This window comes from Coregonus lavaretus (genome assembly GCF_964263955.1).
Source record: "Coregonus lavaretus genome assembly, contig: SUPER_35_unloc_5, whole genome shotgun sequence".
In the NCBI taxonomy this organism is placed as follows: domain Eukaryota; kingdom Metazoa; phylum Chordata; class Actinopteri; order Salmoniformes; family Salmonidae; genus Coregonus; species Coregonus lavaretus.
The window spans coordinates 812,936-957,114 of record NW_028167177.1 but is presented as its reverse complement, the minus strand read 5'-3'; the positions used below and the strand labels follow the sequence as shown (position 1 = coordinate 957,114).

Below are 144,179 nucleotides of genomic sequence, written 5' to 3'. Positions count from 1 at the left end.
GTTTAGCTTTCTCTGCTGCTTTTTGTTGATTTCAGCGACCCCAAGGTCCACATCGTCGTGGAGAGAGCTGTGAGGAGCATTCTGGACAAGCTGTCCAATAAGCCCTGTAGCAACCTGCTCAGCCCATCCCAGGTGGTGGTGGAGCTGGTGCCCAGGATCCTCCTGGCCCTGTGGCTTCAGCCAGAGGAAGGCCATTCAGATCACCCCATCCTCCTAAGCGGGATGGCTGTGAGTATGGTGGTGGCCGTAGGGGAAAAGCTCTCCAACACGTTGAAGGCCTCTTCTCCTCACACCCCTTTCTCCCGGGCTGCTGCTTTTGACTCTGTGAGGTCGATCCTCGGGAGAATCAGCCAGTCCTTCTCCCTGGATGACCTCAAGACCCCTTTTATTATGAGCTCTGTCTGTGCCTTTGTGGCGGACGAGGTGAAAAGCTACTTCCAGCCTACTGCAGACACCCTGCGAGTTCCCCCTGTCCTAGTGGTGGCCTTCTCCGCCACACTACCAGCTGATATCCAAACAGGTGAGTAGCACTCATAGAAAGCACTCTGACAGATGCCTTTTGTCATGACATCCTGGTGCCTTGTAGTAGTAGAGCCAATCAGGATTTTAATTGTCACCCCTAACACAGATGCAGACCAGGCTTCTTCCCACCTGGAGGTTGTGGAAATCCCCCATAACACAGAGGCAGACCCAGCTTCTTCCCACCCGGAGGTTGTGGACATCACCCCTAACACAGAGAAAGACCTGGCTTCTGCCCACCTGGAGGTTGAGGGATTCACCCCTAACACAGAGTTTGACCCAGCTTCTCCCCACCTAGATGTTGTTGACATCACCCGTAGCAGAGAGGAAGACCCGGCTTCTTCCCACATAGTGGTTTTGGACATCACCCCTAACACAGAGGCACACCTGGCTTCTTCCCACCTGGAGGTTGCTGACAAAACCCGTAGCACAGAGGCAGACCCGGTATCTTCCCACCTGGAAGTTGAGGACATCACCCCTAACACAGAGGCACACCTGGCTTCTTCCCATCAGGAGCTTGTGGACATCACCCCAAACACAGAGGCAGACCCGGCTTCTTCCCACCTAGAGATTGCGGACATCAACCCTAAAAAAGAGGCACACCTGGCTTCTTCCCACCTGGAGGTTGTGAACGTCACCCCTAACACAGAGGCTGAGACGGCTTCTACCCACCTGAAGTTTGTGGACATCACCCCTAACACAGAGTCAGACCCTGCTTCTTCCCACCGTATGGTTGTTGACATCACCCATAACTCAGAGGCACACCTTGCTTCTTCTCACCTGGAGGTTGTGGACATCACCCCTAACAAAGAGGCACACCTTGCTTCTTCCCACCTGGAGGTTGTGGACATCACCCCTAACAAAGAGGCACACCTGGCTTCTTCCCACAAGGAGCTTGTGGACATCCCCCCTAACACAGAGGCTGAGACGGCTTCTACCCACCTGAAGTTTGTGGTCATCACCCCTAACACAGAGTTAGACCCGGCTTCTTCCTATCAGGAGGTTGTGGAAATCACCCCTAACACAGAGACAGACCCGGCTTCTTCCCACCTGGAGCTTGTGGACATCACCCCAAACACAGAGGCAGACCCGGCTTCTTCCCACCTAGAGATTGCGGACATCAATTCTAACAAAGAGGCACACCTGGCTTCTTCCCACCTGGAGGTTGTGAACATCACCCCTAACAAAAAGGCAGACCCGGCTTCTTCCCACCTGAAGGTTGTGGACATCAACCCTAACACAGAGGCAGAGCCAGCTTCTTCCCACCTAGAGGTTGTGGACATCACCCCAAACACAGAGGCAGATCCTGCTTCTTCCCACCTGGAGCTTGTGGACCTCACCCCTAACACAGATGCATACCCTGCTTCTTCACTCTTGGAGGTTGTGGACGTCACACCTGAAGAAAAGCCTCTCATGGTGGCCGTCTACGCCACTCTGCCATCTGACATCCAAGCAGGTGAGTAAGACTTATAGAAAGCACTCTGACAGGTGCCGTTCATCATGATAACATGTAAAGTGTTGGTCCCATGTTTCATGAGCTGAAATAAAAGATCCCATTCAACTGGCCAGTGTTTAGAACCTACGGTTTGCATTTATTTACATTCTGTCCCGCTTTTGTCCCTTTCCAGAGGATGTTGCTGTGGTCACCCTGGACGTCACCCCACACGTCACCAAGGACGTGACCCTGGATGTTCCATGCAGGGCGAGGAAAGGGGCAGTCCAGCGTTTTTTTTGCAGGCTTTGGAGGGCAGTGTGCTGCTGCGCTTGCCACAAGGAAGAGGAGGAACAATATTAATTATTCATTAGACCAGAAACAGGATTGAACCATAGACCATTAAATTCTTTGCATTATAGTTGCCTTCAATTCTGATTTTCTTCTGTTTAATTCTTAATTAATTTCAGAACATTTCTCTAAACTTTGTGGAGTAGGTTGTATAAATAAGTGGGAAACATCCCAATCCCAATTTTAATGCTTTTAATAATTAACTTATTACATTTTTTTTAGATGTATTATTTGACAAAAAAGTGGAGGGCGCGACAAAAAAACTTTAATCATCATAGAAAACTCTTGCTCACTATTAAAAATGCATTGTTTTATTTAAGCAAGGTTAAAAGATTAACGTTTCGGCCTAGTCTATGACGATATGCAAGTTGTGTTTGCCCAGTTAAAGGGGGACCCAGACTCACCCTGGTTCTTGAGGGTTGCAGACACTGAATAATTATCATTTGAAATAAATGGCACTTTTCAAGTCTTGACTAAAAATCTTTAATGAATATGAATTTAAATACAATTGACTTGAGGATCAGAGCAGGCAGGCTGACTGGCTTGCCCTGAAGGCCCTCTGCCTCTACCTCTGTGTGGTTAATCTCAGCCAAGAGGTTGTATGGGTTGTCTGTCTCTCTCTGGGTGTGAATCACTATCACTATGACCTCTCGCTCCGCCTGCCCGTTGGCCTGATTAGAAGGCTTCCCCTCTCATTCCTTGTTCACAGGAGCAGGGGTGATGGCATCCGGGGTAACCTCCTCCTCTCCTGTATCTAACCCATCTTTCTGGCTGTGAGTTCGACTGAGGTCACTCGTTCTCTCTCCCAGGGTGTTGGATAGTTTCTCCTCCTCTGTGTCTTGTGTATTTTCTACATTGTAGAATAATAGTGAAGACATCAAAACTATTAAATAACACATATGGCATCATGTAGTAACCAAAAACGTGTTACACATATCAAAATATATTTCAGATTTGAGATTCTTCAAAGTAGCCACCCTTTGCCTTGATCACAGCTTTGTACATACAGAATAATACGAAATGTTCTGAGACCAGGTTGCGCTTTCACCTCCCCCGGTAAGAGGGGAATAAGGCAACCTCAGAGTTACATTCAAGGATACTTTATTGACACACACGGATGAAATGGACATGGAAAGGTAGTGGAATGATAGTGGTCCTGTAATGGACAGATAACAGGGCTAATGAATATGCACAATAACTGATAGCACAAGTAGAGCAACAATGCTATTAACAAAGGAAGGGCTGTATTAATGGCATAATGGTACCTGCGGAGTATTACACAACACAGTAAAACACAGAGAAGCAACTTACAATAGGCAATGGTAGTAAATATAAAGAACAACAAGTAAGAATGATATACATGTTACAAACTCACTTTGTGCACGTACACTATCCCACGGTATCTCTGTGCATTCAAATTGTCATCGATAAAATGCAATTGTGTTCATTGTCCGTAGCTTATGCCTGCCCATACCATAACCCCACTGCCACCATGGAGCATTCACAACATTGACATCAGCCAACAGCTCGCCCATACGCTGCTTTACAAGTGGTCTGAAGTCGTGAGGCCAGTTAGAAGTACTGCCAAATTCTCTAAAGCCGCCTTGGCTTATGGTTGAGAAATTAACATAAACGTATCTGTTAACAGCTCTGGTGGACATTCCTGCAGTCCGTAAGCCAATTGCACGCTGCCTCAAAACTTGAAACATCTGTGCATTGTGTTGTGTGACAAAACTGCACATTTTAGAGTGGCATTTTATTGTCCTCAGCACAAGGTGCACCTGTGTAATTATCATGCTGTTTAATCAGCTTCTTGATATGCCATATTTGTCAGGTGGATGGATTATCTTGGCAAAGGAGAAATGCTCGCTTACAGGGATGTAAACAAATTTGTGTACACAATTTGAGAGAAATAAGCTTTTTGTGCGAATGGAACATTTCTGGGATTTTTATTTCAGCTCATGAAACATGGGACCAACACTTTACATGTTGCGTTTATATTTTTGTTCAGTGTAGTTATTAGGTTGGGAGATTGGGATCCTATCTGGGCTAGCTAAAGCCATCTTCATGGTTAGTAGTATGACAGAGAAAATATAACAAGACAAATTTAAACATCACAAATCTGAGGGGGCAAGTGACCCTGTGCCCCCTTTGGGCATGACGTCTCTGCTATCAACCACATCATTCTGTCTCCGTGAATATTCAAAACAGACACATTCATTCAGGTCTGGTACTGGTCCTACCATATAGATCAGGGATGGACAATTCCAGTCCTTGGGGGTCGGAGGGGTGTCACACTTTTTCCCCATCCCTAGCAAACACAGATGATTAAACTTATTGCATTCTAAACTGAAACCCATGAGTACTTGATTATTAGAGTCAAACGTGTTAGCTGGGGCTGGAGAAAAAGTGTAACACCAATCAGGTCCCGAGGACTGGAGTTGCCCATCCCTAATATAGATGCTCTGTTTGCACGCATCGAGGGATGTGGTGAGTGACAGTGGAGACAAGGGAGCACACAGAAACAGCTTTGTCCTTTTAGAAAGTCGTCATAATCCTTAAATAAATATGATATGTATGCAAGAAATGCAGAGCCACTTCCAAAAACATATTGACAGAGTCTAGTATCTAGTAATCTAATCAATTAGTTTTCAACCCCTTTGTTATGGCAAGCCTAAATAAGCTCAGGAGTAAAAATGTGCTTAACAAGTCACATAATCAGTTAGATGGACTCACTATGTGTGCAATAATAGTGATTTTTGAACGACTACATAATCTCTGTACCCCACACATGCAATTATCTATCAGGTCCCTCAGTCGAGCAGTGAATTTCAAACATAGATTCAACCATGAAGACCAGGGAGGTTTTCCAATGCCTCGCAAAGAAGGGCACCTTTTGGTAGATGGGTACAAAAAAAGCAGACATTGAATATTCCTTTGAGCATGGTGAAGGTATTAATTACGCTTTGGATGGTGCATCAATACACCCAGTCACCACAAAAATACAGGTGTCCATCCTAACTCAGCTGCCAGAGAGGAAGGAAAACGCTCAGGGATTTCACCATGAGGCCAATGGTGACTTTAAAACAGCTGCTTTGATAGGAGAAAACTGAGGATGAATCATCAACATTGTAGTTACTCCACAATACTAACCTAATTGACAGAGTATGCACTCACTAACTGTAAGTCGCTCTGGATAAGAGCGTCTGCTAAATGACTAAAATGTAAATGTAAAAGAAGGAAACCTGTACATGCATTGTGTTTGCAATCAGGCACTAAAGTAAAACTGCAAATAATGTGGCAAAGAAATGAACTTTATGCCCTGAATACAAAGCGTAATGTTTGGGGCAAATCCAACACAACACATCACTGAGTACCACTCTTCATATTTCCAAGCATGGTGGTGGCTGCATCATTGTCACGCCCTGGCTCGGGGGACTCTCGTATGTTGAGCCAGGGTGTTAGTTTCTATGTTTTTGTTGTGGGTCTAGGTTACTTATTTCTATGTTGGTCTGAGTGACTCCCAATCAGAGGCAACGAGTGTCAGCTGGTTGTCTCTGATTGGGAGCCATATTTAAACAGTCGGGTTTTCATTCGTGTTTGTGGGTTTTTGTTTCGAGTCTGTTTATGGTAACCGTGAACTGTCACGTATCGTTCGTTGTTTTGTTCGTGTTGCCTTCAGTGAGAATAAATATGTTTGCATTCAACGCTGCGCATTGGTCCACTCTGTTAGACGATCTTGACAGAAAAACCCACCACAACTGGACCAAGCAGCGAGTCGAGGAGCCATCGCCAGGGAAATCGCTGGCAGATCTCCGTGGCAGCTTTGACTGGGTCAAGCCCATTGAGGAGCTGAGTGACGAGGGTTGGAGACAGAGGAGCGAGAGGTGGGCGAGAACGATGGAGGCCTGGCCCACGGGGAGGAGAGACCCCCAGAAAATTTTTAGGGGGGGGCTCACGACGTCGGGGCAGCAGGAGGCCGCTATGGAGCGGTCCAGCGGGGTTGCAGAGGAGGCCGCCAGGTTACGGGGGCCACTGGTAGAAGAGGGGATGGAAGGTGTAGAGGCACGGCGAGAGGTACTGGGGTGTGTTACCAGTCCGGTCCGGCCCGTTCCAGATCCCGGTGTAGGGCCAGTGGTGTGTGTCCCTAGTACGGTCCGGTCTGTTCCTGCTCCCCGCACCAGGTCTGTGGTGCGCGTCGCCAGCCCAGTCCGGCCCATTCCTGCTCCCCGCATCAAGTCTGTGGTGCGTCTCGTCAGCCCGGCTCTGCCCGTTCCTGCTCCCCGCACCAGGTCTGTGGTGCGCGTCGCCAGCCCAGTCCGGCCCATTCCTGCTCCCCGCATCAAGTCTGTGGTGCGTCTCGTCAGCCCGGCTCTGCCCGTTCCTGCTCCCCGCACCAGGTCTGTGGTGCGCGTCGCCAGCCCAGTCCGGCCCATTCCTGCTCCCCGCATCAAGTCTGTGGTGCGTCTCGTCAGCCCGGCTCTGCCCGTTCCTGCTCCCCGCACCAGGTCTGGGGTGCGTGTCGCCAGCCCAGTCCGGCCCATTCCTGCTCCCCGCACCAAGCCTGTGGTGCGTCTCGTCAGCCCGGCTCTGCCCGTTCCTGCTCTCCGCACCAGGTCTGTGGTGCGTTTCGTCAGCCCTGTCCGGCCCGCTCCTGCTCCCCACACCAAGCCAGTGGTGTGCGTCGTCAGTTCAGCACGGCCCGTGCCTGTTCCCCACACCAAGCCAGTGGTGTGCATCGTCGGTCCGGCACGGCACGTGCCTGTTCCACTGGTGCCTGGTCCGGCGCCGGTCAGATGCGTTAGGCCGGAGCTAGAGCAATCCGCTCCACCAGTGTGCAGTCCAGCTCCGGTCAGCAGGACCAGACCGGACCAGGGGTACTTTGGGGGGTTAGAGAGCGAGTGGGGATCATGCCCGGAGCCGGATCCGCCACCTAGGCGGAGTGCCCACCCGGTCCCTCCCCTGTTGTGTTTCGTTGGCGCGGTCGGAGTCCGCGCCTTTAGGGGGGGGCACTGTCACGCCCTGGCTCGGGGGACTCTCGTATGTTGAGCCAGGGTGTTAGTTTCTATGTTTTTGTTGTGGGTCTAGGTTACTTATTTCTATGTTGGTCTGAGTGACTCCCAATCAGAGGCAACGAGTGTCAGCTGGTTGTCTCTGATTGGGAGCCATATTTAAACAGTCGGGTTTTCATTCGTGTTTGTGGGTTTTTGTTTCGAGTCTGTTTATGGTAACCGTGAACTGTCACGTATCGTTCGTTGTTTTGTTCGTGTTGCCTTCAGTGAGAATAAATATGTTTGCATTCAACGCTGCGCATTGGTCCACTCTGTTAGACGATCTTGACAATCATGTTATGGGTATGCATGTCATTGGCAAGGACTAGATACTTTTTTAGGATAAAAATAAACGGCATAGAGCTAAGTACAGGCAGATTCCTAGAGGAAAACCTGGTTCAGTCTGCTTTCCAACAGACACTGGGAGACAAATTCCCTCTTCAGCAGGACAATAACCTAAAACACAAGGCCAAATATTCACTGGAGTTGCTTACCAAGACGACATTGAATGTTTCTGAGTGGCTTAGTTACAGTTTGGACTTAATTCGGCATGAAAACCTATGGCAAAAAAGAAATGGCTGTCTATATAATGTATATTGCATATATTTTACAATCCAGTTGTGCAAAGCTCTTGGAGATTTACCCAGAAAGACACAGCTTTAATCGACTCAGGGGTGGGAATACTTATGTAAATGAGATATTTCTGTATGTAATTTCCAATACATTTGCAAAAATTTCAAAAGCGTGTTTTCACTTTGTCATTATGGGGTATTGTGTGTAGCTGCGTGAGAGAAAATATTATAATTGAATCCATTTTGAATTCAGGCTGTAAGAAAACAACATGTGGAATAAGTTAAGGGGTATGAATACTTTCTGAATGCACTGTATATCTGCAAGAAAGTGATAAATAAGTGACTGTTTGAAAGGGGGTCATATAAACATTGCCTTATTTATATTTTTACATATAACATAAAGTTAATTCTGTCTGAAATAGTCATGCTATAATGGGCGTCGTTTCTCAGACCAAATTTCCATTCTGGCTCAAACAAAGCAATCTGATCATGCTCCAGTCAAAAACAGCTATAGGGAATGCCTATACATTGTCCAATCTCCTTCCACACATTGATTTCATCTTTATTCAGAAAAAAACAAACTTGAAATTAAGTGTTGTTTCAGTGTCTTGCTGCAGGTTGTGCAATGTTCAAAAGTGTGTGAGAGAAAAAGCATTAACTTGTGTGTGTGGTGTCAAGTGTGGATGGTCCTATGTATGCAAATAGCCGAGATTGGATATTTCAGCACCATGGACAGCAGCGACATTGGGATAGCGAGATCTGTAATTCAGCAACACATGACACTGGATAGTGGCTGTCTCAGGTGAAGTTGGCATTGGGAAAATCCCATCTAATGGGAAACGAGGCATAGGAGGCAAAAAGACTGAAGGAGAAGACTCCCAAAAAGAACTCTTGGCTTAACTGTTCTGCCACATTCATTTCAAATGTTACATTTTTCGATTTGTAAATAAAAGGGAACACATCTGCAAATAATGTAAACTGACTTTTCTAACTACACTGTACAGCTTTAGTGTGTCTGTGCGTCATAGGTACAACTGCAAGCAATTCGCTTCTCAAATCCTTCTCAAATGTCTGTTTAATGTGAGAAATAAAATGAAAAACAACTGTTAGACTATTACAATGCGTACTGTCATGAATTATTACTATTCCCAACAAGACAACGAAGTGATGGTCTTTACCCGCCATGGAGACTTATAAAGGCTACTTCCCCCCCACCAAAAGCTCCCAAGCTGAGCGATATTGTTTCTACATCATTATGCATATAATTCAAGTCATACCTTTATTGTCATTCATGCTCTTATTTTTAACCGAGTAGCTTTGCAAAAGTGTAACCTGCGTCAATTCAGAGCTAGGAAATATTGAAATAACGTGCTTAAGAGGACCACACCCGTCGCTATGGGCGGGCCATAGGGGGCCGGGCCCGCCCCCAAAAATGCTTGGCACCCCCCACTTGAGGCACAGATCTCTTAAAAAGTGAGGTGGAACTTTCTGAGGTGGAAGTTGGGAGAGTTATATTTCAGTGAAACGTAAGTGAAGGAGGCCCCGCTCTCTCGCTTTCCCAGATGTTTAGTTCATTTCATTCCGATCTCCTTTGCATTATTGTAGCCATTTTCTGTAGCCTGTCAACTATGCGTCTGTCTATCCCTGTTCTCTCCTCTCTGCACAGGCTATACAAACGCCTCACACCGCGTGGCTGCTGCCACTCTAACCTGGTGGTCCCTGCGCGCACGACCCACGTGGAGTTCCAGGTCTCCGGCAGCATCTGGAACTGCCGTTCTGCGGCCAACAAGGCAGAGTTCATCTCAGCCTATGCTACCCTCCAGTCCCTCGACTTCTTGGCGCTGACGGAAACATGGATTACCACTGAAAACACTGCTACTCCTACTGCTAACTCCTCGTCTGACCATGTGTTCTTGCATACCCCGAGAGCATCTGGTCAGCGGGGTGGTGGCACAGGAATCCTCATCTCTGCCAAGTGGACATTCTCTCTTTTTCCCCTGACCCATCTGTCCATCTCCTCATTTGAATTCCATGCTGTCACAGTCACTAGCCCATTCAAGCTTAACATCCTTATCATTTATCGCCTTCCAGGTTCCCTTGGAGAGTTCATCAATGAGCTTGATGCCTTGATAAGTTCCTTTCCTGAGGATGGCTCACCCCTCACAGTTCTGGGTGACTTTAACCTCCCTACGTCAACCTTTGACGCATTTCTCTCTGCCTCCTTCTTTCCACTCCTCTCCTCTTTTGACCTCACCCTCTCACCGTCCCCCCCTACTCACAAGGCAGGCAATACGCTTGACCTCATCTTTACTAGATGCTGTTCTTCTACTAATCTCACTGCAACTCCCCTCCATGTCTCCGACCACTACTTTGTATCCTTTTCTCTCTCGCTCTCCTCCAACACTACTCACTCTGCCCCTACTCAGATGGTAATGCGCCGTCGCAACCTTCGCTCTCTCTCTCCCGCTACTCTCTCCTCCTCCATCCTATCATCTCTTCCCTCTGCTCAATCCTTCTCCCTCCAATCTCCTGATTCTGCCTCCTCAACCCTCCTCTCCTCCCTTTCTGCATCCTTTGACTCTCTATGTCCCCTATCCTCCCGGCCGGCTCGGTCCTCCCCTCCTGCTCCGTGGCATGACGACTTATTGCGAGCTCACAGAACAGGGCTACGGGCAGCCGAGCGGAAATCGAGTAAAACTAGACACCCTGCGGGTTTGGCATCTTTTCACTCCCTCCTCTCTACATTTTCTTCCTCTGTTTCTGCTGCTAAAGCCACTTTCTACCACTCTAAATTCCAAGCATCTGCCTCTAACCCTAGGAAGCTCTTTACCACCTTCACCTCCCTGCTGAATCCTCCCCCCACCCCCCCCCTCTATGTGGATGACTTCGTCAACCATTTTGAAAAGAAGGTTGACGAAATCCGATCCTCGTTTGTTAAGTCAAATGACACTGATGGTCCTGCTCACACTGCCCTACCCTATGCTTTGACTTCTTTCTCCCCTCTCTCTCCAGATTAAATCTTGCGACTTGTGAAGTCCGGCCGCCCAACAACCTGCCCGCTTGACCCTATCCCCTCCTCTCTTCTCCAGACCATTTCCGGAGACCTTCTCCCTTACCTTACCACCCCGCTCCTCCGCACACTCCACTGGCTTCCAGTTGAAGCTCGCAATCTGCTACAAGACCATGGTGCTTGCCTACGGAGCTGTGAGGGGAACGGCAACTCTGTACCTTCAGGCTCTGATCAGTCCCTACACCCAAACGAGGGCATTGCGTTCATCCACCTCTGGCCTGCTGGCTCCCCTACCTCTGCGGAAGCATAGTTCCCGCTCAGCCCAGTCAAAACTGTCCGCTGCTCTGGCACCCCAATGGTGGAACAAGCTCCCTCACGACGCCAGGACGGCGGAGTCACTCACCACCTTCCGGAGACACTTGAAACCCCACCTCTTTAAGGAATACCTGGGATAGGATAAAGTAATCCTTCTACCCCCCCTTACCTCACCCCACAAAAAAATATTAAATAAAAAATGTGTTGTAAAGTGGTTATCCCACTGGCTGTAAGGTGAATGCACCAATTTTGTAAGTCGCTCTGGATAATTGCGTCTGCTAAATGACGTAAATGTAAATGTAAAAAAAAAAATATATATATATATATTATAATAGTTGCTAATTTTGTGTTGCATTAATGTTGCATTCTTTATCATTAAAACATTAAAAATATAAAGAAACAATGGTGTGATTTTGTTTGATTGATGGGAATCTACACTGCAACAGCCTATCACGGCCTTAATAAAAAGAAAGTTAGGCTACGTACGTGACGTATCCTACGTCAGTGTAGCCGCTCAACAGTTACCGCGCATTTTTGAAAGCTGGATGAGTTTTCGCCGGCTTACTCGCTTCAGTTCGTCATATATATCCGTAAGTGGTTGAAAAGCCCACCAACAGTCTCCTCTGCCAAATTGGATACGACACCGACGCCTCCTGATGTTGTAGTTGGAGAAGGAGACCCTGGACGACAGTCTGAGCCTGATGCTAGTAGCTCCGTGGAGTCCGGGGCAGCATTTGGGCCACAACTGCCTGTTGAATCAGTGGGTATGAGTGACCTCGGCATGGACAAACCCAAACAGATTGTGTTGAGGAAATATTCAGTCAAAATGTTTGGTTAAAAAAAAACGATCATTTTCCTCTAGCTGGTATTTGAACAGGGACTGGCTTGAGTACTCGGTGGAAAAGGACTCCGCATTTTGTTATGCGTGCAGGAAATTCAAATCTGTATCATCGGACGCGAACTTCTCCATTAAGGGATTTAATGATTGGAAGCATGCAATTGGAACAGGCAAGGGCTTAAATAAGCATGCAGCTTCAAAAGAACATTTAGCCTGTGAAGCAATGTGGAGAGATTCAAAAAAACGTAGAGAGACAGGAAAAGAGATTTCAGGCAAGGGCTTAAATAAGCATGCAGCTTCAAAAGAACATTTAGCCTGTGAAGCAATTTGGAGAGATTCAGAAAAACGTAGAGCAGGGGTGTCAAACGTCCGGCCCGCGGGCCGGATCAGGCCCGCAAACGGGTTTAATCCGGCCCGCGAGATGATTTTGTAAAGTATAAAAATTAGCTGCAATTTTTCAAGAAAATAAACTGCTGTTCCAATTGTGTCCACTGGATGGCGCAATAGCAATTGTGTTAAGCAAGCAAACTGTTTATACCGGGGCAGAGCAAATACAGTGGGGAAAAAAAGTATTTAGTCAGCCACCAAATGTGCAAGTTCTCCCACTTCAAAAGATGAGAGAGGCCTGTAATTTTCATCATAGGTACACGTCAACTATGACAGACAAAATGAGGAAAAAAATTCCAGAAAGTCACATTGTAGGATTTTTTATGAATTTATTAGCAAATTATGGTGGAAAATAAGTATTTGGTCAATGACAAAAGTTTCTCAATACTTTGTTATATAACCTTTGTTGGCAATGACCCAGGTCAAACGTTTTCTGTAAGTCTTCACAAGGTTTTCACACACTGTTGCTGGTATTTTGGCCCATTCCTCCATGCAGATCTCCTCTAGAGCAGTGATGTTTTGGGGCTATCGCTGGGCAACACAGACTTTCAACTCCCTCCAAAGATTTTCTATGGGGTTGAGATCTGGAGACTGGCTAGGCCACTCCAGGACCTTGAAATGCTTCTTAAGCCACTCCTTCATTGCCCGGGCGGTGTGTTTGGGATCATTGTCATGCTGAAAGACCCAGCCACGTTTCATCTTCAATGCCCTTACTGATGGAAGGAGGTTTTCACTCAAAATCTCACGATACATGGCCCCATTCATTCTTTCCTTTACACGGATCAGTCATCCTGGTCCCTTTGCAGAAAAACAGCCCCAAAGCATGATGTTTCCACCCCCATGCTTCACAGTAGGTATGGTGTTCTTTGGATGCAAGTCAGCATTCTTTGTCCTCCAAACACGACGAGTTGAGTTTTTACCAAAAAGGTATATTTTGGTTTCATCTGACCATATGACATTCTCCCAATCCTCTTCTGGATCATCCAAATGCACTCTAGTAAACTTCAGACGGGCCTGGACATGTACTGGCTTAAGCAGGGGGACACGTCTGGCACTGCAGGATTTGAGTCCCTGGCGGCGTAGTGTGTTACTGATGGTAGGTTTCGTTACTTTGGTCCCAGCTCTCTGTAGGTCATTCACTAGGTCCCCCCGTGTGGTTCTGGGATTTTTGCTCACCATTCTTGTGATCATTTTGACCCCACGGGGTGAGATCTTGCGTGGAGCCCCAGATCGAGGGAGATTATCAGTGGTCTTGTATGTCTTCCATTTCCTAATAATTGCTCCCACAGTTGATTTCTTCAAACCAAGCTGCTTACCTATTGCAGATTCAGTCTTCCCAGCCTGGTGCAGGTCTACAATTTTGTTTCTGGTGTCCTTTGACAGCTCTTTGGTCTTGGCCATAGTGGAGTTTGGAGTGTGACTGTTTGAGGTTGTGGACAGGGGTCTTTTATACTGATAACAAGTTCAAACAGGTGCCATTAATACAGGGAACGAGTGGAGGACAGAGGAGCCTCTTAAAGAAGAAGTTACAGGTCTGTGAGAGCCAGAAATCTTGCTTGTTTGTAGGTGACCAAATACTTATTTTCCACCATAATTTGCAAATAAATTCATTAAAAATCCTACAATGTGATTTTCTGTATTCTTTTTTCTCATTTTGTCTGTCATAGTTGACATGTACCTATGATGAAAATTACAGGCCTCTCTCATCTTTTTAAGTGGGAGAACTTGCACAATTGGTGGCTGACTAAATACTTTTTTTCCCCACTGTAGGTCAAGCAAGTGCAGCCAGTCCGGATGAGCTACTTTGTTTTGCCCGCGATATTTATTACGGCTTCTACTTTTAACATTATGTGCTTTGGCACCCTCATTGCCCCAATATGTCTCTGTCAAAAAAGAGAAAAGTGGACGCAGAGTGCAGAGTGTTCCAAGAAAAATTGTCATCCTTCTATTTATTCACGGAATTGAATGGGAAAGCTGTATGTTTGGTGTGTTCACAGCATGTTGCAGTGCTGAAAGAATATAACCTTCGTCGCCACTATGTGAGTCTTCATGCCGACAAATATGACAACTTTCAAGGACAGCGGAGAAGAGAGAAGGTGAATGAACTGTTGGTGGGTCTGAAGAAACAGCAGTCTGTGTTTACTCACAGCCGAGACATCAGTGACGCTGCAGTGAAAGCTAGCTACCTCATTGCTAATGAAATCGCAGTGGCTTCAAAACCATTTAGTGAGGGTGAATTTGTAAAAACATGCATGATGAAGGCAGCAGAGATTGTGTGCCCTGAAAAGCACCAGGCTTTTGCAAATATCAGCCTGACAAGAAACACAGTTGCAGACAGGATTTCCGATCTTTCAGTGGATTTGGACAGCCAGTTGAAGCAAAAAGTAAAGTCATTTATTGCGTTTTCGGTTGCAATTGATGAAAGCACGGACATTACAGATGTTGCACAACTGGCCATTTTCATCCACGGAGTTGATGACACATTGACCGTCACCGAGGAGTTCGTGGAGTTGGTGCCGATGACAGATACAACGACAGCAGCTGATATTTTCACTGCACTCGTCGGCGCGCTGGACAGGGTCGGAGTGGACTGGTCCCGCGCTGTCAGCCTGGCTACAGATGGTGCGCCCTCAATTATCGGGAAAAAAGCAGGCGTTGTGACAAAGTTCAGAGAGAAAGTGCAATCTGCAAATGGAGGACGTGATTTTTGGACTTTTCACTGTATTTTGCACCAGGAGGCTTTGTGTTGCAAGTCATTAAAGATGGATAACGTCATGAAGGTGGTCATCCAAACTGTTAATTTCATCCGATCCAGAAGCCTGAATCACCGTCAGTTTGACAGCCTTCTCAGAGAGAAAGACCACATCTATGGCCTGCCATACCACACTGAGGTAAGATAGTTAAGCCGAGGTGCTGTGCTGAGGCGTTTCTTTGATTTACGAGAAGGAATTGAACAGTTCATGGAAGAAAAGGGCAAACCAGTGTTAGAATTTAATTCCGCAGAATGGATGCAGGACCTTGCATTTATGGTGGATGTTACAGAGCACCTGAATAACTTGAACAAACAGCTGCAAGGGCGCAACAAAGTTGCCACGCAGTATTATGACAGCATACGTTCTTTCAAGTTGAAGCTGTCATTGTGGGAGACGCAACTCGCCGGTGGTGATGCAGCTCACTTCCCCTGTCTGAAAAATGTGTGCACGACCCAACATGTGGCAGACATGAAGCGGTTCAAAGATAAAATAACGGGACTGTTAAGGGAGTTTGAGCAACGCTTTCAGATTTTTGGTGAACTGGAGAAAGACTTCAACGTTTTTGTTCGCCATTCACCATGAATCCCTCTGATCTGCCCGTCAGCATCCAACTTGAAATAATAGACTTGCAGTGTGACTCGGATTTGAAGGGCAAATTTGACGCAGTTTGCTTGGACACATTTTATCAGAATCTCTTGCCAGGTTACCCCAACTTGACAGCCCTCGCTGCAAAACTGTTGTGCATGTTTGGAACCACATATCTTTGTGAGCAAGTTCTCTGTAATGAGCATAAATAAAACAAAGCTGCGCTCAAGGCTCACGCACAAGCACTTGAATCACATCCTGAAGTTGGCTGCCACTCAGGATGTGACGCCTGATATTGATGCGCTGGTGAAAGCTAAAAGATGCCAGGTATCAGGAGTCAAATAAACTATGCAACCCCACTTAAAGTGCTGCATGAGACACCCTGATATAGTTCTGTGATATGTGATACAGTGGGGAAAAAAAGTATTTAGTCAGCCACCAATTGTGCAAGTTCTCCCACTTAAAAAGATGAGAGAGGCCTGTCATTTTCATCATAGGTACACGTCAACTATGACAGACAAAATGAGATAAAAAAAATCCAGAAAATCACATTGTAGGATTTTTTATGAATTTATTTGCAAATTATGGTGGAAAATAAGTATTTGGTCAATAACAAAAGTTTCTCAATACTTTGTTATATACCCTTTGTTGGCAATGACACAGGTCAAACGTTTTCTGTAAGTCTTCACAAGGTTGTCACACACTGTTGCTGGTATTTTGGCCCATTCCTCCATGCAGATCTCCTCTAGAGCAGTGATGTTTTGGGGCTGTCGCTGGGCAACACGGACTTTCAACTCCCTCCAAATATTTTCTATGGGGTTGAGATCTGGAGACTGGCTAGGCCACTCCAGGACCTTGAAATGCTTCTTACGAAGCCACTCCTTCGTTGCCCGGGCGGTGTGTTTGGGATCATTGTCATGCTGAAAGACCCAGCCACGTTTCATCTTCAATGCCCTTGCTGATGGAAGGAGGTTTTCACTCAAAATCTCACGATACATGGCCCCATTCATTCTTTCCTTTACACGGATCAGTCGTCCTGGTCCCTTTGCAGAAAAACAGCCCCAAAGCATGATGTTTCTACCCCCATGCTTCACAGTAGGTATGGTGTTCTTTGGATGCAACTCAGCATTCTTTGTCCTCCAAACACGACGAGTTGAGTTTTTACCAAAAAGTTATATTTTGGTTTCATCTGACCATATGACATTCTCCCAATCCTCTTCTGGATCATCCAAATGCACTCTAGCAAACTTCAGACGGGCCTGGACATGTACTGGCTTAAGCAGGGGGACACGTCTGGCACTGCAGGATTTGAGTCCCTGGCGGCGTAGTGTGTTACTGATGGTAGGCTTTGTTACTTTGGTCCCAGCTCTCTGCAGGTCATTCACTAGGTCCCCCCGTGTGGTTCTGGGATTTTTGCTCACCGTTCTTGTGATCATTTTGACCCCACAGGGTGAGATCTTGCGTGGAGCCCCAGATCGAGGGAGATTATCAGTGGTCTTGTATGTCTTCCATTTCCTAATAATTGCTCCCACAGTTGATTTCTTCAAACCAAGCTGCTTACCTATTGCAGATTCAGTCTTCCCAGCCTGGTGCAGGTCTACAATTTTGTTTCTGGTGTCCTTTGACAGCTCTTTGGTCTTGGCCATAGTGGAGTTTGGAGTGTGACTGTTTGAGGTTGTGGACAGGTGTCTTTTATACTGATAACAAGTTCAAACAGGTGCCATTAATACAGGTAACGAGTGGAGGACAGAGGAGCCTCTTAAAGAAGAAGTTACAGGTCTGTGAGAGCCAGAAATCTTGCTTGTTTGTAGGTGACCAAATACTTATTTTCCACCATAATTTGCAAATAAATTCATAAAAAATCCTACAATGTGATTTTCAGGATTTTTTTTCCTCAATTTGTCTGTCATAGTTGACGTGTACCTATGATGAAAATTACAGGCCTCTCTCATCTTTTTAAGTGGGAGAACTTGCACAATTGGTGGCTGAGTAAATACTTTTTTCCCCCACTGTATACTTCTGTGAATCACTGAGGCATTGTGTGTTTGTGTGTTGTTTGTCCTCAGTATTTCAAATAACTTGAGGTGTTTTATGATTAATAGTGATGTTGTGCTTTTGGACACACTGTCCTCAGGCTCCAGCTTTATGTTTATATGTTTTTATGTTGATGTGCTATTGTTTTTAATTGATTTTATTTTATTTGTATATTTAACCTATTCTTGACTCTGTGGTTCTTGCACTTGTTTGGGGAACAGGATTTCATTATTTGTATCTACATTTCTGCCTGAGAAATGACACCCTGATATAGTTCTGTGATCTGTGAAACAGTTATGTGAATCACTGAGGCATTGTGTGTTTGTGTGTTCTTTTTCTTTAGAATTTTCAAATAAACTTCAGGTGTTTTATGATTAATAGTGATGTTGTGCTTGTACTATTTTGGACACACTGTCCTTAGGCTCCAGCTTTATGTTTTATGTTGATAGTATTAAAACAAAAAAAAACAATCTGAAGTTGTTGTTTTTAAGTTATATATACCATGATTTTACCGGTCCGGCCCACTTGGGAATAGATTTTCCTCCATGTGGCCCCTGAGCTAAAATGAGTTTGACACCCCTGGTCTAGGAGTTGGCGGATGCTTTAGTCCAGGTCTGGGAGGAGATCCCTCAGGAGACCATCCGCCCCTCATCAGGAGCATGCCCAGGCGTTGTAGAGAGGTAATACAGGCACGTGGAGGCCACACACTACTGAGCCTCATTTTGACTTGTTTTAAGGACATTACATCAAAGTTGGATCAGCCTGTAGTGTGGTTTTCCACTTTAATTTTGAGGGTGACTCCAAATCCAGACCTCCATGGGTTGATACATTTGATTTCCATTGATAATTTTTGTGATTTTGTTGTCAGCACATTCAACTATGTAAAGAAAAAAGTATTTAATAAGATTATTTCATTCATTCAGATCTAGGATGTGTTATTTTAGTGTTCCCTTTATTTTTTTGAGCAGTGTATATAGCAAGTAGCGGCAAGAGAACCGTTGAAGATGCACATGGGTAATGAGGGACATCACCGCGTGTGTTTGGGAATAGTACTAAGTGTTGTGTGATTGTGAGATATGACATATTAAGCTGGTTGAAATTTGGATAATAAGATATTTGAAATTGTGCTATTTGAAATGTAGCTATAAATTACTGAGTGAATGAGAGCTGTCAGGGGACTAGGTCTGGTGTGAAAGAGGATTACTGAGTGCATTAAAGAATGGATACCCCAGCCAGTTCTGTGTGAGCTGAGTTTTTAGATCTATAACATTATCTAGGGGTTCTGTCCACCACCACCCAATCTATGGGTAGTAAGCACTGACAGGAGAAGCCATTGAAAAGTTTATGGCTAATAAATTTAGTAGGGGGGTACTGAACCAAACAGAAGATTGAACCAAATGGACAGATGGAGATTTCCCAGGTGAAGGGATACTGAGCACTGATAATCTGGAGTCTGTGAGAAGCCAACCTGAGAGAAAATAGAGACAGAACAATAAAGTGAAAGTGAAGTGTGATGATTTCAGAAAATGGTGGTGGTGGCATGTTGGAAAGGGAGAGACTGTGGGATGTTGACGAAATTAAAGCGATAGTGGGTGATGTCACTGACCAGCAAAATAGGAATTTCCACAACAAGTCCATGTTGAAGTCCGAATTGAAGCTGTTCTGAGGGCAAAAGGGGGTGCAACTCAGTATTAGGAAGGTGTTCCTAATGTTTTGTACACTCACTGTGTAACACATGTATAAGCCTAAAAAGTATTTCACATGTTGTCTGTACTGTGTAGGCTATATGATGTTCACAAATGCATCTTTCATTACTTCCATTGAACTACCTAATTTTTTTCCCAATACGCTTTTAATGTGAATGAATGCAGTTCATCAGGTTCGTGCAGATCTGTAGTTGAGACGTGTGTGTGTGTGGTTTTCATATGGTGTATTTAAAACTTGTTTGTTTAATAAACACAAAATGGGACTTCTCATTCTAAGACTTTCATTGACATTCTCTTTTGTATACATCACATCTGATTTCACCCTATTCTGCATACACCTGACATTGCTTTATAACTTATTAAATATACCTACCTACACATAGCCACACACTAACAAACACCTACTGTACACGTCAAAATAGTTTAGTCATGTTTGTCTGACTTTTGACTTATCATAGCTGACTTATTTTTTTACCCACATCATCATCATATTTATGTCCACCATGATGGGTTTAACAACAATGAAGTCATTCTGTAACTACAGTATAGGACTCAAACGTAGTGGGGATAGGTAAACACGCATACTTGCGAACATAAGCAACCATTTAAGTTTCTCTGGCTCAAAATGTGTATCAGCCAATTACAACAGTTGATTTACTTGCGCGTGACAGAACGATAAATTGTAGCTGAGGTGCGTTCAGTTCGCTTGAACGTTGCGGAACGGTTTGTACTGAACAACACGTTTCCAAAAACGTTCTTGTACGTTATTTAACAGAATGAGGTACGTTTGGTGGGTGTGGCGAGGTGTGGCTTGAAGCAATGAGTTACTTATTTAAAGGGTAGTGGCCATGCTGACAGCCTTCCACAACCCAACCCTGTTTTTTTTACTGGTCGTTCAGTACAGCATTGTTTCTGTTCAACTGTATGTTCCAGAATGCAAAAAACGTAATGAACGCAGCCCTGGTCCCATTAGATAACATGGCAAACGTTAGCCCTATGCTTATCTCACCAGGTGGCAGTGATTATATCCTGTAACAAATTCTTCATAGATTCTTCTATAAAGCTCTTAGACTTTATATCCCCCAACCAATAGCATTTCTTAAAATAGGTCAACCCTGGCCACTAAATGGATATTATAAACCTACAAATTCAAGGTTTGCTTTTGCTCTGTTGGTCTGTAACAAAATGTTGTGTGCCAATATTACATTGATGCATCTTTGATTAGGCTACTAGCTACTACTAATGTTAGACATTTTCACGTTTTTACATGCGCCAAAATCCAACGTTTTTGTTTATCTGTTTCCCACACATCCATGTGCTTTTATGGAAAAAATATAAATGAGGTCCTTACAACATTTATTGTACATCGTAAGAAAAAAGCGCCTCATGGATTTCTCAAATAGCAGTCATGTAGGCTACCATTATCACCATCACTTCTAGGTGGCACACACTGCTAAATCGGTTGACTCGAAATAGTGCACTTTAACCATGAGCTCCCCCTCACATCAAGCTTTTTTGTTAGGAAAAAACTGTTCACTGCCGGTCCTTGATGCTCGATTCAAAACGCATGTGACGAAGTGGATGACTATAATAATGCATAGCCTATAAAATGTTGTTGGCCTTCATGTAAGTGTAGCCTACATAGGAATATAACCTACACTAATGTGTCCTCGCCAGGAGAAGGCGTAATCACTCTCTGGGTAAGCTCCACTAGGCTTTAACCTCACCGGCCTGGAAGCCAAGGCTACATATGGAAAAGGACCAAGGTAGTTAATGGGGTTCATCATGAATTGAGGTATACCATGCAAAGTCCCATATGCATTAGTAGGTTATAGCATAAGGAGGACACTATCTGATGTGAATGAATGTAGGCTATAGCTCTACTGTTGATTGGACGGTGTCTGGATGAGCATTTTCTTGTTTGCTTATGGCCCTCTACACCAGCATCTGTTTGTGGTGGTAAATAAATGGCTATGAAAATGATGGATAAACTCTCTTGGTAAATATACTGGACCAAAATATAAACGCAACATGCAACAATTTCAAAGATTTTACTGGGTTACAGTTCATATAAGGAAATCAGTCAATTGAAATAAATTCATTAGGCCCTAATCTATGGATTTCACATGACTGGGAATACAGATATGCATTTGTTGGTCACAGATACCTTTAAAAAAAATGGGCCTCAGGATCTCGTCACAGTATCTCTGTGCATTCAAATTGCCATCGATAAAATGCAATTGTGTTCGTTGTCCGTACCTTATGCCTGCCCATACCATAACCCCACCGCCACCATGGGGCACTCTGTTCACAACGTTGACATCAGCAAACCGCTCGCACACATGACGCCCTACACGTGGGTAAAGAAATTAACATTAAATTCTCCAGCTCTGGTGGAAATTCCTGCAGTCAGCATGACAATTGCACGCTCCCTCAAAACTTGAGACATCTGTGGCATTGTGTTGTGTGACAAAAGTGCATATCTTAGAGTGGCCTTTTATTGTCCCCAGCATGCGGTTTATTCAGCTTTTTGATATGCCACACCTGTCAGGTGGATGGATTATCTTGGCAAAGAAGAAATGCTCACTAACAGGGATGTAAACAAATTTGAGAGAATGAAGAATGAAATTTTTTGTTGTATGGAACATTTCTGGGATCTTTTATTTCAGCTCATGAAACATGGGACCAACACTTTACATGTTGCGTTTATATTTTTGTTCAGTGTAGTATGGTCTACAGCATGGGTCTGTAACTAACCTGGTTCAGCTTACCAACCAACTAATTATTCAAATCAGGTATGCTAGATTAGTGTTGGAGCGAAAACCTACAGGACGGTAGCTCTCCAGGAAAAGGGTTGGAGAGCCCTGCTCTACAGCTTATCATGAGGTATTCTAACTCAGGCGAGCAGAACCTCGAGACTTCCTTGAGCACCAGCTGGTTTCAACAAAGAGACACACCACCCCCCTTGAGTTTAGCCGACGCTGCCATTCTGTCCTGCCGATGCATAGAAAAACCAGCTAGAATATTATCCATGTCCTTGTTCAGCCAAGTTTCAGAGAAACATAGGATATTACAGTTCTTCAGGTCCCGTTGATAGGATAGTCTCGAACGGAGCTCATCCAGTTTGATCTCCTGTGATCGTACATCAGCCAATAGAACAGAAGTTCGAGGCGGATTTCATCGGGGCACGTCAGCCTCTATATCGCCTTCTCTTTCTCTTCCGAGTGTTGGGGATTAGGGCCTGGTCCGGGGTGAGCAGTATTTCCTGTGCCGCCGACTCATTGAAGTAGAAGTCTTCGTCCAAATTGAGGTTAGTCATCACTGTTCTGCTGTCCAGAAGCTCTTTTTCGGTCATAGGAATTAATGGCGGAAACATTATGTACAAAAAAAGTTAAGATCAGCGCAAAAAAACACAATAGCAGAATTGGTCAGGAGCCTGTAAAACGTCTGCTATACATTCCAGTGCCATTTTCATGACAGAGCCATGACCATATCTGCGACAATTATGTGGACTAGGCACTTTACACAGAGATCAATTTGACCAGTCAGTCAAATACACGTGATAGTTGCTTTGATGATCAGAACATGCTGTTGGACTGAGTTACATTAAGGACGCTTCCATGAACAAGTGTAGGAACACGAACAACTACGTTAACAATTTTAATTGGCTGATGCAGAACTTGTTCCAGGATATAATCACCTGGTGAGGTTAGTATAGGTCTAACGTGTGCTACAATTTAGCGCTCTGTCAAGTACAAGTAAATCAAAGTTTTGAATTGACTGATATGCATTTTGAGCCAGAGAAACTGTTTACATTTATATGGTTGCTTATGTTTGCAAGTATGGCCATGCAATGTGCAAGTGTGTTTATCTTTGTGTTTGTGTATACCTGAGGGAGTGTATGTCTGTGTAATCTGTATCACCTGTCTCTTCCAGGAGGAGGGTCCAAAGATGCTGCTGGAGGACAATCGGACTACACCACCTCCTGAACCCACAAAGGAACCAGCTGAGCAACACAGGACCACACACAGTCTCACTGAGGTGAGCCCACTGTAAACGTAATGTTATGACTATAACTGCTGTTCCTTGAAGGAGGGATATGAGGTACAACATACTATAGGGAGTCGCACTCTCGCGACTTTGCCTGACAAAAACAACGAAATGCGTGCCTCACTGGAACACCCGCCTTCCACAGGTGGTAAGTGTGAGGCTCTGATTAATTCCTTCAATTTAATGCCGCTCTACACCGAGTCCAGGAATGGGCGGCACAGGGCCAAACAGGTGTTGTACCTCGTGTCCCTCCTTTAGGTCATATTATAGTCATATTGTTACGTTCCCTTTCAGTCAGTCAACTTCGGTACAACATACTATTGGGAAATATAATCACGCCCCAAGCCGACCCCAACGGATTCTAAATGAAATGGACCATGGCAGACCACCCAGACCTGACCCCGACAGATCTGGCAGTCTGGGTATTGCGCACACGCCACGCTGCCTAGTGACTTTCCCCTGTCCCAGCTGTAAGCACACTGGGAGCAGTGACATCCAATCGATAAAACCTTACAAAAGTGTGTGGTGATGCCCAACTCACCGCAGCACAAATATCTCCTATAGTCAACCTTTAAACAAAGCCCAAGATGCTGCCAGACCCCTGGTGGAGTGGGCGTGTACACCGCTAGGTAACCCTTGTTGGTTAAGAGCAACAACTGGGCTTATAAGTAAGCATTTTATGGTAAGGTCTACACCGGTTGTATTCGGCGCATGTGACAAATAAAATATAATTTGATTTTTTACCCTTGCTGCTATATACCAGTGGGATATACAATCAATCCAGTGGGAGAAACACTGCTTAGACAGCACCCTGCCGCAAGCTGGATTAGCAAAACACCAAAAGATGGTCACATTAACGGATCTCCTGGGTCCGTTCAATTTACGAGCATAAAGCTCACACCGGACACAGGGCATGTAACCTCTGTTGCTCTTCAGAAGCAAAAGGAGGAGGTGTAAAGGGAAATAGCTCAAAAGCTGAGGACCTGTAGGACATAGCCATGACTTTCGGGGGAAAGGTCGCATTTGAACGCAACGAGATTTGCCCCTGGTGAGGCTCTGTCAATTCCCACATGACATGCTGAGATAGCGGCCATGTACACTTTTAACGTGGAGAATGCCCGCCCCTGCTCAAAAAGCTCCTGTAGGATAAGGATGTCCCTCACAGAGCACTGAAAAGGAACACATCCTTTATCTTGGCACCAGAGCTCAAACACTTGCCACTTATACGCATACAGCCCTTTCGTGGAGGCAGCCCTTGCAGACTGAATGGTAGCGATAACATTCTGAGGTAAACCTCTAGCCATCAGATTGGCCATCTCAGGGGCCAGGCCCATAGGAACCAAATCTCCGGTCTCACTTGCCAAACCTGCCTGTGTGCCTGAGACACCGGTCCCTGTCTAAAAGGCGAATGATCTCTGCGAACCAAGGCTGCCTGGGCCAACGGGGAGCCACAAGAATCAATGGTAAACCTTCCCGGCGCACCCTCTCCAACGTGGGCTGAATCAGAACCATTGGCGGAAAGGAGGGTCCGAGGCCACTGGTGCGCCAGAGAGTCCGTTCCCAACGGGGCACTTGGGTCCCTCGTCAAGAAAAATATGACACTGTGCGTTTTCTCACGATGCGTAAAGATCTACATCGGCCCTGCCGAAAATTCCCCTTACCTGGGAGACCACCCAGGGGTGTAACCTCAACTCCTGAAATAGAGCGGGTCCAACCTGAATAAAATATCTGCACCGGCGAGGCAACCGGGGAAATGCGTCGTACAAAGCGAGAGCATGTGCGTACTGCTCCCCAGCAATAGGGAGTGAGCCAAGGTCAGGAGGGAGAGAGACAGTCTCTCCCCATCTGTTGAGGCACGCCACCACTGACATATTGTCGGTTCTAACCATCACAAGCCGGCCTGACAAAAGCAGGGGGGGAAGCGCCTGAGCGCCAGATACACCGCAAGTAGCTCCGGGTAATTAATATGCAGTGTGCTCCGCACTAGTGTCCATACCCCCCGAATGATCCCCCCCTGTCGTGATCACCTTCCGGGATACAACTCAGTCCATGGGAGCCACCTGACAATAGCAGAGGGTCCAACCACTGGGCGATGGCCTGTATGCCTGACAGGGACACCCGTCGCGACCGGCTTAGGCTGCGAGATGCGTCCAGGTGAGTGGCTAGCATTCAGCATGGGAAGGGCCGCATCAACAATAGCCCCAGGGGAACGACTTCCATCACAGAAGCCATCATCCCCAGTAGGCGTAGGCACTGGCGTAAACGCACTGAGTGACCCAGCCGAAATTTGCCAAGGCAGAGCCAGAACCCGGACACCCTCTGTGGGGATAGAAAAGTGTGATACGCCAATGACCCAGAAACTGAATGCGCTGAGATGGAGTCAGACAGCTCTTATTCTGGTTTCTTATGAAGCCTAGAGACTGAATATGGGACAGTAGCATGGATGTAAGCATTCTGAGTTTGTAAACTCTGAGGTGCTTGTTGGGGGCACGTAGATCTAGAATGGGACGCAAATTCCCATCCCTTTTCCCAACCAGGAAATACCGGCTGTACCAGCCACTACCTGGATCTTCAAAATACAGTAGGAACCATTCGGATTGCCTGCTTCTGGAGACGGGAGGATATATCTTCCCTTAAAACGGGAGCTCAGGCCTCTGGAACAGTTGACGTGATGACGCTGCAGAAGCGTGGGGGACTCACAACAAATTGTATAACTACTGGCATGACAACGTTTCATTTGCCTTGTCAGGCGTGATTGTAGATCCTTCAACCAAAGTCGTGAGAGTGCGACTCCCCATAGTATGTTGTACCGAAGTTGACGGACTGAAAGGGAACTACTGTCTGTACGGTATTAGGTCAAGGCCCGTATCCACAAAGCCTCTCAGAGTAGGAGTGCTGATCTAGGATGAGTTTTGCCTTTAAGATGATAACAATATGTAGACAGCAGTGGCGGTCATGCCATTTAAGATTAGGGAGGGCAATTTCTTTCTTTTTTATGCGCATGGCATTATTTCTATTACAGCATATTAGATGACTGTCTGTCATTCATATTCCATTCACCCAGCTCAATGTAACATCGATAGGGTTAGGCTCCTACATGATACTCGAATTTGCCCTATACCCATCATGAGGTTGCTACAACCTAGCCTACAAATGAAAGTTTATAACATAGGTGCACAGGTCGACAGACAAATTGGAGTAATCAAGGTGACAGACAGTTGACACATTCAATACCGCCTTGCACACTCTTGCCTACATCTAGCTGATCTAGAGTGTAATCATTAGTCCAATCATTAGTCCAAACTAAAACAAGTTTCTATTGGACAAAATTCAGGTAGGTCCATCCACCCCCGTTTCATTCCGTTTGCTTACATTTAAAAAACGTTTGCAACAGAATTGGCGGAATGAATACACTCCTGATCCCCCGCACACACTGTTCACTTTCATAGCAGCCATACAAACGGCATCATCACATTTACGTGCTCTCCTCCACTCACATCCCTTCGCTTGTGGACTTCAGTGCACAACACAACAGCTGTCTGTGACCTCTCCAAGCCAAACCTTAATACCATAACCGCTACACACAGCCTACATTGTTGTCACCATATTAGCTAACGTCATAGTCAACATAGCTACTACAACTAACGCCTTAGTAAACCAACAATCCAATCCATGTGTACAATCACGCAGTACAGCAAGCAGTTTAGCAGTTACACTGGCGGACCCCGGTGACAATAAATTAATACAACTGAAAGTTTACCGTGACTTGGAAGAGTTGGGGTGTTGGATAGCTTTAGCCAGCTAGCTAACATACATATAATTCCTCTCTGAGTCAGGTTGTTGAGTAGGCTAAATTAGCTGCATTAGCTAGCGTAAGTGAAAACCTATCTCTGCTGCTTCTCCTTAATTTTTGAAGAAATTAATTTGTTAAAAACTGTTCAACTATTGTCTTTCTCTCTCTCTTTGATTCAACTACTCACCACATTTGTAAAAAAAAAAATACTTGTAATATTTACCCCCAATTTCGTGATATGATCTTGTCTCATTGCTGCAACTCAACAAAGAGCTCGGGAGAGGCGAAGGTCGAGTCATGCGTCCTCCGAAACATGACCCTCCAAGCCGCGCTTCTTAACACCCGCTCGCTTAACCCGGAAGCCAGCTGCACCAATGTGTCGGAGGAAACACCGTTCAACACCGTCAGCCTGCAGGCACCTGGCCCGCCACAAGGAGTCGCTAGAACGCGATGAGCCAAGTCAAGCCCCCCCGGCCAAACCCTCCCCTAACCCGGACAACGCTGGGCGCCGCCCTATGGGACTCCCGATCACGGCCAGTTGTGACACAGCCCGGGATCGAACCTGGGTCTGTAGTGACGTCTCTGGAACTGCAATGCAGTGCCTTATACCGCTGTGCCACTCGAGAGGCCCCAGTGAAGCATTTTTACAGACACCATTACCACCATATCATATACTCTGCCTCATCATACACATTTTTTCCTCAGTTCACCTCATCCAGTCATCAAAAGTAATCATCTGACAAGCCGGTTTGTCAAAAGTCTGCCCTGCTAGAGCTGCCCCGGTCAACATTAAGTGCTGTTATTGTGAAGTGGAAACATCTAGGAGCAACAATGGCTCAGCCGTGAAGTGGTAGGCCACACAAGCTCACAGAACGGGACCACTGAGTACTGAAGCGTGTTGCGTGTAAAAAACATTTTTTCCTAAGATTATAGTGTATTCTATCAAGTTTAACATCAGAGCAGAAAGTCCAAGAGATTACACCGACATTAATGTCATAGAAGTTTAGCAACTCATGCTAATCTGCGGGAGCCACAGATTACAACAAATGAGGGAAGACTTGTTGGATTGTGATTTTCTATACGCACAAAAAGCTTATTTACATTTGTCATTTAGCAGACGCTCTTATCCAGAGCGATTTACAGGAGCAATTAGGGTTAAATGCCTTGCTCAAGGGCACATCGACAGATTTTTTCACCTAGTCTGCACAGGGATTCGAACCAGCAACCTTTCAGTTACTCGCCCAACGCTCTTAACCGCTAGGCTACCTGCCGCCCTATTTTTCTCAAATGTTGTGCACAAATTTGTGTACATCCCTGTTGGTGAACATTTCTCCTTTGCCAAGATAATCCATCCACCTGACAGGTGTGGCATGATCATTGCACAGGTGCACCTTGTGCGGGGGACAATAAAAAGCCACTATAAAATGTGCAGTTTTGTCACACAACGCCACCGATGTCTCAAGTTTTGAGGGAACGTGCAATTGGCATGCTGACTGCAGGAATGTCCATCAGAGCTGTTGCCAGAGAATGTAATGTTCATTTCTCTACCATAGGCCGCCTCCAACGTCATTTTAGAGAATTTGGCAGTACATCCAACAGGACTAAAAACCGCTGGCCACGTGTAACCACACCAGCCCAGGACCTCCATATCCGGCTTCTTCACCTGCGGGATCATCTAAGACCAGCCACCCGGACAGCTGATGAAACTTGAGTATTTCTCTGTAATAAAGCCCTTTAGTGGGGAAAAACTAATTCTGATTGGCTGGGCCAGGCTCCCCAGTGGGTGGGCCAGGTTCCCAAGTAGGTGGGCCTATGCCCTCCCAGGCCCACCCATGGCTGCGTTCCTGCCCAGTCATGTGAAATCCATAGATTAGGGCCTAATTAATTTATTTCAATTGATTGATTTCCTTATACGAACTGTAACTTGCATGTTGCGTTTATATTTTTGTTTAGTATAGATATCTCTGTATGTTCCTAACCCATTACTCCTCCGACCTGTGAAAGGCAGCAAGCAATACGCAACATAGCGTCTAGTCTGCCGGAAACTCACACTAAGAACAAGACGTAAACGGAAGTGAACAGTGACAAAGAAACAGTTTCCACGTTAGCGTTTTTATTGTTGTTATTTAAACGTTTATTAACACCCTGGAACTCAAAATATGAGTATTTAACTGCACAGCATCACATACTTACCCCACGTAGTGTTTAATTGGCGTTGGAGAAAGGACTTGGTTGATAGATGTTATCTAGGTAACGCTAACGTGAGCTAAAAATTGCTAACTCTATGGTTTATCACGCTCAAATAGCCTCCATCATGGAGGTGCTAGCGAATGCAGCCGTGGCAGAGATATGTCAAGTCGTAGACGACGACTATGCAGTGTTTCGTATGGAAATAACTCAAAGCCAGAAAGAAAACAGGGGATTGCGGAGGAAACTACTGGAAATGAAGGTGGCACGGGAACGCGCAGAGAGGACGATGCGAGAGCGCGTCCTCGCCAGTCGTCCCAGTAATGTAAAGATTTTCGACCGATACAGAGGAATGGCAAGAGGTACATTTTGCCGAAGGCTGGGATGCGCGGCCTGTCGCTGTTCATATAGCGCGCAGTGCGTGTCGCCCCGTTCATCTCTGTACATATGATGTGTTACCCAGAATTGGGTCTTGGTCAGTTTTTGGATTGTATGGAATGATTACTTAGTTATCTTGCGCAAAGACACAATATCATATTCTAACCAGATTCTTGATTTACTGCATTTCGTATGATTTAGTCAATAAAAACAATGTAATGCATGGAACATAATACATTGATCAATAAATAGTATATCAATAAGTTATGAGAAGTGTTACCCTACAATATACCGTAGAGTATTGACAGTAGCTAACCTAACCACCTCTTTTCCCCCAATCCCTCTCTCAGGTGAAGGACATCACACTGGAGGACACAGGAGCTTTGTGAAGCCAGCAGGACACAATACATGGAGAGATGACCAACCAATCACTGTTGATGAGGGGACTGGAACCTCAACCCAGCACATTATCGTGATAGAGGTTAGTGTAATAGTGTTGCATAAAAAATTACAGTTACTTTGTAAATCAATGTGGCCTGTTTATTTCAGAAAGGCTCCCCTCAGCTATTCACTTGCTTACATGTACATCCTCATTTATCTGCCATAGGGAAGTTTATGAGACTTCCCTACAACATTGTATCTTCTTGTGTCAGTCTGCAGATGCAGAGGCTTCAGGTCCTGGGGTCAAGCAGGAGAGGTCTGAAGGAGAGGAGGACCCACGGCACAGCAGAGACATCCAGACTGGAGCGCCCCCTGTAGCCATGGAGGACCCCACCACCACCCCAGTGCAGCCCAGGACCCGATGCAGCATCACGGAGGTCAGTGGAATGCCGAACGCCATCCTCAAGTCAGAGACGGAGACCAAGACTTTAACTGTAACACACAGGCTCTTACACACAGGATCTGACCCAGAGAGACTGTGCCGTGCTCTTGCTCCCGGCTCAAAGTATTTACCGGTATTTCACCAGAGCCAGAGAACGGTTAATTCCTGTGGTGTGGGGATGGTGATGGTGGTAGACACTGGCAGTGATGATCCGTCTTGTTCTTACGCTACAGCGATGGACCCTGGCAACATGCCCTTGGGTTTAGAGACACAGACTGATCTGTCTAGAGGGGACTGGAACCAGTACAGTAGTAGTGTATATTCGGAAGGGTGCTTCGATAAGAAAGGGGAGGTTATATTGGTATATGAGGTGACTGTGAAAGTGGAGGGCGATGTTACTCCCACATGGAATGCAGATAGTCACCTTGGAGACGGACACTCACAGGGCAGAGATTTCCTAGATTACAGGGGAAGCTTAGAGACAAATCCAAACGTTGCCACCCACTCCCCTTTACACGTGTTCAGGGATCGCGACCCAGTGTCCACATCGATGGCTCCTTCCGTGGTGCGGACATCCCAGTACTTCCAGGACCTCTATATCAGGCGGTGTGAAAGGAAGGCCCGGAAAATCGTTAAAGACTCCAGCCACCCAAGCCATAGACTGTTCTCTCTGCTTCCGCACGGCAAGCGGTACCGGTGCTTCAAGTCTGACACCAACAGGCTCCTGAACAGCTTCAAGCCATAAGTCTAGCTAACAAATTGGCTACATGGACTATCTGAGTTTACCTTTGTATTTTTGCACTGTCTCTATGCACATTTTTGCAGGGCCCTACACACTCATGCACACTCCAACACACACACAAACACTCAATTCATAATTTTTTCACACACATAAAATGCACATGCATTTATACTGACTACACACACGCACACCCACTCACATACAATCATCATATACGCTGCTGCTACTCTGTTTATCATATATCCTGATGCCTTGTCACCTACATCTACCACTATTGCTCCAGTATCACTTCAAATTGTAATATGGTACTGGAACTGACTGACCCTGTATATAGTATGCTTATTTACTTTTTCCTTATGTTATTTTTAGTATTACATTGTTATTGATTACTGCTTTGCTGGGTTTAGAGCTTACAAGAAAGGCATTTCACTGTACTTGTGCAGGCGACATTAAAACTTGAAGAGTCACCAGAGGGTCCACATGGGAAAAATCCTACAGCTGTCACATGCGCTTCGCCCAGGCTGGTCACCTGAAGATTCACCTGAAGGTTCACACGGGAGAAAGGCCATTTGCCTGTACGCACTGTAGGAAGAGCTTCTCAGAGAGGAGCTACCTAAGGATACCAGCAGAAAAAACATTCCACTCTATAAAATAGAAAGTTACCATTCCACACGATAGCTTCTGTCGGTTAAATCAAACCCTGCATTAAAGACAGATTAATTTCATTGTTGTCAGCAGAAAATATCCAGATTGTGTGATATCTATATCTATCTATAGCCTAAAGTCTGTTTCATATTGCGTTTGTGCTGTGTAGGCTATATGATGTTCACAAAAAATCCCAATACCTTTTAATTAGGAAATTAATGCGGTTTGTCATGTTCATGCTGATTTTTTTGTTGAGACATGACGTGGGGTTTTCATATGGTGTATTTAACACTTGTTTATGTTTAATAAACACAAAATGGGACTTTTCATTCTAAGACTTTCATTGAGACAGTCTTTAGACCCACATACTAACCAACACCTACTGTACACCTGGTTTGTCTGATGATGACTTTTGACTTATCATAGCTGACTTATTTCAAATCAAAATGTATTTGCCACATGCGCTGAATACAACAGGTGTAGACATTACAGTGAAATGCTTACTTACAAGCCCTTAACCAACAATGCATAAAAAAAGTAAAAAAATAAAAAGCGTTAAGTAAAAAAATAAAAGCAAATAACTAAAGAGCAGCAGTAAAATAAAATAACAGTAGGGAGGCTATATACAGGGGGGTACTGGTGCAGAGTCAATGTGAGGGGCAACGGCTAGTTGAGGTAATATGTACATATGGGTAGAGTTAAAGTGACTATGCATAAATAATCAACAGAGTAGCAGCAGCGTAAAAGAGGGGGTGGGGGGGCAGTGCAAATAGTCCGGGTAGCCATGATTAGCTGTTCAGGAGTCTTATGGCTTGGGGGTAGAAGCTGTTGAGAAGCCTTTTGGACCTAGACTTGGCGCTCCGGTACCGCTTGCTGTGCGGTAGCAGAGAGAACAGTCTATGACTAGGGTGGCTGGAGTCTTTGACAATTTTGAGGGCCGGCCTCTGACACCGCCTGGTATAGAGGTCCTGGATGGCAGGAAGCTTGGCCCCAGTGATGTACTGGGCCGTATGCACTACCCTCTGTAGTGCCTTGCGGTCAGAGGCTGAGCAGTTGCCATACCAGGCGGTGATGCAACCAGTCAGGATGCTCTCGATGATGCAGCTGTAGAACCTTTTGAGGATCTGAGGACCCATGCCAAATCTTTTCAGTCTCCTGAGGGGGAATAGGCTTTGTCGTGCCCTCTTCACGACTGTCTTGATGTGTTTGGACCATGATAGTTCGTTGGTGATGTGGACACCAAGGAACTTGAAGCTCTCAACCTGTTCCACTACAGCCCCGTCGATGAGAATGGGGGCGTGCTCAGTCCTCTTTTTTTCCCTGTAGTCCACAATCATCTCCTTTGTCTTGATCACGTTGAAGGAGAGGTTGTTATCCTGGCACCACACGGCCAGGTCTCTGACCTCCTCCCTATAGGCTGCCTCATCGTTGTCGGTGATCAGGCCTACCACTGTTGTGTCGTCAGCAAACGTAATGATGGTGTTGGAGTCGTGCCTGGCCATGCAGTCATGGGTGAACAGGGAGTACAGGAGGGGACTGAGCACGCACCTCTGAGGGGACCCGTGTTGAGGATCAGCGTGGCAGATGTGTTGTTACCTACCCTTACCACCAGGGGGCAGCCCGTCAGGAAGTCCAGGATCCAGTTGCAGAGGGAGGTGTTTATTCCCAGGATCCTTAGCTTAGTGATGAGCTTTGAGGGTACTATGGTGTTGAACGCTGAGCTGTAGTCAATGAATAGCATTCTCACGTAGGTGTTCCTCTTGTCCAGGTGGGAAAGGGCAGTGTGGAGTGCATCATCTGTGGATCTGTTGGGGCGGTATGCAAATTGGAGTGGGTCTAGGGTTTCTGGGATGATGGTGTTGATGTGAGCCATGACCAGCCTTTCAAAGCACTTCATGGCTACAGACGTGAGTGCTACAGGTCGGTAGTCATTTAGGCAGGTTAACTTAGTGTCCTTGGGCACAGGGACGATGGCGGTCTGCTTGAAACGTGTTGGTATTACAGACTCAGTCAGGGACATGTTGAAAATGTCAGTGAAGACACTTGCCAGTTGGTCAGCACATGCTCGGAGTACACGTCCTAGTAATCCGTCTGGCCCCGCAGCCTTGTGAATGTTGACCTGCTTAAAAGTCTTACTCACATTGGCTACGGAGAGCGTGATCACGTAGTCATCCAGAACAGCTGGTGTTCTCATGCATGCTTCAGTATTGCTTGCCTCGAAGCGAGCATAGACGTGATTTAGCTCGTCTGGTAGGCTTGTGTCACTGGGCAGCTCGCGGCTGTGCTTCCCTTTGTAGTCTGTAATAGTTTTCAAGCCCTGCCACATCCGACGAGCGTCAGAGCCGGTGTAGTACGATTCAATATTAGTCCGGTATTGACTCTTTGCCTGTTTGATGGTTCGTCGGAGGGCATAGCAGGATTTCTTATAAGCGTCCCACTCCTTGAAAGCGGCAGCTCTACCCTTTAGCTCAGTGCGGATGTTGCCTGTAATCCATGGCTTCTGTTTGGGGTATGTACGTACGGTCACTGTGGGGACGACGTCATCGATGCACTTATTGATGAAGGCAGTGACTGATGTGGTGTACTCCTCAATGCTATCTGAAGAATCCCGGAACATATTCCAGTCTGTGCTAGCAAAACAGTCCTGTAGCTTAGCATCTGCGTCATCTGACCACTTTTTTTTATTAACCGAGTCACTGGTGCTTCCTGCTTTAGTTTTTGCTTATAAGCAGGAATCAGGAGGATAGAGTTATGGTCAGATTTGCCAAATGGAGGGCGAGGGAGAGCTTTGTATGCGTCTCTGTGTGTGGAGTAAAGGTGATCTAGAGTTTTTTTCCCTCTGGTTGCACATTTAACATGCTGGTAGAAATTAGGTAGAACGGATTTAAGTTTCCCTGCATTAAAGTCCCTGGCCACTAGGAGCGCTGCCTCTGGATGAGCATTTTCCTGTTTACTTATGGCCTTATACAGCTCATTGAGTGCAATCTTAATGCCAGCATCGGTTTGTGGTGGTAGATAGACAGCTACGAAAAATATAGATGAAAAGTCTCTTGGTAAATAGTGTGGTCTACAGCTTATCATGATACTCTACCTCAGGCGAGCAAAACCTTGAGACTTCCTTAGTATTAGATTTTGTGCACCAGCTGTTGTTTACAAATATACCCAGACCGCCACCCCTTGTCTTACCGAAGTCAGCCGTTCTATCCTGCCGATGTAGCGTATATCCCGTCAGCTGTATGCTGTCCATGTCGTCGTTCAGCCACGACTCTGTGAAACATAAGATATTACAGTTTTTAATGTCCCATTGGTAGGATAACTGTAATCTTAGGTTGTCCAATTTGTTCTCAAATGATTGAACATTGGCTAACAGGATTGATGGAAGAGGCAGTTTACTCGCTCGCCGTCGGATCCTTACAAGGCACCCTGACCTACGTCCACGATATCTCCGTCTCTTTCTCATGCGAATCACGGGGATTTGGGCCTTGTCGGGTGTCTGTAGGATATCCTTTGCGTCCGACTCGTTGAAGAAAAAATATTTGTCCAATACGAGGTGAGTAATCGCTGTCCTGATATCCAGAAGCTCTTTTTGGTCATAAGAGACGGTGGCAGAAACATTATGTACAAAATAAATTACAAATAACGCGAAAAACACATAATAGTACAATTGGTTAGAGGGCTGTAAAACGGCAGCCATCTTCTCCGGCCCCACATCATCATATTTACAGTGTCAGCCACCAATTGTGCAAGTTCTCCCACTTAAAAAGATGAGAGAGGCCTGTAATTTTCATCATAGGTACACGTCAACTATGACAGACAAATTGAGAATTTTTTTCTCCAGAAAATCACATTGTAGGATTTTTAATGAATTTATTTGCAAATTATGGTGGAAAATAAGTATTTGGTCACCTACAAACAAGCAAGATTTCTGGCTCTCACAGACCTGTAACTTCTTCTTTAAGAGGCTCCTCTGTCCTCCACTCGTTACCTGTATTAATGGCACCTGTTTGAACTTGTTATCAGTATAAAAGACACCTGTCCACAATCTCAAACAGTCACACTCCAAACTCCACTATGGCCAAGACCAAAGAGCTGTCAAAGGACACCAGAAACAAAATTGTAGACCTGCACCAGGCTGGGAAGACTGAATCTGCAATAGGTAAGCAGCTTGGTTTGAAGAAATCAACTGTGGGAGCAATTATTAGGAAATGGAAGACATACAAGACCACTGATAATCTCCCTCGATCTGGGGCTCCACGCAAGATCTCACCCCGTGGGGTCAAAATGATCACAAGAACGGTGAGCAAAAATCCCAGAACCACACGGGGGGACCTAGTGAATGACCTGCAGAGAGATGGGACCAAAGTAACAAAGCCTACCATCAGTAACACACTACCAAAGAACACCATACCTACTGTGAAGCATGGGGGTGGAAACATCATGCTTTGGGGCTGTTTTTCTGCAAAGGGACCAGGACGACTGATCCGTGTAAAGGAAAGAATGAATGGGGCCATGTATCGTGAGATTTTGAGTGAAAACCTCCTTCCATCAGCAAGGGCATTTAAGATTAAACGTGGCTGGGTCTTTCAGCATGACAATGATCCCAAACACACCGCCCGGGCAACGAAGGAGTGGCTTCGTAAGAAGCATTTCAAGGTCCTGGAGTGGCCTAGCCAGTCTCCAGATCTCAACCCCATAGAAAATCTTTGGAGGGAGTTGAAAGTCTGTGTTGCCCAGCGACAGCCCCAAAACATCACTGCTATAGAGGAGATCTGCATGGAGGAATGGGCCAAAATACCAGCAACAGTGTGTGAAAACCTTGTGAAGACTTACAGAAAACGTTTGACCTGTGTCATTGCCAACAAAGGGTATATAACAAAGTATTGAGAAACTTTTGTTATTGACCAAATACTTATTTTCCACCATAATTTGCAAATAAATTCATTAAAAATCTTACAATGTGATTTTCTGGATTTTATTTTCTCATTTTGTCTGTCATAGTTGACGTGTACCTATGATAAAAATTACAGGCCTCTCTCATCTTTTTAAGTGGGAGAACTTGCACAATTTGTGGCTGACTAAATACTTTTTTTCCCCACTGTATGTCCACCATGATGGGTTTAACAACGAAGTCATTCTGTAACTACAGTATAGGACTCAAATGTAGTTGGGATGAGTAAACACTCCATGTTGAAAGTGTGTTTATTATCTGTGTGTGTGTACGTACGTACCTGAGGGAGTGTATGTCTGTGTAATCTGTATCACCTGTCTCTTCAAGGAGGAGGAGGGTCCAGAGGTGCTGCTGGTGAAGGAGGGGTGTGAGGAGGGTCTGGGGAACCCTGAGGGGACCATGGTCATAGATGACAACCAGACTACACCTCCTCCTGAACCCACAGAGGAACCAGCTGAACAGCACAGGACCACACACAGTCTCACTGAGGTGAGCCCACTGTAAACTACTGTCTGCATAGTATTAGGTCAGGGCCCGTATCCACAAAGCCTCTCAGAGTAGGAGTGCTGATCTATGATCAGTTTAGCATTTTAGATCATAATGAATAAGACTATATAGACAGGTGGGGACCTGATCCTCGATCAGCACTTCTACTCTGAGATTCTTTGTGGATACAGGCCCAGGTCTTGATTAAGTGTGGGACCATGCCTTTCAATTATCAAACCATTAAAGAGTGTCAAGTAATCAAATCACCTAACATATTTGCATAGTGCTCATAGCAATCCCTCATTGCCCAATCAGAAGATGCTTCATAGCGGGTGCTCATATCAGATTTCTTGATCCAACATCCTCTCACTCTGTATCTCTTACAGTCAGTAGACATGGAGGATGGGAAGCCTGATCTGCTGCTAGTCAAAGAGGAGACAATAGAAGACGGACCAGAGAGCATTGATCTGCTGAGTGGACTAAAGATGGGGGAGCAAGGTAAGGGTGAAATACATATACAGAACATAATATATATACTTCAATAGGAATAGTGATGCACCTGGCTATTATTTTCTCTTCATTCATAAAATGAAATCAATACAACTTATGTTTACATACTAAAACACACATTATAATGTATGAACTTGACCAGGTAATTAACTCATGCAGTGTTTGTAAAGTCTATTTTATAACCTCTTCCTGCAGGTGGTTGGCAGGAGCCTAACAGAGGAGACTGGGCGGCCATCTTGGATTCCCAGACCCAGATCGGTGCAGCCAAGGTTCCGCAGGACGATATCACTGAGCAGGCCAGGAACAGAGGCGACATAGAGGTCAGTGGATGGGACAGTGTCCTCACCTCTGAGCTGGGGAACAACACTGATATCCACAACCAGAAACAGACAGTCGAACACAAAACAACAACCAAACTTAGTCTCCATGACAACAGACTGGCTGAGAGCAGGGTGAAGCGTAGATTTGGTCTGCGGGGACAGGGAGGTGTCGGTATGCGGCGGGAGAGAACATACAGACTTGACTAGCGAGGCTCCGTCCTGCTCCTATAGTTGTGATTTAGAGAGACTGATGGCGCCTCAGGTTAACCCCCTAACAGGTGCTGCCTTCAGCCTGCCTTCTATAGGATCTATCAACTGGAACATGGACCCTGCGACTGCACAGACACTGGCCGTGGCCGAATACCCATACTAACGTACTACATACTTTACTTAAACTGCATAGTATGTACTCATTGTCATACTATTTATGACATAATGTTCAATAAAAAGTATGCAGTATGCAATGGCCGTAGCTTACTACTTTGCTATGGCTTCACAAATATAACTGACTAGCTAGGTTAAATATGAAGTTGTCACCTAACAGCAAGCTTATCGGGTATCCAGCTAACTTCAAGTCCTACGAGCAGAACATTGTCACAGATCAAAAATAAAAATGTGTTAAATAATACATATCGATCTGTAAGCAAAGAAACGTGATTCAAACATGTAAAAAATACATTTGAACGCATTAAATTGTCCACCAGCAATAGTAACTTGTCATGGTCAAGTTTTCACTCTCAATTTCTCAAATTACTCTCTCTAAAGTCTTGGCATCTTTGGGTTTGGATTTCAGTCTCATGGGGAGCGGGCTTAAACCTGAGATTGGTCACTTTCACTAGGGTGATGGCCGAACTAACAAATTCCTGCCCTGGGCCAGTCCAGTGTTGTGATTGGCTATTACGCAGCCTGCAACTTGTCGCGTGATAGCTTGAGTCTTCTGTTTGCGTGCCTTCAAAGAGATGCACTGCATCGCCATCTGTTTAGCTAACTTGACAGCTTGAGAAGTAAGCACCAAACGACCTGGAAACCCAGTTGCTTGATAACCAAATTAATTGGGAAATAAATTCAAATAGGTATACTATATCTTAAGTTGAGTGGAATCTACTCGCTAAAGTTAGCTAGCTAATTGTTAACCAGCAATGTTCGTCTGTAAAAGGAAAAGCAGTCAGCTCTAGCAAACACCATAAAACGAGTCCACTAATTCAAGGCAGGATCCAATATTTAGGGTATTAAGTCCAAGGGTACACACACAGCACATGGGGATTTTGAATGATATGAAGACACAAAAGAGACAATCTGCCACCTGCTACAGTTCATACAGTATATAACCAGTCCGAAATAGTAGAATGTAAATTGACATGAATATGTCAAAATCAGCTTTATTCGCCAAATACATTTGCATGTACAGAAATTTGACTCTGTGAAATGGTGTTGCCACAATAAACAGAATATACAGACAAAATATATAGATCCAAAGTTTCCACAGATCCACATACAGTATGTATGTACAGACACAAATACTAATTTTCACAAAGTCTGCTGCCTCAGTTTTGATGATGGCAATTTGCATATACTCCAGAATGTCATGAAGAGTGATCAAATGAATAGCAATTAATTGCAAAGTCCCTCTTTGCCATGAAAATGAACTTAATCCCCAAAAAGCATTTCCACTGCATTTCAGCCCTGCCACAAAAGGACCAGCTGCCATCATGTCAGTGATTCTCTCGTTAACACAGGTGAGAGTGTTGACGAGGACAAGGCTGGAGATCACTCTGTCATGCTGATTGAATTAGAATAACAGACTGGAAGCTTTAAAAGGAGGGTGGTGCTTGAAATCATTGTTCTTCCTCTGTTAACCATGGTTACCTGCAAGGAAACACGTGCCGTCATCATTGCTTTGCACAAAAAGGGCTTCACAGGCAAGGATATTGCTGCTAGTAAGATTGCACCTAAATCAACCATTTATAGGATCATCAATAACTTCAAGGAGAGAGGTTCAATTGTTGTGAAGAAGGCGTCAGGGCGCCCAAGAAAGTCCAACAAGCGCCAGGACCGTCTCCTAAAGTTGATTCAGCTGCGGGATCGGGGCACCACCAGTGCAGAGCTTGCTCAGGAATGGCAGCAGGCAGGTGTGAGTGCATCTGCACGCACAGTGAGGCGAAGACTTTTGGAGGATGGCCTGGTGTCAAGAAGGGCAGCAAAGAAGCCACTTCTCTCCAGGAAAAACATCAGGGACAGACTGATATTCTGCAAAAGGTACAGGGATTGGACTGTTGAGGACTGGGGTAAAGTCATTTTCTCTGATGAATCCCCTTTCCGATTGTTTGGGGCATCTGGAAAACACCTTGTCCGGAGAAGACAAGGTGAGCGCTACCATCAGTCCTATGTCATGCCAACAGTAAAGCATCCTGAGACCATTCAGGTGTGGGGTTGCTTCTCAGCCAAGGGAGTGGGCTCACTCACAATTTTGCCTAAGAACACAGCCATGAATAAAGAATGGTACCAACATATCCTCCGAGAGCAACTTCTCCCAACCATCCAAGAACAGTTTGGTGACGACCAATGCCTTTTCCAGCATGATGGAGCACCTTGCCATAAGGCAAAAGTGATAACGAAGTGGCTCGGGGAACAAAACATCGACATTTTGGGTCCATGGCCAGGAAACTCCCCAGACCTTAATCCCATTGAGAACTTGTGGTCGATCTTCAAGAGGCGGGTGGACAAACAAAAACCCACAAATTCGGACAAACTCCAAGCATTGATTATGCAAGAATGGGCTGCCATCAGTCAGGATGTGGCCCAGAAGTTAATTGACAGCATGCCAGGGCGGATTGCAGAGGTCTTGAAAAAGAAGGGTCAACACTGCAAACATTGACTCTTTGCATAAACTTTATGTAATTGTCAATAAAAGCCTTTGACACTTGGAATGCTTGTAATTATACTTCAGTATACCATAGTAACATCTGACAAAAATATATCATAACACTGAAGCAGCGAACTTTGTGAAGACCAATACTTGTGTCATTCTCAAAACTTTTGACCACGACTGTACACTATGAACACTGTAAGCTCAAATCAAATCACATTTTATTTGTCACATGCCCGAATACAACAGAAATGCTTACTTACAAGCCCTTAACCAATAATGCCGTTTTAAGAAAAATAAGAGTTAAGAAAATATTTACTAAATAAACTAAAGGGGGGTACCGGTACCGAGTCAATGTGTGGTGGTACAGGTTAGTCGAGGTAATTTGTACATGTAGGTAGGGGTAAAGTGACTATGAATAGATCATAAACAGCGAGTAGCAGCAGCGTAAAAACAAAGGGAGGGGGGGGTCAATGCAAATAGTCCGGCTAGCCATTTGATTAGCTGTTCAGCAGTCTTATGGCCTGGGGGTAGAAGCTGTTAAGGAGCCTTTTGGACCTAGACTTGGCGCTCCGGTACCGCTTGCTTTGCGGTAGCAGAGAGAACAGTCTATGACTAGGGTGGTTCGAGTCTTTGTCAATTTTTAGGGCCTTCCTCTGACACCGCCTGGTATAGAGGTCCTGGATGGCAGGAAGCTAAAAACTATAGACTAAACTATAAGCTACAGGATAAATTATGCATGTAAGAGATGTGCAGAGAGTGCAAAGAGAAATGTGCAGTTCTGGGATGATAGTGCAGGCTGCATAGTCTGTGGATGAATAGTGCAGAGTGCAAAGTCCATGGATGTGAGGATCATCGTGGACCAGGTGGCCGGTTGGTGAGGGCCACGGAGCGGGGGAAGAAACTGTTCAGGTGGCGGGAGGTCTTGGTCGTGATTGACCTGAACCGTTTGCCAGAGGGGAGTCTTTGGAAGAGAGGGTGGAAGGGGTCGGCGATGCGTACAACAAAGATATAAGTGCAAACAGATAATAAATGTATCATTCAACATAAGATTGCACCTAAAACAATGACATGACCTCTGTCCCAATTCATCTCTGCTCAACTCCTCACTTCCTCTACTCGCATCCTTCTCAAAACCCATTGAAGGAAGTCTGAGGCGAGGAACCTTGGGTCGTCTCCTCCAATGGGGTTTTAGGAGGTGCGATGGTCAGTCCTTGCATCCATAGCTCTGTCTATGAATTTGAGAGTGATTTCTCCAGCCCCATCCCTCAGCTTTCTACCGAAACGTGCTGATTGTCGCTTTAAGAAACACATTCATTAGCATAAAAGTATGTTTTAGCATACATGACTGTTGGGAGTGCGGTGACATACCTTTAGCTCCCAGGTACACTAAAGATGAAGTTGTGGCAGATGTCTTGACCACCCCCTGGCTGTTCTCCAGACAGCAGTAGCACTGGAACGTGTCCCAGGCACTGTTTGTGGCCACGTCACCTCCCTCAGTGAAGATCTCCAGGTTCTTACAGGGCAGCAGCAGAGTCTATAGAGGGCAGAACGATACAGGAGATGGACTTTAGTATGGAGTCGAAGTACCAACTTAAAATCCTTGTACAATCCATAGACATTGGTAAAAAGGTCAACAAAAGTAGGGCACTGGAGTTGGAGGAAGGTGGAGCGAGACGTACTAAGTTGTGTAAGGCATAAGATGAGTTGGCGACTCACTGGTCCAAACTTGGCGTCCTCTGCCTGTGTAGTGTTCCAGGGCGATGAAGTAAAAGCCCGACTCCACCTGGTTAAGCGTGTGTTCTCTACACACACCGACCTGTCTCCTGACAACAACTGGAGTGAGAGAGAGAGGAAAATAAGATGTCAGGAAATGTCTGTTTAAATGTTTTAACATCTTCATGTTGTAATCAAGGTAACAGTCCATTTTAAGACTCCTGTGGCTGTAGGCAACTATGGATAATAATTTAGCCAAATAAGTAATAACACACAATGTGGGACTGGACTGAGCCGAGCCGAGCTGTACAAATCCACGCATGGCTCAGTATTGAACAGCTTGCTGTCATTTCATGGCCAACCCTCCTCGTAGACAGCTACCTCCTATAGATTTTAACTTCATCCCTTACCTACACCACTCATATTGTTTAGCAATAACTATCACCTACATTTAGGATAGAACCATCTTCTGTATTGAACCATGTTTCTAACCAATAAACAGCAGCTGGTCATCATCCTCTCTACGTGACAAATGTCCCATGCACAATGCCTCCATACAGCGTCAAAGAAATTAGAGGAACTCTCAGTACCACTAATGATTAAGTTACGGGGTTGATTGGTGGATGTCATGGTTACTTGCAGGAAGCCCCCAAAGTGCTGTGCATAGAGGAGAGCCAAGGCAACCTACTTGGAACAGAATGGACTCCTGTATCTCCTGTCTCTGTCAACTGTGCAGAGAACAACTTCGCCAACACATATTAGTGACATTGGGCCTGCATGGAAAGAGGGATGGAGAGAGAGAGAAATTGTTTATATTCTCATTTATTGTAACTGCACAAAAACTGACTGTAAAAGTTATCAAATCTGTATTTCAATCAGACTGTATCTCAAAGTATGCAGTTAGTGGTTTACAATATTGGCTATTATTTGGTTTGGCGCCTGACCTCTCTTGGCTCCCCCTCCTCAATCACGGCCCTCTTCCCCAGTGAGGCCGGTTCTTCCCTGTCTGTTTTCACCCTGCCCCTCCCCCCTCTTCTACCACTCCCTCCCAGTTATGCTGGTCTTCCTAGCCCTCCTCTTCTACTAAACCCGTTGTTGACTTAGCTACAATGCTCTTAGTTAAACCAGAGATGGTATATAAAACGAAACCATCTTTGGTTAATCCACAGGGTTAAACCACAGATGGAACAATGAGCCAGATGTTTCACCGGATGTATAAATCTGAAGCATCCAGCTGGCATTTCCACTCACCACCAAATATGGTGATGTGAGGAAGCCCAGTGGCCGGCAATGCGAGAAGATGGAACAAGATGGATTTGGGTATTCATTCTGCTAATTTTCTCATCGATGAAACATTTGATCTCAATACAGTTTCTGTTCCCAAAACTACAATCTGTTACGAACAGAGTGGACTAAGTTTTGTAGACTTTACCTTTGAAAAAGTTGTTAAAAATGGTGGTGTTTAGAAGGAGTGCAAGGGCGAATTGAGTTATTGCACACGTGCACTTCACAGAGTAGACGGACCCAAACGGAAATATGCGAATACATACTAGAAAGCGTCAATAGGATCTCGCAACCTCGTGCTTGTCTTTGCCCACCTCCTTGCTTGTTCTGCCCACTATGATTAATCTGCTCTCATTGGAAACGACAGTCTGTGTCCATCTTGGGTTAGTTATAAAAAATATTTGGTTAAACGTTAGCTAGCTACATAGTTAGCTAACGTTAGCATTCTAGCTAGCTGACATTTAACCTAGTTTGCCTAATCAATAGCCTGCTTTAATAACAGAAGACCAAAAAACGATCTACTTCAATATTGAAATCATAGTTGATTAGGTAGGTAGTTGGTTAGTTTCTCTACTGAAAAACTATTGAACTTACCTCTTTATTGTCAGCCATTGTTCACATTTACATTTTAGTCATTTAGCAGACGCTCTTATCCAGAGCGAATTACAGTTAATGAATGCATACATGTATTTTTTAGTTCTTTTAGTTTTTTCATACTGGCCCCCCGTGGGAAACAAACCCACATCGCTGCCGGCCAAACCCTCCCCTAACTTGGACGACGCTGGACCAATTGTGCGCCGCACATGGGTCTCCCGGTCGCGGCCGGCTGCGACAGAGCCTGGACTCGAACCAGGATCTCTAGTGGCACAGCTAGCACTGCGATGCAGTGCCTTAGACCACTGCGCCACTCGGGAGTTCACCTTTCGGGCCGAGCTCGGTTAAGTGAAGGCATGATCGTCTAAGAGTCAATGTCGGGTGTCGTCAACTGGACCAACACCATGCAGACAGAATTTTGGTCGAGAGGTGTCCCAATCGGTATTCTTGAGGGATTCTGAGAATAGCGTGCAAATTGGTCGAAGGCACTCAATGTTCCAACAGTTTTTTCTTCACTCCGTCGTCCTCTAGAAAGGAACATATATTTCAGTGGTGTTTTATAGTGAGATAATGATAGTGCCTTAATTCATGTTTACTTGACAGGAAGTAGTGAAGCTGTGTGTAATGTTGAACCTTTTCCATAGTATTCTAAAATTAATTTTATCAAAGCGAGGGTATCAGATTAACAGAAAATGTAAAGTGTTACCATAGTGAGAAAAAATATTCTTGTCATGTATCGTTCTGTGCAATACATGTGATTATAATGCCATTTTGTTTAAATTAAATACTAAATTGACTCTGTGCTGACTGACTTGGTTATTTTTGTATCATTGCAAAGACTGAGTTTGGACATCAACAACAAAAAACTCCAATGGCTCCATATTGTTAGGTGCTTGAATCACAGTGTTAGAGATGGGCTTGACTGTGGTTAACATTTAATAATATAATGTCATGTTTGTGTGTACAGCAAAGATTTTCTTAAATAAACATTTATGCTTTTCTGTACAAACATTGTTTGCAGTCTGCAGTCCATGAAGACCTGCTGATATCTGGTGTTACTGGCGGGAGAGACTGGACCTCTGAGGCGGCTGGTCACAAACCCTGGCCCCGGATCAGGACCATGGATCAGGAGCCGTCGCTCTTCCTTCCCGAGTCAGAACCAGGACCCAACTGCGAGGGACAGAGACTCCACCACAACCACTACATAGAACACAACCAGTGGACTGGTGGACTGAACAACCTCAGTCCTGGTGGTCATCAGAGAGACAGAGACTCCAGTCAGGGATCCAGTCTGCAGCCCAGACCCTTCTCTTCACAGTCTCAGTGCAGGGATGAAGCAAGGCCTGGGGCTGATAGAGATAGACCCTCCTGTTCCTATGATACAAACACCACAGTATCCATGATGAACAGAGCAGGTCACCCTGGGCTTCAGACTTCACAGAGAGTGGTGGGAGAGCCCCCTGGTGGGAGTCTAACAGGAAGTCTGTCTTCTCCTTCAGGGTCTTGTCTAATGCCTAGTGACTGGGTTCATAGAAGGCCTGGTCCTGGGTCTAGCCTTCCTCAGCTGTCTCATGGTTACCCCACCAATACAGACAGGGTCAGGATGGGCGTTCACCTAGCCTATAACACAGCACACAATCCCAACAACACCCAAACAATGGCTAGAGGTCAAGGAGGGAGCTCAAATACTAACCACCTGAGGATGTTGGCTCCTGCTTCTACCTCCTCTGGTGTCATTGGGTCACAACATGGGAAGCCGAGCGTTAGGATGGACACAGACAAGCCATACGCCTGCCCCACATGTGGAAAGTGCTTTGCTGAGGTGAATTATGTGAAGATGCACCAGACCGTTCACACCCTTCAAGTGCAAACTAAACTACAAGAGCTTATCAGACATAGGAGTGTCCACAACGGGGAGAAATCGTCATAGCAGTGTGTCTTCAGATGTACACAGGGGATGTCAGGGAACCATTCTTTAGCTGACATATTATAGTTATCATGTGAAGTGTTTTGGGGTAAGAGGGTAATTAACCACATACCCCTCATTAACCCTTTGTTAACTTGTCATTTGAATCAGGCTTGGGTTAATACCTGTTTTTAAGAGATAGTAAACCTAGGCTATAACAAGGACAGTCCCAGGAGCCTATAGGTCACTCCCCCCTCAGATCAGCTGATAACATTAGCATTCTACTCGCCCCAACTACACTCCAGTGGTGAAGAGAGTAGAGAGGGAGGTGAGAAACGTTCAAACACGGACTGCCCCAGTATTGATGCACTGCAAGGCTGTTTTGACTGCACCAATTGGGAATTGTTCTTTGAGTCATTATCCAGCTTAAATGAAGTACTAACATCAAAATACATTACTTTTTGTGTTGAAACAGTTTACTATTTGTCACCCTGGGTGACCGACAAGCTCAAGGGCATTCTTAATGAGGAAAAAATTGTATTTTTCACAGGTACAGTGTAAAGAAAATAGGTTATTTAAGGAAGTCAAGCAAGCCATCACACGAGCAGAAGTTCGAGCAGGGGAATGTCGTATCGAGTAAATGCTGGCAATTATTGCTGATAAACAAAGGAGTCTGCTCATACTGAACTTGGATCATAAGGTTTATTCATATCACAAGGTTTCAGCATAAGTGACGGATGTCATGACACCCGGAGAGCGACTTCCCAGATTGCAATGGTCGCTCTAACCCCCCCTGCCTCCAGCATATACTTATAAACAATGCAAAAATATGGGTTGCTCCCTCTGCTGTCCAATCACCTGTCTCCCCTGGGGCGTCACCCTACAAATGGCTACTTTTGAACTAAGATAAACATTCTTTCAGTTCCACTTAAAAACCATTAACAAAGACATAATCCTAATACACTACAGGAACTAGAGGGCAGCCTGGCAGGGTATTAAAAACATGGCCGCTGTAAACACACAGTCACAAAGGAGAGGCATGTGAGTGTGGAGGGGGTCAGTGACTCCTCTCTGCTCAACGAGCTGAACAAGTTCTACACTCGCTTCAAGAGGCCCGACCTCACTCTTGAGATGCGGTGGAGCTCAAGCAGAGTTTCACGCCATGTGCCACGTTCACCCCTCAAGCAAATGATGTGATGAAACTGCTCAAATTCACACCAATCAACAAAGCCCTGGGACCAGATGGTATCTGTGGCAGGACCCTCAGGTACTGTGCTGAGCAGCTCAGGGGGTCCTACTCCAGCTTTTCTCATTCTCGCTGGACCGAAGCCTGGTCCCGCAGCCATGGAAAACGTCCAACATTATCCCCGTTTCCAAGAAGACAAGCCTCACTTTCTCAACGACCATAGGTCTATTGCACTGACCTCTCTTGTGATGAAGGCCCTGGAGAAACTGGTCAAGGCCCACATCACATCTGTGTCAGGTGCTATGCTGGATCCCCTCCAGTTCACGGACGACGCCAAGCTGTTCTTGATGGACACATCCACAGACATCTGGCCTCTGTCAGGCTCCTATTTGTGGACCTCTCGTCTGCATTTAACACCATGCAGCCTGCCATCCTCGCCAAAAAAACTTGACTGACAGTTTAATCTCGACCACGGCTTTATCTTGTGGATTATGGAGAGACTATGCTAATGTTGCCAATCAGACACCCTACTCACTTGCACAGGTTCACCACAAGGGTGTCACCCCTCCTTTTTATTCTTTACACCAATGACTGAGTGCCCATGCCAACCGCCATTTTGTGAAGTTTGCAGATGACTCAGTCCTCCTGTCACTCCTCTCAGGAGCTGGACCATGGCCCAGCCACCCAGGACTTAATTGACTGGTGTGACAGTACGCTGCTGGACTTGAATGTCTTTAAGACGAAATACAATTATTGTCGACTTCAGGAGGAAGCCCACCAGTACGATGTTCATTCATGGAGAGGAGGTGGACAATGTGGACCAGTATAAATAGCTTCGTACCATCTTCGATAACACCCTGAAGTTTGAGCAAAACACAGACGCCATCATCAAAATAGCAGACACAATACTTCCTCAAGAAACTGAACTCATTATGTCTCCACAAGTCAATATTGCAAACCTTTTACAGTTCTTTCATCGAGAGCATTCTGTGTTGTCCTTCGTATGCTGGTTTACATCCCTCTCTGTCAAGAGCAGATAACGCCTTCAAGCCATTGTGAACACCTGCTCAAAGATCACCGGGCTGCCTCTCAGAAGTCTGGCCTCATTCTTTGAGCAGCAGGCCAGGAGGAAAGCCTATGACATCGTGGGGGACAGCACCATGTCCTCAACCCGCAGTTATAACTGCTCCTCTTTGGGACGCCGCCTGTGCTTTCTCAAGTGTTCCACCATTAGGCGCAGGGCCTTGTTTGTGCCTGAGGCGAATCGCCTGGTTAACAGGACCATTAATGAAGACCTAGGGACTATTCTAGAGATAGTTTAGCCCTGGCATTAATTAAGAACTGTGGCTTCCATGGACTTAAATGGCACCATGCACTTTTAACTGATGCCTTAATAGGTTGTTTTTTTGTCTCTTACTTTTTGGTGTGTTTGTCGTGTCTGAATGAATTGCCTCTCTGGGATTATTAAAGTTGTATTGTACGTTTCGAGAAGCCAAATGTTGTTAGATTTTTTTGTGCATCGTCAGACCAGAGGAAACGGCGCTCTGTGTCACCCGCCTCGGGATCGACCTGTGTCGTGCTTTGCTCCCTGGAGCAGGGCGCCGCTCAACAGAGTGATCAATGGGGTAGCGTTGAGTGTAGAGGTGGATCAAATGAAAATGATTATTTCTGGTGTTTGTGACGCCCGCCGTTTGTTGAGACGTAGACCCGGTGTTAATGGAAAGACTGAGAATACCCTATCTGTCTTGTTGAAGTATGACACAGAGTTTATACATGATAAGGTCAGGTTAGGTTATATTTGCTGTTCTGTGAGGGCCTATGTTCCGAACCCGCTATGGTGCTTTAGGTGCAAAGGATTCAGACATGTTGCAGCAGTGTGTAGAAGGGAGATTCCACGATGTGAGAAATGTACTGGAGGGCATAGTCAGAGAGAGTGTAAAGTTGGGATAGAGAAAGCACTGTGTGTCAACTGTGTGCCCTGTGAGAGAGAGACAGGTTGAGATTGACAGAATTCGAGTGGGGCAGAAAGCGTCCTATGCTGAGGAAGTGAAGAGAATAGAGGACAGCCCAAGGGTGAGTGAGTAGGCCTGAAGAGAGAGATCCAGAGAGGATGAGTGTTAGTAAGGTAGGATTTCTTGCATGTATTGCTATGGTTATTAACTGTCCTGCACTGATGGAGCGTAAATCCCAGAAAATAAAGATAACTGCCAAACTAATGTTAACAATTGAGTAAATGAGGGATGCAAAGTATATTGAAAGCAGATGCTTCCACACAGGTGTGGTTCCTGAGTTAATTAAGCAATTAACATCCCATCATGCTTAGGGTCATTATTTTAGCTACCATGGCTATGCCCCCATAGGATGACAATGCCCCCATCCACAGGGCACGAGTGGTCACTGAATGGTTTGATGAGCATGAAAATGAGGTAAACCATATGCCATGGCCATTTCAGTCACCAGATATCAACCAACTTGAACACTTATGGGAGATTCTGGAGTGGCAACGGATACTTTTTCCACCACTATCAACAAAGCACCAAATGATGGAATGTCTTGTGGATGAATGAATGTCGCATCCCTCCAATAGCGTTCCAGACATTTGTAGAATCTATGCCAAGGTGCATTGAAGCTGTTCTGGCTCGTGTTGGTGTTTCCTTTATTTTGGCAGTTACCTGTAGATGAGGTAGCAGTTACCTGTAGATGTGGTAGTGGCAGCAGCAGATACATTTTGGGGTGTAAGAGATTTTAGAACAGAAGATCTACAGGGGGTTTAAAGAGCAGGGGACCATCCTTCCAGGCTGTTGGCCAGGGGCCTCATTTATAAACCGTGTATATACAAAATATACCACAAAATGTGTGTGTGCCAGTTTTCACGCAAAAGTTGGCATTTATAAAAATGGAATTTGACATGAGAATGTGCTCACCTCCCCGCAAACTTTTACAAATATTTTTTTGTAGTGGCTGTGATTCCGTATTTTCTGGAAACCCTATTTGCCTTGGCCAAAAATAGAGATTTCTGCATATGTGCAGGATTCTTTTAGCGGCTGCTCACTACACTGCCTACGTAGCTGCTGCTCAGTGCTATGCTGCCGCTTTGATCAGCGATTAACGCCTTTGTCTTGTGTAACTTACACACTTCATGTTGTACACAAAAGGACATTTTTTTATCATCATTACAAACATTGTCTAAGCAGAATGCGGATAGGCAGTCAAAGTATTAGCGTTCTTTTTCAGCAACTCTGGCTAGTGGCTAAGATATGGCAGCGACTACAAAGATTAGCCTACAAAACGCAGATTTCTTTGCTCCAATGCAATGTGTAGGGACTGCGTCCTGCTTTTGCAACTGCAATATCTGTTACAACAAACAGACAAGGTTGTAGCTTTCATAATGGCCTTGAAACGCTCGTTCAAATCACTGCAGGGTTTTAATTTTCAGGCAGAGACATATAATATACATAACACATGCGCAGAACGTGACCCGGATCCGTAGCTTTAAGAAAGAGGTTTCCAGAGGGGCGGCGCGGGGGGAAAACTCCATATTCGCAACCACAGGAAGAGGTATGGTTTCAGACGTTTTCGGGAAGATGGGCAAAGGACACTGCTGTCCTAGCTGCTCATTCCAACATTAGGGTGCCAGGCCAGAGAAGAGCGTTGACTGGTCTTGGAGCGGGCAGGCCTTCCCCGGGAGAAATAGCAGCTCTATCTTGTCGAAGTTGAGCTTGAGGTGGTGGGCCGACATCCAAGCTCAGATGTCTGCCAGGCACATAGAGATGTGCGTCGCCACCTGGTTGTCAGAAGGGGGGAAGGAGAGTGTCATCCGCGTAGCAATGATGGGAGAGACCATGTGAGGATATGATGGAGCCGAGTGACTTTGTATAGAGAAAAGAGGAGAGGGCCTAGATCCGAGCCCTGGGGGACACCAGTAGTGAGAGCACGTGGTGCAGACACGTCACCTGATAGGAGCGACCTGCCAGTTAGGATGCAATCCAGGACTGTGCAGAGCCTGAGACGCCCCAGCCCTGAGAGGGTGGAGAGTAGGAGCTGATGGTTCACAATGTCAAAGGCAGCGGATAGATCTAGGAGGATGAGAACCGAGGAGAGAGAGTCAGCTTTGGCAGAGCGGAAAGCCTCCGTGACAAAGAGAAGAGCGGTCTCAGTTGAGTGAGCCGTCTTGAAACCTAACTGGTTAGTGACAAGATTGTTCTGAGAGAGATCCTTTGTAGCTCAGTTGGTAGAGCATGGCGCTTGTAACGCCAGGGTAGTGGTTTTGATTACCCGGACCACCCATCCATAAAATGTATGCACGCATAACTAAGTCACTTTGGATAAAAGCGTCTGCTAAATGACATATATTATTATTATTATTATTATATATTAGAGATAATGTTAGAGTTGTTCAGAGACAGCACACTCAAGTGTTTTTGAAAAGAAAAGACAAAGGATACTGGTCTGTCGTTTTTGACGTCAGAGTGGTCGAGTGAAGGTCAGTGGATAGGACAGCGTCCTCAATTCTGAGCTGGGGAACAACTCTGTTAACCACAACCAGAAAGAGACAGTCGAACACAAAACAACATCCAAACTTGTTCTCCATGACAAAAGACTGGCTGAGAACAGGGCAAGGTGTAGATTTGGTCTTCAGGGACGGGGAGGTGTCGGTATGAGAACAGACACAGACTCGGCTAGTGATGCTCCATCCTGCTCCTATAGTTGTGATTCAGAGAGACTGATGGCGCCTCAGGTTAACCTCCTAACAGATGCTGCCTTCAGCCTGCCTTCTATAGGATATATCAACTGGAACATGGACCCTGCGACAACACAGACACTACCTGGCCTTCGTCCTCCTCACACTCTCCTTATGTTAAACCAGACCTCAGTAAATGCAAGTACCTCAACACTAAATGGCTACGCAAGCCCATTGACAAATGACAGTAGTAGAGACGGAATCTGTAAAGGTGGCAGTAGGGTTGGGCGGTATCCAGATTTTCAAACCGTTTCTGTACCATACCGGGGTATACGGTATTACAGGAAGTACACACAAGGGGGCACAATTCTTTTGACGCACAAAACAATTTAGGCAACAGGGATCCAGGAGAGGATTGAATGTCTGCTGTAACCAAGAAGCTTGATCTTGACATCTAGTCACTTAGCTAGCATGTTAGCAAACCAAATGCATAGCTGGAGCCCTGAGCTGGATATCATTTATTTGATGGATGTCTTATAGTTATACACGCACCCCTACAGCCCCCCCCATAAAAAACAGTAATGAAAATAATACAGTCTATTTTGAAATACCCTGGTATACGGTATAAACAGTAAATCGCCCAAGCCTAGGTGGCAGCGCCAAAGAGAAGCGCTTCCCGTGTTTGTTCTGTGGGAAAGCCTTCAGTTTCCCCAAACAGTTGGAGATCCACCAGAGGATGCACACTGGGGTAAACCCGTTTGGCTGCCAACTCTGTTGGGCCAGTTTCTCCCACCCATCCAACCTGAAGAGGCACCAGAGGGTCCACACAGGAGAAATCCAACAGCTGCCCCCAGTGTGAGAAGAGGTTCTCCCAACAGCATCAGCTAAAGAGGCACCTGAAGGTTCACGGTTCACACGGGAGAGAGGCCGTTTGCCTGTACGAACTGCGGGAAGAGGTTCTCAGAGGGCAGCTACCTCAGAAAATACACACGGCCCATGTATAATGACATGTAATGTAGTTTTAGTTAGTAATGAATTATGTTGGTTTTGGATGTATAGGGAACTGGATGAGGTGAACTTAGGAACGAATTAGTATGATGAGGTGGAGTAGATGATATGGTGATGGTTGTTGTGATGGTGTCTAAAAATACTTCACTGATGAAAAGTGATCAGATACTGGTATTTTATCATCAGTAAAAAAAATCCTTAATTCATGTTTACTTGACATAAAGTAGTGAAGATGTGTGTAATGTAATGTTTAACCTTTTCTAAAATATTCTAAAATTCATTTGATCAAAGCGGGGTACCAGATTTACAGAAATGGTAAAGTGGTACCATAGTGAGAAAAGTTATGTAGATGCAATAAATTATATTATGTTCTACTATATTCTTGCTAACACACTGTTCATTCTGAACAAGTCTAAAACAAGTCACGAGATTTGATGCATAATGTAATAAGCAGTACCGTGATTGAAAAAACAGCGCGCATACACTATTCATTTAGGCACACCCTTTGAGCTACGATGCAAACCAATAAGATCCTTTCTCTTCAGTGTAAACGGAAGTGAACTGAGACCAAGAACAATTTCCACGTTAGCGTTTTTATTGTTGAAATTTAGACGTTTATTAACACGATGGAACTCAAAATATTACTCGTTTAACTGCACTACATCATATACTTACGCCAGGCAGTGTTTAATTCGTGTTGAAGACAATACTTGGTTGATATATGTTATCTAGGTAACGCTAGCTAGCTGCTAACAATGGCTAACGGTATGGTTTTTCACACTCAAATAGCGTCCATCATGGAGGTGCTAGCAAATGCAGCCGTGGCAGACATCTGTAAACTCGTAGACGACGACTATGCAGTGTTTCGTTTGGAAATAACTCAAAGCCAGAAAGAAAACAGGGGATTGCGGAGGAAACTACAGCTACTGGAACTGAAGATGGCACGGGAGCGCGCAGAGAGGACAATGCGAGAGCGCGTCCTCGCCAGTCGTCCCAGTAGTGTCAAGATCCTCGATCGACACAGAGGAATGGCAAGAGGTACATTTAGCAAAAGGCCGAGGCTTCGGGACCTGTCGCCCCGTTCCCTTCTCATGTGTGACTTTTGATGTGTCAACCACATATACGGTTAACCAGTATTGGGTCTAGGTCCGTTTTTGGATAGTATGCATAATACCCCTGATTACTTAGCACAAAGATACTATCATATTCTCACCAGATTCTTTATTTACTGCCTTTCCTATTATTTACTCATTGAAAACCATGTGATCCATGGAACATAGTTATAATAATAATCAAATCTATCTGAATAGTAGATCAAGAGGTTATGTGAAGTGTTACCTTACATCCTTGCCAATTCTAGTGTACAATATAGTGTTGAGCATTGACAGTAGCTAACTTTTTACATTTTAGTCATTTAGCAGACGCTCTTATCCAGAGCGACTTAGTTAGTGAGTGCATACATTTTTCATACTGACCCCCCGTGGGAATCGAACCCACAACCCTGGCGTTGCAAGCACCATGCTCTACCAACTGAGCTACAGGAGGGCTAACCTAACCACCTCTTTTTCCCCCAATCACTTTCTCAGGTGAAGGACATCTCACTGGAGGCCACAGGAGCTTTGTGAAGCCAGCGGGACACAATACATGGAGAGATGACCAACCAATCACTGTTGATGAGGGGAGTGGAACCTCAACCCAGCACGTTATCATGATAGAGGTTAGTGTAATAGTGTTACATAAAAATGGACAGTTACAGTGGCTTGCGAAAGTATTCACCCCCCTTGGCATTTTTCCTATTTTGTTGCCTTACAACCTGGAATTAAAATTGATTTTTGGGGGGTTTTGTATCAATATTGATTGTGAAACAAACAAGAAATAAGACAAAAAAACAGAACTTGAGCGTGCATAACTATTCACCCCCCCCCAAAAAAAAAAAGTCAATACTTTGTAGAGCCACCTTTTGCAGCAATTACAGCTGCAAGTCTCTTGGGGTATGTCTCTATAAGCTCGGCACATCTAGCCACTGGGATTTTTGCCCATTCTTCAAGGCAAAACTGCTCCAGCTCCTTCAAGTTGGATGGGTTCCGCTGGTGTACAGCAATACTTTTGTACCCGTTTCCTCCAGCATCTTCACAAGGTCCTTCGCACCAAAGTACGTTCATCTCTAGGAGACAGAACCGTCTCCTTCCTGAGCGGTATGACGGCTGCGTGGTCCCATGTTGTTTATACTTGCGTACTATTGTTTGTACAGATGAACGTGGTACCTTCAGGCGTTTGGAAATTGCTCCCAAGGATGAACCAGACTTGTGGAGGTCTTCAATTTTCTTTCTGAGGTCTTGGCTGATTTCTTTTGATTTTCCCATGATGTCAAGCAAAGAGACAATGAGTTTGAAGGTAGGCCTTGAAATACATCCCCAGGTACACCTCCAATTGACTCAAATGATGTCAATTAGCCCATCAGAAGCTTCTAAAGCCATGACATCATTTTCTAGAATTTTCCAAGCTGTTTAAAGGCACAGTCAACTTAGTGTATGTAAACTTCTGACCCACTAGAATTGTGATACAGTGAATTATAAGTGAAATAATCTGTCTGTAAACAATTGTTGTAAAAATCACTTGTGTCATGCACAAAGTAGACGTCCTAACCGACTTGCCAAAACTATAGTTTGTTAACAAGAAATGTGTGGAGTGGTTGAAAAACGAGTTTTAATGACTCCGACCTAAGTGTATGTAAACTTCCGACTTCAACTGTATGCACGCACCACTTTTCGGTATTTTTTTTTTTTTCATTTCACTTCACCAATTTGGCCATTACATGAAATCCGAATAAAAATCCATTTAATTACAGGTTGTAATGCAACAAAATAGGAAAAACGCCAAGGGGGATGAATACTTTTGCAAGGCACTGTACTTTGTAAATCAAATGTGGCCCGTTCATTTCAGAAAGTCTCCCCTCAGCTATCCACTTGCTTACATAAACAGTGCCTTCGGCAAGTATTCAGACCCCTTGACTTTTTCCATATTTTGTTACATTACAGCCTTATTCTAAAATTGATACAATTATTTTTCTCATCAATCTACACACAATACCCCATAATGCCAAGCAAAAACAGGTTGTAATTTTTTTGGGCTAATTTATATATTTTTAAAAACCCCGGAAATATCACATTTACATAAGTATTCAGACACTTTACTCAGGACTTTGTTGAAGCACCTTTGGAAGTGATTGCAGCATCGAGTCGCCTTGGGTAGGACGCTACAAGCTTGGCACACCTGTATTTGGGGAGTTTCTCCCATTCTTCTCTGCAGATCCTCTCCAGCTCTGTCAGGTTGGATGTAGAGCGTTGCTGCACAGCTATTTTCAGGTCTCTCCAGAGATGTTTGATCTGGTTCAAGTCCGGGCTCTGGCTGGACATTCAGAGACTTGTCGCGAAGCCACTCCTGCGTTGTCTTGGCTGTGTGCTTAGGATCGTTGTCCTGTTGGAAGGTGAACCTTCGCCCCAGTCTGAGGTCCTAAGCTCTCTGGAGCAGGTTTTCATCAAGGATCTCTCTGTACTTTGCTCTGTTCATGCAGCCTTAGAATGTTTTTAAAAATCAAAACATATAGCCCAACATTTGTATCACAACTAAAGTTGCATACATAACTCTAAAATTAAGCATATAGGAGGACCAGTTTCTGTCTTAACCGCTCAACACAGAATAGCCGCATGTGCGCACTCCCTCTGAAATTATTTGGTGAAAATATCCTTTGTATTTTATTCAGCTATGTTCAATTGTATTCTTCATACTATAAAATAATATTAAATAATGCCCAGAATTCTAAGCAAATCTTGTCTGCTAAATGAACTAGTGTGGCCCACAGCCATATGGCATAGCCAGATCAGGACCTAACATATGGACAACTCAGAATGTGCTATTCTGTTCTTCTGAAATAGACTACATTTTCTTCATATCATGTTTCTGTAGACCTGTCTAATCAGTGGCTATGCGTGGAAGCCAGGAGATGCTTAATGCGTTTGTTGATTAACGGTCAATTACCGTGAGACCGGCAGTTATTTGCTGGACAATCACAGGCTGACAAACTAATGACCGCCACAGCCCTAACCTCCTCTCTTCTTGTGTCAGTCTGGAGGTCCTAGGGTCAAGCACGAAAGGACTGAAGGAGAGGAGGACCCACGGCACAGCAGAGACATCCACACTGGAGCATCTGGAGCGCCCCCTGTAGCCACGGAGGACCCCACCACCGCCTCAGCGCAGCCCAGGACCCAATGCAGCATCACGGAGGTCAGTGGAACGCCGAACGCCGTCCTCAAGTCAGAGACAGACACCAAGACTTTAACTGTAACACACAGGCTCTTACAAACAGGATCTGACCACATATCGGACCCAAAGAGACTGGTGGTGGGACCAATGGGCTGTCCTCCTGCTCCCGGGTCAGAGTATTTACCGGTATTTCACCAGAGCCAGAGGATGGTTAATTCCTGTGGGGATGGTGATGCGTTAGACACTGGCGGTGATGATCTGTCTTGTTCTTACACTACAGAGATGGACCCTGGCAACATATCCTTGGGTTTAGAGACACAGACTGATCTGTCTAGAGGGGACTGGAACCAGTACAGTAGTAGTGTATACTCTGAAGGGTGCCTAGATAAGAAAGGGGAGGGTCTGGTCGTAGAGGAAGTGACTGTGAAAGTAGAGGGCGACGTTCCTCCCACATGGAATGCCGATAGTCACCTAGGAGACGGACACTCACAGGGAAGAGATTTCTTAGATTACAGGGAAAGCTTAGAGACAAATCAAAATGTCGCCACCCACTCCCTTTTACACACGTTCAGGGATCGCGACCCAGTGTCCATGTCGATGGGGCCTTCCGATTCATACGGCCACATCCTTTTCGATCAGGTATTGAAGTCAAATGACAGGGCTAGAGCCCAGGCTCAGGGAGGGGGAGCAACATCAGGCAATAGTAAAGAGAAACGGTTCCTCTGCATGTTCTGTAACAAAGGCTTCAGCTGCCCCCAGACAGTGGAGGTCCACCAGAGGATCCACACAGGGGAGAAACCCTACAGCTGTACCCAGTGTCACATGCGCTTCGCCCAGTCTGGCAGCCTGAAGAGGCACCAGAGGGTCCACACAGGTGAGAAACCCTACAGCTGCCCCCAGTGTGAGAAGAAGTTCTCCCACCAGCACCATCTGAAGACACACCTCAAGGTCCACACAGGAGAAAGGCCGTTTGCCTGTACGTACTGCGGGAAGAGGTTCTCAGAGAGGAGCTACCTCAAGATACACCAGCAGAAAAACCATTCCACTCTATAACATACAGTGGGGAAAAAAAGTATTTAGTCAGCCACCAATTGTGCAAGTTCTCCCACTTAAAAAGATGAGAGAGGCCTGTAATTTTCATCATAGGTACACGTCAACTATGACAGACAAAATGAGGAAAAAAAATCCAGAAAATCACATTGTAGGATTTTTTATGAATTTATTTGCAAATTATGGTGGAAAATAAGTATTTGGTCAATAACAAAAGTTTCTCAATACTTTGTTATATACCCTTTGTTGGCAATGACACAGGTCAAACATTTTCTGTAAGTCTTCAAAAGGTTTTCACACACTGTTGCTGGTATTTTGGCCCATTCCTCCATGCAGATCTCCTCTAGAGCAGTGATGTTTTGGGGCTGTCGCTGGGCAACACGGACTTTCAACTCCCTCCAAAGATTTTCTATGGGGTTGAGATCTGGAGACTGGCTAGGCCACTCCAGGACCTTGAAATGCTTCTTATGAAGCCACTCCTTCATTGCCCGGGCGGTGTGTTTGGGATCATTGTCATGCTGAAAGACCCAGCCACGTTTCATCTTCAATGCCCTTGCTGATGGAAGGAGGTTTTCACTCAAAATCTCACGATACATGGCCCCATTCATTCTTTCCTTTACACGGATCAGTCGTCCTGGTCCCTTTGCAGAAAAACAGCCCCAAAGCATGATGTTTCCACCCCCATGCTTCACAGTAGGTATGGTGTTCTTTGGATGCAACTCAGCATTCTTTGTCCTCCAAACACGACGAGTTGAGTTTTTACCAAAAAGTTCTATTTTGGTTTCATCTGACATTCTCCCAATCCTCTTCTGGATCATCCAAATGCACTCTAGCAAACTTCAGACGGGCCTGGACATGTACTGGCTTAAGCAGGGGGACACGTCTGGCACTGCAGGATTTTAGTCCCTGGTGGCGTAGTGTGTTACTGATGGTAGGCTTTGTTACTTTGGTCCCAGCTCTCTGCAGGTCATTCACTAGGTCCCCCCGTGTGGTTCTGGGATTTCTGCTCACCGTTCTTGTGATCATTTTGACCCCACGGGGTGAGATCTTGCGTGGAGCCCCAGATCGAGGGAGATTATCAGTGGTCTTGTATGTCTTCCATTTCCTAATAATTGCTCCCACAGTTGATTTCTTCAAACCAAGCTGCTTACCTATTGCAGATTCAGTCTTCCCAGCCTGCTGCAGGTCTACAATTTTGTTTCTGGTGTCCTTTGACAGCTCTTTGGTCTTGGCCATAGTGGAGTTTGGAGTGTGACTGTTTGAGATTGTGGACAGGTGTATTTTATACTGATAACAAGTTCAAACAGGTGCCATTAATACAGGTAACGAGTGGAGGACAGAGGAGCCTCTTAAAGAAGAAGTTACAGGTCTGTGAGAGCCAGAAATCGTGCTTGTTTGTAGGTGACCAAATACTTATTTTCCACCATCATTTGCAAATAAATTCATTAAAAATCCTACAATGTGATTTTCTGGAATTTTTTTTCTCAATTTGTCTGTCATAGTTGATGTGTACCTATGATGAAAATTACAGGCCTCTCTCATCTTTTTAAGTGGGAGAACTTGCACAATTGGTGGCTGACTAAATACTTTTTTCCCCCACTGTATATAGTAACCATTCCACTCTATAGCTTCTGACGTTTAGATCAAACCCTGCATTAAAGACAGATACATTTTCATTGTTGTCAGCAGAAAATATCCACAGATGCATTTGGAATAACGAGAGTAACAGATTTCAGTGTTGAATATTCCTGGGTAGAATATTGCATCCAGACATTGTGTGATATATAAGGCATATATTAGCCTAAAATGTCTGTTACATAGTGTTTGTACTGTGTAGGCTAAATGAAGTTCACATGCCTATTTCATTACTTCCATTCAACTATTTAATTTTTTCCCATGACACTTTAAATGAGATAATAAATATTTTAGCTGAGACGTGTATGTGTGGTTTTCATATGGTGTATTTAAAACTTGTTTGTTTCATGAACACAAAAGTGTACTTTTCATTCTAAGACTTTCATTGACTCTTTAGTATACATCACATCTGATCTCACCCTATTCTACATACACCCAGCAGCGCTTTATAACCAATATAGACTTACTAAATATACCTACACATATCCCCACACTAACAAACACCTACTGTACATGTCAAAATAGTTTAGTCAGGTTTGTCTGATAACTTTTGACTTATCATAGCGGACTTATTTTTACCCACATCATATTTATGTCCACCATGATGGGTTTAACAACAATGAAGTCATTCTGTAGCTACAGTATAGGACTCAAATGTAGTGGGGATGGGTAAACACTCCATGTTGAACGTGTGTTTATTTTCTGTGTGTACGTACCTGAGGGAGTCTATGTCTGTGTAATATGTATCACCTGTCTCTTCCAGGAGGAGGAGGGTCCAGAGGTGCTGCTGGTGAAGGAGGAGGGATGTGAGGAGGGTCTGGGGAACACTGAGGGGACCATGGTCATAGATGACAACCAGACTACACCTCCTGAACCCACAAAGGAACCAGCTGAGCAGCATAGGACCACACACAGTCTCACTGAGGTGAGCCCACTGTGAACTACTGTCTGAATGGTATTAGGTCAGGGCCCGTATCCACAAAGCCTCTCAGAGTAGGAGTGCTGAACTAGGATCAGTTTTGCCTTTTAGATCATAATGAATAAGATTATATGGAAATATCCTAGATCAGCACTCCTACTCTGAGACTCTTTGTGGATACGGGCCCAGGTCTTGATTCATTTTGTCTTACGTGTGGGGCCATGCCTTTGAATTATCAAACCATTAAAAGTGTCAACTAATCAAATTATACATTATTTTCATAGTACTCATAGCCATCCCTAATTGCCCAATCAGAAGATGCTCCATAGCAGGGTGCTCATATCAGATTTCTTGATCCAATATCCTCTCACTCTGTATCTTTTACAGTCAGTAGACATGGAGGATGGGAAGCCTGATCTGCTGCTAGTCAAAGAGGAGACAATAGAAGACGGACCAGAGAGCATTGATCTGCTGAGTGGACTAAAGATGGGGGAGCAAGGTAAGGGAGACATACATATACAGAACATAATAGATATACTTCAATGGGAATAGTGATGCACCTGGCTATTGTTTTTTCTTAATTCATAAAATGAAATCAATACAACTTGTTTAAATACAAAAACACAATGTATGAACTTGTAATTGACAAAGTTTTTAAAAACTCCACATGTAGAGTTCTCTGGCATGTTTGTAAAGTTTATTTTGTAACCTCATCCTGCAGGTGGTTGGCTGGAAGCTAACAGAGGAGACTGAGCAGCCATCTTGGATTCCCAGACCCAGAGTGGTGCAGCCAAGGGCCCAGGGGACATCATTGAGCAGGCCAGGACCAGAGGCGACATAGTGGAGGTCAATGGATGGGACAGGGTCCTCAACTCTGGGCTGGGAAACAGAGAGTCGAACACAAAACAACAACCAAACAGTCTCCATGATAACAGTCTGGTTGAGACCAGGGCAAGGCGTAGATTTGGTCTGCAAGGACGGGGAGGTGTCCGTATGCGGCTCGACAGAACAGACACAGACTCTGCTAGTGATGCTCCGTCCTGCTCCTATAGTTGTGATTCAGAGAGACTGATGGTGCCTCAGGTTAACCCCCTAACAGGTGCTGCCTTCAGCCTGCCTTCTATAGGATCTATCAACTGGAACATGGACCCTGCGACAACACAGACACTCCCTGGCTTTCATCCTCCTCACACTCTCCTAATGTTAAACCAGACCTCAGACAATGCCAGTGCCTCAACACTAAATGGCTACACAAGCCCATTGACAAATGACAGTGGTAGTGATGCTATCAGCAGATCCGGTGGTAAAGAGAAGCGCTTCCCATGTTCGTTCTGTGGGAAAGTCTTCAGTTTCTGCAAACAGATGGAGATCCACTAGAGGATGCACACGGGGGATAAACAGTTTGGCTGCCCCTTGTGTGAGAAGATATTCTCCCACCAGAACCAGCTGAAATGCACCTGAAGGTCCACACGGGAGAAAGGCTGTTCGTCTGTACGCACTGCGGGAAGAGGTTCTCAGAGAGGAGCTTCCTCAGGATACACCAGCAGAAAACGCACACGGTCCATGTATAGAGTATTGTAATGTAGTACTAGTTAGTTTGTAGTTCATTCGGTTGGTTTTTGATGTATAGGGAACTGGATGAGGTGAACTTAAGAAATTTAGATACTGGTGTTTTATAGTGAGAAGGATTGTGCCTTAATTCATGTTTACTTGAAATGAAGGTGTGTAATGTAATGTTAAACCTTTTCCAAACTATTCAAAAATGTATTTGATCAAAGCGAGGGTATCAGATTTACAGAAAATGTTAAGTGTTAACATAGTGAGAAGTTATTCTACTTGACATGTATCGTTTTGTGCAATAAAAGTACTGTACTTCAAATGATGTTAGTGTATGACCATTTTGTTGAAATAAAATACAAAATTGACTGTGCTGACTGGCTTGGATATGTTTTTATTGTTGCAGGGACTGAGTTTCCCTTATCTCAGTCTAACCAAAACATTCTACTTAATTCTTGAATCAACACATATGGATTTAAAAATAAATAATGGCTCCATAATAGGCTTGACTGTGGTTAGCATTTTTTTTTTACATCATGTCATGTTTCTGTGTGTACAGCAAAGAGTTTCTTATTAACCTTTATGCTTTTCTGTACAATCTTTGTTTGCAGTCCATGAAGACCTGTAGATATCCAGTGTTACTGGTGGGAGAGAGTGGACCTCTGAGGTGGCTAGTCACAAACCCTGATCCTGGATCAGGAGCCATCGCTCTTCCTTCCTGAGTCGGGACCAGGACCCAACCGCGAAGGACCGAGACTTCACCACAACATAGAACACGACAGGTGGAGTGAACAATCTCTCCTGGTGGTCATCAGAGAGACCGAGGCTCCAGTCAGGGATCCAGTCTGCAGCCCAGACCCTTCTCTTCACAGTCTCAATGCAGGGATGAAGCAGGGCCTGGTGCTGATAGCGATAGACCCTCCTGTTCCTATGATACAAACACCACAGTATCCATGATGAACAGAGGTCACCTTGGACTTCAGAGAGTGGTGGGAGACCCCCCTGATGGTAGTTTATCAGGAAGTCTGTCTTCTCCTTCAGCGTCACGTTTAATGCCTGGTGACTGGATTCATAGAAGACCTGGGCCTGGGTCTAGCCTTCCTCAGTTACCTCAGGGTTACCCCACCAATACAGACAGGGTCAGGATGGGCGTTCACCACAAGAGGTACCTAGCCTATAACACAGCACACAATCCCAACAACACCCAAACAATGGCTAGAGGTCAAGGAGGAAGCTCAATGACTAAGGAGGGCTTCTTTTTCCTGAGTATCCTTATCAGACATAGGAGTGTCCACAATAGGGAGAAATCGTAGCAGTGTGGCTTGAGATGACCCATTCCCATTCAACATTCTCTGATGTGTAGACCTCCAACCATCTTTGTTGTACGTTTTGAAAGTTGAAATTTCTATGTTATTCCCATTTTAGTACCTTATCAGCCACCCTGTATTCAAGAGCATGCTGTGTCCCAACCGATGGCAGGCACAACACAAACACCTCAGATTATGTTAAACTGGGTCTAAGATACAACATATGCAAAAAAAGAGTTTGAGGTTTTAAATAATTGAAGTTGAAGGTTAAATGTAAAAAAAAAATGTTAAGACATTATCAAACAGTTTGACAATACTGTTTGTACGTTTTTAAATTACATCAACCACAACCGTTTATCTTTTCCAGTGATGAAGACATGGATGTCTCATGGCATGGTGGGGTATGCAAAATGGTTAAACCTTGAGCGCCTGTTTTGGCATTAAGTTCCAAAAAGTCACTTTCTGACCACTTCTACCATGGGCAGATATGTATGGAAAGTTTCATTCAAATCAAAAAGGGTTTTATAGGAGGCTAATTAAACACATACCCCTCATTAACTTGTCATTTGAAACAGACTTGTAAATTCCTGTATTTAGACACAGTAAACATAGGCTAGATGAAAGGACAGTTTAATATTTACCGTACTGAGGTGATGTAGATGGAATAAAGTAATTATATTGTAATGTATTTTATTCTACTCTATTGCTGCTAACACACTGTTCTTTAAACAAGTGATCTAAGCTTGAAAGACTGATCATGAATAGGAGATCAGCAGTACCGTATTTTAAAGAACAGCGCGCATACGCTTTTCATTTAGCCACACCCTTTGAGCTACAACATCCTTTCTCTTCCGTATAAACGGAAGTAAACAGTAACTAAGAATAATTTCTACGTTAGTGTTTTTGTTGTTATTTAGACGTTTATTAACACCCTGGAATTCAAAGTATGACTCATTTAACTGCACAGCATCACATACTTACCCCATGTAGTCTTTAATCCGCGTTGGAGACAGGACTTGGTTAATATATGTTAGCTATCTAGGTAACGCTACCTAGCTGCTAAATTGGTTATGGCTGCTAACTGTATGGTTTTTCACACTCAAATAGCCTCCATAATGGAGGTGTTAGCGAATGCCGCCGTGGCAGAGGTCTGTAAACTCGTAGACGACGACTATGCAGTGTTTCGTTTGGAAATAACTCAAAGCCAGAAAGAAAACAGTGCATTGCGGAGGAATCTACAGCTACTTGAACTGAAATTGTCACGGGAGCGCGCAGAAAGGACAATGCGAGAGCGCGTCCTTGCCAGTCGTCCAAGAAATGTCAAGATCTCCGACCGATACAGAGGAATGGCAAGAGGTAACTACATTTTGAAGAAGGCCAAAAATGCCGGGCCTGTCGCCGGTTCTTCTCTGCGCATGTGTCATGTTAGATGCGTTAACCATATATGTTTAACCAGAATTGGGTCTTGGTCAGTTTTTGGATAGGTGGTATGCAATAATTCATCTGATTACTTAGCTAGCTATCTTGCGCAAAGCCACAATATAACTTAACCAAATTCTTGATTTACTGCATTTCCTATTATTTACTCAATGAAAACAATGTGATACATGGAACATAATGTATTGATCAATAAATAGCTTGTGTTACCTTACATTCTTGCCAATGCTAGGCAGTGTCAATAGTGTACAATATAGCGTTGAGCATTGACAGTACCGAACCTAACCACCTCTTTTCCCCCAATCACTCTCTCAGGTGAAGGACATCACACTGGAGGCCACAGGAGTTTTGTGAAGCCAGCGGGACACAGTACATGGAGAGATGACCAACCAATCACTGTTGATGAGGGGAGTGAAACCACAACCCAGCACGTTATTGTGATAGAGGTTAGTGTAATAGTGTTACATAAAAATTACAGTACATCAAATGTGATCAGTTTATTTCATTAAGACTCCCCTCAGCTATTCACTTGCTTACATGTACATCCTTATTTATCTGCCATAGGGGAGCTTGTGAGACTTCCCTATGACATTGTTATCTAATTCAACTCAATACCAGTAACAACCTCCTCTCTTCTTGTGTCAGGATGCAGAGGCTGCAGGTCCTGGGGTCAAGCAGGAGAGGACTGAAGGAGAGGAGGACCCACGGCACAGCAGAGACATCCAGACTGGAGCGGCTGGAGCGCCCCCTGAAGCCACGGAGGACCTCAACACCGCTGCCGCCGTGCCCAGGACCCGACGCAGCATCACGGAGGTCAGTGGAACGGCGAACTCCGTCCTCAAGTCAGAGACAGACACTGAGACTTTAACTGTAACACACAGCCTCTTACACACAGGATCTGACCACAGATCAGACCCAGAGGGACTGGGGCTGGGGAGACTGGGCTGTCCTCCTGCTCCTGGCTCAGAGTATTTACCGGTATTTCACCAGAGCCAGAGGACGGTTCATTCCCATGGTGATGGTGACGTGTTACACTCTGGCAGTGATGATCCGTCTTGTTCATACGCTACAGAGATGGACCCTGGCAACATGCCCTTGGGTTTAGAGACACAGAGTGATCTGTCTAGAGGGGACTGGAACCAGTACAGTAGTAGTGTATACTCTGAAGGGTGCCTAGATAAGAAAGGGGAGGTTATAGTGGTAGATGAGGTGACTGTGAAAGTGGAGGGCGACGCTCCAATGACATGGAATGCGGACGAGACTCACTTAGGAGAAGGACACTCGCAGGGCAACTCCAATGACTTCTTAGACTACAGGGAAAGCTTAGAGACAAATCTAAATGTCCCGACCCACTCACCTTTACACACGTTCAAGGATCGCGACCCAGTGTCCACATCGATGGGGCCTTCCGATTCACACGGCCGCGTCCTTTTCGATCAGGAATTGAACTCAAACGACAGGGCTAGAGCCCAGGCTCAGGGAGGGGGAGACACATCAGGCAACAATAAAGAGAAACGGTTCCTCTGCATGTTCTGTAACAAAGGCTTCAGCTGCCTCCAGAAGGTGGAGATCCACCAGAGGGTCCACACAGGAGTGAAACCCTTCAGCTGTACCCAGTGTCACAGACGCTTCACCCAGGCTGGCACCCTGAAGAGGCACCAGAGGGTCCACACAGGGGTGAAACCCTTCAGCTGTACCCAGTGTCACATGCGCTTCGCTCAGGCTGGTGACCTGAAGAGGCATCAGAGGGTCCACACAGGGGAGAGGCCGTTTGCCTGTATGCTCTGCGGGAAGAGGTTCTCAGAGAGGAGATACCTCAGGATACACCAGCAGAAAAACCATTCCACTCTATAACATAAAGTAACCATTCCACTTGATAGCTTCTGACATTTAGATCAAACCCTGCATTAAAGGTAGACTCAGCGGGATGACATAGATGCACAAAGTAAACCTCAGGAGTAGGTCAATTTCTACAACAACTAAGAGCGTTGTAGTGCAAGGCCAAGACATTGTGGGATATACAGTGCCTTCAGAAAGTATTCACACCCTTTTACTTTTTCCACATTTTGTTGTGTTACAGCCGGAATTTAAAATGGATTAAATTGAGATTTTGTGTCACCGGCCTACACACAATACACCATAATGACTAAATTAAATCTGCTTAACAAATCATGTAATAAGTTGCATGGAGTCACTCTGTGTGCAATAATAGTGTTTAACATGATTTTTGAATGACTACCTCATCTCTGTACCCTACACATACAATTATCTGTAAGGTCCCTCAGTCGAGCAGTGACTTTTAAGAACAGATTCAACCACAAAGACCAGGAGGCTGTCTGAAGGAATTGATGAGTGTTGGAATAAATATATACACAAATGTACAGTGTAAATGTTTGAGGTCCTCCAATCAGGGGTGGGGATGGGGATGGGATTATTGTATGTTTTGTGTTCCGGCATCTCGGGCCGGTGGGGGCAAGCGCACCCTCTGGGAGCGGCCATTTTGTGTTGTCTGTATTGTTTTAAAGAAAAAAAATTATTTATATATATATATATATATATATGCATACACCCACAGTGCATTCGGAAAGTATTCAGACCCCTTGACTTTTTCCACATTTTGTTACGTTACAGCCTTATTCAAAAATTGATGAGAAAAATAACTATTTAATCCATCTACACAACAATACCCCTTAATGGCAAAGCGAAAACAGGTTTTTAGAAAAATTCATTCCAAAGAGTTCAATCTTGGTTTCATCAGACCAGAGAATCTTGTTTCTCATGGTCTGAGAGTCCTTTAGGTGCCTTTTGGCAAACTCTAAGAGGGCTGTCATGTGCCTTTTACTGAGGAGTGGCTTCCGTCTGGTCACTCTACCATAAAGTGTGCAAAGCTGTAATCAAGGCAAAGGGTGGCTATTTGAAGAATCTCAAAAATAAAATATATTTTGATTTGTTTAATACTTTTTTGGTTGCTATATGATTCCATATGTGTTATTTCATAGTTTTGATGTCTTCACTATTACTCTACAATGTCAAAAATAGTAAAAATAAAGAAAAACCCTTGAATGAGTAGGTGTGTCCAAACTTTTGACTGGTAGTATATATATATATATATATATATATAGATAGATAGATAAGACCAGGGAGGTTTTTCCAATACCTCACAAAGAAGGGCACCTATTGGTAGATGGGTAAAAAAAAAAGAAGCAGGCATTGAATATCCCTTTGAGCATGGTGACGTTATTAATTACACTTTGGATGATGTATCAATACACCCAGTCACTGCGTCCTTCCTAACTCCGTTGCCGGAGAGGAAGGAAACCGCTCAGGGATTTCACCATGAGTCCAATGGGGACTTTAAAACAGTTACAGAGTTTAATGGCTGTGATAGGAGAAAACTGAGGATGGATCAGCACAATTGTAGTTACTCCACAATACTAACCTAAATGACAGAGTGAAAAGAAGGAAGCCTGTACAGAATAAAAATATTCTAAAACATGCATCCTGTTTGCAATAAGGCACTAAAGTAAAACTGCAAAGAAAGTGGCAAATACAATGTCCTGAATACAAAGCGTTATGTTTGGGGCAAATCCAACACAACATCACGGAGTACCACTCTTCATATTTTTTTCAAGCATGGTGGTGGCTGCATCATGTTATGGGTATGCTTGTCATCGACATGTGGAATAAGTCAAGGGCTATGAATACTTTCTGAAAGCACTGTATAAGGCATGAGTATACCAAACATTAGAAACACCTTCTTAATATTGCGTGTGTCCCCCCCCCCCCCCCCCTTTGCCCTCAGAACAGCCTCAATTCGTTCGTTTATGGACTCTACAAGGCGTTGAAAGCGTTCCACAGGGATGCTGGGCCATGTTGACTCCAATGCTTCCCACAGTTGTGTCAAGTTGGCTGGATGTCCTTTTGGATAGTGGACCATTCTTGATACACACAGGAAACTGTTGAGCGTGAAAAACCAAGCAGCATTGCAGTTCTTGACACAAACCAATGCGACTGGCACCTACTACCCCGTTCAAAGGCACTTAAATCTTTTATCTTGCCCATTCACCCTCTGAATGGCACACATACACAATCCATGTCTCAAGACTTACAAATCCTTCTTTAACATGTCTCCTCCCCTTCATCTACACTGATTTTAAGTGGATTCATCAAGTGACATCAATAAGGGATCATAGACTGATCAGGTGAAAGCTATGTCATAGAAAGAGCAGGTATTCTTAATGTTTGTTATGAGTTTCTCTGGTATCAAGGATGAAGGATACAATAATATATTTAACACTTAGATGGAGAGTTGATACATGTATTTAATGTACGGCACCGGGTTCGTATAACAAACGGCACGTGCGTTGCCCTTTGTCATCTGAACTCCCCACCGGATTCAACATATCAAGATACACGTGGGTTGCATCTCACTATTCGAATGATAGGCACACAAAATCTCTCAGTTTATATACTGCTTTGCAAGGTAATTCTATCCAACAGTTGCCAACCATTATTAGAATACACTCCCAACTACAATAGTATCACCCTATATGGTATCATCTTGCAACCTAGTCATGAAATTCCATCACATACTCCTTCTAAGATTAGCACCAGTGGCCCCCCAGTCTTCCTTGGCACGCATACCTTCTGGCACCCACCAGTGACAGATATAAATACATGGAATGTCCTCATCCTCAAAATCCTATGCAGCACAATATGAAAGACATTAACAAATCCTGTATAAAAAACACGTAATATCAATGTTTGTATACTCAGTGTACAGTATAAGCTTAAAAAGTATCTTAGGCCTACATATTGTGTTTGTACTGTGTAGGCTATATGATGTTCACAAATGCCTGTTTCATTACTTCCATTCAACTAGTTAATTGTTTTCCCATTACACTTTTAATGAGAAAATGAATGCAGTTCATCAAGTTCATGCAGATATTTTGTTAAGACGTGTTTGTCTGGTTTGCATATGGTGTATTTAAAACTTGTTTATGGTTAATAAACACAAAATGGGACTTTTCATTCCAAGACTTTCATTGAGACTCTCTTTAATATACATCACTTCTGATCTCACCCTATTCTGCATACACCCAACAGTGCTTTATAACCATTATACACTTACTAAATATACCTACACACTAACAAACACCTACTGTACACGCCAAAATAGTTTAGTCTGACTTTTGACTTATCATTGCTGGCTTTTTTTTTTATCCACATGATGGGTTTAACAACAGTATGTCTATTTTTCTGTATATCTAATAGGGCCGGAACGATACCAGTTTCGCGATATTCTTTAGTGTCGTGACAAGGAAACAAAACACGAAGCGGATTTATATTTTTTAGGAAAACAGCCCTAATGTTGAAAACAAACATAATTGTGTTTTCATCCAGAGTCACATTTATTTATTTTCCATAACACACAATATACAGCAGGTTTTTAAAGGACCAAAGAGTCCTTTAAAGGAAATGGTTCCAATCGTTTTTCCACCATTCATTTTTCCCAAAGGGGATTTTAGATACACTTAAAATAAGGGCTGTATTTCGTGTAGGCTTACCTGGCGTGACTCTTTGATAACCATGTAAATCTCTCTAGGACAAGGTGACTTTTATCAATTATATTGTGCTGTATTTATCCCCCCAAAATGAAATGCTAATTAGCTGCTAATGTGGCTATCATAAAGAACTACAAATGCCATGATGATCTGGACGAGACTACCAAGTCGAGGCAAATGTAAGATTCTCTGGATTAACTATCTAATGTTAGCTACATTTAGTAATGATTAAATTGGCTACATTTCTTTAAATGGACAATTGTGAACTGTCTCGTGCAAGTAAATTGACACAATACCTGTTAGCAAAGGTGTCAACTAGAGATGGCGTGCAGGAGTTGCAGGGATTTGTAGTCTTGCATGATGTCTACTTTGATGTTAATTAGCATTTTCGAATCTGAGAGTAAATAGTGCAAAATATATTGATAAAAGTCACCTTGTCCGAGAGAGATTTACATGGTTATAAAAACGTCACGCCGGGTAAGCCTACACGAAACACAGCCCTTATTTTAAGTGTTTCTAAAATCCCCTATGGGAAAAATGAATAGTAGAAAAACGAACTATTTCGCAGTTTGACCGCTAGGTTTTCTGGGTATTATGACACCTCCACAATGGGGCTCTATGGGCATGATGCCTCTGCCCCAACCAATGGCATTTCTTAAAATAGGTCAAATTCAAGGTTTGCTTTTCTTCCGATGGTCTGTAGCAAAATGTTGTGTGCCAATATTGTATTGATGCGTCCTTGACAAGGCTACTAGCTACTACTGTTAGACAACATCCCACGTTTTTGTTTCTCTTTCCCACACATCCATGTGCTTGGAAAAAATGTAAATGAGGTCCTTACAATATGTACGTTTATCGTACATCGTAAGAAAAAAAAAACAGAAGAGCCTTATGGATTTGTCAGACGTGTGCTACAATTTAGCGTTCTGTCATGTGCAAATAAATCAACTTTTTTAATTGGCTGATACGCATTTTGAGCCTGAGAAACTATTTCAATGTAAATAGTTGTTTATGTTTGCAAGTATGGCCCCGCAATGTTTAAAGTGTGTTTATTATCTGTGTGTAACGTACCTGAGGGAGTGTATGTCTGTGTAATCTGTATCACCCCTCTCTTCCAGGAGGAGGAGGGTCCAGAGGTGCTTCTGGTGAAGGAGGAGGGGTGTGAGGAGGGTCTGGGGAACCCTGAGGGGACCATGATCATGGAGGACAACCAGACTACACCTCCTCCTGAACCCACAGAGGAACCAGCTGAGCAGCACAGGACCACACACAGTCTCACTGAGGTGAGCCCACTGTGAACTACTGTCTGAATGGTATTAGCTCAGGGCCCATATCCACAAAGCCTCTCAGAGTAGGACTGCTGATCTAGGATCAGTTCTGCCTTTAAGGTCATAATGAATAAGACTACAGTAGGTAGACAGGTGGTGACCTGATCCTCAATCAGCACTTCTACTCTGAGATGCTTTGTGGATATGGCCCAGGTCGTGATTAAAGTGTAGGACCATGCCTTTGCATTATCAAACCATTAAAGAGTGTCTAGTAATCAAATGTACTAACACGTTTGCATAGTGTCAAATCAACTAATTGCCCAATCAGAAGATGCTCCATAGCAGGGTGCTCAGATACAGAGTCTTTGAGTGGAAAATCTATTAGACAGTGCAAGAGCTGCTGCGGCAGCATCTTGTGGTGCTTTCAAGACAACTGACAACTGGGAACTTCAGGTCTGAGCCAAGGTGAATGCACCAATTTGTAAGTCGCTCTGGATAAGAGCGTCTGCTAAATGACGTAAATGTAAATGTAGAAAGAGGACCGAGTTGGAATTCCGAGTTGGGTGACTGTTCAAAACGGATTTTCCCAGTTGGAGCAAATTATTTTCCTGCGTCACACACCACTTTGCAATGAGCTGGAGGCAGTATAGAAGAATAGAATAGAATAGTATGCATTTTGAAAACATACACTTAATTGTTTGGAACCTGAACGTTTTAATACATATTATGAGGCATAGCTTACATTGCTTGAAAGTAGCATATTAGATCTCCTCTCTTTCTACATTTCTAACGGATATTTTCATCTCTGTCACCTGAAACTGCTCGCTTGTGAAGTGCCCTTTTGAGCACAGTGTTTTCCCGCTAATTGCATTATGGAACGAACATTTGTGGGTAGACTACTGCCTTGCTGCGCTTATAATATGAAGATATAATAGTTTATGAACATTTTAAGCTAAACGTTCTAATCTGTTGCATCAGCCTCGTTGCTTTTTAACGTTTTTTTGATGTAGCCTAGTTCTACTGGTTGGATGAATTTGGGATCTATCGTCCCACAACTGTCCCAGGGTCTGTTTGGAATAGGCTACTTCTTTCTCGACAAGCTGACCAATAGAATAGGTAACCTAAACTTTTCTACTTCAGTAGATTGACATAGGCTAGCGATTTTGCTGTTTGTTACTCGTCTTGTTGGCTGAGGAAAAGTAAATATGGACAGTTATTCTAATATGTTCAAAGTGCACATCAGAATTCAGTAAGAAGGACCGCAGATCGTTGCATCCTCGACTTGCATGTTCTGTTAATATGAACTACCATATTCTAAATGTGATTTATTTCATTCTGAGCACCGTGGTTGGTGGCTCCTTAATTGGGGAGAAGGGGCTCGTGGTAATGGCTGGAGCGGAATAGGTGGAATGTTATAAAATACATCAAACACATGGTTTCCATTTGATGCCATTCCATTTGCTCCATTCCGGCCATTATTATGAGCCGTTCTCCCCTCAGTAGCCTCCTGTTGTGGGTGGACGCCCTATTCAGGTTACGCACCCAATGCATATTGGTCCGGTATATTTCTCAAATGTCTGCTAAATTAAAATGTTGCCGGTCAAATGTCCGGCGCCACACTTTCCTAACAGAAACCCTGCTCTGTATCTCTTACAGTCAGTAAACATGGAGAATGGGAAGCCTGATCTGCTGCTAGTCAAAGAGGAGACAATAGAAGACGGACCAGAGAGCATTGATCTGCTGAGTGGACTAAAGATGGGGGAGCAAGGTAAGGAAGAAATACATATAGCCTACATACAGTAATAGATTATCAATGGGAATAGTGATGCGCCTGGCTATTATATTTTCTTCATTCATAAAATTAAATCAATACAACTTATGTTTACATACAGAAACACATCATGTATGAACTTGACCAGATAATTGAGAGAGAAAAAACTCCATATGTAGAGTTTTCTCTGCCATGTTTGTAAAGTCTATTTTGTAACCTCTTCCTGCAGGTGGTTGGCTGGAGGATGACAGAGGAGACTGGGCGGCCATCTTGGATTCCCAGACCGGTGAAGCCAAGGGCCCGGGGGATGACATCACCGAGCAGGCCAGGAACAGAGGCGACATAGTGGAGGTCAGTGGATGGGACAGCGTCCTCAACTCTGGGCTGGGGAACAACACTGTTAACCACAACCAAAAACAGAGAGTTGAACACAAAACAACAACCAAATTTAGTCTCCATGACAACAGACTGGCTGAGACCAGGACGAGACATAGATTTGGTCCGGGGGGACGGGGAGGTGTCCATATGCAGCTGGAGAGAACAGATACAGACTCGGCTAGCGATGCTCCGTCCTGCTCCTATAGTTGTGATTCAGAGAGACTGATGGCGCCTCAGGTTAACCACCTAACAGGTGCTGCCTTCAGCCTGCCTTCTATAGGATCTATCAACTGGAACATGGACCCTGTGACAACACAGACACTCCCTGGTCTTCATCCTCCTCACACTCTCCTAATGTTAAACCAGACCTCAGACAATGCCAGTGCCTCAACACTGAGTGGCTACACAAGTCCATTGACAAATGACAGTAGTAGAGATGGAATCAGTAAAGCTGGCAGCGCCAAAGAGAAGAACTTCCCGTGTTCGTTCTGTGGGAAAGTCTTCAGTTTCCGCAAACAGGTGGAGATCCACCAGAGGATGCACACCGGGGAGAAACCGTTCGGCTGCCACCTGTGCCGGGCCAGTTTCTCTGACTCGTCCAACCTGAAGAGGCACCAGAGGGTCCACACAGGGGAGAAACCCTACAGCTGCCCCCAGTGTGAGAAGAGGTTCTCCCACCAGCCCCATCTGAAGAGGCACATGAAGATCCACACTGGAGAGAAGCCGTTCACCTGTACGCACTGCGGGAAGAGGTTCTCAGAGAGGAGCTACTTCAGGATACACCAGCAGAAAATGCACACCGCCCATGTATAGAGTATGGTGACGTAATTTACATTTTACATTTTAGTCATTTAGCAGACGCTCTTATCCAGAGCGACTTACAGTTAGTGAGTGCATACATTTTCATACTGGCCCCCCGTGGGAATCGAACCCACAACCCTGGCGTTTGCAACGCCATGCTCTACCAACTGAGCTACACGGGACTACGTCATGTAATGTAGTACTAGTTAGTTTGTTTGTAGATAAATATGTTGGTTTTGGATGTAGTAGGGAACTGGATGAGGTGAACTGAGGAAAGAATGAGTATGATGAGGCAGAGTAGATGATATGGTGATGGTTGGTGTAATGGTGTCTGTCAAAATGCTTCACTGATGAAAAGTGACAACCTTGTCCTGTTCTTTGATGCTGGTGTTTTATAATGAGGAAATTATAGTGCCTTAATTCATGTTTACTTGACATGAAGTAGTGAAGATGTGTGTAATGTAAACTTTCCAAAGTATTCTAAAATTAATTTGATCAAAGCAAGGGTACCAAATTTACAGAAAAGTTCAAGTGTTACCATAGTGTGAAAAGTTACAGTGGGGAAAAAAAGTATTTAGTCAGCCACCAATTGTGCAAGTTCTCCCACTTAAAAAGATGAGAGAGGCCTGTAATTTTCATCATAGGTACACGTCAACTATGACAGACAAAATGAGAAAACAAAATCCAGAAAATCACATTGTAGGATTTTTAATGAATTTATTTGCAAATTATGGTGGAAAATAAGTATTTGGTCAATAACAAAAGTTTCTCAATACTTTGTTATATACCCTTTGTTGGCAATGACACAGGTCAAACATTTTCTGTAAGTCTTCACAAGGTTTTCACACACTGTTGCTGGTATTTTGGCCCATTCCTCCATGCAGATCTCCTCTAGAGCAGTGATGTTTTGGGGCTGTCGCTGGGCAACACAGACTTTCAACTCCCTCCAAAGATTTTCTATGGGGTTGAGATCTGGAGAATGGCTAGACCACTCCAGGACCTTGAAATGCTTCCTACAAAGCCACGCCTTCGTTGCCCGGGCGGTGTGTTTGGGATCATTGTCATGCTGAAAGACCCAGCCACGTTTAATCTTCAATGCCCTTGCTGATGGAAGGAGGTTTTCACTCAAAATCTCACGATACATGGCCCCATTCATTTTTTCCTTTACACGGATCAGTCGTCCTGGTCCCTTTGCAGAAAAACAGCCCCAAAGCATGATGTTTCCACACCCATGCTTCACAGTAGGTATGGTGTTCTTTGGATGCAACTCAGCATTCTTTGTCCTCCAAACACGACGAGTTGAGTTTTTACCAAAAAGTTCTATTTTGGTTTCATCTGACCATATGACATTCTCCCAATCCTCTTCTGGATCATCCAAATGCACTCTAGCAAACTTCAGACGGGCCTGGACATGTATTGGCTTAAGCAGGGGGACACGTCTCGCACTGCAGGATTTGAGTCCCTGGCGGCGTAGTGTGTTACTGATGGTAGGCTTTGTTACTTTGGTCCCAGCTCTCTGCAGGTCATTCACTAGGTCCCCCCTTGTGGTTCTGGGATTTTTGCTCACCATTCTTGTGATCATTTTGACCCCACGGGGTGAAATCTTGCGTGGAGCCCCAGATCGAGGGAGATTATCAGTGGTCTTGTATGTCTTCCATTTCCTAATAATTGCTCCCACAGTTGATTTCTTCAAACCAAGCTGTATACCTAATGCAGATTCAGTCTTCCCAGCCTGGTGCAGGTCTACAATTTTGTTTCTGGTGTCCTTTGACAGCTCTTTGGTCTTGGCCATAGTGGAGTTTGGAGTGTGACTGTTTGAGGTTGTGGACAGGTGTCTTTTATACTGATAACAAGTTCAAACAGGTGCCATTAATACAGGTAACGAGTGGAGGACAGAGGAGCCTCTTAAAGAAGAAATTACAGGTCTGTGAGAGCCAAAAATCTTGCTTGTTTGTAGGTGACCAAATACTTATTTTCCACCATAATTTGCAAATAAATTCATTAAAAATCCTACAATGTGATTTTCTGGATTTTTTTTCCTCAATTTGTCTGTCATAGTTGACGTGTACCTATGATGAAAATTACAGTCCTCTCTCATCTTTTTAAGTGGGAGAACTTGCACAATTGGTGGCTGACTAAATACTTTTTTCCCCCACTGTATTGTACTTCATGTTATGTGAGTGTATGACCATTTTGTTGAAATTAAATACAAAATTGACTCTGTGCTGACTGACTAGGTTATTTTTGTTGCAGGGACTGAGTTTCCCTTATCTCATTGGAACAAAAACATTATACTTCATTCTTGAATCAACACATTTAAATAATAAACTCCAATGGCTCCATATTCTTAGGTACTTGAATCAATCCATTTTTTTCATAAAGCCCTTTTTCAGCAGTCACAAGGTGCTATACAGAAACCCAGCCTAAAACCCCAAACAGCAAGCAATGCAGATGTACAGTTGAAGTCGGAAGTTTACATACACTTAGGTTGGAGTCATTAAAACTCGTTTTTCAACCACTCCACAAATTTCTTGTTAACAAACTATAGTTTTGGCAAGTCGGTTAGGACATCTACTTTTTGCATTGTCGTATATGATGAATGGTGGCAATTATTGCTGTCAACAAAAAGAGTCCGCTCATACTGAACTTTGATCATAAAGTTTATTCAGATCACAAGCTTCAGCATTGATGACAGACTCGCGAGGTCTGGAGAGCAGTGTCCTCCCATTCTAGGGGCTGCTCTGGGGTTTATTGTCTAAAACCCTTCTTATATAGACAATACCAAAATAAGGGTTACCCCCTCTTCTGGCCAATCACCAGTCTCCCCTCGGGCGTCACCCTCCAAGCGGCACATTTCAAATAACATCATAAAACATCCCCCCTCTGACCTGAACAACCAACATTCTTTCAGTTCCATCTAAAACATTTAACAAAGGCATAATCTTCAGATACGATAGCATGACAAGTAATTTTTCCAACAATTGTTTACAGACAGATTATTTCACTTATAATTCACTGTATCACAATTCCAGTGGGTCCCCGGGAACACCCATACGTAAAAATGTATGCACACATGACTAAGTCGCTTTGGATAAAAGCGTCTGCTAAATGGCATATTATTTATTATTATTATTAACATACACTAAATTGACTGTGCCTTTAAACAGCTTGGAAAATTCCAGAAAATTATGTCATGGCTTTAGAAGCTTCTGATAGGCTAATTGACATTATTTGAGTCAATTGGATGTGTACCTGTGGATGTATTTCAAGGCCTATCTTCAAACTCAGTGCCTCTTTGCTTGACATCATGGGAAAATCAAAAGAAAGCAGCCAAGACCTCAGAAAACAAATTGTAGACCTCCACAAGTCTGGTCCAGCCTTGGGAGCAATTTCCAAATGCCTGAAGGTACCACGTTCATCTGTACAAACAATAGTACGCAAGTATAAACACCATGGGACCACGTAGCCGTCATACCGCTCAGGAAGGAGACGCGTTTGGTGCGAAAAGTGCAAATCAATCCCAGAACAGCAGCAAAGGACCTTGTGAAGATGCTGGAGGAAACAGGTACAAAAGTATCTATATCCACAGTAAAACAAGTTCTATATCGTCATAACCTGAAATGCCGCTCAGCAAGGAAGAAGCCACTGCTCCAAAACTGCCATAAAAAAGCCAGACTACGGTTTCCAACTGCACATGGGGACAAAGATTGTACTTTTTGGAGAAATGTCCTCTGGTCTGATGAAACAAAAATAGAACTGTTTGGCCATAATAACCATCGTTATGTTTGGAGGAAAAAGGGGTTGGCTTGCAAGCCGAAGAACACCATCCTATAGAAAATGTGTGGGCAGAACTGAAAAAGCGTGTGCGAGCAAGGAGGCCTACAAACCTGACTCAGTTACACCAGCTCTGTCAGGAGGAATGGGCCAAAATTCACCCAACTTATTGTGGAAGGCTACCCGAAACGTTTGACCCAAGTTAAACAATTTATAGGCAATGCTACCAAATACTAATTGAGTGTATGTAAACTTCTGATCCATTGGGAATGTGATGAAAGAAATAAAAGCTTAAATAAATCATTCTCTCTACTATTATTCTGACATTTCACATTCTTAAAATAAAGTGGTGATCCTAACTGACCAAAGACAGGGAATTTTTACTAGGATTAAATGTCAGGAATTGTGAAAAACTGAGTTTAAAATAATTTGGCTAAGGTGTATGTAAACTTCCGACTTCAACTTTAGAAGCATGGTGGCTAGGAAAAACTCACTGTGTTAGAGATGGGCTTGACTGTGGTTAACATTTTATAATATTATGTTATATTCCCTATTGGAATTGACATTTTAGTAATTTAGCAGACGCTCTTATCCAGAGCGACTTACAGTTAGTGAGTACATACATTTTCATACTGGTCCCCCGTGGGAATCGAACCCACAACCCTGGCGTTGCAAGCGCCGTACTCTACCAACTGAGCTACACAGGAATTTGGCCTCTAGGTACCCTCTGTAAGGCCAGAGGTCACCGTAAAGCAGGTCTCAGTAACTGGTATCTGGGCCCCTGAGCTATAAAATCGTTCATGGGTGTCCTTAAGCGATTAAGATGTTTCAAATGTATATTCTATTCAACCCCAAGATCTCCACCTTGATTTAATGCTTTGGCACCGGGCATAGAAGGGTAAAACAGCGAACGGATAAGGCAAGAGTATTTAGGTCAGCCCTCCCCACTGGAGGGGGAGAAGATTTTCTGCTGACCTCTTAGAGGAACGTGTCTGTCTTCCCATATGTCTGTCTTTGTCTATTAGACCTTTAAAATATATAAGTTATTTTACATCTAGCATTTCTCCAAACTTTGACCAGTTTTCAATTCCTAACAATGGCGCTGCAAGCAGGGTGGGCTTCTCATCACCGGAGGCCACGTGACAAAAGAGGTGAGTGCTCTTTCATATTAATTTAGAATGATATGAATTTGATATAGTCGCACCACCTCACCTGTAAAGTTAATGTTAAAAGTAAAAGTACTGACCACGTTTGTCTCTGTGTGTGACCCCAACAAATTGCAAAGAACTGAAGTGAATCTGATAACTGTTTGGTGTGTAAATGTGAAAAGCATTGATAAGTGTGTTTCCTTCATACATTTCTGGGTTGCGCACGCTGCATGACTGTCTGTTCTCTGTATGTTTATGTCACAAGAGAGCTCTTTTGGCACCTTTTGGGGTGTAGTGTATTGCAATACAATCACGGTAGCTAAAGTGAAGGATTAAATTGAAGTCTCAGCAAGATGAAACTCCAAATGACAGATATGGCACTTTTCATTTTTATGAACTGAGCAGGAGGGAAGGACCTTTTGGTGAAACTCCATATGATGATGCACTGTCCTGATTATTTCATATAAGCAGGATAAAAATGGGTAAGCATGTGCTGGCAATGTGTGATTGACTATGTGCATATGATTTATGGTGAAGGCAACAGTGCATGTTGCGACAGCTGGGTGCTGCAGTTTATAGTGAAGACAGTAGCCTAAGGCCAGATTTTTCTCCAAGATGTTCAAATGTTCATAGATGACCAGCAGGGTCAAATAATAATCACAGTAGTTGTAGAGGTTGCAACAGGTCAGTACATCAGGAGTAAATGTCACTTGGCTTTTCATAGCCGGGCATTTAGAGGTTGAAATAGCAGGTGCGGTAGAGAGAGAGAGTTGAAAACAGCAGGTCTGGGACAAGGTAGCACGTCCGGTGAACAGGTCAGGGTTCCATAGCCGCAGGCAGAAGAGTTGAAACTGGAGCAGCAGCACGACCAGGTGAACTGAGATGGAGAAAGAGAGAATTAGAGGGAGCATACTTAAATTCACACAGGACACCGGATAAGACAGGAGAATAACACCAGATATAACAGACTGACCCTAGCCCCCCCGGCACATAAAAAAGTGGTTGTAAATGTAAATGAAGATCTCCTCAATTGCACGAGCCCGAGGGGGCGACAAACCGGACAGGAAGATCACGTCAGTGACTCAACCCACTCAAGTGACGTACCCCTCCTAGGGAAGGCATGGAAAGCACCGTAATTGGGTCAGAGGCAGAGAATCCCAATGGAGAGACGGGAACCGGCCAGGCACAGACAGTAAGGGTGGTTCCGTTCACCTTCGCACCCCTGGGCCAGACTACACTCAATCATAGGACCTACTGAAGAGATGAGTCTTTATTTTTTATTTTTTTTATTTTTTAATCTTTTTGTAATCTTTTTTACATATTTTTTTGTTTCTTTTTTATTTATTTTTTGGGGGGGGAATGGATCAGCTTAATATTGCAGATAGATTGTATCTTCTATCAATGTAATTGTCTGCATCACTTCCAATCCCCCATGTTTTTTTTTTTATATATATATATTTTTATATATATACTCCCCTTTATTACTTTTCAACCCCACCATCCTTTCCCTACTTGGAGTAAATTAGTGAACAACAATGCCCAGGCCTCTACTTCCGGTCTATACTTACTATCTACACCTTATGGACAGAGTTAATTTTACAATAATTATATTATATATATATTTTATTTTTTTTGCTCCTGAACTTCTTCTACTCTCAACCTCTCCGATCATTTTCATGATGTCCATCCGGTTTGCTTCTATATGCCATATCTTTCTAACTGTGCTCTTTCCCAAAAGCTCCCAACATACAACCTATATACTTATTATGGACACAGTATGCTTACATTATTAGCTATCTTTGTTATTATTTGTTGTTATTTGTTATTAGTCCCATCCTTCAACTCTATTCAATACCTCCCATCCATCTCTTAACACCATCCATATAGGATTTCTATTTGCCATATATATTTCAACCGTACTGTGATGTTTTACAAAAGTTCTGAACCTTTCTATTCTCATTGCTTCTACAGATTGGGAATTAAAAATAAACATTTTTGCTAAAAGTATTATTATATTATTGATTGATTGACTATGACTTTTCAGATCACCCAGTAATGCTATCTGCAAGGTTAGTTCCAGGTAAATATTGCAATCCTTTAGCCATTCCTGGACCTGTGTCCAAAAACAAGCTACAAATGGACAGAACCAAAACAAATGATCTAATGATTCTGTCTCTTCACAGCAAAATCTGCAGAGATGGGAAGATTGTATCCCCCATATAAATAACATTCTATTGGTAGCAAGAATTTTATATAATAATTTAAATTGAAAGATTCTAATTTTTGAATCCGGTGTCGTTTTGCGTGTCAGTTCATAAACACTATGCCATGGGATCGGTACGTCAAAGACCCATACCCAAAAATGCTTTGGTCCTTAAGTGAAACTGATATACTTTTTTATTTATCACAGTTTTCCTTAACCAATTATGTTCTTTAATGCAAGGCCGACAGACAAGTTCCTTACTTTCTCCCCCTTCCACTTTCCTCTTCCACTTTTGCGGTAAGGCTGCAATTATTTGGTTGTAATTTTGGGTAGAGCAGACATTTCCATATGTTTTTGTTAGCTGCATGTGCGACATAACTCCACCAGTCCTACCGATGATATATTTTCCACTTGTATCCTGTTTCAGTAATAATGAGATCAGACCTTCTTCTTGAGTGTCAGATAATCTACCATTTACATAGGAGTGGTTAAAACATGCTAATAACGGTCCTCTTAGTATATCAAAAAAGGTTTGGTATACCTCGACTGGTATGCCATCCAACCCTGGAGTTTTCCCAGACTTAAAGTCTTTAATTGCATCCAGAAGTTCCTCCTCTGTAATTTCACCTTCATATGAGTCTTTCTGTGTGGCTGTTAATTTGACATTATCAATAGAAAAAACATCTCTACAATTAGCTTCAGTTAGAGGAGATGGAGGCGACTGAAAAGAAAACATATGCTTAAAGTACTTTGTTTCTTCCTTCAAAATATCATTTGGTGAATTATGGGTGACTCCGTCAATTGTAACCAGTTTCATTAAGTTCTTTTTGGTAGCATTCCTATGTTGAAGATTAAAAAATAATTTTGTGCATTTTTCCCCATATTCCATCCAGTTTGCTTTATTTTTATAATATATTACACTTGATCTTTCTTGAATAAGTTTCTCCATTTCTTTTTGTTTTTCCTCTAATTTATTCTGAGCCTCTATGTTACAGTTTTTATTGCCATCTATCTGTTCTGTTAGACTTTCTATTTCCTTTCTTAGTATAAACTCTTTTGACCTAAATTGCTTTTGTTTTCGAGATGAGCACTGAATTGCATGGCCTCTAAAGGCACATTTAAAGGTGTCCCATACAATAAGGGGATTCGCTGTACCTATGTTATGTTGGAAAAAGTCAGTTATAAATTCCTTTGTTCTAATTATAAATAAATTATCAACCAATAGGCTTTGATTAAATTTCCAATATCCTCGCCCACGTGGAAATTCAGTAAGAGTAATGTATATGCCTATTATATGATGGTCCGACCGCATTCTGTCCCCTATCAACACTTTTTTTTACTTTTGGTGCCAACGAGAATGAGATAAGAAAGAAGTCAAGACGACTAGCTTGATTCAGTCTCCGCCATGTATATCTCACTAGATCAGTATATTTAAGCCTCCATATATCTACTAGTTCTAATGTATCCATGACATTCACAGATGAGATGAGTCTTCAGTAAATACTTAAAGGTCGAGACCGAGTCTGCGTCTCTCACATGGATAGGCAGACCATTCCATAAAAATGGAGCTCTATAGGAGAAAGCCCTGCCTCCAGCTGTTCGCTTAGAAATTCTAGGGACAATAAGGAGGCCTGTGTATTGTAACCATAGCGTATGCATAGGTATGTACGCCAAATCGGAGAGAGGTAGGAGCAAGCCCATGTAATGCTTTGTAGGTTAGCAGTAAAACCTTGAAATCAGCCCTAGCCTTAACAGGAAGCCAGAGGCTAGCACCGGAGTAATATGATCACATTTTTTGGTTCTAGTCAAGATTCTAGCAGCCGTGTTTAGCACTAACTGAAATTTATTTAGTGCTTTATCCGGGTAGCCGGAGAGTAGAGCATTGCAGTAGTCTAATCTAGAAGTGACAAAAGCATGGATTAGCGTTTCTGCATCATTTTTTGACAAAAAGTTTCTGATTTTTACAATGTTACGAATGCTGTCCTTCAAATATTATTGATATGTTCGTCAAAAGAGAGATCAGGGTCCAGAGTAACGCCGAGGTCCTTCACAGTTTTTTTTTTTGGGACGACTGTACAACCATCAAGATTAATTGTGGTCCTCTGTAGCTCAGCTGGTAGAGCACGGCGCTTGTAACGCCAAGGTAGTGGGTTCGATCCCCGGGACCACCCATACACAAAAATGTATGCACGCATGACTGTAAGTCGCTTTGGATAAAAGTGTCTGCTAAATGGCATATTATTATTTATTATTATCTCTTCCCAACTATTTTGCAATCTATATGGGACGGCTGTCAATCCTTTGGTCCTTAAGTGAAACTGATATACTTTTTTATTTATCACAGTTTTCCTTAACCAATTATGTTCTTTAATGCAAGGCCGACAGACAAGTTCCTTACTTTCTCTCCCTTCCACTTTCCTCTTCCACTTTTGCGGTAAGGCTGCAATTATTTGGTTGTAATTTTGGGTAGAGCAGACATTTCCATATGTTTTTTGTTAGCTGCATGTGCGACATAACTCCACCAGTCCTACCGATGATATCATTTACGAAGATTATACCTTTTTTAAACATTCTGTCAAAAAATAAAGGTTTTTTGTCAATTAGTATACAGTGAGGGAAAAAAGTATTTGATCCCCTGCTGATTTTGAACGTTTGCCCACTGACAAATAAATTATCAGTCTATCATTTTAATGGTAGGTTTATTTGAACAGTGAGAGACAGAATAACAACAACAAAATCCAGAAAAACGCATGGCAAAAATGTTATAAATTGATTTGCATTTTAATGAGGGAAATAAGTATTTGACCCCCTCTCAATCAGAAAGATTTCTGGCTCCCAGGTGTCTTTTATATAGGTAACGAGCTGAGATTAGGAGCATACTCTTAAAGGGAGTGCTCCTAATCTCAGCTTGTTACCTGTATAAAAGACACCTGTCCACAGAAGAAATCAATCAATCAGATTCCAAACTCTCCACCATGGCCAAGACCAAAGAGCTCTCCAAGGATGTCAGGGACAAGATTGTAGACCTACACAAGGCTGGAATGGGCTACAAGACCATCGCCAAGCAGCTTGGTGAGAAGGTGACAACAGTTGGTGCGATTATTCGCAAATGGAAGAAACACAAAATAACTGTCAATCTCCCTCAGCCTGGGGCTCCATGTAAGAGCTCACCTCGTGGAGTTGCAATGATCATGAGAATGGTGAGGAATCAGCCCAGAACTACACGGGAGGATCTTGTCAATGATCTCAAGGCAGCTGGGACCATAGTCACCAAGAAAACAATTGGTAACACACTACGCCGTGAAGGACTGAAATCCTGCAGCGCCCGCAAGGTCCCCCTGCTCAAAAAAGCACATATACAGGCCCGTCTGAAGTTTGCCAATGAACATCTGAATGATTCAGAGGAGAACTGGGTGAAAGTGTTGTGGTCAGATGAGACCAAAATCGAGCTCTTTGGCATCAACTCAACTCGCTGTGTTTGGAGGAGGAGGAATGCTGCCTATGACCCCAAGAACACCATCCCCACCGTCAAACATGGAGGTGGAAACATTATGCTTTGGGGGTGTTTTTCTGCTAAGGGGACAGGACAACTTCACCGCATCAAAGGGACAGTGGACGGCACCATGTACCGTCAAATCTTGGGTGATTTCCCTCAGCCAGGGCATTGAAAATGGGTCGTGGATGGGAATTCCAGCATGACAATGACCCAAAACACATGGCCAAGGCAACAAAGGAGTGGCTCAAGAAGAAGCACATTAAGGTCCTGGAGTGGCCTAGCCAGTCTCCAGACCTTAATCCCATAGAAAATCTGTGGAGGGAGCTGAAGGTTCGAGTTGCCAAACGTCAACCTCGAAACTTTAATGACTTGGAGAAGATCTGCAAAGAGGAGTGGGACAAAATCCCTCCTGAGATGTGTGCAAACCTGGTGGCCAACTACAAGAAACGTCTGACCTCTGTGATTGCCAACAAGGGTTTTGCCACCAAGTACTAAGTCATGTTTTGCAGAGGTGTCAAATACTTATTTCCCTCATTAAAATGCAAATCAATTGATAACATTTTTGACATGCGTTTTTCTGGATTTTTGTTGTTGTTATTCTGTCTCTCACTGTTCTTATAAACCTACCATTAAAATTATAGACTGATCATGTCTTTGTCAGCGGGCACACGTACAAAATCAGCAGGGGATCAAATACTTTTTTCCCTCACTGTATTTGAATTTAACCACAATATTTGTTGCATTATTTGTTCTGTCGTTTCTGGAGGATTAAATTGAAATTGCAACCAACTTTCTATGGCTTGTTTTAGGAATAGTGACATTTGGGAGATTATTTCCTTTTCAAATAACTGAAAGTGAGAGGTTGTAATCTGAATAAAGGGAAAAAGGCCTTTCTTGAACATTGGGTGAGACAATCTTACTAATTTGCTTGAGAACCAGTTCGGATTTAAGTATAACTTTTGTATGACTGAAACTTTTAGTGATAGGTCTAATGCTTTAATATTTAATAATTTCTGTCCTCCGAATTCATATTCATTACATAAATATGCTCTTTTAATTTTGTCTGGCTTGCCGTTCCAAATAAAATTGAATATTTTTTTCTCATATCATTTAAAAAACTGTTCGCTAGGCGTAGGCAAGACCATAAGCAGATAATACTAAAGAGTTAATCAGGGTGATTTTTCCACAAATTGACAGGTATTTTCCTTTCCATGGTAGTAAGATATTATCTATTTTTGCTAACTTTCTATTAAAATGTATTGAAGTGAGATCATTTATTTCCTTTGGGATATGTATTCCGAGTATATCCACATCACCATCAGACCATTTTATTGGTAAACTACATGGTAATGTAAAAATTGTATTTTTTAGTGATCCAATACGTAATATAGTACATTTGTCATAATTTGGCATATTATTATATTATTATAATTGTCAGATCCAACAGAAGATCTCTTTGTTTCTTGGGATCTAGAACTAGCATCTCTGTTTTGTCCGAGTTTAAAAGTAAAACATTTGCCGCCATCCACTTCCTTATGTCTGAAACACAGGCTTCCAGGGTAGGCAATTTTGGGGCTTCACCATGTTTCATCGAAATGTACAGCTGTGTGTCGTCTGCATAGCAATGAAAGTTAACATTGTGTTTCCAAATGACATCACCAAGAGGTAAAATATATAGTGAAAACAATAGTGGTCCTAAAATGGAACCTTGAGGAACCCCGAAACGTACAATTGATTTGTCAGAGGACAAACCATCCACAGAGATTAACTGATATCTTTCCGACAGATAAGATCTAAACCAGGCAAGAACTTGTCCGTGTAGACCAATTAAGGTTTCCAATCTCTCTAAAATAATGTGATGATCGGTGGTGTCAAAAGCAGCACAAAGGTCTAGGAGCACGAGGACAGATGCAGAGCCTTGGTCTGACGCCATTAAAAGGTCATTTACCACCTTCACGAGTGCAGTCTCAGTGCTATGATGGGGTCTAAAACCAGACTGAAGCGTTTCGTATAATTTTTTGTTGTCAGGAAGGCAGTGAGTTGCTGCAAAACAGCTTTTTCTAAACATTTTGAGAGGAATGGGAGATTCGATATAGGCCGATAGTTTACATTTTCTGGGTCAAAGTATGGCTTTTTGAAGAGAGGCTTTATTACTGCCACTTTTAGTGAGTTTGGTACACATCCAGTGTATAGGGAGCCATTTATTATGTTCAACATAGGAGGGCCAAGCACAGGAAGTAGCTCTTTCAGTAGTTTAGTTGGAATAGGGTCCAGTATGCAGCTTGAAGGTTTAGAGGCCATGACAATTTTCATGAATGTGTCAAGAGATATAGGATTAAAAAACTTGAGTGTCTCCATTGATCCTAGGTCCTGGCAGTTTTGTGCAGACTCAGGACAGCTGAGCTTTGGAGAGGAGTCCATCATTTGCTTTCTAATGATCATGATCTTTTCGTCGAAGAGGTTAATGAATTCATCACTGCTGAAGTTAAATGCATCCTCTCTTGGGGAATGCTGCTTTTTAGTTATCTTTGCGGCAGTATCAAATATACATTTTGGATTGTTCTTATTCTCTTAAATTAGGTTGGAAAAATAGGACTATCGAGCAGCAGTGAGGGCTCTTCGATATTGCACTGTACTTTCTTTCAAGCTAGTAGGAAGACTTCCAGTTTGGTGGAGCGCCATTGCCATTCCAGTTTTCTGGAAGCTTGCTTCAGGGCTCTGGTATTTACTGTATGCCAAGGAGCTAGTTTCTTGTGAAAATGTTTTTTGTTTTTAGGGGTGCGACTGCATCTAGGGTATTACGCAAGGTTAAATTAAACATTCTTAAACACGTGCTAAAATGTAGAAAGAGTGGTGGGACATGAACGGCCAGCCAGGCGAATGGTTGGAGTTTTGGGTAGGGAAAACAAGATGGGAAAGCAGCCATGTTGATATGTGAAAATGTTCTGTTTTAAATAATTGAATAGGATACGTTTTTGTCAATCTGACTTGACGATTTCCAATTATTATTTCTCAATTCGATAGTTTGAATAACATCAGTGATTTAAGTAAAAAGGTAATTTCATATAAAAATAATCTGTTTCCAGTCCATGGAACACTGTCCAAAATTGAAGTAAATAGATTCAAATAAATGTTTTTAGTACAAGGGTTGTGGGGAAAAAAAGTGCTGATAAACCGGCACCTATTTTTTGTAGGCCCTAGCAGATTTGTTAAACAACAGGTTTCATATTTTGACTAGTTGATGTCCCAGGGACAGAAAGTACAAAAGCAAGCCATATGTCAATGCAACAGGTCCAGACCATAAGATTACAAGTGAAAGGACTTCTGGGATTGTTTACTTTAATAGCTGCCTATTTCGCTTAATGGGACCCTGTATCATCTGATGTCTCCAGTATAATTATATGAACGCATGGTTTTATGTCTACACCTATCTAAAAATGTGGACACAATCAGAATGTGGACAAGATCAGGACAAAGGACGCAAGTTAGAACCAGGTATAAAACGGGGCTTACAGTGGGGAGAAGAAGTATTTGATACACTGCCGATTTTGCAGGTTTTCCTACTTACAAAGCATGTAGAGGTCTCTAATTTTTATCATAGGAACAAAAATCCAGAAAATCACATTGTATGATTTTTAAGTAATTAATTTGCATTTTATTGCATGACATAAGTATTTGATCACCTACCAACCAGTAAGAATTCCGGCTCTAACAGACCTGTTAGTTTTTCTTTAAGAAGCCCTCCTGTTCTCCACTCATTACCTGTATTAACTGCACCTGTTTGAACTCGTTACCTGTATAAAAGACACCTGTCCACACACTCAATCAAATAGACTCCAACCTCTCCACAATGGCCAAGACCAGAGAGCTGTGTAAGGACATCAGGGATACAATTGTAGACCTGCACAAGGCTGGGATGGGCTACAGGACAATAGGCAAGCAGCTTGGTGAGAAGGCAACAACTGTTGGCGCAATTATTAGAAAATGGAAGAAGTTCAAGATGACGGTCAATCACCCTCGGTCTGGGGCTCCATGCAAGATCTCACCTCGTGGGGTATCAATGATCATGAGGAAGGTGAGGGATCAGCCCAGAACTACACGGCAGGACCTGGTCAATGACCTGAAGAGAGCTGGGACCACAGTCTCAAAGAAAACCATTAGTAACACACTACGCCGTCATGGATTAAAATCCTGCAGTGCACGCAAGGTCCCCCTGCTCAAGCCAGCGCATGTCCAGGCCCGTCTGAAGTTTGCCAATGACCATCTGGATGATCCAGACGAGGAATGGGAGAAGGTCATGTGGTCTGATGAGACAAAAGTAGAGCTTTTTGGTCTAAACTCCACTCGCCGTGTTTGGAGGAAGAAGAAGGATGAGTACAACCCCAAGAACACCATCCCAACCGTGAAGCATGGAGGTGGAAACATCATTCTTTGGGAATGCTTTTCTGCAACGGGGACAGGACGACTGCACCATATTGAGGGGAGGATGGATGGGGCCATGTATCGCGAGATCTTGGCCAACAACCTCCTTCCCTCAGTAAGAGCATTGAAGATGGGTCGTGGCTGGGTCTTCCAGCATGACAACGACCCGAAACACACAGCCAGGGCAACTAAGGAGTGGCTCCGTAAGAAGCATCTCATGGGCCTGGAGTGGCCTAGCCAGTCTCCAGACCTGAACCCAATAGAAAATCTTTGGAGGGAGCTGAAAGTCCGTATTGCCCAGCGACAGCCCCAAAACCTGAAGGATCTGGAGAAGGTCTGTATGGAGGAGTGGGCCAAAATCCCTGCTGCAGTGTGTGCAAACCTGGTCAAGACCTACAGGAAACATATGATCTCTGTAATTGCAAACAAAGGTTTCTGTACCAAATATTAAGTTCTGCTTTTCTGATGTATCAAATACGTATGTCATGCAATAAAATGCAAATTAATTACTTAAAAATCATACAATGTGATTTTCTGGATTTTTGTTTTATATTCCGTCTCTCACAGTTGAAGTGTACCTATGATAAAAATTACAGACCTCTACATGCTTTGTAAGTAGGAAAACCTGCAAAATCGGCAGTGTATCAAATACTTGTTCTCCCCACTGTATGTTACAAGAGCTTCTCCTTCCTGAGTAACCTCATGAGACATAAGAATGTCCACAATGGGGAGAAATCATAGCAGTGTGGCTTGAGATGTACACCGGGGATATCTGGGAACCATTCTTTAGCTGAAATATTATAGTTATCATGTGAAGTGTCCTGGGGTAAAATATTACGTATATTTAGCTAGCTAGTTATAGAAACATGATACCATCAATGCAAGCTGTAAAATAACTACCAAATTTACTTAGAGCACAGCAACCTTAGAAATGAAGCTAGCTAGCTCCAACAAGTAGACCTGAGCAGATAGCTTTATCACTAGCATGTCATTCTGGGACATGGAGCTTTAGCTATCATTATTCAAGTAATAGTTTAATACTACAAAAATCTATAGGACAAGTATTGTGAAGCTAATAGTCATCAAGGCAGGACTCACTAATTTCATTCATACTAACAAACAGTGGTGTGTATTAATGGATGCCAAGGGAAGCCAGGCTTCCCAAAATTGTTTACCAATACTGTACTTTTTTTTTTCAATAAATGTATATTTCGTCTCTCTGTTTCAAAAATGTCCTTCAACTCGCAAGACGCTGCATTTATCTCACAGGAGAAAGCAGCCGAGCAAGCGAAACAGCACCCCTCTGTCTCTCTACGTGTAGGCCATCTGTCTGATCTAAACGATTATGACATTGTTGCCACCGGTAGCATTGAAGGCAAGGGAAGCCAGCGAGCACTTGGCCTCCCTTGATAAAAAAAAAAAGAATAAACATTTGCCAATCAGCCTTGGTGCTAAACTGGCCGAGCTCAACTGTGAATGGTCCTGGTGCTCCAAATAAAAGTGTCAAGTGAAGCCAGCATGGATTTAGGCGTCCCTCCTTTCAAATCCCATTGAGAGCATATGTCCTTGACAGAAAAACTTGAATTGTTGCATCTCGTTGTGTTGTTGTCACTTTCCTAAATTAGCCATGGATGGAAATAGGGATTTGGACTTCTTCTTTTACTTAATTCTCCATACTGGCCAATGATTATAACGGCGATTCTGATCCAACCATTAATTCATACATTGTTGTGCCCCTGGCCTGAGAAGATGGAAGTTCAATATGTAGCTAAATGTAGAAGGCTAGTGTTAACTGGCTAACGTTGCCCATGAATGGAAGTTAGGCTAGCGAGCAAGCATTTTAGCCAAGTAGCCTAGCCTGTATGACAGAGTGATAAACCGTTTTGTCAACTGATGTGGAAAATTATCACTATACTATATTAAAAAACACCGCCATAGATTATTAACCTGGTATTGGCGATACTCTCTTTGTTCTTGATTCTGGAAAAGTTATCTTATATTTAAAAAAAGATATCGAGTGAGATGCCTCTTACATGTGTGTGTAGATCTTTATTTTGGTAGCACTGTGACGCGCTGTCATCTACTTCTGAAAGTGGCCGCGGCTGCGTCGCATAGAAACGACTAGTTCCAGCAAAGATGCTGGGAAATTCTAGATGTGCGGCAGCTATGATGGCGAGGAACCTCCTCGCGTGGTACAAAACATGGATTTACTATCTTTGAGTTTTCTCTGGTGTTTGTAGAACCACCTGCAACTGGACACTGACATTTTATAAGATAACCGTTTTCCAGAATCGAAAACAAAGAGAGTATCGCCAACACCAGGTTAGTTGAAGAATCTATGGCTGTGTTTTGTATAGGCAAACCTGTAACATCCAGTAATGGATACCAAAAATCTTTGGTTATATCACATTATCTGGTGTACAATCTGTAGCTAAGTTGGAGTAGGATGCAGAGTACCCTGCCTCTGTCCTTATCCTAGTTGTAATTTTTTTTGACTGTCAGGATGTTCATTTCTAGCTCATAAACTACAATCCTTTGCTGTGATGATTTATTTGATTCATTCTTATCTCAGTTGTCTCTCATGATCTATTCAGCTCTCCTCCCATGTGTCCTGCTCCCAGAAATAAACCAAGTGCTATTCACCAAGCGTGGGCTCAGCTGATTCACTCACCTGTGAGGAGAACCATCCTACTGCAGTTTGCACTAGCCCTGCCATCACTATTAGACATTGAGACCACATATGCATTTGCCTGTTGTGCATTTTAGAGTTGAAGAGCACCAATTACAGATACACATGCTTGTTAGAGCATCTCAAAGACTAAATTCAATATAGAATCAGTTTGACATGGTGACAGATTATGTTTTACTATTGTAACATGCAGTGATAAGAATTATATTGTCCCCGTCAGGAGCCCAGGCTTTTGCCGTAGATGGTAGAGTTCTCGTTGCTGGACCACGCGATCTTAAGATTGTATTCCGCTAAGGCACTTCACTCGCTCTACATCGGTTGGCTACATTGGTGACTAGGATGGGATCATTTTGATACACCTATGGGGCCTGGGCACACAAATGCTCCTAGAGAGAGGGGGGAATACTGAAGCATGCATTGATTACAGTTCTACAGTCTCCATCAGAAGCTCAGGATTTTGACAGATGGTGAAGCTCTCATTTCTGGTCTGCAACATTGTAAGATCATGCCTACTATGGCACTTCTCTCTATATATACACATTGATTGGTAGGTTACACTATATTTAGATACTTCAAATACTGCTTGAGACACCTTTTGCTATTTGTCTTCGTACTTAATAAATGGTGAAACAGTAAATGTGATAGTGTTCTTTATTTGAATGTATATGCATGAAATGTACATTATGGAAAACATTCCTCACACTCAATCATAGTTAGTAGTAGAATATGGATTGGCAAGAATTTGGCAGTGTCAACTTTTAAAAGGTTAGTAGGAAAGTTAGGCTAATCATTTAAACCACCTAAATATATTCACATTAACTGAACATTTAGTAGAAAACTCAAACATTAAATTTCCCAACTGCTTTTCCTATAACCCTGCAGACTATCATTCTCCATACGGTATATTCCAATGCATCCAACATTATGCATGCCCACCATGGCATTGGGCAGCTGCTGACATTTGAGGACTCATCTGGTTTAGAAATCAATCTCTGGTCATCTTATTCTAGAGCACATTGTATACATTTTGCCCAGCTGTTTTTAGAGAAGATTGTATTGCAAGGTATGCTATACAGTATGTGTAGGATATGCTGTGTTGGCTAATATGCAGCTGTAGTTTTTAAACCTCCATTCTATATGATTGAATGTTTCTTTAAGCCTGCAGCTAGTTATTTGAAATGAGACATAATCATCCCAAAACATTTTTAATTACATTTTTAAAAATTAACCGACAGAGATAATAGCTAATGAAACACTAGCCTCCTGAGCAGTCAAATTGACATTTACAGTAGTCCCGTGTAGCTCAGTTGGTAGAGCATGGCGTTTGCAACGTCTACTAAAATGTAAAAATGTAAACAGTAGCTGGCTAGGCTAGTCAAACTGTAACATTGGTTAGCTTTCAATTAATTGGCTAAATCGTCAACTGAGTTACCGTTTAATACAATCAAGGCAATTCGTATTGCATGCTGCATATTTCAAGTGCACTCAAAAACAGATATTTATATTTCAGTTTTTGGGAGACTGGGAGCAGCTCGAGTTTTCACGGGAGGCTGTTTACATCTTAGATAGAAGCCGGCAATTGGCTACCTTCATCACGAGGGGTATATATGGGAGTTCTGACTGGTTCCAAGTTTTGCAGTTCGACAAATTTGTGTGAGCAGACAGTGTTGAAATATACTTTTTATGAGAAAATGTGCAAGAATTGAAAGTACCAACAAATGTTATCGTCATCATAAGAATGTTTTACTGTCATATACGGGGATCGATCAACTTCAGGTTTTTCGGCTTTGGCCCACCACCTAATATGTTTCTGTCCTTGCCACCAATGGAATATTTTAGGTAATTTACGATAATCTTTCTAAACAAATCTGCTCTGAGCTTGAAAAGGGTTTCCACTAGATTCCACAGCCACAAAGTCAAAATTGGCTATATCGTAAAAAGTTGCTTTTTGGTCTTAATTTAAGGTTAGGGATAGGCATGTGGTTAGTTAGGTTTAAAATCAAATGTTAAAGGAAAGATCCACCCAAAACCAATAATTCCTTTAATTTACAGTGTTAAATAACACTAGTATGTGAGAACAATATTTTTTGTGAACAAATGTTTCATTTTGGCTTTATAATAAGGTTGGTAGTGTAGTGTCTAAAAGACACACCTTTGCTGGTCCATGCTGTAATGATAAGGAAACCGCCGACACTGTACTCTGTTTATAAAGGTTTATTATAACAAAAGTTCCAGCATCGGAATTTGACAGATACTGCAGATATCTGTGAGACAGCAACAGCCAAAATCTGTAATTTGCTATTCCAACTCCTATTGTTCAAGACATGGTTTTATATAATTTATGACGTAATATGGTGTGATTCTAAAACCCAATCCCTGGTCTTTTTCACCTCTCTCCCCATATCATCTTTCCATAAGTAATGATTTCCAGATGTTTTCCGCAGAGTAGAATCGAGTTCATCTATTACACCATTTTGCCACATCAGCAAAATCTTAGGGCCAAGTTTCCCCTATCACACTTTCTGCAACGGTCAGCATATTATAGACTCTAAGACACTACAGTAGCAACATGGAAAGTCGTTGTGGAAATCTGTTGCAGCTCAAATCGACTACAAAATCCACAATGCAACGCTCTTTATATGTGGCTGGCTGGCTAGCTAGCTAGAAAATATAGGACTACACACAATAATACCGAAGACAATATCAATATGTAAAGTAGCTAGATAGCTGTAAAATCGCCTAAACAAATTGCACTATCAATTTACGAGTCTACAATCTCACCATGTTCAACCTGCAGATCGATGTGCCTCACAGAGTGGAGTCTAACATTCGCAATAGCAGACATACTTATGAGGAGATGGGAAACGTTCCCTATGCTATGTCAATGGGCCATGCGGTACATTCTGTCTGCTGGGTGGGGCGTTATACGTTCATTCATTCATTGGATTCCGATCTCCTTTCTATAATGTCTCTGGCAACTGCACCATGCAATGCACCCTGGACTACAGAGGCAGACAAATAGGAAAAATGTGATAGACCCTCTATTAAATTACAAATTTCTCGAGGTAGGAATATCGCAAAAATATGATCAATTGCTCATTCGAGGGAAAACATCCTCCCAGTATTGAAATCTGACATATGATAGACGTTTTCGCGATCTAAAAGTCGTATTCATATTAACTTCCAGTGTATTGAGAGATATTTTAACACGGTGCTACTTCATACCGTCCGGATTTCTGCCTGCTTGAACGCCAATAACTCAGATGCACACGAAAACATGAAATGGCCCAGCGAATCGCTAGAACATCACTCAGAGATGCACAAAAACAATATAACATTCGAAATGGGTGAACCTTTCCTTTAAGAAGATAAAAAAAAATTATACATTTTTTTTTTTAAATAGGCGGGATTTTGCCATAATTATGACTGTGGGAGTTAGTAACGACCACTTCAAGATACTGATCATGAATAGGTTTGATGTGTAACGTAAAAGCAGTACCGTACTTCAAAGAACAGCGCGCAGCGCGCATACCGTTTCATTTAGCCACACCCAACAATGACGCCTACCAATAACATCCTTTCTCTTCAGTGTAAACGGAAGTAAATAATGACCAAGAAGACCAATTTTCCCGTTAGCCTTTTTATTTAGACATTCATTAACACCATGGAACTCAAAATATGACTAATTTAACTGCACAGCATCACTTACTTACCCCATGTACACTTTAATTCGCGTTGGAGACAGGACTTTGTTGATAGATGTTATTTAGGTAAAGCTAACAATGGCTAACTGTATGGTTTTTCACACTCAAATAGCCTCCATCATGGAGGTGCTAGCGAATGCGGCCGTGGCAGAGATCTGTAAACTCGTAGACGACGACTATGCAGTGTTTCGTTTGGAAATAACTCAAAGCCAGAAAGAAAACAGGGCATTGCGGAGGAAACTACAGCTACTGGAACTGAAGGTGGCACGGGAGCGCGTCCTCGCCAGTCGGCCCAGTACTGTCAAGATCCTCGACCGATACAGAGGAATGGCAAGAGGTACATTTCCGTTCCCCTCTGCACATGTGTTCAGATGTGTTACCCATAATTCGGTCTCAGTCAGTTTTTCTATAGTATGCAATAATTCACCTGATTACTAAGACGCATTATATTCTAACCAATTTCTTGATTTACTGCATTTCCTATACTGTAAATAGTGTACAATATACCGTTGAGCATTGACAGTACCAAACCTAACCACCTCTTTTCCCCCAATCACTCTCTCAGGTGAAGGACATCTCACTGGAGGCCACTTGAGCCTTGTGAAGCTAGCGGGACACAATACATGGAGAGATGACCAACCAATCACTGTTGATGAGGGGAGTGGAACCTCAACCCAGCATGTTATCGTGATAGAGGCAAGTGTAATAGTATTACATCAAAACTACATATGAAATGTGGCCTGTTTATTTCAGAAAGACTCTCCTCACCTATTTATTTGCTTACATTATCTGCCATAGGGGAGATTGTGAGACTTCCCTACAACATTGTTATCCAATTCAACTCATGTTCCGGTAATAATGTCCCCTCTTCTTATGTCAGTCTGCAGATGCAGAGGCTGCAGGTCCTGGAGTCAAGCAGGAGAAGACTGAAGTAGAGGACCCACGACTCAGCACAGACATCCAGACTGGAGCAGCGGCTGGAGTGGTGCCCCCTGTATCCATGGAAGACCTCGCCACTGGTGCCACGCTCCAGTCCAGGACCCGATGCAGCATCACGGAGGTCAGTGGAAAGCCGGATGCCGTCCTCAAGTCAGAGACAGTCACAGAAACACAAAGGCTCTTACACACAGGATCTGACCACAGGCCAGACCCAGAGAGACTGGAGCTGGGGCCACTGGGCTGTCCTGCTCCCGGATCAGAGTATTTACTTTACGGTAACCTAAGCCCGAGGACGGTTCATTCCAATCGGGACTCAGGTGATGCTTTAGAAACTGGCAATGATCCGTCTTGTTCTTACACTACAGAGAAGGACCCTGGCAACATGCCTTTGGGTTTAGAGACACAGACTGATCTATCTAGAGGGGACTGGAACCGGTACAGTAGTAGTGTATACTCTGAAGGTTACCTAGCTAAGAAAGGGGAGGTTATAGTCATAGATGAGGTGACTGTGAAAGTGGATGGCGATGCTCCTCAGACATGGAATGTAGACGAGACTCACTTAGGAGAAGGACACTCACAAGGCAGAGATTTCTTAGATTACAGGGAAAGCTTAGAGACAAATCCAAATATCGCGACCCACTCCCCTTTACACACACTCAGGGATCGCGACGCAGTGTCCACGTCGATGGGGCCTTCCGATTCACAAGGCTGCATCCTTTTCAATCAAGTATTGAACTCAAACGACCGGGCTAGAGCCCAGGCTCAGGGACGGGGAGCCACATCAGGAAGTAGTAAAGAGAAACGGTTCCTCTGTATGTTCTGTAACAAAGGCTTCAGCTGCCCCCAGAAGGTGGAGATCCACCAGAGGGTCCACACAGGGGTGAAACCCTATAGCTGTACCCAGTGTCACATGCGCTTCGCCCAGGCTTGCAACCTGAAGAGGCACCAGAGGGTCCACACAGGGGTGAAACCCTTCAGCTGTACCCAGTGTCACATGCGCTTCTCCCACTCATCCAGCCTGAAGAGGCACCAGAGGGTCCACACAGGGGAGAAATCCTACAGCTGCCCCCAGTGTGAGAAGAGCTTTTCCCACCAGCACCAGCTGAAGATGCATCTGAAGGTCCACAATGGAGAAAGGCAGTTTGTTTGTACGCAAGAGGTTCTCAGAGAGGAGCTACCTCAGGATACACCAGCAGAAAAAACATTCCACTCTATAACATAGACCAGGCATTGGCAAGGTAAGGCACGCCAAGCAATTTGATAAAATGGAGGAAATCAGTGAAATTGCATTGGTTTTCCACTAATGGCTATTTATTAATTGTGTTTTGTTTGGAGCACTTCTGTCAATGTTGAGTAAGGACGCTCACCTGATTACACGTAGAAGTAGGCCTAGGCTACCTGGCCTGCGCAAAATGTATAAATGTGCCGATTTGGGGATGTCTGATACTATTTCTGATTGTCTTAACTCACCACCACTACTGAGCTGTGGAGCTTCTCAACAAAAAAAAATGTTTCACCTCAAACAGCAAGTAGCCTAAACAAAGTCTGTTTTTACATCCATTGAGAATGACAGTAGTTCCTCAATAACCATCCAACCTTTTTATGTGAGTAAAGTACATGGTCCTCTGTAGCTCAATTGGTAGAGCATGGCGCTTGTAACGCCAGGGTAGTGGGTTCGATCCCCGGGACCACCCATACGTAAAAATGTATGCACACATGACTGTAAGTCGCTTTGGATAAAAGCGTCTGCTAAATGGCATATTATTATTATTATTATTATTATTATGACGGATCAATATTTTCACCACAGGCCTGATGGAAATAGCAATTTTGTCGGTAGACTTTCCAAATGTCGACAAAACCAAATACGCTAAACAAGGTGGGATCTTTGTGTCAGTAAAATTAATAATGAGAGAAATGGCAGTGGAAACGGTTTTATGCGCAACTATTGATATAATAATCATCATATTGAAGTAAACTTGGAGTCACGCAATGATATGTTGTGTGGTCCTCCCACTACGACTCGGGAAAGCATGCAGTTTATTAGGCTACAGATTAAATAAGTTATGATGAACTTCACAGGGTGGTGAAAGTTCACGGTGATGAGCTTGAAGCTCCTTTTCAATAAATATTGAGGGTCTTATTCTGGTGATATAATGATCAATGCTTGGCTGCCGTTTAACAGATACAAATAATCTTGCTCTTTTGTCCATAATAATCTTATCACGTAGATTATACACCCGCACTGTATCTGCGAGTTGTTGGCTAGAGCGCACATGCCAAGACCAGAGTGGGCACATTCGCTATATAACGCAACATTGTTAACGACAAAACAATTAGTAGAGTTGAAAATGCGATGGAAACCAATTTATCGGCACATGGGAATTTAACCGCAAAAGTATTTTTTATGTGCACTACCTCATCACACACAGCATTTATCTGCAACAAGAGGCATTTAACTGTACTTGTGCACGTGATATTAAAACTGGAAACTGGTAACTCCCCTCTGGTGGAAAAATTTGCATATTGTTTTTATGCAGATTTTAGAATATTCAAATGAAAATCTGTCACCAATTGGATGGAAACCTAGCTAATGTATTTGAAAAGTCTTTCCAGCGCTCTCCCTTTCGATAACCACCGAGCATATGCGTGAAAGTGAAAAATGTCATGCTCTGATCCAGTGACAATGTCATCAAATAACTGATTACTTCTTATCCCTTTCGCAAATACAGCTGGCTCTCTCCGGAACTCACTGGCGCGAGAAACTCTGAGGGCCCAGAATAGTTGATACAATGCTGCAAGTTTGCAAGCTGGAGCATCGGGCCGGACCCAGTTGATAGTTGATACAATGTTTCAAGATCATTGCAGACAGGCGGAGTAGAGAGATTAATGCGATTGAAAGAACATGAACAAACTGCTATCCGTAGCCAATGTGATTTATAGGATACTTATTTTTATCAGGATATATTCTACCTGCAATGTTTTTATTTGTTGGCTTTATGTAGGCTATTTTTAACTAGTTATCATTAGAAGTTACTTGCATTGGTATATAGGCCTATCTCTGCATTCCGCGCTAAGTTCTTTAGCTGTCAATGGCCCACATGTATCATACAATGTGTCCATTTGCCAGAGGCAGGCGCTCTTGCATTAGATTCATTTTAACTTTTAGATTTGTATCATTTTAATTTCAATTTAGATAGAATTTAGATTAACCACATGACAATGATTTTAAGATGTTACTATATTTGAAATTAAACTTTTCCACGAAAATGTGCATATGAAAATCATAACTTGCACGCAGACCGGTAGAAATGGTAAGATACATTGGAAATTGTTACTCCACATGAAAAAGGTTAAAGAAAGTAACCATTCCACTCGATAGTTTGACATTTAGATCAAACCCTGCATTAAAGACAAATATTGATTTTCATTGTTATGAGCAGAAAAGATCCAAAGATGCATTTGAAATAACGAGAGTAACAGATTTCAGAGTTGAATAATTCCTGGGTAGAATATTGCATCCAGGCATTGTGTGATATACACTGAGTATTCCACAGGGATGCTGACCCATGTTGACTCCAATGCTTCACACAGTTGTGTCAAGTTGGCTGGACGTCTTTTGGTTGGTGGACCACTCTTGATACACAGCAAACTGTTGAGCGTGGAAAACCCAGCAGCTTTGCAGTTCTTGACACAAACCGGTGCGCCTGGCACGACACTTGAATCTTTTGCCCATTCACCATCTGAATGGCACACATATACAATCCATGTCTCAATTGTCTAAAGGCTTAAAAATACTTATTTAACCTGTCTCCTCTCCTTCATCTACACTGATTGAAGTGGATTTAACAGGTGACATCTATAAGGGATCCTAGCTTTCACCTGGCCAGTCTGTCATGGAAAGAGCAGATGTTCTTAATGTTTTGTATACTCAGTGTATAAGGCATATGAAGCTTAAAAAGTCTTAAATAGTGTGTACTGTGTAGGCTACAGTGCCTTCAGAAAGTATTCATACCCCTTGATTTATTCCACAGTTTGTTGTGTTTACAGCCTGAATTCAAAATGGATTAAACATATTTTTTTCTCACCCACCTACACACAATACCCCATAATGACAAAGTGAAAACATATTTTTGACATTTTTTCAAATTGATTGAAAATGAAATACGGAAATATCGAATTTACATAAGTATTCACACCCCTAAGTCAATACTTTGTAGAAGCAACCTTGGTGGCAATTACAGATTTGAGTTGTCTTGGGTATGTCTATCAGCTTTGCACATTTCCTTCTCACGCTCTGTTAAGTTAGATGGGAAGCGGCGGTGAACAGCAATCTTGGTCTTTCCACAGATTTTCAATGGGATTCAAGTCTGGGCTTTGGCTGGGCCACTCAAGAACTTTCACATTCTTGTTCTGAAGCCATTCCAGAGTTGGTTTGGCTGTATGCTTGGGGTCACTGTCCTGTTGGAACATACATCTTTGCCCCAGTCTAAGGTTGTTTTCTCTCTGAAGCAGGTTCACATCAAGGATTTGCCTTTGTTGGCTCCATTCATTGTTGCCTCTGTCCTTACCTGTCTCCCAGTCCCTGCCACTAAAAAGCATCCCTATAGCATGATGCTACCACCACAATGCTTCACAGTAGGTATGGTTTTCTCCAGACATAGCGCTTTGCATTCAGGCAAAATAGTAAAATGTTTGTCTCATCAGACCACAGAATCTTTTTCCTTATGGTCGGAGTCTTTCACGTGCCTTTTTGCAAACTCCAGGCTTGCTGTCTGTCATGTGCCTTGTTCTCAGGCGTGGCTTCCGTCTGGCCACTCTCCCATAAAGCCAATATTGGTTAAGTGCTGTAGAGATTGTTGTCCTTCTGGCAGGTTCTTCCATCTCAGCCAAGGAACTATGTACACTGCTCAAAAAAATAAAGGGAACACTAAAATAACACATCCTAGATCTGAATGAATGAAATAATCTTATTAAATACTTTTTTCTTTACATAGTTGAATGTGCTGACAACAAAATCACACAAAAATTATCAATGGAAATCAAATTTATCAACCCATGGAGGTCTGGATTTGGAGTCACCCTCAAAATTAAAGTGGAAAACCACACTACAGGCTGATCCAGCTTTGATGTAATGTCCTTAAAACAAGTCAAAATGAGGCTCCGTAGTGTGTGTGGCCTCCACGTGCCTGTATGACCTCCCTACAACGCCTGGGCATGCTCCTGATGAGGTGGCGGATGGTCTCCTGAGGGATCTCCTCCCAGACCTGGACTAAAGCATACACCAACTCCTGGACAGTCTGTGGTGCAACGTGGTGTTGGTGGATGGAGCGAGACATGATGTCTCAGATGTGCTCAATTGGATTCAGGTCTGGGGAACGGGCGGTCCATAGCATCAATGCCTTCCTCTTGCAGGAACTGCTGACACACTCCAGCCACATGAGGTCTAGTATTGTCTTGCATTAGGAGGAACCCAGGGCCAACCGCACCAGCATATGGTCTCACAAGGGGTCTGAGGATCTCATCTCGGTACCTAATGGCAGTCAGGCTACCTCTGGCGAGCACATGGAGGGCTATGCGGCCCCCCAAAGAAATGCCACCCCACACCATGACTGACCCACCGCCAAACCGGTCATGCTGGAGGATGTTGCAGGCAGCAGAACGTTCTCCACGGCGTCTCCAGACTCTGTCACGTCTGTCACATGTGCTCAGTGTGAACCTGCTTTCATCTGTGAAGAGCACAGGGCGCCAGTGGCGAATTTGCCAATCTTGGTGTTCTCTGGCAAATGCCAAACGTCCTGCACGGTGTTGGGCTGTAAGCACAACCCCCACCTGTGGACGTCGGGCCCTCATACCACCCTCATGGAGTCTGTTTCTGACCGTTTGAGCAGACACATGCACATTTGTGGCCTGCTGGAGGTAATTTTGCAGGGCTCTGGCAGTGCTCCTCCTGCTCCTCCTTGCACAAAGGCGGCGGTAGCAGTCCTGCTGCTGGGTTGTTGCCCTCCTACAGCCTCCTCCACGTCTCCTGATGTACTGGCCTGTCTCCTGGTAGTGCCTCCATGCTCTGGACACTACGCTGACAGACACAGCAAACCTTCTTGCCACAGCTCGCATTGATGTGCCATCCTGGATGAGCTGCACTACCTGAGCCACTTGTGTGGGTTGTAGACTCCGTCTCATGCTACCACTAGAGTGAAAGCACCGCCAGCATTCAAGTGACCAAATCATCAGCCAGGAAGCATAGGAACTAAGAAGTGGTCTGTGGTCACCACCTGCAAAACCAGTCCTTTATTGGGGGTGACTTGCTAATTGCCTATAATTTCCACCTGTTGTCTATTCTATTTGCACAACAGCATGTGAAATGTATTGTCAATCAGTGTTGCTTCCTAAGTGGACAGTTTGATTTCACAGAAGTGTGATTGACTTGGAGTTACATTATGTTGTTTAAGTGTTCCCTTTATTTTTTTGAGTAGTGTAGTTCTGTCAAAGTGGTCATTGGATTCTTGGTCACCTCCCTGACCAAGGTGCTTCTTGCCAGTTTGGTCGGACAGCCAGCTCTAGGCAGAGTCTGGGTAGTTCCATATTTTTTCATTTTCCCAATGATGGAGACCACTATGCTCTTGGAAACTTTCAACACTCTAGAAATTGTTTTATACCCTTCCCCAGATATATGCCTCATCGCAGTTCTAACTCTGAGCTCTACGGACAGTTCGTTGGACTTCATGCTATAGTTTATGCTCTGACATACACTTCTTCTTCATTGAGATTGGGTTGGTGGATCACGTCCAACTTTTAAGGTGCATACACTGCCACTTACTGTACTGGAGTGTGAGCCCTAGACACTACTTCCCTCCCCTTTCCTCCCCACACTACACCATCCAAATCCCAACCAGCCTCTCTAACCCTTTGTGTGTCGAAAAAAGATATATTTAATCCATTTTGAATACAGGCAATAGAACAAAAAAATGTGGAATAAGTCAAGGGGTATTAAATACTTTCTGAAGGCACTGTATATGATGTTCAGAAAATGCCTATTTCATTACTTCCATTCAACTACTTAATTTTTTCCACAATAATAATAATAATAATATGCCATTTAGCAGATGCTTTTATCCAAAGCGACTTACAGTCATGTGTGCATACATTTTTATGTATGGGTGGTCCCGGGGATCGAACCCACTACCTTGGCGTTACAAGCACCGTGCTCTACCAGCTGAGCTACAGAGGACCACAAGACACTTTTAATGAGAAAATGCAGTTTGAAGTTTATGCAGATTTTTTGTTGAGACGTGTGTGCTTTTCATATGGTGTATTTAAACTTGTTTATGTTTAATAAACACAAAATGGGACTTTTCATTTTAAGACTTAAGACTTTGATTGAGGCTCCCTTTAATATACATCACACCTGATCTCACCCTATTCTGCATACACACTTACTAAATATACCTACACATACACACATACTAACAATCACCTACTGTACACGTCATATATAGTTTAGTCGGGTTTGTCTGATGACAGGGTTTTTTCTGCAAAAAAAACATATACATACAGTGGGGGAAAAAAGTATTTAGTCAGCCACCAATTGTGCAAGTTCTCCCACTTAAAAAGATGAGAGGCCTGTAATTTTCATCATAGGTACACGTCAACTATGACAGACAAAATGAGCATTTTTTTTTCCGAAAATCACATTGTAGGATTTTTTTATGAATTTATTTGCAAATTATGGTGGAAAATAAGTATTTGGTCAATAACAAAAGTTTCTCAATACTTTGTTATATACCCTTTGTTGGCAATGACACAGGTCAAACGTTTTCTGTAAGTCTTCACAAGGTTTTCACACACTGTTGCTGGTATTTTGGCCCATTCCTCCATGCAGATCTCCTCTAGAGCAGTGATGTTTTGGGGCTGTCGCTGGGCAACACGGACTTTCAACTCCCTCCAAAGATTTTCTATGGGGTTGAGATCTGGAGACTGGCTAGGCCACTCCAGGACCTTGAAATGCTTCTTACGAAGACACTCCTTCGTTGCCCGGGCGGTGTGTTTGGGATCATTGTCATGCTGAAAGACCCAGCCACGTTTCATCTTCAATGCCCTTGCTGATGGAAGGAGGTTTTCACTCAAAATCTCACGATACATGGCCCCATTCATTCTTTCCTTTACACGGATCAGTCGTCCTGGTCCCTTTGCAGAAAAACAGCCCCAAAGCATGATGTTTCCACCCCCATGCTTCACAGTAGGTATGGTGTTCTTTTGATGCAACTCAGCATTCTTTGTCCTCCAAACACGACGAGTTGAGTTTTTACCAAAAAGTTATATTTTGGTTTCATCTGACCATATGACATTCTCCCAATCCTCTTCTGGATCATCCAAATGCACTCTAGCAAACTTCAGACGGGCCTGGACATGTACTGGCTTAAGCAGGGGGACACGTCTGGCACTGCAGGATTTGAGTCCCTGGCGGCGTAGTGTGTTACTGATGGTAGGCTTTGTTACTTTGGTCCCAGCTCTCTGCAGGTCATTCACTAGGTCCCCCCGTGTGGTTCTGGGATTTTTGCTCACCGTTCTTGTGATCATTTTGACCCCACGGGGTGAGATCTTGCGTGGAGCCCCAGATCGAGGGAGATTATCAGTGGTCTTGTATGTCTTCCATTTCCTAAGAATTGCTCCCACAATTGATTTCTTCAAACCAAGCTGCTTACCTATTGCAGATTCAGTCTTCCCAGCCTGGTGCAGGTCTACAATTTTGTTTCTGGTGTCCTTTGACAGCTCTTTGGTCTTGGCCATAGTGGAGTTTGGAGTGTGACTGTTTGAGGTTGTGGACAGGTGTCTTTTATACTGATAGTTCAAACAGGTGCCATTAATACAGGTAACGAGTGGAGGACAGAGGAGCCTCTTAAAGAAGAAGTTACAGGTCTGTGAGAGCCAGAAATCTTGCTTGTTTGTAGGTGACCAAATACTTATTTTCCACCATAATTTGCAAATAAATTAATTAAAAATCCTATAATGTGATTTTCTGGATTTTTTTTCCTCAATTTGTCTGTCATAGTTGACGTGTACCTATGATGAAAATTACAGGCCTCTCTCATCTTTTTAAGTGGGAGAACTTGCACAATTGGTGGCTGACTAAATACTTTTCTCCCCCACTGTATACACACACACACACCTCTCACCAAAAGTATGTGGACACCCCTTCAAATTAGTGGATTCAGCTATTTCAGCCACACCCGTTGCCGACTGGTGTATAAAATCGAGGACACCGCCATGCAATCTCCATAGACAAACATTGGCAGTAGAATGGCCTTACTGAAGAGCTCAGTGACTTTCAACGTAGCACCATCATAGGATGCCACCTTTCCAACAAGTCAGTTCGTCAAATTTCTGCCCTGCTAGAGCTGCCCCGGTCAACTGTCAATCAATCAATTTTATTTGATATAGCCCTTCGTACATCAGCTGATATCTCGAAGTGCTGTACAGAAACCCAGCCTAAAACCCCAAACAGCTAGTAATGCAGGTGTAGAAGCACGGTGGCTAGGAAAAACTCCCTAAAAAGGCCAAAACCTAGGAAGAAACCTAGAGAGGAACCAGGCTATGAGGGGGGGCCAGTCCTCTTCTGGCTGTGCCGCGTGGAGATTATAACAGAACCATGCTAAGATGTTCAAAAATGTTCATAAGTGACAAGCATGGTCAAATAATAATCAGGAATAAATCTCAGTTGGCTTTTCATAGCCGATCATTAAGAGTTGAAAACAGCAGGTCTGGGACAGGTAGGGGTTCCATAACCGCAGGCAGAACAGTTGAAACTGGAATAGCAGCAAGGCCAGGCGGACTGGGGACAGCAAGGAGTCACCACGGCCGGTAGTCCCGACGTATGGTCCTAGGGCTCAGGTCTTTCAGTTGGCTTTTCATAGCCGATCATTAAGAGTTGAAAACAGCAGGTTTGGGACAGGTAGGGGTTTCGTAACCGCAGGCAGAACAGTTGAAACTGGAATAGCAGCAAGGCCAGGCGGACTGGGGACAGCAAGGTGTCAGCATGCCCGGTAGTCCTGACGTATGGTCCTAGGGCTCAGGTTCTCAGAGAGAAAGAGAGAACGAGAGAATTAGAGAGAGCATACTTAAATTCACACAGGACACTGGATAAGACAGGAGAAGTACTCCAGGTATAACCAACTAACCCCAGCCCCCCGACACATAAACTACTGCAGCATAAATACTGGAGGCTGAGACAGGAGCGGTCCGGAGACACTGTGGCCCCATCCGAAGAAACCCCCGGACAGGGCCAAACAGGAAGGATATAACCCCACCCACTCTGCCAAAGCACAGCCCCCGCACCACTAGAGGGATATCCTCAACCACCAACTTACAATCCTGAGACAAGGCCGAGTATAGCCCACAGAGGTCTCCACCACAGCACAAACCAAGGGGGGGCGCCAACCCAGACAGGAAGATCACGTCAGTAACTCAACCCACTCAAGTGACGCACCCCTCCTAGGGACGGCATGAAAGAGCACCAGCAAGCCAGTGACTCAGCCCCTGTAACAGGGTTAGAGGCAGAGAACCCCAGTGGAGAGAGGGGAACCGGCCTGGCAGAGACAGCAAGGGCTGTTCGTTGCTCCAGAGCCTTTCCGTTCACCTTCACACTCCTGGGCCAGACTACACTCAATCATAAGACCTACTGAAGAGATAAGTCTTCAGTAAAGACTTAAAGGTTGAGACCGAGTCTGCGTCTCTCACATGGGTAGGCAAACTGTTCCATAAAAATGGAGATCTATAGGAGAAAGCCCTGCCTCCCGCTGTTTGCTTAGAAATTCTAGGGACAATTAGGAGGCCTGCGTCTTGTGACCGTAGCGTACGTATTGGTATGTACGGCAGGACCAACTCGGAAAGATAGGTAGGAGCAAGCCCATGTAACGCTTTATAGGTTAACAGTAAAACCTTGAAATCAGCCCTTGCCTTAACAGGAAGCCAGTGTAGGGAAGCTAGCACTGGAGTAATATGATCAAATTTCTTGGTTCTAGTCAGGATTCTAGCAGCCGTATTTAGCACTAACTGAAGTTTATTTAGTGCTTTATCCGGGTAGCCGGAAAGTAGAGCATTGCAGTAGTCTAACCTAGAAGTAACAAATGCATGGATTAATTTTTCTGCATCATTTTTGGACAGAAAATTTCTGATTTTTGCAATGTTACGTAGATGGAAAAAAGCTGTCCTTGAAACAGTCTTGATATGTTCGTCAAAAGAGAGATCAGGGTCAAGAGTAACGCCGAGGTCCTTCACAGTTTTATTTGAGACGACTTTACAACCATCAAGATGAATTGTCAGATTTAACAGAAGATCTCTTTGTTTCTTGGGACCTAGAACAAGCATCTCTGTTTTGTCCGAGTTTAAAAGTAGAAAGTTTTCAGCCATCCACTTCCTTATGTCTGAAACACAGGCTTCTAGCGAGGGCAATTTTGGGGCTTCACCATGTTTCATTGAAATGTACAGCTGTGTGTCATCCGCATAGCAGTGAAAGTTAACATTATGTTTTCGAATAACATCCCCAAGAGGTAAAATATATAGTGAAAACAATAGTGGTCCTAAAACGGAACCTTGAGGAACACCGAAATGTACAGTTGATTTGTCGGAGGACAGACCATTCACAGAGACAAACTGATATCTTTCCGACAGGTAAGATCTAAACCAGGCCAGAACTTGTCCTTGTAGACCAATTTGGGTTTCCAGTCTCTCCAAAAGAATGTGGTGATCGATGGTGTCAAAGGCAGCACTAAGGTCAACTGTAATTGCTGTTATTGTGAAGTGGAAATGTCTAGGAGCAACAACGACTCAGCCGCAAAGTGGTAGGCCACACAAGCTCACAGAACGGGACCGCCGAGTGCTGAAGCGGGTAGCGCGTAAAAACTAATGTTCTCGGTTGCCACACTCACTACCGAGTTCCAAACTGCCTCTGGAAGCAACGTCAGAACAAGAACTGTTCGTCTGGAGAGTCATGAAATGGGTTTCCATGGCCGAGCAGCTGCACACAAGCCTAAGAACACCATGCACAATGCCAAGCGTCGGCTGGAGTGGTGTAAAGCTCGTCGCCATTGGACTCTGGAGGAGTGGAAACGCATTCTCTGGAGTGATAAATTACGCTTCATCATCTGGTAGTTCGACGGACAAATCTGGGTTTGGCGGATGCCAGGAGAATGCTACCTGCCCGAATGCATAGTGCCAACTGTAAAGTTTGGTGGAGGAGGAATAATGGTCTGGGGCTGTTTTTCATGTTTCGGGCTAGGCCCCTTAGTTCCAGTGAAGGGAAATCTTAACACTACAGCATTAGCTAGACGATTCTGTGCTTCCAACTTTGTGGCAACAGTTTGGGGAAGGCCCTTTCCTGTTTCAGCATGACAATGCCTCTGTGCACAAAGCGAGGTCCATACAGAAATGGTTTATCGAGATCGGTGTGGAAGAACTTGTGTCCACATACTTTTGGTCATGTAGTATATATATACAGTACCATTCAAAAGTTTGGACACATCTACTCATTCAAGGGTTTCTCTTTATTTTTACACTGTAGAATAATAGTGAAGACATCAAAACTATGAAATAACACATATGGAATCATGTAACAACAAAAGTCTTAAAATAGCCACCCTTTGCCTTGATGACAGCTTTGCACACTCTTGGCATTCTCTGAACTAGCTTCACCTGGAATGCTTTTCCAACAGTCTTGAAGAAGTTCCCATATATGCTGAGCACTTGTTGGCTGCTTTTCCTTCACTCTGCCGTCCGACTCATCCCAAACTATCTCAGTTGGGTTGAGGTCGGGGGATTGTGGAGGCCAGGACATCTGTCATTTACAAAATAGCCTCCAACACTCTACTCAGCAAATTGGATGTAGTTTATCACAGTGCCATCCGTTTTGTCACCAAAGCCCCATATACTACCCACCATTGTGACCTGTACGCTCTCGTTGGCTGGCCCTCACTACATAATTGTCGCCAAACCCACTGGCTCCAGGTCATCTATAAATCTCTGCTAGGCAAATCCCTGCCTTAACTTAGCTCATTGGTCACCAAAGCAACACCCACCCGTAGTATGCGTTCCAGCAGGTATATCTCACTGGTCATCCCCAAAGCCAACACCTCCTTTGGCCGCCATTCCTTCTAGTTCTCTGCTGCTAATGACTGGAACGAACTGCAAAAATCTCTGAAGCTGGAGACTCATCTCCCTCACTAACTTTAAGCATCAGTTGTCAGAGCAGCTTACTGATCACTGCACCTGTACACAGCCCATCTGTAATTAGCCCACCCAACTACCTCATTCCCATATTGTTCTTTATTTTGCTCATTTGCACCCCAGTATCTCTATTTGCACATCATCTTCTGCACATCTATCACTCCAGTGTTAATACTAAATTGTAATTATTTTGCACTATGGCCTATTTATTGCCTTACCTCCATAACTTACTACATTTGCACACACTGTATATAGATTTTCTATTGTGTTATTGACTGTATGTTTTGTGTATCCCATGTGTAACTCTGTGTTGTTGTTGTTTTTAATCGCACTGCTTTGCTTTATCTTGGCCAGGTCGCAGTTGTAAATGAGAACCTGTTCTCAACTGGCCTACCTGGTTAAATAAAGGTGAAATAAATAAATAAAAGTATTGTTTTGTGTAATAAAAGTATGATACCTAACGTTATGCGAGTATGACCATTTTGTTGTAATTAAATACAAAATTGACTTGGTTATTTTTGTATCATTGCAGGGACTGAGTTTCTCATCTCAGTCGAACCAAAACATTATACTTAATTATTGAATCAACACAGACACTTTTTTAAAATAATAAACACCAATGGCTCCATATTGTTAGGTACTTGAATCACAGTGTTAGAGATGGGCTTGACTGTGTTTAATATTTTATAATATCATGTCATGTTTCTGTGTGTACAGCAAAGAGTTTCTTATATAAAGCTTTATGCTTTTCTGTTCAATTTGTGTTTACAGTCTGCAGTCCATGAGGATCTGCTGATATCCGGTGTTGATGGCGGGAGAGACTGGACCTCTGAAACACTGGCCCCGGATCAAGACCCTGGATCAGGAGCCGTCGCTCTTCCTTCTCGAGTCGGAACCAGGCCCGAACCGCGAGGGACAGAGACTCCACCACCACAGAGAACACACACAGTGTACAGGTGGACTGAACAACTTCAGTCCTGGTGGTCATCAGAGAGACATAGGCTCCAGTCAGGGATCCAGTCTGCAGCCCAGACCCTTCTCTTCACAGTCTCAGTGCAGGGATGAAGAAGAGCCTGGGGCTGATAGAGATAGACCCTCCTGTTCCTATGATACAAACACCACAGTATATATGATGAACAGAGCAGGTTACCCTGTGCTTCAGCCTTCACAGAGAGTGGTGGGAGAGCCCCCTGGTGGGAGTCTAACCTCCCCTTCATGATCTCGTCTAGCCTTCCTCTGCTACCTCATGGTTACCCCACCAATACAGACCGGGTCAGGATGGCGTTCACCACAAGAGGTGCATAGCCTATAACACAGCACACAATCCCAACAACACCCAAACAATGGCTAGAGGTCAAGGAGGGAGCTCAAAGACTAACCACCTGAGGGTGGCGGCTCCTGCTTCTACCTCCTCTGGTGTCATTGGGTCACAACGTGGGAGGCCAAGCATTTGGTTGGACGCTGACAAGCTGTACACGTGTGGGAAGCGCTTTGGTAAGGCAAACTATATGAAGGAGCACCAGACCGTTCACACCAAGGAGAGGCCCTTCAAGTGCAAACTATGATACAAGACCTTCTTCCTGATTAATCTTATCAGGCATAGGTGTCCACAATGGGGAGAAATCGTAGCAGTGTGGCTTGAGATGTACACAGGGGATATCTGGGAACCATTCTTTAGCTGACATATTATAGTTATCATGTGAAGTGTCTTTGGGTAAGAGGGTAATTAACCACACCCCTTATTAACTTGTTATTTGAAACAGGCTTGTGTAAATACCTGTTTTTAGAGAGACAGTAAACTTAGGCTAGAACAAGGACAGTTGAATATTTACCTGATTGAGGTGATATAGATGGGAAAAGTCATTATATTCTTGCTAACACAGTTCTTTCTAAACAAGTCTGCGCTGAACTTGAAATATACTGATCATAGTGGATTTGATTTGTAAAACGCAGTACCGTAATTCAAAGAACAGCGCGCATACCTTTTTAATTTAACCACACCCTTTCAGCTATAATGCCAACCAATAAGATCCTGTCTCTTCAGTGTAAACGGAAGTGAACAGTGACCAAGAACAATTTCCACATGAGCGTTTTTGTTGTTATTTAGACGTTTATTGACATCCTGCAACACAAAATGACTCATTTAACTGCACAACATCATATACTTAACACAGGTAGTGTTTAATTCACGTTGGAGACAGGACTTAGTTGATAGATGTTATCTAGGTAATGCTAGGTAGCTGCTAACGTTAACCAGCGAACAATGGATAAATGTATGGTTTTTCACACTCAAATAGCCTCCATCATGGAGGTGCTAGCGAATGCAGCCGTGGAAGACATCTGTAAACTCGTAGACGACGACTATGCAGTGTTCCGTTTGGAAATAACTCAAAGCCACAAAGAAAACAGGGCATTGCGGAGGAAACTACAGCAACTGGAACTGAAGGTGTCACGGGAGCGCGTCCTCGTCAGTCGTCCCAGAAGTGTCAAGATCCTCGACAGATACAGAGGAATGGCAAGAGGTAGGCCCGTTCCCCTCTGCGCATGTGTTACTTAAGATGTTTTTACCACAGATATGGTTAACCAGAATTGGGTCTTGGTCAGTTTGTGGATAGTATACAATAATTCCCCTGATTACTAAACTATCTTGCACAAACACATAATATCATATTCTAACCAGATTATTTATTTACTTTATTTCCTATTATTTACTCAATGAAAATGAATGTGATGCATGGAACATAATACATCAATCAATAAATAGTATGTCAAGAAGTTATGAAAAGTGTTACATTAAAACCCTGGCCAATTCTAGACTGTCAATAGTGTACAATATAGCGTTGAGCATTGACAGTAGTTAACCTAACCACCTCTTTTCCCCAATCACACTCTCAGGTGAAGGACATCTCACTGGAGGCCACAGGAGTTTTGTGAAGCCAGTGGAACACAATACATGGAGAAATGACCACCCTATCACTGTTGATGAGGGGAGTGGAACCTCAACCCAGCACGTTATCATGATATAGGTTAGTGTAATAGTGTTGCATAGAAAATTACAGTGACTTTGTAAATCAAATGTGGCCTGTTTATCTCAGCTATTCACTTGCTTATAAATGTATGTACATCCTCATTGATCTGCCATAGGGGAGCTTGTGAGACTTCCCAACGACATTGTTATCCAATTCAACTCATGTACCGGTGATAGGGATGTGACAAATGTAAAACAACCATAAAAAAACATTTAAACAAAAGTCATAAAATGTCAATGCAGATATGGTCCTGCGTATGACCGCTAGGGGGCATTGCAGTTCAATCTACTCTAATCTGCTGTCCCCCACCCCAGTCAGCAACGACAGTAGTTAATGCCATTTTTAGGTTCTCTGCTGTGTGCCTCTCCTCCATGTTCTCAGTGGTCAGTACATGGGACTTCATGTCCCACTGTTCATCAATGTGATGGCTCGTTGCGGTGATGTATGAGAGCGTGTTCATAGACGTCCAACAATCTGTTGTTAACACCATGTATGGGGTGTTCCAGAGCTTGCGCTTTGTACTTGCAGAGCAATCAGTGTACAATTTCTCCATCCGGGTTGTCACAGTGTTTCGTCATGGCATCTTGTAGTCTGTTTCTAGAAATGCCATCAGGGCATTGAAGCAGACATCCTCTACCATTGACAATGGCTGCATATCAACTGCAATAATTTCTGTAATCAGCGCTGTGATTTTCTCACTCCGTCCCTTATCACACTAATTTCATGTGAAGAGCCTGACTAATGCTGTTGTTGGGGGCCTGCGCTAATGCCAGCAACTATTTGGGTCTCACAGTGCCTCCGTTTCAGATGGTTAAGCATTGCACCTGTACTGCCACCGTAGCTCAATTCCATCCCACAAAGTTTGCATTTCACCCCTTTCTCATTTAACTTCTCAAAGTATTGCCATAGAGGACTTCACTGCTGTCGCTTCCCTGTCTTACTCTAAACTTAACGACTATGTGCGGAGTGCTTCATATCTGTGGCAAATAATATGAAAGATGCATATGGACATTTCCATATGGAAATTAAGGCATACAGTGCATTCAGAAAGTATTCAGACCACTTTACTTTTTCCACATTGTTACGTTACAGCCTTATTCTGAAATGGATTTTTTTTTTATCCTCAAGCTACACACTACCCCATAATGACAAAGCAAAACAGTTTAGTAATGTTTGCAAACAGAAATACCTTATTTTCATAATTATTCAGACCCTATGCTATGAGACTCGAAATTGAGCTCAGGGGCATCCTGTTTCCATTGATCATCCTTGATGTTTCTACAACTTGATTGGAGTCCACCTGTGGTAAATTTAATTGATTAGACATGATTTGGAAAGGCACACACCTTTCTACATGAGGTCCTGCAGTTGACAGTGCATGTCAGAGCAAAAACCAAGCCATGAGGTTGAAAGAAATTGTCCATAAAGCTCAGAGACAGGATTGTGTCAAGGCACAGATCTGGGGAAGGGTACCAAAACATTTCTGCAGCATTGATGGTCCCCAAGAACACAGTGGCCCCCATCATTCTTAGATGGAAGAAATCTGGAACCACCAAGACTCTTCTTAGAGCTGGCAGCCCGGCCAAACTGAGCAATCGGGGGAGAAGGGCCTTGGTCAGGGAGGTGACCAAGAACCCGATGGTCACTCTGACAGAGCTCCAGAGTTCCTCTGTGGAGATAGGATCACTTTCCAGAAAGACAACCATCTCTGCAGCACTCCACCAATCAGGCCTTTATGGTAGAGTGGCCAGACAGAAGCCACTCCTCAATAAAAGGCACATGACAGCCCACTTGGAGATTGCCAAAAGGCACCTAAAGGACTCTCAGACCATGAGAAACAAGATTCTCTGGTCTGATGAAACCAAGATTGAACTCTTTGGAATGAATGCCAAGTGTCACGTCTGGAGGAAAACTGGCACCATCCCTACGTTGAAGCATGGTGGTGGCAGCATGCTGTGGGGATGTTTTTCAGCAGCAGGGACAAGGAGACTAGTCAGGATCGAGGGAAAGATGAAAGGAGAAAATAACAGAGATCCTTGATGAAAACCTGCTCCAAAGCGCTCGGGACCTCAGACTGGGGCGAAGGTTCACCTTCCAACAGGACAGCGACCCTAAGCACACAGCCAAGACAACGCAGGAGTGGCTTCGGGACAAGTCTCTGAATGTCCTTGAGTGGCCCAGCCAGAGCACAGACTTGAACGCGATCGAACATCTCTGGAGGTTCCTGAAAATAGCTGTGCAGCGACGCTCCTCATCCAACCTGACAGAGCTTGAGAGGATCTGCAGAGAAGAATGGGAGAAACTCCCCAAATACAGGTTTGCCAAGCTTGTAGCGTCTGTGAAAACATTCTGGACAACCCCTCCCTCTCATGCTCCCTCTTTCTCTCGCTCTGCCACTCTGTCTCCTCTCTCCAGTTACTGTCTCCCGGCTCTTACTGACACCTTCTATGACACCTCCCACCAACCCTCTTTCCATTTAGTGTAACAAGCATCCTCGCTAACTGAGCACCAACCAACACCGGACGTCCACGGACCTTGAAAAGTAGTTAAAGTTTGGCCAGTCCGTCTTGGCCGGACCAAATTGGAACCAATCATAGACAGCTACAGTGGGGAAAAAAAGTATTTAGTCAGCCACCAATTGTGCAAGTTCTCCCACTTAAAAAGATGAGAGGCCTGAAATTTTCATCATAGGTACACGTCAACTATGACAGACAAATTGAGAAAAAAAATCCAGAAAATCACAAAATTTTAATGAATTTATTTGCAAATTATGGTGGAAAATAAGTATTTGGTCACCTACAAACAAGCAAGATTTCTGGCTCTCACAGACCTGTAACTTCTTCTTTAAGAGGCTCCTCTGTCCTCCACTCGTTACCTGTATTAATGGCACCTGTTTGAACTTGTTATCAGTATAAAAGACACCTGTCCACAACCTCAAACAGTCACACTCCAAACTCCACTATGGCCAAGACCAAAGAGCTGTCAAAGGACACCAGAAACAAAATTGTAGACCTGCACCAGGCTGGGAAGACTGAATCTGCAATAGGTAAGCAGCTTGGTTTGAAGAAATCAACTGTGGGAGCAATTATTAGGAAATGGAAGACATACAAGACCACTGATAATCTCCCTCGATCTGGGGCTCCACGCAAGATCTCACCCCGTGGGGTCAAAATGATCACAAGAACGGTGAGCAAAAATCCCAGAACCACACGGGGGGACCTAGTGAATGACCTGCAGAGAGCTGGGACCAAAGTAACAAAGCCTACCATCAGTAACACACTACGCCGCCAGGGACTCAAATCCTGCAGTGCCAGACGTGTCCCCCTGCTTAAGCCAGTACATGTCCAGGCCCGTCTGAAGTTTGCTAGAGTGCATTTGGATGATCCAGAAGAGGATTGGGAGAATGTCATATGGTCAGATGAAACCAAAATAGAACTTTTTGGTAAAAACTCAACTAGTCGTGTTTGGAGGACAAAGAATGCTGAGTTGCATCCAAAGAACACCATACCTACTGTGAAGCATGGGGGTGGAAACATCATGCTTTGGGGCTGTTTTTCTGCAAAGGGACCAGGACGACTGATCCGTGTAAAGGAAAGAATGAATGGGGCCATGTATCGTGAGATTTTGAGTGAAAACCTCCTTCCATCAGCAAGGGCATTGAAGATTAAACGTGGCTGGGTCTTTCAGCATGACAATGATCCCAAACACACCGCCCGGGCAACGAAGGAGTGGCTTCGTAAGAAGCATTTCAAGGTCCTGGAGTGGCATAGCCAGTCTCCAGATCTCAACCCCATAGAAAATCTTTGGAGGGAGTTGAAAGTCCGTGTTGCCCAGCGACAGCCCCAAAACATCACTGCTCTAGAGGAGTTCTGCATGGAAGAATGGGCCAAAATACCAGCAACAGTGTGTGAAAACCTTGTGAAGACTTACAGAAAACGTTTGACCTGTGTCATTGCCAACAAAGGGTATATAACAAAGTATTGAGAAACTTTTGTTATTGACCAAATACTTATTTTCCACCATAATTTGCAAATAAATTCATTAAAAATCCTACAATGTGATTTTCTGGAATTTGTTTTCTCATTTTGTCTGTCATAGTTGACATGTACCTATGATGAAAATTACAGGCCTCTCATCTTTTTAAGTGGGAGAACTTGCACAATTGGTGGCTGATTACTTTCCCCACTGTATGTAACACAAGTTTGGACAGCACAGTACAGTACAGTAGAGAACAGTACAGAGCAGTAAAGAAAACTAGAGTGCTGTACAGTAGAGTAGAATTCAGTACAGTATAGCAGTGTTTTCTCTGGGAACATTTGTAGCAGTGGAGGAAAAGGAGACAGGGAATTTTTATGTAGCGGGACTGAGAAGTTCAGTTCTGGTGTCTTTTTAAAAGGATATTCTACTCCAAAATGAATGAAAAATCAAATTATGCTGACACCATCTAAAATATAATTTCCACCTCCAGATATGAGCCCAATAACATAGTTGTAGAAATAATTGTTAAAATTATTAATATTTGACCATGCATATAGCCTATGCATGGTCCGTATTATTAGGTATGCTATTAGCCATAAGCATTCATCACCTGTAGCCCAACTGATAGCAGCATTGCTATACATAAGAGTCTGAAACAAGCGCTCTTGGCCCTTTACTGTTCTCTATTTTGACTATCGATCTTCCACTAGCATTCAACAAAGCCTGTGTGTCTATGTACACTGATGATTCAACATTATATACATCAGCAACCACAGCTAGTGAAATCACTCAACCCTAAACAAAGAGTTGCAGTCAGTTTCGAAATAGGTGGCTAGGAATAAACATATGTAAAACTAAAAGCATTGTATTTGGTACAAATAATTCCCTAAGGTGTAGACCTCAGCTGCATCTGATAATCAATGATGTGGCTGATGAGACTAAACCTCTTGGTGTCACCTTAGACCAGGGCTCTCCAACCCTGTTCCTGGAGAGCTACCCTGCCTTAGACTGTAAATTGTCATAGTCAAGGCATATTGATTCAATTGTGATAAACGTAACAGTCGACCAAACAAGTCCTGCAGGCTCTAGTTTTATCTAATCTTGACCGTATTGCCGGTGATATGGTAAAGTATTGCAAAGAAGGACCTAGAAAAGCTGCAGCTGGCCCAGGACAGAGCAGCATGTTTTGCCCTTCAATGTACAGTCGTGGTAAAAAGTTTTGAGAATGACACAAATATTAATTTTCACAAAGTCTGCTGCCTCAGTTTTTATGATGGCAATTTGCATATACTCCAGAATGTTATGAAGAGTGATCAGATGAATTGCAATTAATTGCAAAGTCCCTCTTTGCCATGAAAATGAACTTAATCCCAAAAAAACATTTCCACTACATTTCAGCCCTGCCACAATCCACATTGACAGGGCTGCAGTGGAGCGGGTCGAGAGCTTCAAGTTGCTCGGTGCCAAATCACTAAGGACTTAAAATGGTCCACTCACATGCGCACAGTTGTGAAGAAGACGCAACAGCGCCTCCTTCCCTTCAGGAAGTTGAAAAGGTTTGGTATGGGCCCACAAATCCTCAAAAAATTATACAGCTGCACCTTTGAGAGCATCTTGACTGGCTGCATCACTACCTGGTATGGCAATAGCACCACCTTCGATCACATGGTGCAGACAGCCCAGTACATCACTGGGGCCGAGCTCCCTGCCATCCAGGACCTCTATACCAGGTGGTGTGAAAGGAAGGCCCGGAAAATCGTTAGACTCCAACAACCCATAGAATGTTTTCTATACTTCCTCACGGCAAGCGGTACCGGTGCATCAAGTCTTGACACCAACAGGCTCCTGAACAGCTTCTATCCCCAAGCCATAAGACTGCTAAATAGCTAACACAATGGCTACACGGACTATCTGAGTTGACCATTGTATTTTATTTTTAGCACAGTCTCTACGCACACTCACTGGACTTTACACACTCACGCACACTGACACTCCAATACACACATAACATTCACAATTTTTTTCTGACTCTACAAACACACACACACATACAGTCCTCATTTACACTGCTGCTAGTCTATCATTTATCCTGATGCCTAGTCACCTTACCCCTATACATACAGTATCTACCTCTATCACTCCAGTATACCTGCACATTGGAAATATGTAATTGGAACTGACCCTGTATATAGCCATGATCACATGGAACTCACATGGAACTCCCTTCCATCTCAAATGAGCAGTGAATTTAAAAACACAGATTCAAACACAAAGACCAGGGAGGTTTTCCAAAGCCTCGCAAAGAAGGGCCAACTATTGGTAGATGGGTAAAAAATAAAAAGCAGACATTGAATATCCCTTTGAACATGTTATTAATTATACTTTGGATGGTGTATCAATACAACCAGTCACTACGAAGTTACAGGCGTCCTTCCTAACTCAGTTGCCAGAGAGGAAGGAAACCGTTCAGGGATTTCACCATGAGGCCAATGGTGACTTCAAAGGAAAACTCCACCCAAAAACAATATTTTGGTATTTGTTTCATTCGTCCGTTGTTGACATAGTCCCAAAATATTTTGCTTGTCAGCACTCAAGTTTTCAAGATATGTAACTTTCAAAATACAGAAATCATCTCCGTATGATGCATTTTGCATCATATGATATACAGATATGCATCTGTTGGTCACAGATACCTTCAAAAAAAGGCAGGGGCGTGGATCAGAAAACGAGTCAGTATCTGGTGTTACCACCATTTGCCTCATGCAGCGCAACACATCTCCTTTGCATAGAGCCGATCAGACTGTTGATTGTGACCTGTGGAATGTTGTCCCACTCCTCTTCAATGGCTGTGCGAAGTTAGTTGCTGGATATTGGCGGGAACTGGAACACACTGTTGTACATGTCGATCCAGAGCATCCCAAACATGACTGGTGAGTATCAGGGCATGGAAGAACTGGGACATTTTCAGCTTCCAGGAATTGTGTACAGATCCATGCGACATGGGGCTGTGCCTTATCATGCTGAAACATGAAGTGATGAGGGCGGATGAATGGCACGACAATGGGCCTCAGGTTCTTGTCACGGTATCTCTGTGTATTCAAATTGCCATTGATAAAATGCAATTGTGTTCATTGTCCATAGCTTATGCCTGCCCATACCATAACCCCACCGCCACCATGGGGCACTCTGTTCACAATGTTGACATCAGCAAACTGTTTGCAGGTTAGTTTACCTGAGACGGTTTCTGACAGTTTGTGCAGAAATTCTTGAGTTGTGCAAACCCACAGTTCCATCAGCTGTCTGGGTGGCTGGTCTCAGACGATCCCGAAGGTGAAGAAGCCGGATGTGGAGGTCCTGGGCTGGTGTGGTTAGACGGGGTCTGCGGTTGTGACGCCGGTTGGACATACTGCCAAATTCTCTAAAACGACATTGGAGGTGGCTTATGGTAGAGAAATTATCATTAGATTCTCTGGCAACTGCTCTGGTGGACATTCCTGCAGTCAGCATGCCAATTGCACGCTCCCTCAAAACTTGAGACATCTGTGGTATTGTGTGACAAAACTGCACATTTTAGAGTGGTCTTTTTATTGTCCCCAGAACAAGGTGGACCTGTGTAATGATCATGCTGTTTAATGAGATTCTTGATATGCCACACCTGTCAGGTGGATGGATTATCTTGGCAAAGGAGGGATGTAAACACATTTGTGCACAACATTTGAGAGAAATAAGGCTACTTGACGTGCGTGGGGAATGGAGAACGGTGGTTCGATGTGATGAGAGAGCTAATCATCACATACTGTTCAAAAGGCCTAAATATTGAATAAATGAATAGCCTAAATGTTGAAGAAAAACATAATTGTTCAATAAATGTTCAAGATAAAAAAAGTGAACTCTACAGCGCATTTTCTATATTTGCGGGTTAGGGTTGGGTGCGGCCTCAGATTTTCACTTTATCACAGCTAATCAGTGCCACCACTAATGTAGGCCTACCTGTTAGGGTAACTTGGGGTAAAATGCCACCCGGGGTAATCACCCCCATTGCCTGTACTTCTCACATAAACCACTTAATGTCACCATTTCTTCCCCCAACACTTTCCCAGGTTGCCACGACTCTTGCTCAACAAAGAATATGTCTCATCACAATTTAAGTCACTCCACAAAAATTATTTTGAGGTAGGTGTTTTGTACCCCAAGTTACCCTACAACTGACCAGGGTTACATTCAGCCCCACTCTCCCCTATGGACTCATTGCAAATTGTGGAGCAGTAACGTGCTTAACCATGCCACCGCTAAAAACTCTGGGTTTAAAATGGTGCAGTTCGCGTTATTTAGGAGTTGAGCAATAAATAAAGTAGGAATGGAAAGCTGGGATCCTTCTCTTTTTAAGAAAGGCCATTAAAACAGTTTTCCTCGCGATTGCATTATGAATTGTTGTGCATTGACTGCTTGTCAGAGCGCGTGGTTGGGCCGATATGATTAAATTGAATATTGTGATATTTGACATTGACGATATATCGTGAAGTGAACGACAATATATAATTATTTGCAAATCTGTAATCTATTTGAACTTTACAAATCAAAACTGTGTAGTTTTATCAGTTAGGCTGTATTAATATGTTGAATATCAAGTTTAATTAACTAAGCCTTATTTTTCCTCCATACTAAGATTGTAATGAGAATGTGACTAGAATGTGACAAAAATCGTAAATAAAAACGATATGGATATTTGGAGTAGCATATTGTAGAAGAGGTCTCCCCAAATATCGGCCAATCCTACTTAATAGGAATATTTATCTCGAATAGTACACACAACAACAAGCCAACTAGTAAATAGGGTTTCCTGGTTTTACTCATCATTACTCGTTTAGTTTGCAGAGGAAAAGTAAATGTGAACTGTTTTATCATCTTCAAAGTGCGCCTCGGGATAAATATTTTTTTATGTGGCGGATTTGTTTTGCCGTGGTAACAATGGTTTTGCCGTGGAGCAGCGCCACCGCTAAATGACTGCAGCGGGAAAACTACAGTAGAACACACTAGAGTAGAGTACAGTATAATGTACTGTACTGAACACATGCTGTACTCTACTCTGTGCTGTACTGTGATGTCCAAACTTGTGAAACATGGATGTCTATGATGGTTTTACATTTTGTCTGGTCCCGATCAACCAAATGTGGTCTTGTTTGGGGGCGGAGCTCATTAGAATAATAGCCAGTGTGTAAAATAATACCCAAATATGCAATATACAGATAATACATATTTCTTAGGGTACCTATTCAGGATACATCATTATGAAGAGAATGATATTCATATACATAATTATGCCTTTCTGTATAGTACAGATCAGGGACCCATTATGTAATTCTGTTAATGGATGTAAATCCACTTCACCTACTGTAGTTCAATAACCAAAATACATTTCTTCAAACTCAAGGTGTCATGTCATAGCTGACACCCCATTATTTCTGCAGACTTCTTTGAAACTTAATTCAGAGCAGATATTTAAGAGTTTTTGGAAAACATGGTCGCATAAAAAACTGAGGGAGATTCTGTAACCAAACTTTGCATTTGCACAGTTCTTCCGGTAAATGTGTTTATGTGAAATGTTCTGTATAAATTATTCAAAGTAGTACTTGTGCATAGTTGTATGGTTTGTTAAACTTTGAAATCAATGGTTTTTGTTTGGCATACATTTTAAAGTGAAAAATCTGTAAGTAAAAGCGTAATTCCGTTACACCATAATTTAAGTGGTTCCCTTTATGATGATCGGGACCTGTTAGTGGTAGTTTTGTGATTTTTCTAAACGTTAACAATCCCAATTTCATTTAAATGTTCACTCCCCTAACCGTTAATAACCTCCTTTCTTCTTGTGTCAGTCTGAAGATGCAGAGGCTGCAGATCCTGGAGGATCGTCTCTAGTCAAGCAGGAGAGGACTGAAGGAGAGGAGGACCCACGAGACAGCAGAGACATCCAGACTGGAGCAGCGGCTGGAGTGGAACTCCCTTTAGCCTCGGAGGACCTATCCACCGCCGCACCCCAGCCCAGGACCAGACGAAGCATCACTGAGGTCAGTGGAACGCCGTCCTCAAGTCAGAGACCGACACAGAGACTTTAACTGTAACACAAAGGCTCTTACACACTAGGGCTTTTACCAACTAAAATAAAATCTTGGTCGACAGAGTTGTCTTTACTTTCGACCAATCGATTGTGTTTTAATCAAATCAAATATATGCACTGAGCTTGTCTGATGCTATAAGCGAACTGTTTGATGAAATAATTAAGACACACAAATGACTAGAGGGAGTCCGACCGCAATTGATTTGATTGTGCCACCTGGCTCAGACTTGCTGCGCTTTGTTTTAAAAAAAGACAGCGAGTGACTGTGTACTAGTACCCGACTAGTACTCTCTCTCCTCCCTGCTGCAGTGACCACCACAGAACATCAGTGTGTATAGCGCTGTCTGTGTTGCTGAAGTTGCAACGTAGCCTAATTATAGCCATTTCTGACGGAAAAGTTGTTACCAAAATCTAATTTGTTTAGGAAAAACATTCCGTATTCCCTCAACCCTTGCTGTCTTTACGTGACACATGTATGCATCACATGCACGTGACCAATATGGCCTGACCTATAGCATATCATAATCACATCAATAAATTGGTTATAAACTCTGAATGCCGTAACTCATGTGACAGCAAAATGGATGCAGAGGACGTGACAAACTCAAAATGGGGGAATGTTTACTGGTTGCGCAGGAGGTAAAGGGGAAGTCAGATGTGTGGAATACATTTGACTAGTTGTGGAAAATACTGTAGCTCAAGAAAATAAGGTATGGAGTAAGCGCTGCGTGGATATTAGGCCTATGTGTACCAAACAGGTGCTGTTAGATTACAATATAATTTATCTGACCGTTTGTAACAATGTAAACACTAAATAGATGATAAGGTTCCCAGAGAGTCTGTTGTAATATATAAATAAATAAAATAAGCCTTTATTACAGCAAAGACTAAAAACAGTTGCATTCGTGAATGCAATCTCCGAAGTATTGAAATATAGGCCTAAGAAAGTTACAGTATTAAGCCTAAACAGGATGCGCTCTTAGGCCTACAGCTTGACGGTGGTTATACAAGGCTGCTATACTAAGCCTACTAATGATAATGACATTACTTATTATTATGATCATCATTATAATAATAATAATAACAAGGAGATCAAGAAAAAGAGGGTTATTATTATAATAAATTTTTCAGACGAACAGTGTAAACAACACTAAATAAATAATACCAGAGATGCTGTTCTAACGAAAACAAAGTGTAAAGCCTTTATTACAGAATAGCAAAGATTAAAAACAGCCACATTTGGGAAATTGTTGCATGAGGCTTGGTGCTCACGGAATCAGTAGGCTATTAAACAAACACTCAAACAGGAAACAGAAGCAAGTTCTGTCTTATTTCTGTAGATATGGATGATTTATAAAGCCAGGCACATTTGACAGTTAGGCTATTGATTATAGACCTAATTAAGTTGGTTTCCTCTCTCCTCACTTTTCTTAGACAATTAAGTCAAGGGCTGTTTTCTCGTCTCCTAACTCAGCTGCTGCCTCCGCCGCATTGTTCTCAACACCGATATGCTGGTTAACTTTGCTATTATGCACATAGCAACATGGTCTAGTTAAAGGAGCCAATTCAACAGCGCACTGATGTGTTTCAGAAACGCGGACAGCGACCGCTATCCAACGCGGGAGAAAGCGCATGTTATAAAATAATATAATTTTGCATTACAAATAAAGATAAGAGATTTCTTAGATTACAGGGAAAGCTTAGAGACAAATCCAGAAGTCACGACCCACACTTACACTCGCTCAGGAATTGTGACCCAGTTTCCATTTCGATGGGGCCTTCCGATTCAAATGGGAACACCCTTTCCGATCAGGCATTGAACTCAAACAACAGAGCTAAAGCCCAGCCTCGGGGAGGGGGAGCCACATCAGGCAATAGTAAAGAGGAACGGTTCCTCTGCATGTTCTGTAACAAAGGCTTCAGCTGCCTCCAGACAGTGGAGATTCACCAGAGGGTCCATACAGGGGTGGAACCCTTCAGCTGTACCCAGTGGCATATGCACTTCACCCATGCTGGTGACCTGAAGAGGCACCAGAGGGTTCACACAGGCGAGAAATCGTTTGTCTGCCACCAGTGTGAGAAGAGGTTCTCCCATCTGCACCAGCTGAAGATGCACCAGAAGGTCCCCACAGTAGAGAGGATGTTCGCCTGTACACACTGCGGGAAGAGGTTCTCCAAGAGGAGCTATTTCACTCTATAACATAGAAAGTAGATAGTTTAAACCCTGCATTAAAGACAAAGATGAATTTTAATTGTTGTCAACAGAAAAGATCCACAGATGTATTTGGAATAGATTTATTTCAGTGTTGAATATTCCTGGGTAGAATATTGCATCCAGCCATTGTGTGATATATATATATAAGGCATATACACTGAGTATACCAAAAATTAAAAACACCTTCTTAATATTGAGTTGCACCCCCCTCTTTTGCCCTCAAAAGCCTCAATTCGTCAGGGCATGGACTCTACAAGGTGTTGAAAGCGTTCCACAGTGATGCTGGCCCATGTTGACTCCAATGTGCTTCCCACAGTTGTGTCAAGTTGGCTGGATGTCCTTTGGGTGGTGGACCATGATACACACGGGAAATTGTTGAGCGTGAAAAACCCAGCAGCGTTGCAGTTCTTGACATGAACTGATGCACCTGGCACCTACTACCATACCACGTTCAAAGGCACTTAAATATTTTGTCTTGCTCATTCACCCTCAATGGCACACATTCACAATCCATGTCTCAAGACTTAAAAATCCTTCTTTAACCTGTCTCCTCTCCTTCATCTGTGATTTTTAACCTGTCTCCTCCCCTTCATCTACACTGATTGAAGTGGATTTAACAAGTGACATCAATAAGGGATCATAGCGTTCACCTGGTCAGTCTGTCATGGAAAGAGCAGGTGTTCTTAATGTTGTAGTTTATCAAGTTCATGCAGATTTTTTGTTGAGACAGGTGTATGTGTGGTTTTCATATGGTGTATTTAAAACTTGTTTATGTTTAATAAACACAAAATGGGACTTTTCATTCTAAGACTTTCATTGATACTCTCTTTAATATACATCACATCTGATCTCACCCTATTCTGCATACACCTGACAGCGCTTTATAACCAATATACTCTTACTAAATATACCTACACATACCCACACACTAACAAACACCTACTGTACACATCACAATAGTTTAGTCAGGTTTGTCTGATGATGACTTGACAACATGTTTATGTCCACCATGATGGGTTTAACAACAATGAAGTCATTCTGTAACTACAGTATAGGACTCAAACGTAGTGGGGATGGGTAAACACTCCATGTTGAAAGTGTGTTTATTATCTGTGTGTACGTACCTGAGGGAGTGTATGTCTGTGTAATCTGTATCACCTGTCTCTTCCAGGAGGAGGAGGGTCCAGAGGTGCTGCTGGTGAAGGAGGAGGGGTGTGAGGAGGGTCTGGGGAACCCTGAGGGGACCATAGTCGTGGAGGACAACCAGACTACACCTCCTCCTGAACCCACAGAGGAACCAGCTGAGCAGCACAGGACCACACACAGTCTCACTGAGGTGAGCCCACTGTGAACTACTGTCTGAATGGTATTAGGTCAGGGCCCGTATCCACAAAGCCTCTCAGAGTAGGAGTGCTGATCTAGGATCAGTTTAGCCTTTTAGATCATAATGAATAAGATTATATGGAAATATCCTAGATCAGCACTCCTACTCTGAGACTCTTTGTGGATACGGGCCCAGGTCTTGATTAATTTTGTCTTAAGTGTGGGACCATGCCTTTAAATTATCAAACCATTAAAGAGTGTCAAGTAATCAAATCAACTAACATGTTTGCATAGTACTCATAGCAATCCCTCATTGCCCAATCAGAAGATGCTCCATAACAGGGTGCAAATACACTTTGACACTCATGAAGCATTATGACCATACTGTGTCACTTTACTTGGACTAAGAAAATATACTTTATGACACTGTCAAGAAGCATTATGACCATCATATAAGCCAGATAGGCCTATCACATACATGGCCTTATGTCAGGCATTAGTCAAAAACAGGGTGTCTTGTCCTGCTCCTGAAATCTGCTCTTGCATTCATCAGCAACAGAGCATTGGGGTAGGTGCATGTCTGACATCAATGTGTGTTCAATTACAATAATTTAATATGGTTAATTTCAGAAAATGTTCTAGGTAGGTTGTGGGTTTTGACACACTTATGTAGGGGTCATAATCAGCCATAAAATAATGCAATATGTCACAAGAGGTCTTAAGTATATGTGTCATGACAGTGTTATGACAAGTTATGTCAGCTGTGGTTATGATGCTAGGTGTCAAGTAAAGTGTTACCCAGATTTCTTGATCCAACATCCTCTCACTCTGTATCTCTTACAGTCAGTAGACATGGAGGATGGGAAGCCTGATCTGCTGCTGGTCAAAGAGGAGACAATAGAAGACGGACCAGAGAGCATTGACCTGCTGAGTGGAGTAAAGATGGGGGAGCAAGGTAAGGGAGAAATACATATAGTGATGCGCCTGGCTATTATCTTTCTTCATTAAAAAAATGAAATCAATACAACTTATGTTTACATATAAAAACACACATTATAATGTATGAACTTGACCTGATAATTGACAACAATAAAAAATCCATATATAGAGTTCTCTTCCATGTTTGTAAAGTCTATTTTCTAACCTCTTCCTGCAGGTGATTGGATGGAGGCTAAAAGAGGAGACTGGGTGGCCATCTTGGATTCCCAGACCCAGACAGGTGCAGCCAAGGGCCCAGGGGACAACATCACTGAGAAGGCCAGGACCAGAGGCGAGGTCAGTGGATGGGACAGCGTCCTCAACTCTGGGCTGGGGAACAACATTGTTAACCAGAACCAGAAACAGATAGTCGAACACAAAACAACTGAATTTAGTCTCCATGGCAACAGACTGGCTGAGACCAGGGCGAGGTGTAGATTTGGTCTGCGGGGACGGGGAGGTATCCGTATGTGGAGGGAGAGAACAGACTTGGCTCGCGATGCTCCGTCCTGCTCCTATAGTTGTGATTCAGAGAGACTGATGGTGCCTCAGGTTAACCCCCTAACAGGTGCTGCCTTCAGCCTGCCTTCTATAGGATCTATCAACTGGAACATGGACCCTGCGACAACACAGACACTCCCTGGCCTTCATCCTCCTCACACTCTCCTAATGTTAAACCAGACCTCAGACAATGCCAGTGCCTCAACACTAAATAGCTACACAAGGCCATTGACAAATGACAGTAGTAGTAACGCCATCAGTAGATCCGGTTGCAAAGAGAAGCGCTTCCCGTGTTCGTTCTGTGGGAAAGCCTTCAGTTTCCCCAAACAGGTGGAGATCCACCAGAGGATACACACGGGGGAGAAACCGTTTGGCTGTAGCCAGTGTCACATGCGCTTTTCCCAGGCTGGCCACCTGAAGAGGCACCAGAGAGTCCACACAGGGGAGAAACCCTATAGCTGCCCCCAGTGTGAGAAGAGGTTCTCCCACCAGCATCAGCTGAAGCTGCACCAGAGGGTCCACACAGGGGAGAAACCCTACAGCTGCCACCAGTGTGAGAAAAGGTTCTCCCACCAGCACCATCTGAAGATGCACCAGATGGTCCACACGGGAGAGAAGCCGTTCGCCTGTACGCATTGCGGGAAGAGGTTCTCAGAGAGGAGCGCTCTCAGGATACACCAGCAGAAAATGCACATGGCTCATGTATAGAGTAAAGTGATATGTAGTACTAATTAATTTGTTTGTAGTTCATTCTGTTGATTTTTGATGTAGTAGGGAACTGGATGAGGTGAACTGAGGAAAGAATGAGTATGATGAGACAGAGTATATGATATGGTGATGGTTGGTGTGATGGTGTCTAAAAATGCTTCACCTGATGAAGAGTGACAAAATTTGTCCCTTTAGATTGATACTGGTGTTTTATAATAAGGAAATGATAGTGCCTTAATTCATGTTTACATTAAATAAAGTAGTGAAGATGTGTAATGTAATGTTGAACCTTTTCCAAAGTACTCAAAAATGTATTTTATCAAAGCGAGTGTACCAGATTTACAGAAAGGTTATTCTACACTGAACAAAAATAAACGCAACATGAAACTATTTCAAAGATTTTACTGAGTTATAGTTAATATCAGTTAATATAAATACATTCATTAGTCCCTAATCTATGGATTTCACATGACTAGGAATCAGTGTTGTGTTCGAGACCACCTAAACTAAAGCGAGACCGAGTCAAGACCAAGACCGGAAGGGGTTGAGACAAAGTCAAGACCGAGACCAGAAAAATTGAGTCCAATTCAAGACCATGATTGTAATTTTGTCAAATCGCCACCATTTTAAGAGTTCAAAATGTCCAGTATTTCTGTGTTCCTATTTCAGAAGAACATATGGATTATTTAGACATTCAGAATGGTGAAAAAATGCATGCTGAGGTAAAATAGAGCCACTCTACAAATTATTACTAACCCAAACTACGTGGGCCTTCTACACCTTCAGAGAAGGGCTAAGGATTTATAAAATAATTATATTTACATTCTTTTCAATGATGTTCTGATTTAAGCTATTAGATTTTTGTTGAAAAGGAAAGGGTTAACACTTAAGAGAAAAAAAAATCAAAATCAGGATTTTTCTTTGGTGGTCTCTGGGGAGATAAATCTAGCTAGCTAAGTAAGCCATTAGCTAGGCCATCAGAGGCTAGATACAAGGCATCTGCCATTCAACTGTATTAGGACAACATTTTGGCGTGACAGTGGAATCAACCAATCACATTTTGATTTGTAATGGGTGGGATTATTTTTACAAAAATGGAAACGTCTGCCTTCTCAAAGGCCAACCACTACACAATAGCGAGCAGTAGTTTTCTCGTGGTCTAGCTAGGTATCTTTTGTTGTAGGCTAGTTTGCAGTGGCTGCAGCAGTTGTTATCAAAGAAGATGTTTTTGCTAATTTGTTAGCTTCTCCCTTTTCAAGAATAACTTTCAACAAGAAGTGAAGTTTTCAAATGATCATCATCTGGTGAGTGGAACTGTTTTTTTTATTGGAACTTGCTTGCTTTTCTTAGCCATCGCTTTGAAAATAACTTGTGTGTGAAACATTGTTGCATTTAAACTTTAGGTCACTGGTTACTTTGTGTGCTAAATGTGATATTTTTTTTTGCAATGGGAAATAATAGTTGTACATTTCTATTAGGAAATGCTTAGCCTAATAGTTGTTGTGTTTTTGTATTCTTATGATTGGGACCTACTGGCTTGTTTTGTCCGCGTGAATGGACTGCTTATCTTTAACATCATGCTGTGTGGGACTGCTGTCTTTCCATCTGCACTATGCAGTGGTGTAGTGGTGCCTGGAGAAGTGGGTATACATTTCAATACCTGGTTTGTATACCCATTTACTTGTAGATATAAGTTATAAAGTATTTCCTAGCTACCCTACCGGCTACCGATGTCATTCTTCTGCGAGCTGCTCCATGCCAAAACCAGTTGAGAGCGGTGCGCTCTTGCTGCCTGCAGATGATATTCTGCTGAAGCTAGGCTGTGTGCGGCGCGCATGTGAATATATTTCACGTGCTTTGCGATTGTGTAGGCTACTTTGTGCATGATTTCTCTATTGTACTTCATAACTGATAAATCGTATAACTTCACTACACTACTTTGATTCGCGTCAGTAGGGATTAAGAAGTGAGTATACGGAATGCCCATAAAACAAAAGTGGGTATACAGCGTATACCTGCGTATACCCTCCGTTTTACAAAAAGTGCATGAGTGCGCAGGTATTACCATTGCTGTCCTTTCATCATCACGAACCTGTCACACACTGAAGGCCTTGGTCCAATAGGTTTGCCACTAAAGGCCTTGGTCCAATAGGTTTGCCACTGAAGGCCTTGGTCCAATAGGTTTGCCACTGAAGGCCTTGGTCCAATAGGTTTGCCACTGCGCAAACATGTCTATAATAGATAAAGACTGCAGGTATTAATGTTTCAAGAAAGGAGGGTATATATTTGGCCTGGAAAAGTGCTTATGCGCTTACTGAATGGAAGCTGATAATTATGAGTTTTTTACTCCACTGGTCTCGGCTGGTCTCTGGAAGAAATTACGAGGCTTCACTGTCTGAGACCGAGTCAAGACTGAGTACAAATGTATCTGACACAAGACCTGTGTAGCTCAGTTGGTAGAGCATGACGTTTGCAACGCCAGGGTTGTGGGTTCGATGCCCACGGGGGGCCAGTATGAAAAAATTTATGCACTCACTAACTGTAAGTCGCTCTGGCTAAGAGCGTCTGCTAAATTACTAAAATGTAAAATGTAAGACTGAGACACTCAAAATGTGGTCTCGAGACAACAACAATGCTAGGACTACAGATACCTTTTTTTTTTTAAGTAGGAGTGTGGACCAGAAAACCAGTCACTATCTGGTGTGACTACCATTTGCCTAATGCAGGGCAACACATCTCCTTCGCATAGAGTTGATCAGGCTGTTGATTGTGGCCTGTGGAATGTTGTCCCACTCCTCTTGAATGGCAGTGTGAAGTTGCTGGATATTGGCGGGAACTGGAACATGCTGTCATACACGTCGATCCAGAGCATCCCAAATATGCTCAATGGGTGACATGTCTGGTGAGTATGCAGGCCATGGAAGAACTGGGACATTTTCAACTTCCAGGAATTGTGTACAGATCCTTGCGACATGGGGGCCGTGCATTATCATGCTGAAACATGAGGTGATGGCGGCGGATGAATGGCATGACAATGGGCATCAGGATCTCGTCACTGTATCTCTGTGCATTCAAATTGCCATAGATAAAATGCAATTGTGTTCATTGTTCGTAGCTTATGCCTGCCCATACCATAACCCCACCACCACGGAGCACTCTGTTCACAACGTCGACATCAGCAAACCGCTCGCCCACACGACGCCATACACGCTGTCTGCCATCTGCCCGGTAGAGTTGAAACCGGGATTCATCGGTGGAGAGCACACTTCTCCAGTGTGCCATTGGCCATCAAAGGTGAGCATTTGCCCACAGCAGTTGGTTACGACGCCGAACTGCATTCAGGTCGAGACCCTGGTGAGGACGACAAACACGCAGATGAGCTTCCCTGAGACGGTTTCTGACAATTTGTGCAGAAATTCTTCGGTTGTGCAAACCCACAGTTTAATCAGCTGTCCGGGTGGCTGCTCTCAGATGATCCCGCAGGTGATGAAGCCGGATGTGTAGGTCCTGGGCTGGCGTGGTTACACGTGGTCTGCGGTTGTGAGACCAGTTGGACGTACTGCCAAATTATCTAAAACGACGTTGGAAGCGGCTTATGGAAGAGAAATGAACATTACATTCTGGCAACAGCTCTGGTAGACATTCCTGCAGTCAGCATGTCAATTACACGCTCCCTCAACTTATGTGGCATTGGGTCATGTGACAAAACTGCACATTTGAGTGGCCTTTTATTGTCCCCAGCACAAGGTGCACCTGTGTAATGATCATGCCGTTTAATCAGCTTCTTGCTTTGCCACACCTGTCAGGTCAATGGATTATCTTGGCAAAGGAGAAATGCTCACAAACAGGGATGTAAACAAATGTGTGCACAAAATGAGAGAAATAAGCTTTTTGTGTCTATGGAAAATTTCTGGGATCTTATTTCAGCTCATGAAACACGGGACCAACACTTTACATGTTGCGCTTATTTTTGTTCAGTGTACTTGTCACATTTTGTGCAATAAAAGTACTGTACTTAACATTGTTAGTCTGACCATTTTGTTAAAATTAAATACAAAATTGACTCTGTGCTGACTGACTTGGTTATTTTTGCATCATTGTAGGGACTGAGTTTCCTCATCTCAGTCAAACCAAAACGTTATACTTCATCCTTGAATCAACACGTATAGATTTTTTAAAATAATAAACTCCAGTGGCTCCATATTGCTAGATACTTGAATCACAGTATTAAAAAGATGGGCTTGACTGTGGTTTACATTTTATTATAAACTGAGTGGTTCGAGCCCTGAATGCTGATTGGCTGAAAGCTGTGGTATATCAGACCGTATACCATGGGTATGACAAAACATTTATTTTTACTGTTCTAATTATGTTTGTAACCAGTTTATAATAGCAATAAGGCATGAGGGGGCGTGGTATATACAGTACCAGTCAAACATTTGGACACACCTACTCATTCAAAGGTTTTCTTTATTTTTACTATTTTCTACATTGTAGCATTATACTGAAGACATCAAAACTATGAAATAACACATTTGGAATCATGTAGTAACCAAAAAAAGTGTTAAACAAATCAAAATATTTTTGATTCTTCAAAGTAGCCACCCTTTGCCTTGATGACAACTTTGCACACTCTTGGCATTCTCTCAACCCGCTTCACCTGGAATGCTTTTCCAACAGTCGTGAAGGAGTTCCCACATATGCTGAGCACTTGTTGGCTGCTTTTTCTTCACTCTGCGGTCCAACTCATCCCAAACCATCTCAATTGGGTTGAGGTCGGGTGATTGTGGAGGACAGGTCATCTGATGCAGCACTCCATCACTCTCCTTCTTGGTCAAATAGCCGGTACACAGCCTGGAGGTGTGTGTTGGGTCATTGTCCTCTTGAAAAACAAATGATAGTCCCACTATGCCCAAACCAGATGGGATGGCATATCGCTGCAGAATGCTTTGGTAGCCATGCTGAATTCTAAATAAATCACAGACAGTGTCACCAGCAAAGCACCCCCACACCATCACACCTCCTCCTCCATGCTTCATGGTGGGAACTACACATGCGGGGATCATCCGTTCACCTACTCTGCGTCTCACAAAGATACGGCGGTTGGAACCAAAAATCTCAAATTTGGACTCATCAGACCAAAAGGACAGATTTCCACCGGTCTAATGTCCATTGCTCGTGCTTCTTGGTAAGTCTCTTCTTCTTTTTGGTGTCCTTTAGTAGTGGTTTCTTTGCAGCAATTCGACCATGAAGGCTTGATTCACACAGTCTCCTCTGAACAGTTGATGTTGAGATGTGTCTGTTACTTGAACTCTGTGAAGCATTTATTTGGGCTGCAATTTCTGAGGCTGGTAACTAAAGAACTTATCCTCTGCAGCAAAGGTAACTCTGGGTCTTCCTTTCCTGTGGCGGTCCTCATGAGAGCCAGTTTCATCATAGCACTTGATGGTTTTTGCGACTGCACTTGAAGAAACTTTCAAAGTTCTTAAAATGTTCTGTTTTGACTGACCTTCGTGTCTTAAAGTAATGGACTGTCGTTTCTCTTTGCTTATTTGAGCTGTTCTTGCCATAATATGGACTTGGTCTTTTACCAAATAGGGCTATCTTTGGAATACCCCCCCTACCTGGTCACAACACAACTGATTGGCTCAAACGCATTAAGGAAAGAAATTCCACAAATTAACACACCTGTTAATTTAAATGCATTCCAGGTGACTACCTCATGAAGCTGGTTGAGAGAATGCTAAGAGTGTGCAATGCTGTCATCAAGGCAAAAGGGTGGCTACTTTCAAGAACCTCAAATATAAAATATTTTGATTTAACACTTTTTTGGTTACTACATGATTCCATATGTGTTATTTAATAGTTTTGATGTTGTCACTATTATTCTACAATGTAGAAAATAGTAAAAATAAAGAAAAACCCTTGAATGAGTAGGCGTGTCAAACTTTTGACTGGTACTGTAAATGTTTCATGTTTCTGTGTGCACAGCAAAGCGTTTCTTATATAAACCTTTACGCTTTTCTGTTCAATATGTGTTTTACAGTCTGCAGTCCATGAAGACCTGATGATATCCAGTGTTGCTGATGGGAGAGACTGGACCTCTGAGGCGGCTGGTCACAAACCATGGCCCCGGATCAGGACCCTGGATCAGGAGCCGTTGCTCTTCCTTCCCGAGTCGGAACCAGGACCAAACTACGAGGGACAGAGACTCCACCACCACCACACAGAACACAACCAGTGGACAGGTGGACTGAACAACCTCAGTCCTGGTGGTCATCAGAGAGACAGAGGCTCCAGTCAGGGATCCAGTCTGCAGCCCAGACCCTTCTCTTCACAATCTCAGTTTAGGGATGGAGAAGGGCCTGGGGCAGATAGAGATAGACCCTCCTGTTCCTATGATACAAACACCACAGTATCCACGATTAACAGAGCAGGTCACCCTGGGCTTCAGCCTTCACAGAGAGTGGTGGGAGACCCCCCTGGTGGTAGTCTGTCTTCTCCTTCAGGATCTTGTCTAATGCCTGGTGAATGGGTTCATAGGAAGCCTGGGCCTGGATCTAGCCTTCCTCAGCTAACCCATGGTTACTCCACGAATACAGACAGGGTCAGGATGGGCGTTCTCCACAAGAGGTACCTAGCCTATAACACAGCACACAATCCCAACCACACAATGGCTAGAGGTCAAGGAGAGACCTCAAAGACTAACCACCTGAGGGCGGTGGCTCCTGCTTCTACCTCCTCTGGTGTCATTGGGTCACAACATGGGAGGCCGAGCATTAGGACGGACGCCGACAAGCCGTATGCCTGCCCCACATGTGGGAAGCGCTTTGCTGAGGCGAGCTATGTGAAAAAGCACCAGACCGTTCACACCAAGGAGAAGCCCTTCAAGTGCAAACTATGTTACAAGAGTTTCTCTTTCCTGAGTAACCTTATCAGACATAGGAGTGTTCACAATGGGGAGAAGTCGTAGCAGTGTGGCTTGAGATGAACACAGGGGATATCTGGGAACCATTCTTTGGCTGACATATTATAGTTATCATGTGAAGTGTCTTTGGGTAACAGGGCAATTAACCACATACCCATCATTAACTTGTCATTTTAAACAGGCTTGTGTAAATACCTGTTTTTAGAGAGACAGTAAACCTAGGCTAGATAAAGGACAGTTGAATATTTACCTTACTGAGGTGATGCAGATGGAATAAAGTAATTATATTATTTTCTACACTGTTCTTTCTAAACAAGTTAGTCACGAAACATGGCGAGGCGTTCAAATTATGTAAACGCCACGCATTCAATAATGCCAAACCGTCCCTTTACAAGTCAGAATGTTTAATAAACTTAATTTGAACTTACTCCAATTGTCCATGGTGTTGGTCTTTCTGTTAGTAGAAATTTGAGACAAAATATCAACAGGACAGTGTTATTAACCCGACTTCAAAACGCAGATCTGTGTGTGTGGCAATCAAGATTTGTTTGCACGTGCACAAGATTGAAGTACATGCACACGCGACGAAATTGTTGTCTGCAGGTGTTTACATGGTATTGTGCACGTTCCAGGTGATAATTTCAATGGCAGTATTGGTGCTCTAAAAAGTCGGGTTAACAATACTTTCCTGTGGATAATTTTGTGTCGAATTTCCATCAACTGAAGGACAAACCGCACAGATAACCAGTAGAGTAAGTTCAAATGTAATTTTATTCCATATTCTGGCTTGTAAGGAACGTTTGCACAATGTTACTGTCATTAGTTTCAGGCTGTATATATCAATTGAATGGTGTATTACAGCCTGATTAATCAGACAATTAACAAGTTTGCGCTCAGCTTGAAGGATACTGATCATAGGAGATTTGATGTAATGTAATAAGCAGTACAGTATTTCAAAGAACAGCGCACAAACCTTTTTCATGTAACTACACATTCTTTGAGCTATGACTTCAACCAGTAAGATCCTTTATTTTCATTGTAAACGGAAGTAAACATGACCAAGAACAATTTTCACGTTAGCGTTTTTATTGTTGTTATTTAGATTAGCGTCACGATAGCAACATTAGCGTCCCGGCAGCAACATTAAGACTTCTGTTTTTTTCCGATTTTACCTTCAAAATAAACGTCTACGTTAAAACGCAATGTGTATGATACGAAATGAATGATTTTTACAGCTTTACATAATGTAAAAACATTTAGAACTACACAGTGGCGACCCGTCATTCAGGGCAGGTGAGGCAGAGCTCCACCTGTTTTGACCCCCACCTAATTATATATATATTTTTAAGCTGGCCTGTTTTGCATGTAATTCTGGCATTAATTCGTAAAAATGTTTTAAAATAATAATAATAATCCTTGCGTTAATAAAGCAGCATACAAACAAACTTGGTGTCTTTCTTGAGTAAGGCAGCTCCAAAATGCAGAAGTTTCTGCCTAGCTCAGTGCTTTCTGTGGTGGAGGGGCAGCCAGCGAAAGCACAGCGCATAGGCATTGTTCATCTTCTCTGGTTGCGCCGTGCTTGGCTCAGGGTTCTGTCACTCGTGGACATTACGTCACTACATAATCTACGGGAGAGCTAGGCAGTTCAGTTCTTATTATACCTCAGTGATTCAAGGCAAGCCCCCCTGGGGTGCTACTATAGATTTACAGTATAAGTGCCCGTCCAAGAAGGCTCAAGGTCATTGTCCACAGATAACATGACGTCAAATCACATTATATCTCCTGTAGCTTTGATTGGACTGATCATGTCAACATTTACATTTACATTTACGTCATTTAGCAGACGCTCTTATCCAGAGCGACTTACAAATTGGTGCATTCACCCTATAGCCAGAAGGATTACTTTATCCTATCCCAGCTATTCCTTAAAGAGGTGGGGTTTCAAATGTCTCCGGAAGGTGGTGAGTGACTCCGCTGTCCTGGCGTCGTGAGGGAGCTTGTTCCACCATTGGGGTGCCAGAGCAGCGAACATGTTTGACTGGGCTGAGCGGGAACTATGCTTCCGCAGAGGAAGGGGAGCCAGCAGGCCAGAGGTGGATGAACGCAATGCCCTCGTTTGGGTGTAGGGACTGATCAGAGCCTGAAGGTACGGAGGTGCCGTTCCCCTCACTGCTCCATAGGCAAGCACCATGGTCTTGTAACGGATGCGAGCTTCAACTGGAAGCCAGTGGAGTGTGCGGAGGAGGGGGGTGACGTGAGAGAACTTGGGAAGGTTGAACACCAGACGGGCTGCGGCATTCTGGATGAGTTGTAGGGGTTTAATGGCACAGGCAGGGAGCCCAGCCAACAGCGAGTTGCAGTAATCCAGACGGGAGATGACAAGTGCCTGGATTAGGACCTGTGCCGCTTCCTGTGTAAGGCAGGGTCGTACTCTCCGAATGTTGTAGAGCATGAACCTGCAGGATCGGGTCACCGCCTTGATGTTAGCGGAGAACGACAGGGTGTTGTCCAGGGTCACGCCAAGGCTCTTCGCACTCTGGGAGGAGGACACAACGGAGTTGTCAACCGTGATGGCGAGATCATGGAACGGGCAGTCCTTCCCCGGGAGGAAGAGCAGCTCCGTCTTGCCAGGGTTCAGCTTGAGGTGGTGATCCGTCATCCATACTGATATGTCTGCCAGACATGCAGAGATGCGATTCGCCACCTGGTTATCAGAAGGGGGAAAGGAGAAGATTAGTTGTGTATCGTCAGCGTAGCAATTATAGGAGAGGCCATGTGAGGATATGACAGAGCCAAGTGACTTGGTGTATAGGGAGAAAAGGAGAGGGCCTAGAACTGAGCCCTGGGGGACACCAGTGGTGAGAGCACGTGGTGCGGAGACAGCTTCTCGCCACGCCACTTGGTAGGAGCGACCGGTCAGGTAGGACGCAATCCAGGAGTGAGCCGCGCCGGAGATGCCCAGCTCGGAGAGGGTGGAGAGGAGGATCTGATGGTTCACAGTATCAAAGGCAGCAGACAGGTCTAGAAGGACAAGAGCAGAGGAGAGAGAGTTAGCTTTAGCAGTGCGGAGAGCCTCCGTGACACAGAGAAGAGCAGTCTCAGTTGAATGACCAGTCCTGAAACCTGACTGGTTTGGATCAAGAAGGTCATTCTGAGAGAGATAGCAAGAGAGTTGGCTAAAGACGGCACGCTCAATAGTTTTGGAAAGAAAAGAAAGAAGGGATACTGGTCTGTAGTTGTTGACATCAGAGGGATCGAGTGTTGGTTTTTTGAGAAGGGGTGCAACTCTCGCTCTCTCTTGAAGACGGAAGGGACATAGCCAGCGGTCAAGGATGAGTTGATCAGCGAGGTGAGGTAGGGGAGAAGGTCACCGGAGATGGTCTGGAGAAGAGAGGAGGGGATGGGGTCAAGCGGGCAGGTTGTTGGGCGGCCTGCAGTCACTAGTCGCAAGATTTTATCTGGAGAGAGAGGGGAGAAAGAAGTCAAAGCATAGGGTAGGGCAGTGTGAGCAGGACCAGCAGTGTCATTAGACTTAACAAACGAGGATCGGATGTCGTCAACCTTCTTTTCAAAGTGGTTGACGAAGTCATCCACAGAGAGGGAGGAGAGGAGAGGAGGGGGGGGGGGGGGATTCAGCAGTGAGGAGAATGTGGCAAAGAGCTTCCTAGGGTTAGAGGCAGATGCTTGGAATTTAGAGTGGTAGAAAGTGGCCTTAGCAGCAGAAACAGATGAAGAAAATGTAGTGAGGAGGGAGTGAAAAGATGCCAGGTCGGCAGGGAGTTTAGTTTTCTTCCATTTCCGCTCAGCTGCCCGGAGCTCTGTTCTGTGAGCTCGCAATGAGTCATCAAGCCACGGAGCTGGAGGGGAGGACCGAGCCGGCCGGGAGGATAGGGGACACAGGGAGTCAAAGGATGCAGAAAGGGAGGAGAGGAGGGTTGAGGAGGCAGAATCAGGAGATTAGAGGGAGAAGGATTGAGCAGAGGGAAGAGATGATAGGATGGAAGAGGAGAGAGTAGTGGGAGAGAGAGAGCGAAGGTTGCGGCGGCGCGTTACCATCTGTGTAGGGGCAGAGTGAGTAGTGTTGGAGGAGAGCGAGAGAGAAAAGGATACAAAGTAGTGGTCGGAGACATGGAGGGGAGTTGCAGTGAGATTAGTAGAAGAGCAACATCTAGTAAAGATGAAGTCAAGCGTATTGCCTGCCTTGTGAGTAGGGGGGGACGGTGAGAGTGGAAAGAAGGAGGCAGAGAGAAATGAGTCAAATGTAGACGTAGGGAGGTTGAAATCCCCCAAAACTGTGAAGGGTGAGCCATCCTCAGGAAAGGAACTTATCAAGGCGTCAAGCTCATTGATGAACTCTCCAAGGGAACCTGGAGGGCGATAGATGACAAGGATATTAAGCTTAAATGGGCTAGTGACTGTGACAGCGTGGAATTCAAATGAGGAGATAGACAGATGGGTTAGGGGAAAAATTGAGAATGACCACTTGGGAGAGATGAGGATTCCTGTGCCACCACCCCTCTGACCAGATGCTCTCGGGGTATGCGAGAACACATGGTCAGACGAGGAGAGAGCAGTAGGAGTAGCAGTGTTTTCAGTGGTAATCCATTTTTCCGTCAGCGCCAGGAAGTCGAGGGACTGGAGGGTAGCATAGGCTGGGATGAAGTCAGCCTTGTTGGCAGCAGAACGGCAGTTCCAGAGGCTGCCTGAGACCTGGAACTCCAGGTGTGTGGTGCGTGCAGGGACCACCAGGTTAGAGAGGCAGCAGCCACGCGGTGTGAGGCGTTTGTGTAGCCTGTGCGGAGAGGAGAGAACAGGGATAGGCAGAGGCATAGTTGACAGGCTGTAGCAGATGGCTACAATAATGCAGAGGAGATCGGAATGAAATGAACTAAACATCTGGGAAAGGAGAGAGCAAGGCCTCCCTCACCAAAAAAATATAACTCTCCCAACTTCCACCTCAGAAACTATAATTGTTTCACTGAACCACCCGAATAAAACTCTCCCAACTTCCACTTTAGAAATTAGAATTGTTGTAAACTACAGCGGTTCAATGTTTCAAGGACTAGACTCAACTTACTTTGTTCAGATAGCTAACTATGATGCCATAGCTAACTAGCATGCTAGCATCCAATAACACACAGTTTAGCACCAATACTTGGTTACAACAAACTACCAATAGTGTGTTAACACACTAAACAGATAATTCGTGTCCGTGTCTAGTTCTTTCATAACGCAGCAATGATTAAACGTTGGCTAGCTAGCACAAAAATATTGTATTTAGCTACTACAATACAGCTAGCTGGTAGTGTTGGCTAGCTAGCAATGGCTGCTGTGTTGACTTTGTTTGAAAAACGGCGTCGCTGCGAACGAATGTAGCTGGCTAAAAGGATATTGTATTTAGTTGCTACCGTTGCTAATAGCTACTAGCCAGCTAGTCCAGGAGGTGAGTTAGCTAGCTAGCTTCGTGCTACACCCGGCACCGCCGAATACAAAAGTAACCTACAATAACTACATACAACAACTACCCACGATGCCTACCTATAATACCTAATAATATACAGCCCACGATGCCTACCTATAATACCTAACTACAATCTAAATACATAGTTTAAGCCTTACTCGACAAAGCCCAAGCTATGTATAAAGCCAAACTTACCCAACGCCAGCTATCTGGGTGGCAGACTGCAAGCAGTAGCTGTAATTAAGTACAGCAGCTACCAACCACCTAACGTTAATGCCTCGGATAGTGAGGTTAGAAAAACAGCTGAATGGTAGGTAGCTAGCTGGCTCAATTACAGGTACTCTTAAGCGTGAAATAACATTGGAAACAACTAACCACAGTTGCTAAAAGTTACCAGTAGCTACCCGCTAGCTAGCTAGCTAGTTAGTTAGATAAGCAGTCATCATCATGAAATCACTTCTACTGGCAAATCCTTTTCAATCCTTGTCATATGAAAATAAATTACAGATAAAACGTCTCGGTGCTCATCGGCCATTGGACATAAACATGACACAACAGGTCGGAAATCGCAAATTCAACAATGAGTGGTTTGGAAGGACGCAGTGTGCGTCGGTATATTGTCTATAAAAGTGGATCCTCGTGATTGTGTTTTCCTTCCTTTTTAGACCACATAATAAAATAGACTATGGCCAAAAGAATGTGGACACCTCTTCAAATGAGTGGATACGGCTATTTCAGCCACACCCGTTGCTGATAGGTATATAAAATCGAGCACACAGTCATGCAATCTCCATAGACAAACATTGGTAGTAGAATGGCCTTACTGAAGAGCTCAGTGACTTTCAACGTGGCACAGTCATAGGATGCCATCTTTCCAACAAGTCAGTTCGTCAACTTTCTGCCCTGCTAGAGCTACCACGGTCAACTGTAAGTGCTGTTATTGTGAAGTGCAAACGTCTAGGAACAACAACGGCTCAGCTGTGAAGTGGTAGGCCACACAAGCTCACAGAACGGGACCGCCGAGTGCTGAAGCGGGTAAAAATCATCTGTCCTCGGTTGCAATACTCACTACCGAGTTCCAAACTGCCTCTGGAAGCAACGTCAGCACAATAACTGTTCATCGGGAGCTTCATGAAATGGGTTTCCATGGCCGAGCAGCTGCACACAAGCCTAAGATCACCATGCGCAATGCCAAGCGTCGCTGCCATTGGACTCTGGAGCAGTGGAAACGCATTCTCTGGAGTGATGAATCATGCTTCACCATCTGGCAGTCCGACGGACAAATCTGGGTTTGGCGGCTGCCAGGAGAACGCTACCTGCCCCAATGTATAGTGCCAACTGTAAAGTTTGGTGGAGGAGGAATAATGGTCTGGGGCTGTTTTTATGGTTCAGGCTAGGCCCCTTAGTTCCAGTGAAGGGAAATCTTAACGCTACAGCATACATTGACATTCTAGACAATTCTGGGCTTCTATCTTTGTGGCAACAGTTTGGGGAAGGCCCTTTCCTGTTTCAGCATGACAATGCCCCCATGCACAAAGTGAGGTCCATACAGAAATGGCTTGTCGAGATCGGTGTAGAAGAACTTGACTGGCCTGCACAGAACCCTGACCTCAACCCCATCGAACACCTTTGGGATGAATTGGAATAATGACTGCGAGCCAGGCCTAATCGCCCAACATCAGTGCCCGACCTCATTAATGCTCTTGTGGCTGAATGGAAGC

At 43.7% G+C, this 144,179-nt stretch overlaps 4 protein-coding genes and 1 pseudogene across 7 annotated transcripts; all 5 read left to right on the top strand.

Annotated features, from left to right (window-relative positions):
* The first annotated feature begins 29,444 nt into the window (after window positions 1-29,444).
* On the top strand, window positions 29,445-49,475 carry LOC311110367 (uncharacterized protein). Its single transcript, XM_084188913.1, has 7 exons — window positions 29,445-29,945; window positions 30,312-30,442; window positions 30,615-30,779; window positions 37,447-37,608; window positions 37,992-38,103; window positions 38,311-38,435; window positions 45,917-49,475. Exons 1-7 carry the CDS (start codon window positions 29,681-29,683, stop codon window positions 46,823-46,825), a joined length of 1,869 nt encoding a protein of 622 aa, XP_084045039.1. The 5' UTR covers window positions 29,445-29,680; the 3' UTR covers window positions 46,826-49,475.
* A 4,744-nt stretch (window positions 49,476-54,219) lies between these two features.
* On the top strand, window positions 54,220-63,473 carry LOC311110402 (uncharacterized protein). 3 transcript variants are annotated; one of them, XR_014610704.1, is made up of 6 exons: window positions 54,220-54,714; window positions 55,263-55,393; window positions 57,802-58,813; window positions 61,388-61,549; window positions 61,931-62,042; window positions 62,265-63,473. XR_014610704.1 is itself a non-coding variant. In XM_084188950.1 (6 exons), exons 1-6 carry the CDS (start codon window positions 54,432-54,434, stop codon window positions 62,294-62,296), a joined length of 879 nt encoding a protein of 292 aa, XP_084045076.1. In that variant the 5' UTR covers window positions 54,220-54,431; the 3' UTR covers window positions 62,297-63,473. The 3 variants fall into 3 exon arrangements, 2 of the variants coding, with proteins under 2 accessions (XP_084045076.1, XP_084045075.1); XM_084188950.1 differs by having other exon boundaries at window positions 57,802-57,960; XM_084188949.1 differs by lacking the exons at window positions 61,388-61,549; window positions 61,931-62,042; window positions 62,265-63,473 and adding an exon at window positions 60,599-60,927 and having other exon boundaries at window positions 57,802-58,998.
* A 1,780-nt stretch (window positions 63,474-65,253) lies between these two features.
* Window positions 65,254-130,707, top strand: LOC311110400 (uncharacterized protein). Its single transcript, XM_084188948.1, has 6 exons — window positions 65,254-65,763; window positions 66,160-66,290; window positions 66,490-66,657; window positions 127,731-127,895; window positions 128,726-128,837; window positions 129,039-130,707. Exons 1-6 carry the CDS (start codon window positions 65,478-65,480, stop codon window positions 130,067-130,069), a joined length of 1,893 nt encoding a protein of 630 aa, XP_084045074.1. The 5' UTR covers window positions 65,254-65,477; the 3' UTR covers window positions 130,070-130,707.
* Window positions 67,243-76,183, top strand: LOC311110409 (uncharacterized protein; the record flags this gene model as incomplete). Its single annotated transcript, XM_084188957.1, has 4 exons — window positions 67,243-67,425; window positions 72,527-72,691; window positions 74,333-74,444; window positions 74,677-76,183. 4 exons carry the CDS (start codon window positions 67,243-67,245, stop codon window positions 75,636-75,638), a joined length of 1,422 nt encoding a protein of 473 aa, XP_084045083.1. The 3' UTR covers window positions 75,639-76,183.
* On the top strand, window positions 96,978-99,218 carry LOC311110401 (annotated as a pseudogene). The gene is made up of 3 exons: window positions 96,978-97,399; window positions 97,628-97,758; window positions 97,943-99,218. The product of its transcript is annotated as an uncharacterized misc_RNA (transcript).
* Window positions 130,708-144,179: the final 13,472 nt, after the last annotated feature.

Excerpts from the sequence above, each read along its gene's own strand:
- LOC311110402 (XM_084188949.1), top strand. The coding sequence starts at position 54,432 with ATGGCTAACGGTATGGTTTTTCACACTCAAATAGCGTCCATCATGGAG. Across the intron at positions 54,715-55,262 it reads ACACAGAGGAATGGCAAGAG|GTGAAGGACATCTCACTGGA; the intron begins GTACATTTAGCA and ends TCACTTTCTCAG. Across the intron at positions 55,394-57,801 it reads AGCACGTTATCATGATAGAG|TCTGGAGGTCCTAGGGTCAA; the intron begins GTTAGTGTAATA and ends TTCTTGTGTCAG.
- LOC311110367 (XM_084188913.1), top strand. The coding sequence starts at position 29,681 with ATGGTTTATCACGCTCAAATAGCCTCCATCATGGAGGTGCTAGCGAAT. Across the intron at positions 30,780-37,446 it reads CCCGATGCAGCATCACGGAG|GAGGAGGAGGGTCCAGAGGT; the intron begins GTCAGTGGAATG and ends TGTCTCTTCAAG. Across the intron at positions 38,436-45,916 it reads GGAACAGAGGCGACATAGAG|TCTGCAGTCCATGAAGACCT; the intron begins GTCAGTGGATGG and ends CATTGTTTGCAG.
- LOC311110400 (XM_084188948.1), top strand. The coding sequence starts at position 65,478 with ATGGCTGCTAACTGTATGGTTTTTCACACTCAAATAGCCTCCATAATG. Across the intron at positions 66,291-66,489 it reads AGCACGTTATTGTGATAGAG|GATGCAGAGGCTGCAGGTCC; the intron begins GTTAGTGTAATA and ends TTCTTGTGTCAG. Across the intron at positions 66,658-127,730 it reads CCCGACGCAGCATCACGGAG|GAGGAGGAGGGTCCAGAGGT; the intron begins GTCAGTGGAACG and ends TGTCTCTTCCAG.